Source organism: Mauremys reevesii, linkage group 8 (assembly GCF_016161935.1).
Source record: "Mauremys reevesii isolate NIE-2019 linkage group 8, ASM1616193v1, whole genome shotgun sequence".
Taxonomy (NCBI): domain Eukaryota; kingdom Metazoa; phylum Chordata; order Testudines; family Geoemydidae; genus Mauremys; species Mauremys reevesii.
In genome coordinates this window covers 72405876-72550054 of record NC_052630.1, presented here as the reverse complement: position 1 = coordinate 72550054, position 144179 = coordinate 72405876, and the positions used below count along the sequence as shown (strand labels likewise).

At 41.6% G+C, this 144179-nt stretch overlaps 1 protein-coding gene across 4 annotated transcripts; it reads right to left on the bottom strand.

The window, feature by feature from the left end:
- Positions 1-26219: 26219 nt before the first annotated feature.
- Positions 26220-141962, bottom strand: PLPPR5 (phospholipid phosphatase related 5). Of its 4 annotated transcripts, XM_039483245.1 has the most exons (8): positions 141944-141962; positions 105972-106046; positions 80542-80730; positions 55047-55179; positions 51269-51519; positions 38762-38938; positions 35958-36077; positions 26220-26871 (listed from the first exon to the last, which is right to left on the bottom strand). In XM_039483245.1, the coding sequence occupies exons 2-8, from the start codon at positions 106038-106040 to the stop codon at positions 26839-26841; spliced, it is 972 nt and encodes a 323-aa protein (XP_039339179.1). In that variant the 5' UTR covers positions 106041-106046; positions 141944-141962; the 3' UTR covers positions 26220-26838. The 4 variants fall into 4 exon arrangements, with proteins under 4 accessions (XP_039339179.1, XP_039339180.1, XP_039339181.1 ...); XM_039483246.1 differs by lacking the exons at positions 105972-106046; positions 141944-141962 and adding an exon at positions 96075-97017; XM_039483247.1 differs by lacking the exons at positions 105972-106046; positions 141944-141962 and adding an exon at positions 81745-81775.
- Positions 141963-144179: the final 2217 nt, after the last annotated feature.

Sequence of the window (144179 nt, the reverse complement as noted above, 5' to 3'; positions counted from 1 at the left end):
ACACAATGCACCATTAGAAATGCTGCAGATAATAGATTATCCTATTAAGAGAACTGAACTACAAGTACACTTTGGAATACTGCCCCGAATTATTTATAGTGTTGGGACATTGCATTAAAATATTGCCAGAACACACCTATTGCCAATACAATAAAAATACACTACTGGTATTAGCATTAAACTTCTATACAGCAGGTACGTCTGATGGAAGCAGGAGTTGCATGCTATGGAAAAAATGCTATACGTTTTTATCAAAGTTAGTTTGTTACATGAAAATGATCTGGCAGCTACATAGATTAAGGACTAATTCCTGATTTTAATGAGAGCTGGGATTCTTAATTGCATCCAAAAAGGATGTTCTGTACCTTCCAGAATCAGGGCCTTTATAGATCACTTTAATTATGCTGGTGTCGTTTAAAATAAGACTAAGTGTAAAACTCAGATGTACGGAACAGTGAGGCATAATTTATGGTAAGTACGTTAAATAAGTAGACATTAATAAGACATCAGTAGGATTTACAAGTGAATGGTTGTGGCATATAAAATAATGTAGTCTTAAAAATTAATGTAGGCCCTGATCCTGAACACAAAGGGAATATTCAAGTACATGCCTCAGTCTTTGCAGGAGTGAAGCCTTATTCTGGGATGATGATGGTATAATATGTCAAAATAGCATTAAGAAAAGTTATCCATGAGGAGAATGCTTATAGGCACACAGATACAATTGGTACAATTTGTACAACTACAGTTAACTGATAGAATTTCCATTTAAAATCCAGTTTTTCATTGGTTTAAAACAGTCATGCAAACTTGCTCTGGGCTCAATTATAGTATCCAAGAACTCAGAGCAAGGACATCATTTAACCAGATTGGTTTTAAATGTAATTGTTTTGAAATTATAGTAAAACAGATATTAGTGACTGAATGCTACTATCTGACAGCTCTTCAGTATGTACATGAAACATTATAAAGTTGGTCTAAGTCCACTTCCTGAAGGACTGGTAGTGCTTTTTGGACTGTTCCAAAAGAGGCGCCAAGGTTTGACTGGGATTGGAAATTGTCCTTTCACCTCTAGCAATAAAAGACGGTTACTCACTGTAGTAACTGTTGTTCTTCGAGATGTGTTGCTCCTATCCATTCCAGTTAGGTGTGCGTGCCGTGCGTGCATGGCTCTCTGGAACATTTTTACCCTAGCAACTCCGGCGGGCCGGCTGGGCGCCCCCTGGAGTGGCGCCGCTATGGCGCCGAATATATACCCCAGCCGGCCTGTCCGCTCCTCAGTTCCTTCTTGCCGACTACTCCGACAGTGGGGAAGGAGGGCGGGTCTGGAATGGATAGGAGCAACACATCTCGAAGAACAACAGTTACTACGGTGCATAACCATCTTTTCTTCTTCGAGTGATTGCTCCTATGCATTCCACTTCGGTGATTCCCAAGCCTTACCTAGGCGGTGGGCTCGGAGTGAGACGTGGCAGAGTGTAAGACTGCTGAGCCGAAGGCTGCATTGTCTCTGGATTGCTGCACCAACGCGTAGTGGGAAGCGAAGGTGTGGACTGAAGACCAGGTGGCCGCTCTACAGATGTCCTGGATGGGGACATGGGCCAGGAAGGCGGCCGACGAGGCGTGCGCGCTCGTCGAGTGAGCGGTGAGGCGGCATGGTGGCACGCGAGCAAGCTCGTAGCATGTCCGGATACATCCCGTCACTCAGGAGGAAATCCGCTGTGAGGAGACCGGCTCGCCTTTCATGCGGTTGGCAACTGCTACAAACAGCTGGGTCGAACGCTGGAAGGGTTTCGTCCACTCGATGTAAAAAGCGAGGGCCCTGCGGACGTCCAGGGTGTGAAGCTGTTGTTCCCGAGGGGAGGCGTGCGGCTTCGGGAAGAAGACCGGGAGGAAGATCTCCTGGTTGAGGTGGAAGGCCGACACCACCTTAGGGAGGAAGGCCGGGTGTGGTCGAAGCTGCACCTTGTTTCCGTGGAAGACAGTGTATGGTGGACCAACCGTTAGAGCACGGAGCTCAGAGACTCGTCTCGCCGATGTAATTGCGACGAGGAAGGCTGTCTTCCAGGAGAGGTAGAGCAGAAAGCATGTGGCCAGAGGCTCGAAGGGCGGTCCCATAAGCTTGGCCAGAACGAGGTTTAAATCCCAGGTCGGGGCAGGACGCCTCACCGGTGGGTACAAGTGGTCCAGGCCTTTAAGGAAGCGGGAAACCATCTGGTTGGAGAAGATGGACCGACCTTCCATAGATGGACGAAAGGTGGACACTGCTGCCAGGTGTACCTTCAAGGAGGAGACCGCAAGACCTTGCTCCTTAAGGTACCAGAGGTAGTCCAGGATGGTAGGGACAGGGACTATGAAGGGATTGAGGCCTCGTTGATCACACCAGAGCGCGAACCGCTTCCATTTCGCAAGGTAGGTGGAGCGAGTGGAAGGCTTTCTGCTCTCTAGCAGGACTTGCTGCACTGCCGCCTAACAGTCCCTCTCTACGTGGGTCAACCACGCAGGTACCAAGCTGTAAGATGGAGGGACTGCAGGTTCAGATGGCGGAGTCTGCCAAAGTCCTGCGTGATGAGGTCCGGCCATAATGGAAGGGGGATGGGATCCCGAACGGAGAGCTCGAGCAGCAGGGTGTACCAGTGCTGCCTCGGCCAGGCCGGAGCTACGAGTATGACGTGGGCTCTGTCCCTGCGAAGCTTCAGTAGCACTTGGTGTACGAGCGGGAATGGAGGGAAGGCGTAGAGGAGGTGATCCGTCCAGGAGCAAAGGAATGCGTCCGACAGGGAGCCTGGCGAGCGACCCTGGTATGAGCAAAACAGGTGGCACTTCCTGTTCTCCTTGGAGGCAAATAGGTCTATCTGGGGAAACCCCCACCTCCGGAAGATTGTGTGGATGACATTTGGGCGGAGGGACCACTCGTGGGAGAGGAACGACCTGCTGAGATGGTCGGCCAGCGTGTTCTGCACTCCCGGAAGAAAGAACGCTTCCAGGTGAATTGAGTGGGATAGTACGAAGTACCCAGTCGTCCGATGTTATTTGGGACCACGCTGGGAGGAAGCAGGAAAGGTGGTTGCAAAACAACGGGGTTGGATCCTGGAAAGAGTCTGATGGGCCGTCCTCGGGCGTCCCATCAAAACTGTTGCTTGGGCCCTTGCGGGGCCTTGGACGACGCCTGGGCCTGGTTGCGCCTGCTGCCGGATGGCCTACGGCGGTTTAGACCGTTCCGCCGACTATTATACGGCCTTGACCTGGCCTGGGTAAAAGGCCGGTAGGGCTGTTGCTGCCGGAAAGAGCACCTCTGGGTAGCTGGTATGTGCATACCCAGAGTGCGAATAGCTATACGACCGTCCTTGAGGGTCTGGATCCTGGAGTCCGTTTTCTCCGAGAACAGACCGTGAGTCTCAAAGGGGAGGTCCTGTAGGGTATACTGCACTTCCGGCGGCAAGGTGGAGGACTGCAGCCAGGAGATGCGCCGCATAGTCACTCCGGAGGCCAAAGTCCTGGCCCCTGAGTCCGCCGAGTCCAGAGCAGCCTGGATGGAGGACCTGGAGGCTTTTCTGCCCTCTTCGACCAGAGCCGAGAACTCTTGTCGGGAAGCCGTCGGGATCAGCTCTGAAAACTTAGTGAGGGACACGAAAATGTCAAAGGTGTAACGAGCTAGGAGGGCCAACTGGTTTGCAATCCGAAGCTGGAGACCCCCCCACCGAATACACCTTCCGGCCCAACAGGTCCATGTGCCTGGCGTCCTTGGACTTTGGCGCCGGGGCTGGCTGTCCGTGCCTCTCACGGTCGTTAACAGACTGCACGACGAGTGAGTCTGGAGCGGGGTGGGTGTACAAATACTCGTACCCCGTGGGGGGGACTGAGTATTTTCGTTCGACGCCCCTTGCAGTAGGAGGGACGGATGCCGGCGACTGCCAGATGGTAGTGGCATTTTTCTGAATGGTCTTAATAAACGGAAGGGCCACCCGCACCGGGGCCTCAGCTCCGATGACGTTGGTCACCGGGTCTTCGTCTTCCGGGACCTCCGCCACCGGAAGGTCAATAGCTTTCGCCACCCTGCGAAGAAGGTCCTGGTGGGCCCGCAGGTCAATCGGGGGAGGGTCCGCCGTAGCGGCACCCGCCACCGCCTCATCCGGTGAGGAAGACGAGGAAAGAGTCTGGACCACCACATCTGCAGGTGGTTGCTCCGGGGCTTGAGAAGCTGTATCATGCCCCGGATGCTCTGCGGGACCTGACGGCGACAGGGCCTCCCCTGGTGGTGTTGGGGGAGGCCTGCTCACTGTGGCTTCTGGCACCCTGTGTTCAGCACCCGCTGGGCGCGGGGGGAAAGGGAGCCCTTGGGGCTCATGGTAGGCCCAGGGGACCCAAAAACCCCACTGCTGTGGTCCAAGGTCCTGGTTCTGGGTGCCCGCCCAGAGATCTCTCCCACTTCCCGCCTGGGAGGCGACTGATGGCTGACGCAAAGGCCACGGGGGGGCAGAGGCGCTGATGGAGTGCGCCGTGGAAGGAGGCAACTTGTCCCCGGACGGTGCCGAGGATCGGTGCCGGCCGTCACGGTGCCAGGATGGAGATCGGGACCGTCGATTGCCTCGGTACCAGGAGCCTGATCGCGACCTCAATCGGCGGTGACGGGAGCGGCTTCGGGAGTCGCGGTGCCGAGATCGGTACCGGGAGCCAGACCTCCGACGGTACCGTCGGTCCGGTGACCGGGACCGTGAGCGTCGCCGGGAGTGCGACCGGTACCGCGATAGTGAGCGGTACCGGGACTACGACCGGTGCCGAGACGGGGAGCGGTACCGAGATGGTGATCTGTGCCGGGATCGGCGTGACGGCGACCGTTTCCTGGATCGGGACCGGGTCCGAGACTTGGAGCGCCGTCCATCCCGTCTGTCGGGGGTCGGGGGCCGCATCATTGCCGGCTTGCCCACCGACTGAATAGCCCGCACCGGCGGTGCCGGGGGCCGGAGGCTTGGTGCCTCTGCGAGCTCGATAAGCTCTCTCGGCGTCGCGAATGTCTGAGGCGTGGACGGGAGATGCAGCTCGACTGCGGTCAGCACCGGGGAGCAGGGAGGTACCGGACTCGACGGCTCTTGAGGTGCCGGAGTCAACGGAACCGTGCACGGCTTGTGCACTACCACAGCCGGTGCCGGAGGTGCCGGTGATGGCTGGGTAAGCTGTCCCGAAGTCGGAGGCTTAGGAGCCAAGTGCGCCGTCTTCCGCTTCCTCGGTGGAGAGAGGGAACGGTGCCGGGACTTGGGTGCCGTCTGCGAAGCTTTAGCCGCGTCGGTGTCGGGGCGGCTCGGTGCCGCTGGTGCGCTGCGCACCGAGGACGGAGCGGGAGGCTGAAGTGCCGACTCCGTAAGGAGCTGCTTGAGGTGAGAGTCTCGCTCCTTTCTCGTGCGCGGCTTAAACGCCGTGCAGATCGGGCACTTATCTGTCTTGTGAGATTCCCCGAGGCAGCGCAGGCAGGAGTCGTGTGGGTCGCCAATGGGCATGTGCCGCTGGCAAGCCGCGCAGGGCTTAAACCCCGGTGCCTTGGGCATGAGCCCGCACCGGTTGTGGAAGAAGAGGGGCTAACCCCTCTAATTCCCTTACTATACTATATCTAACTAAACTTATTCAACTAATCTAACAACTAAACTAAGTTAACCAACTATATACACTGAAGAAATGGAGAAACGCTAGGGCTGTGGAGGTAAGAGAGCACTCCACTGTTCCAACTGGCCGTCACGGGCGGTAAGAAGTAACTGAGGAGCGGACGGGCCGGCTGGGGTATATATTCGGTGCCATAGCGGCGCCACTCCAGGGGGCGCCCAGCCGGCCCGCCGGAGTTGCTAGGGTAAAAATGTTCCAGAGAGCCGTGCACGCACGGCGCGCACACCTAACTGGAATGCATAGGAGCAATCACTCGAAGAAGAATTGTTCTTTTTCACTGCTGAAACAAATGGGTGAAAGCTTGAATACCTGGTCTGTGCATATATAAAGAACTTAAAACTGCAGGGCTGTCAGTTTTTCACATCCGCCACTGACCAGCCATCAGATGGCAGTAACTTTCACTCCTGCTGACCTACCTGCTCTATTCCCATTTCTAATCCCCTGTGCTATCCAGATCACTGAAAAAGTTTTTTTTTTGTCAAGCAAATTGTTCATATGGCTCTAAGACTATAGTAATAATAATACTTTGCATTTCTATAATAACCTCCATCTCATGATCTCAAAGTACATCTCAGGTATTAACAAAATAAAAATCACAGCATCTCTGTATGAGATAAGTATTAAGTTCATTTTATAGACAGGGAAACAGACAGAGAAATTAAGTGACTTGCTCAATGTCTCACATGAAGTCTGCAGCAGAGAGGGGAATGCGAACTCAGGTCTCTTGCCTTTAGCTTTCTATAGTGGAATGTTACACGGGCTACTGCTTCTCCTATAAGAGAGAAATATCTCTGTTTATTGATAGAAGAAAGTTTTTGGTTTGGGAGCTCCTGACCCCAAAGTAAAAAATTTAAGGGGGCATCCTAGAATCCTAGACAGCTATTATATATAAGGGGACATGAGACTTTTAAGCTAATATAGACTGGGCTTTTCAAAAGAGCCTAAGGGAGTTAGCTGCCCCACTCCGATTGACATGCAATGAGATTTGGGCACTTAACTCCCTTAGTCTCTTTTAAAATCCAAACCATGGTATATAATTTTGTTTATTATATTGTCATTTGTTTGCCTAGGGAAAATATTGCCTGCAGAACTGATTTCCACAGCCTAGTATGAGACTGCAAATAGTACTGCCCCCAAGACAGTAAGGCTGGAGACCCCACCCCACCAATACAGTTGGTGCATGGTAGTGCATCCAAGATTCTGGGTAAGGACTGGGATTATGTCAGCTCCTGACAGAGGGTGCAGTGGGGTCAGAAGACTTCTTGTGCCCTTCTTTTCCACTCTTACACACCCATCTTCAAATGTGGCATCATTTAGCTCTTTATTTGCCTCACACTTAGGAATGTTTCCAAGATAGTCTGTTCTGCATGTGTTCTGCTCTCATTGGGAGTTTTGCTTTCTGTACATTCTGGAGCTGCACAGTGTGTTAACCAAGAGTTTGATTTGAATCCCAGCTATAGACTGGTAGAGTAACACATATAGTATCTCAAAATCCTCCTGGTATGTCTGAGCCACACACACAGTAATTGACTACGGTAGGTCAACACTTTGTGATTACATTTCTCAGGTTAGAGGTAAATAATGGAGACTAAAGGAAATTTCTCTTTTAGGGCGAACACCTGTACAATGAACATTACAGCAACAGTTTATAATTCGGCCAGTCCCTAAATCACAAATCCAAAATTTCAGTTCTTAAACCTCTGTCTTCATATCTAATGTGGATGTAGGGGCCTATCTTTAGGCATCTACTTTTGAAACTGTTGGCCTAAATTTGCAGACAGAAAGTAAGGGTGCTACTTGTAAAGATTTTAGGTTGCATCTCTCTGGCTACATCTACACTATTAGCTAGGGGTGTGATTCCTAGCTCGAACAGACATACGCACCTAGCATGCTGATAATAGTAATAGAGTTCTGGTAGAACGGGCAGCGGTGAGTGGTGGCACAGGCTAGCTACCCTAAGTACAAACCTGTCCAAACCCCTGAGTGTGTATGCAGCACAGCTAGTCCATGCCATTGCTTGCTACTGCCCATGCTACCACAGCCACACTACTGTTTTTAGCAAGCTAGTGCGAGGATGTCTACTCATACCCCCATCTCCAAGTGTAGACATAACCTCTCCCACTTTCATCCCAAAGCACCTTGTAGACATGTGGAGCAGGACTATGTTGCCATTCCTTCCTGTCCATGGCTTGTTTCTCCATTATGTGGAGCCTGGTCACGTACTTGTGTACTACATCCCTCCATGTCGTCACTGGTTGGCCTCTAAGTAGGAGTCACCTTAGCAGTATTTGCACTATTTTCTTTGGCATCCTATCATCTGTTTGGCTTCTGCAGTGGCCCCACCATCGTAAGCTTTTCGATCATAGCCAGTCCCACCCTGTGATTTCACAACCTCCTCTCCTAACTTCATTTGTCTTACCCCTGCTCTCTTTCAAATGGATGCATATACTAAGTGGGCAAAACGAGGATGCATATATTAAGTAACAACTTGCCCTCATGTACAAACCCAAGATTACAGTCAGAAGTGGCCCTAGCCATTTTGCCAGCCAGGGAAGAAAGTAATTTGATTGCCCTGCCCCTACCCCGTGACCAAGCTTTAAAAAAAATAAAAAAGCCCAGCAGCTCAATGTTTTGTGGTGTGGCCCCCCAGAAATTGGCATCCATAGTAACTGCCCTGCTCACCAATCTCTAGAACAGGCTCTAATCAAAGACAGTTTTATACAGTCAATATAAAAATATCAAAATTATACAAATTTAGAAGTATAAGAACTTAAAATAAGCACCCAGAGGATCTATTACCATTACAAAATAATAAAGCACCACTCCATAACAAAATAGCTTTTAAAGTACATTTCTACTATGAAGAGTGACTCCTTAGAACTGTGGGTTCTATACTTTTTATTTCCCAATGATTTCCAGATCAAATGTGCTGTTTACATGTACAAAGATACTTTTGTAACTGCCAGCCCATCGAAATCAACTTGGGTTCTGAGAATCAAAGTGAGTTCTTGGCTTCTTGGACATCATCATGAGTAAGACCATTCAGATAAAATTATCAGGTCATTAGCTGATCAGGTCAGGTACCTGTGCAATCCCCATTCACTTCAGTAGATTTGCACAGGTGTAACTCGTTGGACCCTGGTAAGCAATTATGCTGTTGATATACAAAAAAGAATAAAATTCAGGTTCACTGGTCCTTATTTGTGTTGGCTCTACCTACTGTACAGGAGAAAAGAATAGTAAAAACTGAGCAGTTGCTGAATACACACAGGGAGTTGTTCTGTGAAGTAAGAAAGTGCCATTTTTACTTAGTCACTTTTCATCTCTCCTTTTATATGGATTCTTCCTTCCTGTCTTCATTCCATTTGCACTGGCGGTGTTCTGTGCCAAGGGAATGCTTTGAAAAAACTTCACAACATTTGTCCACATGTTTCCAAAGACGGTGTGCATCACTTGCATAACAATGAGGGCACCCAAGATGAATGCTTCTGCTGGCGGAGATTGGACTGAACAACTACTGTGTAGACTAAAGAGGAAGCCCTTTAAGGGTATGTCTGCAATGCAAAAACACCACCCCCAAAACCTGTGAGAGTGAGTCTGAGTCTGGGTCAACTGAGTTGGGCTTGTGGGGCTCACGCTATGAGGCTTAAAATAGCAGTGTAGATGTTCCTGCTCTGGCTGGAGCTTGGGCTCTGAAACCTGGCCAGGGACTGGGTCTCAGAGCCCAAGTGGGAACATCTATGCTGCTATTTTTAGCCCCCTGTAGTGTGAGCACAAATCACTTGAACTGGGATCTGAGACTTCCTGCCACATTTTGTGTTTTTGCAGAGTCCTTAAGAGGCATCTCTAGTATCTGTGTAATGCCACTTTTTCAGTTAGCTGGTCTGTAGTTTCTTACTCTGACATGTAGACATTAACACTGAGATTTTTTTTGACTATCCTTCAATTAATCCTATTTTTCTCCTATTTAAATTGAAATCTGGATCTGGAAAATCTTAAATGTTACTGAGGATTTTCATAGACTCCTGATAGGTACAGTTAAGCTGACTGCAGGATTTGCAAGTATCATGTTATGTTATTACTGATATTTGTAAGAATTGGCTTGATAAAATTTACTTGGAATTTCATTATTGTGGTTCGTGAAGCTGTAGTTTATAGGCTAGTCCATCTGTCAGTCTGAACTCCATTATAAACTAGTTCTCCTAATTAATTTCTGAGGCATATTTACTGCCATAGAGAAGTGGGCTGATGTTTTCAGACTTTTCTTCTCTGGCACTTTTCTAAGTGCCAGTTTGTTTTGTAGATTCTGCTTTTTATAATAATAATATAATCATTGTGAACAGATGAGCCAGTCTAGCCACTGTATGTTTATAAATATAATTAATTTCATCCCCAAGGATCCCAGAGCACTTCACCAACTATCTGCCAAATTCTATGCAGAGCCCAAGCACTAATGTCCATTCCAAGTGGGCTGCATAGAACTTGAGGGGAGTTCTCAGGCCACCAATCTTGTCCCTGACAACCAAATATGGTAGCTGCAGCACTGGGGAGCTGACAGCAGGAGATGGAGGGTCTCAGAGGAGAGGCATCCTCCTTAGCTGAGTGGCAGCAGGCAAGAAATTGACTGGACCAAGTTGCCTGAAGACCTTAGTGATCTCTCAGAAAAGGAACCCTCCACTTCCTTTCTGCCTGACCACCAGTCTGTATTATATGGACAGGGGCGGCTCTAGCCATTTTGCCGCCCCAAGCAGGGCGGCACGCCGCAGGAGGCGCTCTGCCGGTCACCAGTCCCGCGGCTCCGGTGGACCTCCCGCAGACGTGCCTGCGGAGGGTCCGCTGGTCGCGCAGCTCCGATGGACCTCCCGGAGGAGATCCACCGGAGCCGCCTGCTGCCCTCCCGGCGACCGGCTGAGTGCCCCCCTGCGGCATGCTGCCCCAAGCACGCGCTTGGCGTGCTGGGGCCTGGAGCCGCCCCGTATATGGAACGGACACATGTAAAAGTAAGGAGTTAGTGTACTGCCTACCCCTGTGTACCTGGCCCCAATTCATACATCAGTTCATTCAGCACTCAAGTGTCGCTGTCTCTGGGGCAGAACATGTTGGTTATTTCACAGTGCACAGCAATACTATTCCTCAGAGAGGCCAGGAAGAACAATAAGATTCCTTTAAGCATTTTAGAGACAAGGGGCTATTGCTTTTGATTTTTGCAGCAGAATTGTGAATATTTTCCTAGAGCATTCCTAAGAACAACTTTTGCTTTAAAGACTAACATTTGTTTAGGTTCTGACAGCTCAACAGGCCCCACCCCAGTTCCTTCTTTGCAAGCTTGTTTTTTGATTGGATAGATCCAATGGCTTTCAACCTACATCCATATTAAACAACAGGTCTGTTAGACTTGGGCCCAGAGCTCATTGATTAGAGGTGCCACTATTCAAGGAGAGGCTGTAGGAATTCATGAGAATGGGACTGTAGCAGTGAGGGGAATCAAGTGGGCAAGCAGATGGCCAGACAGGATATGTTTAGCAATTGGAAAATATACTGATCAGCCTATGGGAGGAACTGTACCAGAGCAACACGTTGCATAGGGGAAGAGTGGCATGCCAGCTGGAGTGGAGAGGCTGGGAGCTACAGAGATGGTCAAGGAGAACTAATTTGGTGACATTATGTTGTTTCAACACAGTGAGCAATCCGGCTGCTGCCTGCTTTCCATTGAACCACTGTAGTGATGTGACTGAAGGAGGTAAGATATTGAGGGTGGGCACTGGAGACATACACTAAAGATCTGTTGGTGTTGTGTATTTGGTTGTCACGGTTTTTGTTGCTATGGCAACTGAGTTAGATTATTATGGGTTAGCTCAGCCGGTTTCAACCGGCTGTGTGTCTCTCTCTGTATCTAAAAAAAAAAAAATTTTTTTGGTTGGCTGCCTGCTCTCTCCTCATCAAGTTGCTTTTCTTACCAGGTTGGCAGGTCTGCTCTGCTCATCAGTGTCTTCAAGCAGTAGACAGTTGGCCATTGCCTTCCATCCCAGGTCTAGCCAGCGTATTTTGGAGGCACACTGTCTGCTTCCATTCCCCTGGCCTTTGAGCAACAGCAGAAGTGGGTAATGCTTCTCTGGCCCAGCAGCTTTAACCTCGTTTTAGCCCTTTCCTTACTGTGGTGCTGATACACATCACAGTGCCCCACATGCTACTAGGAAAGCTCCCAAAGAAGAAACCACCACAGCTATTACTGTGTTTTGTTAGGGGTGGGGGTGGGGAATAAAACAAAGACTAGGTTGAGACACTCTCATCCCTCCAACTAACCTTTTCCTTTGTAGCAAGTTTCTTTAGTAACTTCCATGGGCTGTATGGATTCAGCAGCAAGAAAAGGGCTGCTTCTCCGGGGTCAAAAGCAAGTCACTTACTATGTTTTCCCCTTTACACACCAGACGCCCTTGTTTTTTGAATAGACCAACTCATTGTGAGCACTCAGAGTCTTCTCGTATTTAAGAGTCCCAGAAGACTGAGTAACATGCATGCCCAATAACGCCACAGAACTTCTCTTGGAGGTTAGTGTTAGCAAGCTGCAGTTACTGTCCTTCTACAGCCCCTTTACCTTGCACCTGAAAATACCTCCCCCCTGTTTCTCTAAAAGTAACTTGTCAATCATGATACTTTCTAGTATGAACCCTAAATACTATTAATAAAACTGGGATCTAATTAACCCATTTGTTTTATCCAGAAGATCCTCAACTACTATAATTAGTTAATTACTATACTATTAGTTCTCCTTTGATGGAATTTAAAATATTGAAGTCAGTAACATGTTGCTGTTGCTATTGTAAATCAAGCTGCCTGGTTGTAATCTGTATCTACTGTAGTGTGTTTGTTTACTAGGGGTTTCCTTCATTTGTTATTCTCCTCCCTGCACTCCCTACCCCCAAATTCTTTCTTTTAAATATAACCAGGACTTCCTGATTTTGGTCCATATCAAATGAAAATTCCATTTGACTGTGCTTTGCATTCATTAAGGGTTCAGTCCAGGAAAGAGCCAATGAGAAAACAAATCCATGTTATGTAAATATATTCTGACAATTCGTTCTTTTGTTCAGTTTTCGTAAATTGGAAATTTCTCAATAGAGAAAAGCTGAGTCACAGAAAAATGAGAGAAATCCATTTGCCCTTCTGGAAACTAACACGGTGTCTTTAATAAAAAGATTCAAAAAGTTACAAAGAAGAATTTGAATTTGGTTGGAATAAATATGAATCCTTAGTTGGTGCAGTTTCTGTTGAATAGCTTTAATAAGCAACTGTTCTTAAAAGAAATTAATATCCATGGTTTAGTATTTATCTAACCTTTTTCTTGGTTTTCTTTTTTCATATTTCTTCCCCAACTCAAACTAAGTTCCCTCCAAAGCCATAAACAATCTTGTTGATTAGCTTTTAAAAAATGCTTATGCATCCAATCTTATTGCTTTCATATTTATAGACTGTGTGCTGCAACTCAAGCAATGCTAGCATCAGCTCCTGAATTGTGGCCAAATATATTGCACAGGGGTGGGATACCAAATTTGGCTTAGCTAGATAAAGGTACATTATTATGGTATCCAAAGGTCTCAAGTAGGATGAGAGCTCCAATGTGTTAGACATTGTACAAACATGGCTATAGACAGTCCCTGCCCCAACGAGCTTACAATTTAAAAGATACAAACGGAAGAAGAGTTGCAGACAGCGATATAGCATGCAAGCAAATAAATATGGTTATGAATTGGAGCCGTTTTGTTACTTACTTTTTTCATTAGGATGGAAGGAGAGTGAGAGAATGGCATAGCAGGAGAGGAATAAGGAATGAGAACAGGCAAGGGAAAGAAGCAGAAGAAAGACTGTCACATCTTGTCACCTCTCTAGCCATGATCAGCAGGCTGGATTTTACCTGTGTTAAGGAAGAATTTGAAGGAAAATAAAGGCTATATGGATTTTGCTGTGTAAAAGAAAGTGCAAAACTGTTGGAAAGTTGAGGTATTTTCAGTATTACCTAAATTTCCCTATAGGGAACACCTAGAAATGTGCTGAGAAAGTTAGGTAGCTGTTTATGATATATTCTAAGATAAATGCCAAGCTGTTAAGGAAAAGGGGAGAAGACAATACATGTAAATAATGCTAACTGGAGTAGAATGTAAAGTGTAAACTGAGTGGAATGAAGCACTGGAGAGGAATGGCACCGAAAGGAAATGGAAAAATTTTTAAAGCTAGATTAATGTACGCTCCAAGGCTCTTTGTGCCATCTGGCAATAAGAGCAATAAAAGGCCAATATGGAAGAATGAGTAAGTTCAAAAAGTAATCAAGAATAAGGACTAGACATATGAAAGAAAAAAGCATCCGTTGCAGAGAGTGAATGGAAATTGCATCCATCTACTACTCCAAGATTCAGAAATGACAGGCACAAGAGCATACTCTCACTGTACTGTAAATGGATTATACCAGGATGTCTTGAAGTTTCTAGAAAGCATAATTTCTGTGTTTGCATGATAATTCTACTGTCCACTTACTAAGTGAAAGAACATTCCTATGCGGTAGCAATAACCACTGATTGCACGGACATATTGTATCAGCTCTAACCTCTCATCGCAATAAGGTCTATCAGAAGAGACAACACTATCATAGCAACATGCATATAAAAATCATCTCTGAGGCCTAGGACCATAATCAATGGTCTGCAACACCCTGGAAGGGCATATTTAAAATGTCTGCCATCGTTTTATTTAACTAAAAGGGAAAGATGTGGGATAGTTGTCACATCATCCAGCACTGGATCATAGGCTGTCTCATGGCAGTGTATACCTCAGCTGTCTCACGACTTCCCAAATGGCCTATAACTAATGCATTTGTGAAGCAGTACTAACAGCCACTGCGAATGCAGGCATGTGCTTGTATCAATCAGATTCTGGTTAGAGCTGGGGTATTGCTAAGGAATCATATGTTTAGATGGCGGTCCATGTTTGAGGCTTAGCTAAAATCCCCAGGTTCGGTCAATGTGGAGGTGGCACACTGTAGCAAAAAGTGGATTTCTCAAAAACAGAGCGCACAAGCTGTTGTAAGTTTAATTCTACTCTATATTTCTGACAGTCTAGTAAATCTTTAGTTACACTCGCAAGCGGGAATCCTGCTTATGCAATGGCTGTTTGATACGGTCGTCTTCTTTCTTGGCACTTCTCTATTTTGGGTCAGTGACTTTTATAGCCATTGTATGCATGGCTGTCATGCAAAGAGGGCTCTCTAAGGTCTGCTGATATCTGGTCGATATACCGAGTCTTTGGCCTCCCCCTTGGTTGTTCCACCCATGATCATTGCAAAACCACCCTACAACTATAACACTTGGTTGTTTGATATGGTATGAGCTGCAAATATCACATGTAGATGAAGAGGTCTGTAACATAGGCCAGACCTGAATCATTAAAGAAACCGCCCACGTAAACCTGGAATGACTCCATTGAAGTGAATGGAGTTACAGCAGCGTAAAACCTGGGTGAAATCAAAATCAAGCCATAAACTCCACTCTGAACTGTTGTCTTGACCAGTTTCCTTTTTTGCCATACTCCATAAAGGTAAAAGCCCCCAGCCTAACACAACTTTGACTTCGTCTTCTTTGTCACTGCCTTTTGCACAAACCCAGTCCATATTTGTGCCTGTAACACAAATGTTAGATCCAAAAATCTAGGATCTGCTTAGGGCACTTTGATGATAATTTAACCTTATCAGTTGTATAGAAAATTCTTCCCTATTGCTGGTGTAGACGATATTCTCTAAAACTTCATTTATATTAGGCTTTCTGCCTTGATTATCCAATTGGAATTTATTATAAAAATGTGCTTAACTTCTTATTGCTTCTTTTGTTCTACCCCCTCAAAAAAATGAAAAGAAATTTCTTCATAATTTTCTGCTTCCATATTTGTTTAGAGCATGAATATTTTGAAAATGCATTTTGTTGTTGGCAAAGATCTGAGCCCCAAGTACATTTGCTGGTTATTACATAACGTGAAACAGCAATATGTAATATCTGATGAGAAAGTCATGCAGCTGTCAGAAACAAAGGGTGCAGGTGGGGAACCATGAACCCAAAGCACACTTCAAAGGTGTTGATATATTAATAGGGAAGTGAAGAAGATGAACGTTCTGTTAGTGTTTCTTTTTTTATTGGTATGTATATTCCTCTAAAATGTGGTGTATACTGAAACTACAGTATTGGTAGGGTGAACAATTAGGTGAAATTCACCGCAGTTCCTATGGCCAGCATAGAGCCTTATGGACCACTGAAACCTTGTCTTGCGTAACCCCATAAGAACAACCGTACTGGGTCCATCTAGCCCAGTATCCCGTCTTCCACCACTGGTCGGTGCTAGATGCTTGAAAGGGAATGCAAACAACAGGGCAATTTATCAAGTTATCCATCCCATGTCGTCCAGTCCCAGTGTCTGGCAATCACTGGTTAAGAGACAACCAGAGCATGAGGTTGCATCCCTGACCATCTTGTCCAATAGCCATTGATGGACCTATCCTCTATGAATGTATGTAATTCTTTTTTGAACCCCGTTATGCTTTTGGCCTTTATAACATCCCCAGGCAATGAGTGCCACAGGTTGACTGTGCATTGTGTGAAGAAGTATTTCCTTATGTTTGTTTTAAACCTGCTGCCTATTCATTTCATTGGGTGACCGACCTGTGGTTCTTGAGTTCCGTGAAGGGGTAAATAACAACACTTCCCATGCCTTGTTTCCTGGACTGGCTTGTCCAGAGAGGTTTTTGAGTCTCGAAGCTCATGGGGATGGGCCTTTTAGCTTAAGTTGTTGAGGATCATGATTTTTTATCCTGAGGTCCATGGAAACAATCTGGCCAGCTACATTATTACAAGTACATAGCAGTTCACATCCCCACATAGAGCACCCCTTGTAATGAAGTCCATGGTTGGAATTGAACTTTGGCTCTAAAAGCATGAGCATCTGCTGCTTGGAGACAGTAGCAGATTCTTCAGCTTCTATCCATGGCCTGGTCACTAGAAGGGACAAAGAACCACACTGGGTTAGAGTGGGTACACTTTACGTTAAAGTTTAAGTGTAGCTTTTGGGACTTTTTCAGGTCCTGTGCACGGGGCTCAATTTCACCCATTGACCATAACAAGTAAGTGAGTTCAGCTTGAGTTCCCCTGGTGAGCATACTGCTTTCCTTTCTAGTGGGTCACTTAGAGAGAGCATACTAATAGGATTTCAGCTGTGCTTGACTATAGCAGCACATATGGAGTCTGCATCCAGCCAAGGCCCAAACGTGAGACACAATGAGTGACATAGACCTAAAATGAAGGAAATACAAAAAAAATCCTCATTGAGGAGACTTAAAATGATGTGGGATTCCACCTGCTAGTATAAATAACTCTAACCTCATCTTCTTTATTTAAATACTGTACAGTGTAAGAAAGAGGTCCCCAAATTTTGTGGGAATGTAGGTAACAGAGTAAATGAGTGACATCCCTCAAAATGAGCTTTACTTAAGATGATGTTTTTCATCTCTTCATATGAAGAGCCCATGGTCTTCATGAACAGACTGTAGTAATAATTAATAATAATAAATAGTAAAATTATTCAGAGTTTAGCTTTCAGCACTGCTTCAGAAGTTATAAAATTAAAATGTTGGGTATTTACCTGTTGTTTCAGTGTGCATAGCTGACAGCAATCTTACTAATGCCAGATTCCTGGATAGGAAAATTACCTCCGGTTTTGGAGTACATAAATAAATAATGCTAGTAGTCTACAGTGTCCATTCCCAATGGCATGTATATCTGACAAGCTGACAAGGAATTATAGATCAAACTCATTGTTTGTCTTTTTTTCCCCAAGTAAAATGTGAAATTCCTGAAATGTATTTATTGAATGTAAAACAACCTGTCATCCCCAGGTTTGCTGTGGGAGGGTTGTCAGAAAGACAGTTACATAACCTTCTAATACAAAGTACTTGTACTGATTGCCAATACAAGACCTACAATCCTTGCCCTTTTCCCTAAAATGGTGCAAAATGGGAAAGCTCTTACATAATTCTCTCCACTGGCAGAGTACGTGTAGTCTAGGGTCTTAAAATTCTCTCTGTCCTGCATGATGACAGGTTTCAGAGTAGCAGCCGTGTTAGTCTGTATCCGCAAAAAGAACAGGAGTACTTGTGGCACCTTAGAGACTAACAGATTTATTTGAGCATAAGCTTTCGTGGGCTACAGTCCACTTCATCGGATGCATAGAATGAAACATATAGTGAGGCGATATATATACATACAGAGAACATGAAAAAGTGGGAGTTCTCTGTATGTATATATATCGCCTCACTGTATGTTCCATTCTATGCATCCGATGAAGTGGGCTGTGGCCCACGAAAGTTTATGCTCAAATAAATCTGTTAGTCTCTAAGGTGCCACAAGTACTCCTGTTCTCTCCTGCATGAGATCCCTGTGTGAATAAAACTGTATATCTATTTAAAAAGAAATCCAAAAGGACAAACTCTCACTGTAAGAGGAGAAGAATAGCATATCTCCAAGCCTCTATACTTCTGTTTTTACTAATTGCCCAGAAAACAATTGGCTAGTCGCCAACACGATCTGTAAAGATCCATCACATCCTACTTACAGCAGTACAGTGTATTGACAAATTGCAAAGTCTTGTTTTAGACATAGTGTTTCCCAGCAGGATTATATTCAAGCCTTCTGTCTCAAACAAGAGCAAAAGGCATTTGTGGTTTTGTTTTGCTAAAATGAGCATGTTGCTCTCATCGCACCAGGCTTATTTTTAGAATGTTTGAGCCTGAAATCTTTAAGTTGTCATCTGGCACTGTGCAGACAGACAGTGCTAAGAAAGCAATAGTCACTGCTTCTTTAAGCAACAGTAGTGGCATAATCTGGAAGCAGACAATTTAGCAGCCGAACAGCTGGCTAATAGAAGCAATTCTCTTCTTCTGATGCAATTTCAAGACTAAAGAAATGTTTTCTGCCAAACTACTGGCTTTCTATGGTGTATTAGATAAAGTGTCTCTGAAGTTAGTGCATTTACTTCTCGCAGTTCCTATGGCTTTGTGAACATTGTGAATTTCTCCTCATCTCTCACTCTCGTTTTGATAATATCTCTTCATGGCTTCAGTTTTTCTTTTATAATAAAACCACAGAACTGCCTGCTTTTATTTTCAGGATATCTGTTTACCTGAGTCATTTCTAAGGTGCCTGGCATCTGGGTATCTCAGTGAAATGCAGTTATGTTAAAAGTACCCACCAATACACTATATCAGGGGTAGGCAACCTATTGCACTGGTGCCAAAGGCGGCACTCAAGCTGATTTTCAGTGGCACTCGCATTGCCCAAGTCCTGGCCACCAGTCCGGGGGGCTCTGCATTTTAATTTAATTTTAAATGAAGCGTCTTAAACATTTTAAAAGCCTTGTTTACTTTACATACAACAATTCTTTAGTTATATATTATAGACATAGAAAGAGACCTTCTAAAAATGTTAAAATGTATTACTGGCACATGAAACCTTAAATTAGAGTGAATAAATGAAGACTCGGCACACCACTGCTGAAAGGTTACCGACCCCTGCTCTAGGTATTCCTCTTCCTTCTCCCTCTCTCTCCATAATTATTATTTGGGGGAGGCTTTATCAAAGAACAAGGTTATATATTTAGAGCTGAACACTGTCAGGTTAGTGCTCAATCTGAATCTCCTCTTACAAAGAGTTCCAGCATCAGGATGATGCCACTGAGAGGTCTCTGAGCCCGGACTCAAAAGTTTTAACTTGATCTCCTCTGCTGCCTCATCTATCTCAGTGGATCATAGATGGTGAAGGCAGTTAGAGGTAACCAGCTCCCTGCCATTTGAGAGCAGTCGTGTAGATTAAGACCAGTTCTTTGAATTCAGTCCAGTTGGAATCACTGGAGTTTGCAGAACTTGGGTGTGATTATTTTGTTGACTTAGTTGCTCAGGAGGCAGTCCGCTGCCCTGGTGTAGCCAGTAAGCAGTAACTATGTGCAACAAGTATTTTGCAGTTGTCCAGCTCAATTCAGGAGGTGATAAAAGCATGGATCAATTAATAGTTTCTCATTTGGGAGTACCTATGGGCAACCTTAAATCGTATCTGCACAAACCATGGAAGATGCGGATACTTGCTGCACAAATGGAAAATTAAAGACTCTCCATTGTGCGACTGTGGTCACCCAGAACAGACCATGGAACTAGGGCTGTCAATTAATCACAGTTAACTCATGCGATTAACTAAAAAAAAATTAATCGCAATTTAAAAAATGAATCATGATTAATCGCACTATTAAACAATTGAATACCATTTGAAATTTATTAAATATTTTTGATGTTTTTCTACATTTTCAAATATATTAATTTCTATTACAACACAGAATACAAAGTGTACAGTGCTCACTTTATATTATTTTTATAACAAATATTTGCACTGTAAAAATGATAAAAGAAATAGTATTTCAATTCACCTCATACAAGTACCAAGGTGCAACCTCTTTACCGTGAAAGTGTTTCTTACAAATGTAATTTTTTTTGTTTCATAACTGCACTCAAAAACAAAACAATGTAAAACTTTAGAGGCTATAAGTCCACTCAGTCCTACTTCAGCCAATCGCTAAGACAAACATGTTTGTTTACATTTATGGGAGATACTGCTGCCTGCTTCTTATTTACAATGTCACCTGAAAGTGAGAACGGGCGTTCCAATGGCATTTTTGTAGCTGGCGCTGCAAGATGTTACATGCCAGATATGCTAAACATTTGTATGCCCCTTCATGCTTCGGCCACCATTCCAGAGGACATGCTTCCATGCTGATGATGCTCGTTAAAAAAATATGGCATTAGATTTGTGACTGAACTCTTTGGGGGAGAAATGTATTTCTCCTGTTCTGTTTTACCCTCATTCTGCCATATATTTCATGTTATAGCAGTATCTGATGATGACCCAGCAAATGTTCATTTTAAGAACATTTTTACTGCAGATTTGACAAAATGCAAAAAGGTACCAATGTGAGATTTCTAAAAATAGCTACACCACTCGACCCAAGGTTTAAGAATCTGAAGTGCCTTCCAAAATCTCAGTGGGATGAGGTGTGAAGCATGCTTTCAGAAGTCTTAAAAGAGCAACACTCCGATGCGGAAACTACAGAACATGAACCACCAAAAAAGAAAATCAACCTTTTACTGGTGGCATCTGACTCAGATGATGAAAATGAACATGCATCGGTCCGTTCTGCTTTTGATTGTTATTGAGAAGAACCTGTCATCAGCAAGGACGCATGTTCTATGGAATGGTGGTTGAAGATGAAGGGACATATGAATCTTTAGCATATCTGGCACATAAATATCTTGTGATGCCAGCTATAACAGTGCCATGCAAACATCTGTTCTCACTGTCAGGTGACATTGTAAACAAGACTTGGGCAGCATTATCTCCTGCAAATTGTAACCAAACTTGTTTGTCTGAGTGATTGGCTGAAGTAGGACTGAGTGGACTTGTAGGCTCTAAAGTTGTACATTGTTTTATTTTTGAATGCAGGTTTTTTGTACAAAATTCTATGTGTGTAAGTTCAACTTTCATGATAAAAAGAATGTACTATAGAACTTTTATGAGGTGAATTGAAATTCTATTTCTTTTGTTTTTTACAGTGCAAATATTTGTAATAAAAATAAATATAAAGTGAGCACTGTACACTTTGTATTGTGTTGTAATTGAAAGCAATATAGTTGAAAATGTAGAAAAATCCAAAAATATTTAAATAAATGGCATTATACTATTGTTTAACAGTGCGATTAATCGCGATTAATTTTTTTAATCCCTTGACAGCCCTACATGGAACATATAACAACTCAATGCCCATTTCACAAATAAAAAGGAGGCATCACAGAAATACAGTCTTCTACTCCAGATGCAATTATCTGGCTTAATCATTCAAATGTAAAATTGTAGTTGTTGCACTACACTTACATCAGCCATAAGAAAATAATTTGAGAGTAGAGGGCTTAACTTCTGGCCAGCCAAAGACAGAAAGAAGCATTCTTTGCTACTGATGTACTGTGTGTCTACAAGTAATGGGATATGATGCCAGATGCTTTTACTATCCATGGGCCAACTCCTTCAATCAATGGAGGTGATAGATTATTGGCAATGCCCTTAAAATATTTTTTTCTCTTCCCAAAAGCATCACTTCTGCTTTTTCTGGAGCATGTTTCAGGTGGCTGCTGTTCTGCATCTACTTAGCTATTTCAGGCGGTGGAACATTTTAGTGATAGTGAAGGTTTCACTGGATGAGTAAGACTTACACTTGAGCTTCATCCACATACTGATGGCAATGGTGTCTCAAGCTGTTCACTGTTTGTCCCAGCAGGTTGCTGATAGACTATTGAAGTGGAGGATTGGCAGTAATAACCTCAGGAGACTTCACATGTTTGGGGCCTGGGTAAGGATGTTCAGGTGTCATCATGAACCTCTGGTGACCTTTCTGACAGAAAGAGTGGCTCTATGTGGTGTCATCAGCACCACATGGTCACCAGTGTCAAAGGCTGCTGAGTGATCTAACAGTATGGCCCTGGAGGTTGTCTCTCTGCCATGTCTTGTTCTGAAAACTGAATGGCAGAGATCCAGGGCACTGGAATATGATGGTTGTTACTGGAGTTAGCTATCACATCACATCTCAGTGACCTGGCTGAGAAAAAAGAAGTTGGAAACTGAGCACTAGTTGACAACTTTGTTAGCACCTAGTGTGGTCTTCTTCAAATCTTTCTGAACTATTGCTTTCTTTAAGGTGTCTGGGAGCTCTCTTTCTTCGAAAGCATTGATGATTTCAGCTACCGTTGGGACCAGGTAGTCAGGACTAGTCGACATCAGCTAAGAGACTGGTTTCAAAAGTGGTATGCTGGACATACTGGAGTGCTTCTAGGGCTTCCATGCAGGTGCTTGGCCCAAGCTCTGATAAGGTAATAGTGTGTAGGGAGCTATGCATTGAATCCTGTGTACTGGAACCTGGATGTTGCTATATATGAGAGATTAATGATGAGGTGATCATGAGAAGTTTGGTGCTAAAGGCAAAAGAAAAGGAGTCACTGGCCTGAAAAAAAATCATGATAAATTATTTTATTTCCTAAAAAATACAGTACACAGTAGTGTGTCTCTTTTTGTTGTTTTTCCACTGAAGAGAGCCAGGGAATGAAGCAGACTGCAGCTGTAATGGTGGCCAACTTGGGCTCCTCCCACCAGGCTCGGGTGCTGGTGTAAGTGTTTATCATGTGCCTAAATAAATCCATCATCTGCATCTGTAAGAAGTAAGTCTGATTTTCCATTTCCTCCATCTTCACTGTTGCCTCCCACGTCATATAGGTCAGCACTCTCTCATTTCTCTTTATTATGCTAATGGAGGTGGGCATTATCTGTCCATAAAATGTATTGCCCCGACTTTCTGCTGACAGGCCACAGAAATACCAAAATTAAATACTTGCTAGACTGCAAAAAGCTTCCTGCTAGCAGAATGTGACAATAGACTGACAAGCACATTGCTGCACTTGCAAGGATCCCGGAAAGCTGTAGAATTAGGAAGAAGCAACAAATAGCAAAGCAAATTGCAGCTGAAAAATCGTAACATTATTCCCTTTTAATATATATTGTTAAAAGTGAACATTTTACAAGATGAATAGACGAGAGTCCAGATGCTGTCTGCATACGTCTTATGCATTTCATGATTACAAACAAACTGCAGGATACATATCAAGCCATCTAAAATGGTATGGATATGAGCCCAGCTGGTGTCCCCATATGCCTTATGAATTTCACCATGTAGTGACACAGCAGAGCATATATAAACTTAGAAGAATTTGATTTTTTTAATATAAATTTGATGGATGTTTATTTTTAAGAATTGTTCACATTTTAATTTATGTAAGTTTTCACATTTGGGGAAAATTATGGGGGGAGGGACACCAGACAATAATTATTTAATGACAGATGTTGAGATTCAAAAAGTTAAGGTTTATAACTGCTAAAGCACAAAATTGCCAACATAACATATCAAAACATACAAATAATGATCCTTAAATCAAACGCTAAGTTCTCAAGTAGTGTCTTTCTTCCTTTGCATAGCTGTAAATTTTGATCATGAATCGAGATATTTTTCCATTGGTTTGTATGTGTTTGGTGAAATCAATGTTTGCTGACATTTTCTGATAAGAATCTAATCTAAGTATAGCATCAGAGCTGGTTTCTGCATTTTAGGCATTTCTTCTTTAAAACATACAAGTAGGGTTGCTGCACTGGAGTGTTCTGCATCATAATCAAACCAGGCCCATCAAGAGTTCATGAAAACAGCTGCATTTAAAAATAATTGACATTTCATAGTCATCCAATATATTTTACTGGGAACAACACTGGCCTAGCTAATATATTTTCCAGGAGGGGCATGACAGCTACTCAATCTGGAACCCTCAGCCCTGCATGGTACCGTGTACTTCTAAAATTCTAAAAAAAAACCCTCAGGGTAAAGAAACAGATAAATGGTGGACAAGTTTACCGACTGATACCTAAAGTGCAATAAGACCAGCCCCTCTGCTGTACACAATAGATGAAAACTAGTTAAATACTGTGGAGGTACATCATGGAATTCTAGTGCATCCTATAATATTGAAGACAGTCAGTCAACATCAACTTTTAAATTACTCTGCTCATTTTATTTACTTGTAGACTATCAACTGACTACTGTCCCAGATTACCTGTCTAAAAAATACTGTACCTACAAATGAAAAAAAATACAGTACACAGGAGTGTGTTGCTTTTTGTTTATCCACTGTTAGTTCACAACAAAAACATCTGATCAATTTAACCCAAATACTTGACTGGCATAGATCCCTGAGAGGGGGATAGAGATCCAGTTACAAGTTGAATATACACAATATGCTTAAAAAAAAAAGCTCAACATAAAAGAGCCCCTTGGTAATATTATATAAAAGCTGCAGGATCAATACCATGAAAAAAAAAAGTGATTTAACTTAAGCTGCACATAGAACAATTTTTAGTGGGTTGGCTCCTAAACAGCTAGAGGAAGGAAGGTAAGTGTATTTAGCAGGGTGGTACACACATTTGAAAAATACTACTTTTTTAAACAATTGATATTTTAATGTACATTGTTGTCAATAATGTAAGTAGCATTGTGGTGCTTAGGGGCTCTATTCTTGCTTTTTTCACTTCCACGCATCTTTATTCTGGATTTTCAGTTTAGCTGGGTAAGTGTATGATCTGTTCTCTGTTCTACTCAAATAATATTCACACACTGTGATCCTGCTCTGTCCTCCAGGCAGTGTTTACGTTATTATAGTAGAGATTAAATGGACATTCCCTTTATTGACCAAGTGAAGGGAAAATATAGGTTTAAACATATAATGTACACTTGACATCACAAGGGGGTTTTTTTGTTTGTTTTTTTTAGGTTAGGCAGCCTCCACCAATGATAGGTACATAGGCACTAAAAGTGTGGAAAATGTAAGGCTTGACATGCTCTGCTTGTCTCAACAGATCTAGCAACACTGCTATTCTTGATGTGTGAATAACTGTAGCATTATATCTGCAGTTGCCAAAGCTAAGTCTTCAGAGATAGGTCAAGCATACACTCTTATCAAACAGCTGCAAACCCTTTTGGGGTCTCCACCTCTATAAAATACTCTATATGGGCCAACTTCAGCATGAATGGAGAGCTGGATTGCCTTTCCAATGGGTAGGTTTGATATGCTCGTGAACACTACTAAGTGGAAAAAGAAGATATGAATGCATGAAGTTAAAGACAAGTCAGGTTCTCGATTACACACTACAGCGATTATTGGAAAATTAGAAATATGTCCCCTGTTATGCTCCCAAGGTCAATCAGACCCCCTTGTGCTTGATTATATAAGTTCTGGTCATGTTACCTAAAGGGACCAGATGTTTACAGGTATTTAGGTGCTGCACTCAGCACTGTAACACCTAACTGATTTAGGACCCTAAATCTCATTTTCAAATGGGATTTAGGCACATAGGGGCCAAAAGATCATTGACAACCCTGAACTCAGCAGTACCTAAATATCTTGAGCACTTTGGGCCAAATGTACCTCTGACATTTACGCAGCCACATTTCCCACAAATTCCCTGAAACAAAACCACAGGGTACAGAAATATGTAAATTGCTTGTTAAGCTAGTTTCCCCTTCTCCTTCTCCACCATTCACCTTGACACATCCACTTCCAGCATGCCAGCTGGGTGCCCTGAGATGCATAACACATACTCAGAGGGAGAATAGAGACTCCATGGAGTTTCAGTGATCTGCAATGTACTTCTCATGTTAGTTACAGAAAGAATTAAGATATCCTGGGACTAAGAATGGAGCCCGTAACTCAGAGTGAGAAATCATTACTCAAAAAGGATATATACCAATGGCCAGAATTTCTATATTCTGTCATGTCCTTTATCCTAACTACAATGTACATCATCCAAGACATTCGGGAACTACAGATCAACCACTGGACTACACTTAAGTCAGGAAAATATCCAAATAAACTTTTAATTATGATACAATACTTATTACAGTAAAAATTGGCATTTTTTCTCTTCAAAAGCAGAAGCACCAGTCTTACATGTAACATATGGTATGAATGATATCTTAAGTGAAATACAGCATAATATAATGAGCAAACAGCATTTTAGTACAGAACATAATTTTTTAAAAAATGTCATACACTGAAATCTGCTCAAATGGAAACAATGTCATGCTGAATTAAAAACTCAGATTTTAAAAATCCAAATCAATCAGAAAATGTACTGCTGAATAGATATATGAATAATTAAAATGATAAATAGCCAAAAAAAGGCTAGAGAGGGCATTGTCATACAAACATGACTAGTGTTCAGGTTCCTTCCCACTCCCCACCCCATAAATAAATACATAAATAATGGTGCAATGCTTTTGTTGGAAAGTAAATTGAACTTTTAATATTTAAGAAGCAGTTTTCAAATATTGATGTAGTTTTAATGTCATAAAAATCAAGTTATAAATCAGACAATTTTTACTCTCTTATTTTCAATACGCTTCAGTTATTATGAGTGGACTGTGAAAAGAGATGATGTCCAGTGTAGTGAATACACGGCAGCTTCATCATCATGTGACTTCTGCAAAGGCCGTGATATGGTTCTGTAAATTTAAAAAAAAACAAAAACAAACAACAACAACCAAACAAAAGCACACAGTTAGCTATGTATAATCATCATAACAAAGATTAGTCCTATTTTTGGCTTTTGACACATTCGTAGGCTTGGAGAGTTTTGTAGTACAATGTAAATAAAAATGTTCCTAATTGCAATGCTGTCCATCCCTTCCCATAGCAAATCTTTTTTTAAATATTGCAAAAATGGTATGCATAAGTACAGTGAACAAAGTAATTCAGTGGTATAGTTCTACAACATTTTAGCTTTTAATGCATTTTTCATTTAATAACAATTTGAATAATTAAATTAGTTGTCGTTTTACTGCTGTCTTATTTATAATTAAAAGCTAAATTTCTGGGAATGCAAACTGCTGCCTGACAGCTGATAGTATTCTGTTTTAGTGTTAATACAATTTTAATGTTGCATTTCTTTTTAAGTTTAATTGCTCCCTTTGAACCAGATGGCATGGAATGAAGTAGTGAAATGCCAGAATTCGCTAGTTCATAGAACATATTAAAAATTACTTCTTCAGAACCATTGCAGCAGCATTTGCAATGTTCTTCTGTTGCTTCCTTCAACAAGTGTATTCTTTAAAAATATGTGTGTATATATGTAACAGGTTTTACTTCACTTTTTACTTAAAACACTACACAGTAAAAAAAAAACCTGTAGTGTCCAGAATAATTATGCTTTCCATTGTCATGCTCCAGTCTGAGACTGCTTATACAAACATTTATGCAGGTGAGTAACTTGACTCACATGAGTCTCATTCACACACCTGCTGAAGTGTTTGCATTTGGTCCCTAGTGGTGGGATTCTGCAAGGCACTGAAAGCCTACTCTGTGGGACCAACTGTTCTCAACTCCTATTGTCTTCAACATACAATCTCTTTTCTAAGGAATTGTTTAAGCCACCGTTGTGAAACAGGTTTTAAACAGACAAAATGAGAAACAGTCCTATTGCTATAGGGCCCCATGCATCTCCTCCCATGTGAAAATGCATGGAGGAAAATTTAAACCGGAAGTGCTGCAGATTTTGGTGTATTGCTGTAGGATCACATCTTTTCTCTTGCCACCTTCTCATATCCCCCAGCAGTAGGACCACAAGTAATGTGGAGACAGTGCAAAGCAAGAAAAACGGGTAAAGGATAGGAAAGACTCTGTACACGCCTTACCCTACTGTCACTTAGTCTGACTCTCCTCAGTGCCCCTTCCAGCATCATCTCCCTTTGCCAGTAACATTCCTAACTGTGCTCTCAGTTGCTCTCAGGCTGTGGGCTGGTTTTGTGACTCACATGACAGGGTTCTGAGCCCACATAAGGGTCATTCATATTGCACCCTCATTACTTTTTAGAAGAAATGTAATCTGTGCAGGAGAGGAAAGGTGCTGCTTAAAGTGCAGATTCCTTAGCTCTTCCTCTAGACCAGTCTCCTATGGGGATAGGGGCATTTTATGGAAGGGACTGTAGTAGTTACCCATTGGAAGTGGAGAGATGGAACATCCTACCATTACACCCTATGTCCCTCTATCTCTAACCCCAGTCATTCTGGTGATTTTGTTCCTGGCCTCACAGCACAGCAAAGGGACATATCTATGTTTTATTTGGTGGGGGGAGGGGAAATAACCCATGTTTTCTATTATGATTTAAAAAAAAATACTGGAATAAAAAAGAAAAGCTTTTGTATTGGTGGGGCTTTGGATTTCTGTAAAGTCTCTATTTTAATTTTACTCAAAAACATAATAAAAATGCTTTAAGCAAATGACAACTGATTAAACGTCTGCTAGCAAATTACTTTCTCTAATGATCATTTTGATTACTACAGAACTTGATGTGAAGAAGTTTTCAGAGTTTAACAGTGTTAGTACTTGGCAGAGATTTTTGGACTGTTGTCACAAAAGAGAAATAAAATTACATTTCTTAAATGGAAAACAACATATTAAGATGAAGCTCAGGGATCTATTTACTTACTGGGCCAAATTCTGCTCTCACTTATGCTTGTGCCACCCCACTGAACCCAAAGCAGTTGCAGGGGATTACGAAATTTGGCCCACTGTATTTATATTGACACCTATTTATACCTGAAAAATTATACTGTCAACTTAATCTGATTGCTGTCTAAAAATTGTTTTCTATTGTTATAACAAATGCCCAATTGAAAGAGATTAGCGAAAAATATTTACTCTGTTTTTTCTTTAGGTGACATTTTCAGAAAACAGGATTTAAGTAATTTTGAACATTTTACCCTTTGCATACTTGATGATACTTTATATTAATATTCAGTTTCTACTGTTGTTTATGTGGATTTTTCACATAGCAACAGAGAAAAGGAAATATTTTAAACATACGCTGGCAGGGGCACTCTGGTGCCTCTGGTGTAGAAGGTGTAGAACCTGAAACTGCTTAGCTCATTGTTTTGAAATTGGCTAGATTTTCACTCTAGAGACACAGTGCTCTTCCACAAAAGTATCCAATGGAGGGGTTAGTGGAACCCAGAATGGTGGTCAACATTGAGTTTCATGGACATCTTTTTCCTTGGGAGCATGGAGGAAGCAGGAGTTATGGCCTTCCAAAACCATAGATCCTTTGGATCCCCAGGAAAGGGAACACACTGTCCTGCAGATAACTGATCCACCTGTGCTACTCTTCTGGTAGCACGGCTACTGTGCATAATCCCCCTTTCTGAGAGAGAGAGAGAGAGAGAGAATGCACAGCGTCCAATGCTGTTTCAAGTGGCATTACTTTAGGAGTGGATACCTACTGCTTAAGGAGAAGAGAATGCAAATGACAGTAGCTTCATCCTCCTACCTCTAAAAACCAGCTGGTCACCAAACCCCTAGATCATACACACACGGGTGCATCTGTGTGGTCTTAGGGCACAGGCTATCCTACTGCAGAAGAATTCCTGCACAAGATCCTCAGCAAGATCTGCTAACTTAGGATCGCCTCCAGTTATGGAGAGGTTGATCTTGTGAACATCCTTAAAACTTGCAAAATCCATTTAAAGTAATGGGGCAAGATGCCATTTTAAATGGATCAAAAAGTAATGACTTACTTGTGCCAGGACTGACTGGTATTGATGCGTGCAAGTGTGGTACTCTTCGTGCTTTCATATATAGTCTTCTCATACATAGATTCTGAGGAAGGATGGTATTTAGAGAAAAATAGACTCTTTCTAGAACAGTGGTCCCCAACGCGGTGCCCACGGCTGCCATGGCGCCCGGTGGGGCATCTATGTGTGCCTGGGTACTGTCCGGTGGACGAACATCCACCGAAATGCCACTGAGAAGCAACGTCATCCAGAGGTGTCAATGCTGAAATGCCGCTGCTTGTCGGCGGCGACGCCTATTGACATTGCCGCTTCTCGGTGGCATTTTGGCAGATGCACTCTAGAATAAGTGACTCTTCAGTGGCTTTACCATGTCCTTTTACTTCAGTTTAGCTTTATTATGACAGAGAATTCAGTGTATGAAATTTGCAACAATGCCAGGAAAGGCACACACAGATGCAACAGACAAGCAAAAATACATGCATGAGAGCTCAAATCCTCAAACTCCATGGGAAATAGTTATACCACTCAGTGCTCAAAAGAATTAAGATACAGTTGGGTTCTGTTAACACAAAACAGTGTACCAATGTGTAAAATTGCTGAAGTTTATTTTAAATTGACCGTGTGAAGTTTGTGGAAGCAAGAAGAGAAGATTTTAAACATTTCATGCTTTGTAATTATTCCTTCAAACCAACGAAATTAGGAAAGTGAAATGCTAAAAGTTAAACCTTGAGTGCAGGTTTCTGGGGAAAAAAATCTCACGTTTTGTAGCATGTTTTTATGTATTTCATTTTGATTTATAACCTGCTACAGACTGATCAAGTGCATGTTGTACATGAAAAATTCCACATCCTCTTACTTATGTTTTGTATTTTCCTTTATACAGATTTCACATTTTAGAGTAGGACATACTCTTTTCTATTCCATAAAAAGTCTTTACTATAGTTGTGAATACTTAAAAATAGCCATTTATGCAACAACATTTCTCTTTTCAAAGACACTTTAAAAAAAAGTTCCTACACTGCCTAGAATGGTGGAGTTTAAATTAAAATTCAGAACAATTCAGAACAATTCTGTAGTCACAGAAAGTTAGCTCTCCCATATTTAAGTCCCAACTAGGGTGACCAGATGTCCCGATTTTATAGGGACAGTACCGATTTTGGGGTCTTTTTCTTATATAGGCTCCTATTACCCCCCCACCCCCGTCCCGATTTTTCACATTTGCTGTCTGGTCACCCTAGTCCCAACACAAAAGAATATCTCCTGGTTCTACAGGAAAGAGGCATTTTTAGAGAACACAGCAAGTAATCCTGCAGTGAAATGCTACTTCTTGCAAAGTTCTAAACCTGCACAGAAGGCTAACATAGATTATATCTGCCTTTGCTTTAAAGCCACACTCCAACACACTAGTGCGCTTCCGCGCACATACGTTTATTGCCTTATGTGAAGATGTTCAAAACGGTTCATTTGTGTTATCCAGGAGAAGAACCTAACAAGGTGTGCTTTGAAGGAGTTTTGTTCTAAAGGGTCTTCTTGATTGTTATCAATATCTGGATTCCGTAATACCTACAATATGTATTTTTACAGAAATCACATTAAACATATTTTCACATTTCTTTTGTTCAACTGCTATTTCATTGTACTGCTTACTGAAACTCAGATGTGTGATCACGTCATTTGCATTTGAAATAAAACTATTTCACATATACTACAGTTGCCTGGAAGTAGATGTTTAACGGTGGGCAAGGTCTGATGGGAACATATATTCAGATGCTTGATTTCAGTAAAATTTGGAGCTAAACTGCTTTCTATCCTTTTTTGAATGTGCTCTCTCCTGTGTTTATTGTACATATTGTTGACATACTGAGTGATCAAGATATGGCCATATGGTCACAAAAGGTCAGCAAAATTTCTCATAGGAAATTTAAACCCAGGCATTCTGGTTAGATGGCATGCTAGTGGGAACAGATCTGTCCACATGTTCAAATATGCATTGCATGTATGGCTATCTCAATACTTACACCCCCCAATTAAATAATAATAAAACCACTTCATCTTAGCATTCTAAGGATAAACGTACTCAGCCCTAAGGTTAAAACAGCATTTTTGCATTGCTGAGCCAGCACTGGCAATGATCCTTCGAGGTGAGACACTGCACCCACAGCTTCTGAGCATCACAAAGATGGGATATCTTTTTTTCAGCACTGCTTAATCACCTCCAAGCATCCCAATTAAACAGACTTGCTAGCTAATTAATAACCATTCCTTGCCATTAGGTGGCATTAGGCTCAATTCAGCTTGCTAAGAAAAATTCCACGTAAGCGCATAATGTCTCCAATAGGTGCACACACAAGGAAGCTTGCTCATTATTAAGTCATACAAGAGAGCAATATAAGCTCCCCTGTGCAGCTGGCCATCTCTGCCAGCTGGCATGGAGCTGTGGGGAGTGGCAGAGATATGGCTCTCCTTTCTCCCATTCCCCTTTTGGTGCCCATGGTGATGCCAACAGGGAGCATTCACTATGGTCACGAGAGTGCATGGGTTGGAACTGTATTGGTCCTAGCACAAGTGGTTGCAGTGGAGAAGGATCTGTGTGCTCACCTCCATTGGCCACCCAGGAATGTGCTGGGTGCCACCTAGCCTTATGTGAAGAATATTGCATCACAGATATAGGTATTGACCCTGGTAGCAGAACATAAGGGAGTTTCCGGGCATAGGAAGTGACAGTATATTTTCTTCATTTATGGGAAGAAATTAATATATAATTTTAGGATGGATGAGCAAACACTCCTTCCGCTGGGACAACAAATGAAGTCAGTTTTAAGCAAGAAAATGGCTCCATTTTAGTTTTTTTTCTTTATTAAAGAGAAACAGAATCATTAAAATGTTTCTGCCTAGCACTGCCTTGGTCCATGGCAACATGATCCTGTCAGAGTTCTAGTCATGCACAGTAGTGATTTGCTGTCATTAAGTTATCCTGAGTACTACTACAGCAGCATGTAAACTGATAATAAGGAAAAGAGATACTCCAATATTCCAATACACACAAAGTCAGGATTTAGATTTAGGATAGTCTAATTTGGTATATGCTTATCAACAGGTGAGGGAAGGAAAAAGCATCGTGCATGCCAGCTTTCAAGCTTGCCTTTGTCTCCGGAGAAGACCATATTATAAGAGGTTAGCTAGAAAACAAAAAACGAGCCGATAATAAAAGCATCTACCAAGAGATTGGGGTTTGAACTAATCTAGCCATAAATTAGATTAATTTTACACATCTCTCTACTATTTATTATTAATTATGAATTACTATTTGACTGTTTCTCTGCATCCTATCCAGAACTGTAGGTTTCTCCAAAAATTTAAATCACACCACTGAAAATTTAAAAAATTTCAATACAAGACTTTATTTTCCAATTATAAATCTTCCAATTAACTTATTTTCTGAAAAAAGAAAGATGCTTTTCCCATTGCCTAAATCATCCTTCAGTCTTCAGCCTCTCTACCTCGGGACCCCTAACATGCCTAAAAGTCTGAAAGACAAGGTGGGCATTGCAGCAAATCCTGGGCTTGGGCAGAGCCAGGAGGGAAATGAATTACAGTGCTGAGGACTCTCAGGAAAACACCTGCTGCTATCCCCCAACCTGAGAATGCACCACTGATCTCAGCTGACGGAATATGAGTTGAAGAGGGAGAGTTGGAGAGTTACAGGGTCCCAAACCACTCACAAATGGTGGACACATTCTCTCAGCCAGGATGAAGGTATTACGCTCGCAAACTCATCCAGTGGTTTCACCCAATCCACCATCATCACATCTATCTTGCCTGAATTAAGCCTCAGACAGATATTATTGGATGAGATGGAAGAGGGACAACAAGGAAGAAAACACTAGCTTCCATGAAATCTTCACCCCAGAGCAGGCAGGAGAGAAAGGTTTCAGTGGCCTGACTGGATTTCTGATGAATAGGTCAGCTCTGTGCAGAGTCAAAATGTGTGACCTATGATGGCTCCTTCCCTGCCTCACTGGCTTTTAGCCTAGGAGAGCACAGCACAAAAATAAGGGATGTTTTCTTCTACTAACACAGTCTGTTCTAGGCCAACTAACATCTTGTTTTGTTTTGACACCTTATAGAGAATTTACTGAATGGATTATTTTGAAGGTATATATTCATCAACTAAATGCTTGTCAAAACAAATGAGCCTGTGACCTCCTTATAACAAAAACTCAACACAACTGACTTAGACACATGTGGTTATAAAGGCATATTAGATAATTCTGAAAAGATATCTGCTTTCTCTTCCAAGGAAATGAAACAGAAACTAGGGTCTCATGCAGCAATTTTTTTTGTTTTTTTTTGTTTTTTTGGGGGGGGTGTGTGTCCCGTTCTCAAATGATGGACATGTGATGTGACTTGATTAAAAATGCACTTTTTATGCTTAATACAAAGAAGTACATTAATACTAATTTGTACTAAAGTGAACTCCAATGAAATCTTTGTTTTAGTGTCCTGCAGGATATGAAGTTGTTTACTGTCTTCACATGAGAAGAGAAAAGATTTTAACAAGTAATGACAGAAAAGCTCATTATAAAAATTAGATTTACTTTAAAATTTGCATTAGTAGTTCAAACTTTCCTTTAGGTAAAAATGTCTGAAGTATTGTCGTTCCTTAGTTATGTTATCTGTTTCAATGCCTGCTCGCTAACAAAATTGTTCTGGTGTAGCCATACCTAACATTTATATAGCAGAACAGCATCTTTGCAAAAGCAAATTTTTTAGTACAGCAAGATAACATGCATTTTAAATACAGAATTTAGTACAGTTATTCATGCCAAGTATTCTGATTTACCCAAGGATCCTGTCACTAATATGTGCTAATCTAAAATTTTATTTGTTTTGGCAAGAGACCACAGCTTTTCTCCGTTACTGTGCCACTGGTGTATGAACCATTTTATCCTCCATTATCATCACTCTCATTCAGGAGTTAGACCTAATCTTGCAGTCCTTACTGAAGCAAAGATATTATTGAACCTGCTCTGTAAAGTTAACATACCCAAAACTTTCACTTACTTGAATGGGAGTTCTGTACATGGGGTGAAAGTTGCCAGAGTATACAAGACCAGCGCCACACCCCCTGCACCTTTTCAGCCCTACACAGGGATCCATTGGTTGAACAGCTGCACAGGGCAGCTGTGCACTCCTACATGTCACAGAAAAGGTCACTGCACTGCACTGACCCCACTTAAACTTGTGCTTTTATGTATATAAGTAGCCCCAGTACCCTATGCAGCTGGCTTGGAGCAGCTGCATAGCAACCCTACATGTAACCTGGGGATTGGGTCACAGATTTCATGACTCCAACCGCTCCATGTTCCACCCACTCTCAGCCTGAATACTCAGTGTCAGTGTCAATTAAAAAATTCAATTTAACATTGTTAAGGAAGTCACTGAAATCTTCACCCTCAAATCTCCTCACCTCAAAGTCCCTCACTGTCAGCATCCTAACACCAGCACTCAGCCCTAAATCTGTGGGATGTTAATTCAACACGCAGTTGACCTGAACTGGTGGGATGGAACACGAGAAGTGGATTGGCTTCCAACGTAACCAAACCATAAAGGGAATAAATGGTAGCTGCAAGTAGCATGTGCTCCCCCCTTTGCCCATTTACTCTGGGGTGTTTCACAGTCACATTGTACGTGACCCGATGTGCCTGTGGCATCACTAGGCATGGCTGCGAGAAGGGCACATTACCGTAATCCAGTCTAGGGGTTGGCCGACTTTGCATCATTCCTGAAACACAATTGCTAGAAGGGTCTCAAAGGGGAAGCCTCATGTGTCTCATAATATGTTTTTTTCTCTGCTTCCAAAACATAAGCACTCCTTAAATATAGCATTTCCTGCCTACCACTCTATTGAGGCAGTTTGGGATACAGGATACATGCATCAATGTTCAGTCAATCCAGAAAAGTTAGCAAAATCACCATCACATTTCGGTATTTAAAATGAAACCATCTGGACGGACGTTACCTTTTCTAAAGGACTTTCTACTCGAGGGATGCTGATCATTGGCATCTGGGCCAGATTATCCATATGAGAATTTTCATGTTCTGGTTGTCTTCCTCTAAAATTATTTACCACACATACAACCTAAAAAGGTCAGAAGGTAGTTAGAATAATGAACAAGCATTTTACTTATTTGAGCCTGATCCTGAACTCCTTACTCAGGCAAAACTCCTACTGACTTTAGTAAGAGATTACTGTAGGAGAACAGAAATATCAATGAAATAAAATAAAGATACCCAGTTTGTCCTACTGTATCTAACCCTCTAAATACTAATTATTTTTAAACTATCCTGAGTTCAATGAACATTTTACCAATGTAGAAAAGTCAGGAGTGGACCCACTATCACCAGAAGCAATGGCATAGTAATTCTAGCAAAGATAACATTATAAATGTGACTAAATTAACTAGATTGACTGAAAGAATCATGTGAGTGTATTAGTCAAATTTATGTTGACAAAAAGCCTTTAGTATTTCAAGATGATATAATTTAAACAATATATGGTTACATGCAATATCATAGTACAAACGATCTTCCTAAAAGAAAATCTGTTGCTGATCTGGAATAATAAATGGCCAATTATAGTAATTTTAATCTCAAACTAAGTATATTTTCAAATTAAGTTTTATCAAATAAATGCACAAAAAGTACAGCAATAACACTGAACTCCTATAAAGATTAGCAAATACTGAAGTCCATGATAGTGCTTCTAACACAGTATAATTTAAATGCTTATCATTTGGTACTATCCTGACACCAACATGAGCATTCACAAACACTTCCTCTAGAAATGGTTATAAAAATCAGTTGTTTTATTTTATTTATTGCTTGTATAGCATGTTCTCAACTTGTTCACTCACTTGGCTTTTCAGAATGGATTGCAGGACTTGTGTAGAGTGGAAATGATTTTAGTGACAATTAACTACTTTGAAAGACATTTTTCAAAATGTTAAACAATTGCTCCTGCAGTTAGTAGAGTATAAATTAAATGTCTTGATAAAAAATTATTTATGTTCTCTTTCCAACAGCTAATTAATACATAATGCACTGCACTTTTTTCATGTTTATTGTAGAATGTAATTTATTTCTTTAAATAAATACTTAATCAAATGGAAGGATTTCTACAATTGTCTGAATATAAGAATGATATTCACACAAGTTTGTACAGCTTGTTTTCCCTTCCCCAGAAACAGCTAATGAATAATCAAACATTTAAACACCACAATTTTTTATTGTTTCTACTAAGACAACATTGCAGCGCTGGGGGTTTTACCACTGAATCTTCTCCAAAATCTAATTAAATCTAATGTCCCTACCAGTTTTATAAGGACTCATGCTGTCTGGCATTAGCACTGAAATATGTGAAACAAGTACATGTTCCCTTGTGGTGCTAGCAGGATAGAGAGCTGGCTTAAACAGCAGGTGAGGAATTCTCTTAGAGTATTTCCCATGTGATCGCTCAAAGCCACCTATTCCTGACTCTCTGGGGTATGAGGTGTATGTGGCCAAGTGTCCTACACTCCCTCCCTTGATCTTGAGCTAACAGGACCACCCCTGAAAAGGTTGGTGGGGAGGGGGAGCATAATTTAGAGATGCTAATGTATCTCCAGGATCAGGAAGGCTGAAGGTGGGGTGATGGCTTTACACTCCTTGGGTTCTGAGCCCAGTGTAGCTTGGTCATACCCAAGGATTACATCCAAAGTGTTTCTTAGGTGAAAAAATATATAAACTTTTGGGAGGGTGAATTTAGTATTAGTGAAAGGTGTCAGAGAGACAGACCTATAAGGAATTTGAGTGTAGATCAGCATCTGTGCCCATTCACAAACTTCAATTCTCTACTGAGATCGTCAATAAAAGTGTTAAAGAGTGGTGGTGGTTTTGCGATATGGACGTTTGTCCACATGAACTTAGACCGGAGATCTGGGTACCGTAATAAAGTTGCATCCAATTCCAAAAATCTCGCCAAAAGAGAAAGGGCACCTTTTTATATGGAATACACAAACCAGATTCCAATTGCAGCATCACTAATGGCTACACTTGTAATGACAGAAAATGATACATTAAATCACTCTTTGTCGGCTTCTATAGAATTTAAAGTTAAATTAAGTCTTTTATTCTGGAAAACCACATAATTTTCAATTAAATATAAATGAATACAAAGTAAATTTACCAGGTTGTTGTTTTGTTTCTTTTTGCCATGAAGAGCAATGATTGATAATACTAATAAGGCACTTTAATACTGTATAGTGAAAATCAAGATTGGATGTCATTCTAAAAGAAATGCCCTAGCTCAACAAGTTATGGGCTTAATGTATGAACTTGATGTATGGCATGAAATTCTATGCCCTCTGTTCTAAAATCTATGCATCTATGAAAACTGGCATTTTATTAGAAAACTGAGGCCCGCCTCGAAGTCTGGCATTTTAGTTTCCTGTAAAAGAATCTAAGGCATCAATACTCCCATTAACAGCATACATTTACACATGGAATTCTTTAATGTGATGTAGACATTTGCCCATGTGAACTGGGTGTCGGAATATAGGTGCATCCAATCCCACAAGAAAAAGGGCATCTTTTTATATGCAGTATACAAACCAGACACCTGAACTGCAACATCACTAAGATAAGAAATCCAGGACCCAATGAAGTAGAGGAGAGTTTTGCCATTGACTTCAATGGGGCTAAGATTTTACCTTTTGTCTCTCTTTCACCCACATCCAAACACGCACACACACACATACACACACATACATACATATATGCACTTACCAAAAACACTGCTATTGATATTCCAATTATAAATCCTGCTATCACATCTGACCAGTGATTTCGATACTCGGCTACTCTGTTGATACCAGTAAGAAATGCCAAACACATTAAGCCTAAGCACAGAACAGGTTTTGCAAGCCTTGTTCCTCTGGCTTTTATTGTGTTGGTAATATACATCTGAAAATTAGAAAAAATGAAGCATAAGACTATAACCTCTAAGGGAAATTTTTGTAATTTGGTTGGAAAAGACAACTATGCATACTTTGATTTTTGTATAGAAAAAAAAAGTAGGGCTCATTAAGCAGTACATACCAGTTTCATTCTCTTTTTACCCAGAGATTAGATGGGTGCATTCTTTACATAGGATTCAGCATTACAGACATTAGAAATAAGAGTGGCACATGATATGGCTATTAAAAATCTTACATAGCTGTCAAATGTACATTTTCCTTATTTGTTTCCCTATGTATTTTGCTTTACATTCTCTCTCCCTCTTTTTTTTTTTTTTTTTTTTTGGTATTTTGCTAAGTGGAAACACACTAATCTCCAGTTATTTTAAAAACAAAACAAAAAACCGCTGGTCTTGCAGTGTTTTAGCAAAATCTTCAGATTTCATATTGTGAAATAGGGCAGCAGCATTTTAACAATATGCAAGGTCCCCTCCCATACCATGCAGCATATTAGTTATACAATATGTAGCAAAACCTCAGGAATTATGATTCAAGGCCCAGTACAAGTGCAAAATCCTACCCACAAGACACCTGCTGTTCAGAGTTTGGCCTGGCACAGCAAAGAAATCCCCTTCCAACTACTGGCATGAACTAGCTCTAAACTCTGTGCATAGCAGTAGTGAGGAGGAAGAGAGGGTCTCCTGAGAGTCTGGCCTGGGTGTTGAAAAGACTGGGAATGAGGCTCTGGCTGCAGGGCTGTTAAAGTTAAAGCTGAGCAGGTGAGAGCTCAGGGATTTCACAGGTCGCTCACATCTCCAGAGCTCCAATGCTATATGAGGAGGACCTGGGTGTCCTACCTCCAGAACCAGCCCTAGCTTTACTCTAGTGAAGCTTCAAAAGCATGCAGAAGAGAACCATTCTCTTGTGCATCTTAGGAGTCAGCATAGCGAAGTCATGTGATTTTATTGCAAGTCTTGTGATACTTGGTGTTCGTGGGGTCATGGGATTATGCTAGAATCTCAATCTCCATTAAAAATAATGGCAAGTATTTAGCTCTCATGATTGTGGAAACAATCTTGAAAACATGACTCTTTAAAGGCTCAAAAACCAGAAGGCAAGTAAAAAAAAAGAACCCAAGATGTATCATTTTTAAATCTCATGATTTTATGCCAATCTCATCCTTTTTCTTGGGCAGCTGACTCATGGTTTTTGAATGCTTGGTGTTGCCAATACTGGAGAAAATGCTTGTCCTGCAAAGCTTCTGACCTTTCTAGGCAATTGCCTGTCCCTCACACACCAGCATGTGAGTAACTTTAAAAAGGGAGACTTGTCTATTTGTCTGTTGCATAATCTGACGATACACTTACCAATAACATCGAGAATTATACCACCACCACGACCAGGACTAAATTTCTGTAATCCTGGCTGGATAGCATACCTGCACTCCTCAGACGCACATTGAAGGCAATTAGTGACAATAAATACCATTGGGTGAATAGACCTAGAAAGTGAAGCTTTTGTATTCAACAGCAACTTCGCATGCCAAATTTTCCTAAACTATTTCCACTTCTGAGCACCTAGTTATCTCTATATAATATTATCAGTGTAAACCCCTAGTACAGTCACCATTGCAGTGGTGTGAGCAGTGATTTCTGAGGGTGCAACATGTCTACACTAATGGTTTGTGATGATGCAGCTACATCTGAGTAGCTACACTGCTTACCATCCTGATACATACAAGGTTTCAGGCTCCAATAGACCCACAGAAGTAAATTCCAGAGCTGTAAGCTCTCCACTGAGAAGGCCCTGTTTCCAGTCCTCCCCCAAGCTATTTAATGTAGGTTCTATGACTGGTCGAAAATTTTTCATCCATGCTATTCATTGGAAAATTGGGTTTTTGACAAAACAATTTTTTTCAATAAATGTGTTTGCTTTCTGCAGAAAATTTTGACTTTTTGTCTAAAATCAGAAAAACTCCAAACCACAAAACTTTTTCATTTTTGACAAAAAGGTTTTTCTCCTGTGTAGAATTCAAAATAAAATAAACAACCATTTCTACAGACCTAAGCCATATAGAGCTTCACAGATGAAAGCCAAAACCTTGAATTACACAAGGAAATAGGTAGGCAGAACTGGAGAACTGATGCTTTATATTTCCTATGAATGACGAATGGCTAGCCTCATTCTGTACTACCCGATGCTTCCAATTGATTTTAAGGTGTAGCCTATCACACAGCATTGCAATAATCCAGTCAGAAGATAAGACAAGTATTTTATGGGTCTATCCTTATGAGAGCAACGGTGAGCCATGACTTCTAAGCATAGGAGATAATAGTCAGACTGTGCCAAAGGCACAACCCCACTCCCATTATCTTGAATCCCAGCCTTAAACCAAGAGCTACAATGTGCTCACTAAAGACAAAAATCAGTCACAAAGGACATGTGTGTTTGCCACTATAGATCCATAGACAGAACATAATAAATGCCAAGTACTTTGCTTAAAACATGAGAGAGAGAAACATAATATAGAGGAAAAAATCAACAGCCAAATTAGGAAACTTAAAATCATGGCAGGACACACACAACATACTTTACATGCTGCTTAAACTTGCTCATCATTGACCTCCAGCATAAAATGGATGGTGTACAGCAAGAAATCATTATATATACAATTATTGCAGGCATAGAATAGACCATGGGAATAAGCATTTTAGGGTGTATTTCCAACCCCCATTCCTCCTCTCTTTCTCATTTAGAAAACATGTTTTTCCCTTCACTGAATCTCCTTTTATCTTCACTTCACTTTGTGCTCCAGTACTGAAGTCAAATATTGATGAGACAATAATGATTTAAACTTCCAGCAGTCTTTTGTCAGCTATTTTTTCAGGTACTGAACATCCAAACCCACTTCAAGTACAATGTGGTCTGGGTTACCCAGTGACCCTCTATGTCAGTTCCCCAGACTTATTGGGTGTTTTAGTACTGTGCAATCACTGTGATCCACACCATGTAACACAGGTCTCCATTCATCCTGAGATCAGGGAAAATATAGCAATATCTTAAGTGCACAGCAGGATCACAAGAATTCAAACAGTTTAGATAGATTTGACAAGAGAGGTGGAAGCAGGTTACTCTGCACCATGGGGTATTAAGTCAAAATGACTACTTCTAAGCAAATATCAACGGAATAAATGACTTTTCCAAAGGCAAGTGACGGTGATGCATATCAATTGTCTATGATCTATTCTCATCACTCCAGAAGATAATCTTAACTCTAACTCAGGTGTCAAAACCATTACAATTTAAGGGGCCAATTCTGTTGCAAGCCAAGGCCCCTTAAATCCCTTCTAGATTCAACACTTTGTAGGAGGTGTTCAGCAGCACTTTGTATTCCTGAGCTCCTCAGTCAGGCAAAATACCCACTTGAACAAAATGGGAGCGTTGCCTGAGTCAGAAAGCGCTGCAGGATCAGGACCTATATGTATCCTTGTCCTCCTTGGATAACTAACGATAAGTTCCAACTACTGGGTCCACTGATAACTACAATCAAAATGGTAATGCCCCTGGCATTCTTCACAATGGTAACTTGAGAGTTTTGTCAGAAGAGTCACCATTTTTACCATGTCTTTTAACCACAGGCACAACTGCTTTTACAGCTAATGAATCAGGGGAAATAGGAACCTGTCCATTGGGCATTTCAAATTTGCAATGTTCTCTGTAGACATTACAAACTAGAAATCACAGCCATCCGTTTCTAACATTGATTTCCTGCAGTTTTGCAGGAATATATTCTGATATTTAACTCAAAGATTAGCCTTGCAGTATATACATACACACACACACAATATAATTAAATATGCTTTCTATTCCTTGTCCAGTATCAGAGGGTAGCCGTGTTAGTCTTTATCCTTGTCCTGAAGCAAAGTGGCATTAAACAGAGTAAACAAATAATTTAAACAAAACAATACACATGCTGAGCTATTTTGCTAAGGTTTATACAAATGTTAATTTTAATAAATATTAAATTCAACTCAAAGGAAAAACAGCTCAGTGAATTAAACCTGTGATCTCATTAGTGAGGCTGAATGATGTTGGATGAATAAAGTTACTTACTGAAAAAGTATTTCAATTTATTTCAAGGACAAAAATGTGGGGAAATTAAAAATAACAAAACCAAACTTTGTAAAGTAATCAGCTTAGCAAAAGGGCTAATAAACAAATTAGATTATTTATGTAATATCAAGGATAAGTGTCCTGAGATGATCCACGAGAGAACTATCACAGACTGCACTCCTCTCTCTTGCTGCATCAGTTCCTTGTTAAATCCTGATCAGGAGTACTCTTGCTATTGCTAATCTTGTTTTTTCCCAAATATGGATCTAGCTGTGTAGGGGTAAGAAGTTGCTTTGCACACGGACGCATGGGGGTAGTAAGAAAGTGACTTGTCATGGTGATTTTGTAGACAAACATTTACTAGACATTCAGTAAAACACTCATTTTGCTTTCAGTCTTCAAGGTATTGGAATTCAGGTTGCCAAAGCTACTTCATAAACTGAAAGAAATATCTAGAGCCAAGTGTTTCTAAAAATAAATATTTGCTAGTTCATTTTCTAGATGCTAGTTCATCGAAACAAAATGCTGGCATCATAAGCTATATAGGAAATTTTACTTTTGATACCTATATTTTCAGAACCTGCCAATAGTGTATTATATTGGTAACCTCTCTCCAGAAAAAAAACACCCCACTTACTTTCTATGAACCAGATTTTTAAAGGTATGTAGGCACCTAAAGATATGGACCTTAGGTACCTAGGCACTTCTGAAAATCCCACTAGGCTCCTTGTTTTTAATCAAGATTCTACCAAAAAAGCTATTTTGCCTTGCATGCTTATATTTTCCAATGGTTATGTCAAAACTTATCAAGTGTTTTGTGACAACCTAAATATAGCATATTCGTTACTTTTCCTTTGGTCTCATGGGAATGTAATGGTTTTGAGACACTCTGGCAAGTTATAGAAGGAAGACCTGCCTCTTATAAATCCATAATGCCTTTCTGTAGTCAAATTGTGATTAATGTGCATCTTTCTTTTAGAAAGAACTTTGTATATTTTTTCCCAAAACATAATATATTAACACATTTGTTATTTTCAAAAATTAAGAATTGGTTGTAACCATCAATACAGCAATTCATTGCTTCTGCCACTAGAGGTCAGAATGATCATCATCATCTTCACTGTTATGCCCAATACAAAAAAAACCTGTTAAATGCAAACTGCTGTTAGGGCTGTGTCTTTAAAGATCTAACCAGGAGAAGAATGACCATATATATTGTACATGTTAAGATTTTAACAGGAAAGCTTCCAGCCAAGAGTGTGACAACTCTGCCCAATATGAAACAAAATACAGGTTTTATATATTCTGTACACGCACATTATGAGGTAAATGAAACAATCTAGAAACAGACAAATGAAGATTAAAAAATAAACCATGTGTCAAATACAGGACAGATGACCTGCAGGGTTATAGTGAGAGCTCTCTCTATACTTTTTCCTCCAATGACTCTATATCCTATTCTCCTTTACCCTCCACACACACACTGGATCAAGACATCCCATGGTTAGGAGTCTCCTCACAGTTAAGATGGTCCTAGACTGTAAATCAAGCCCTGTGAGGGTGCACAGCCTAAAGGGGAGAAGTACACATACTCTTACATTCCTGAGTGACCTCCCCAGATCCTACAGCCAGGTTTGCCAGGGGAAGGATGCGCTGTCTGCCTGCTTATTCCTCTCACGCTCCCTCCAATGCTGAAGCAGATGGTGCCAAGTAATGGTGTGCAGGGCAGGGTAGTCATTGGTATGGACCAGTGGGAAATTACTGCCCACATGAAGCAAGGGTGAAAAGGAAGGGAATCAATGTGCTGTCCTTACTCTGGGCAGAGTTCAAAAGCACAGTCTAGCCCATAACTGTTTAATATACTGTGTAGAAACAGGCAACTCCTGGACTGTACAGATAAAAGTGGTCATATCTGCACCATCTGTGGGACGTCCAACCACCATACAGGTTGAATTTGCAAGAAGCAGGATACTCAGATAAAACAATAAAAAGGAATGCAAAGATTTGTAGGTAAGTAAATGGACTAATGACCACCACACTGCAGGTTCAGGGAACCCTATTCCTGTTCTGACATTCTTTTGGAAGCTGTCTCCAACTTCTTGGTCTACACAATAATCATTGGGCCAAATTCAATCCTGGAGTAACTCCATGGCTGTGTCCTTAAGGCAAATAGAAAAAGATGTCTGTTTTCCAGTCTTCTGAGCTTTGCTGCAAACAAAAGAGTTGCAAGACCTACAGAAAATTCCTCAGTTCCTCTGTGACCATACTCAAAAACCTACACTTCTTCCATAGCATTGCAAATATAAGGCATTACTAGAAATCTTATTTGTCCACTTTAGGGATGCTCAGAGTGCAAGTATAGAGAGAGTTCTGGGAACTTTTCTGAGGAAGGCATTAAGTATAATATTGTAAAATTTCTTAGAATTTGTGCTAATCAATTATTGAGAACCACCAGATTTAGGGTTCAGGATTTTTCTGACACACATAGCACTCCTAAATTATTAATTCTCAGTTTAGTCTCCAATGTTTTAATTACTGAGTCATGAGAGTTATAAAATGTGCTTTTCAGACTTCTCTAAGAAGACAAGCAATACTGAAATACATTAGTTAAATAAACAAACAAACATTAACATGGACTCTAACATCACAGTTCCAAAGAACCACCTCAGCTTCCTCCAGTCCTCCCTTCAGGCCAAAACTTGTGCAAGGTGTGCCTTCCAATATGCCTTAAATACCCACAAAGTCAGCCTCTTGTGTCAAAGAGAAGAGCAATTTCCAGAGTTGTAGAGCTTTCGGAGAAAATGCTCTGCTATGAGCCTTGAGGTGTGTAAATCTGAGGGCTGGTGTACCTAATCTGATCTCAACAGGTAGGGAATAACACAAGGAGAGAGGTGGCCTCTTATGGAGCCAGGACCACAGCCTTTGTAGATCTAAACTAACATCTTGAAGTCCACACAAAACAAACTGAAAGCTAATTCAGACAATGGAGCACAGGTGTCACCTATTCATTGTGAGACACACCAGTAATAAATTGGCAGCCACACTGGGCATTAGAGGAAGACACCAAGTGGTCTTCAGGTGTAGTCCCAACCCCGGATAGAGTACCACTGAAGTCATTCAGCCTGAAGGTGATAGAGGCATCTAATATCTGAGGCAAGATCAGTATCAGAGAGGAAAGATTTTAATCGTCATGCCCATTATTGGAAATAAATCGCATGTGTGGATACTGCTGCCACTTGACTTCTAAGAGCAGCCAAAGATTCAAAAGGACCCTTGTGTTGTACACTTTACTAACAAAAGATGGACAGCCCCATCTCTCTCTCTCAGCGCTGTGAATACCAATACCACCATCACATCTAGATGTTTCCCATAGCCTATCACCATTGCTCCATCTTGTCTGAACTGAGCTTCAGACAGCTATTATCCAGACCCCATTAAGCAGACACAGGGAAAGCTGAAAGACTGCACCATCTGGATCTGATAAGAGAGACACTGAGGTCAGTGTCACCATCATATTGATGGTAATGGAACCCAAACTTCCTCGCTGTCTCCTCCCACAGCCTTAAACGTGCATTAAACAGGAAGGATGATGAAAATCTCCCAGGACAGAACATCAAGTGCCCAACATTAGAATTTCAGAGAAAAGAATGGAGCCACTTTACACGAAATTTGATCCCTGCTTAGATCACAGCCATGTCAACACTTCACAATCAATGGTAATCAAATGTAATCAAAGGATCAAAAAGTTTTGTCCAGCATCAAGAAGTCAAATAAAATGTCCTGAGATGATTCCTTACCATATCCAGTCTAGATCCAGTTAGAAAGGGATCTAGGAGATCTTAACACTCTAGATATTGCTAGAGTCACTGCACCGTAATCTCAAACTGCATTTGCCTAATGGCCTTCACCAATGCAATAAAAAAAAACCAGAACAAAACCAAAGATGGTCTGAATATTTTTCAGATGTCTAAATCCAAAACATTTTAAATCTCACAAATGGAACTAAAATCTCTCCCAAGTTGCAACTTGCAAAGATCAGCCCCTCCATTTTCAAAGCAGAGTGATAGTTGTTAGCCACAAGACTCATTAAAGTCTAGGAGAGATCCCAAGATACTGTTTTGAAATTTTACCCAAAAGACTCATGACTTCTTATTCATGTGTTCAGTTATGCATATATTTATGTTTTTTCATAACTGATGTACTTTAATATGCCCCCAACTTAATGAGACCAGACAAAGTTTCAGCATATTCTACTAGGTTTTGCTATTTGTTTGCATGCCAAAATTGTGGTGATGATACTATTTTCTTCTGTTTAACAGACTGGCAATGGTCACCTGACACATCCCACAGTGTTAGCAGGGTTGATCATGTTGGGAAAGGGTTATGATGATTTACAGTAGAACCTCAGGGTTACGAACACCTCGGGAATGGAGGTTGTTCATAACTCTGAAGTGTTCGTAACACTGAACAAAATGTTATGGTTGTTCTTTCAAATGTTTACAACTGAACATTGACTTTCTACAGCTTTGAAACTTCACTACGCAGAAGAAAAATGCTACTTTCTCTCTTTTTTTTGTAGTTTATGTTTAACACAGTACAGTGCTGTATTAGCTTTTTTTTGGAGGTCTCTGCTGCTGCCTGATTGTGTACTTCCGGTTTCAAAAGAGGTATGTGGTTGATCGGTCAGTTTGTAACTCTGGTGTTCATAACTCTGAGGTTCTACTGAGGCAGGTGACTCATACCATAACTGGATATTAGGGATGGGGAGTGACTCTTTAGAAAAAGAGGATCTAGTCTATGGGCTGAGCAATCTTTAAAGAGGAGGCCCAGGAGTAGCCAACCTGGATAGAAGGCTTGGATTGGATTTTGTGTTGTTTCATTTTGAGTTTTGTTTTGGGGTTTTGTTGGGGTGGGGGAACCCTAGGAAAAGGGTAAGTTTTGAATCACTGCAATCATCCATGTTTGGAGAAGGGCGGGGAAGCCATCAGACCACATTGCTATAGTCCAACATTTCAGTTGCTAAGGCCTTCTGGAGAAGTCCCTAGTAAAAGAAAGGTTCAAATGTTAGAAATAAAATTGTTTGAGAAGGCTGTGCTTTTAGCAGGAGGGAAATTCAGAGTTGCCATAGCAACCACCCACATGCAAAACCAAAACAAAAACCAAAACACACACACTGCAAACGAGTTAGCCAAAAAAAGAAGCTATTGTTAACAAGCCAATCTGCTCAGATACTAGGTGACAGGGGCCATAGATGTTTGTTGATAGACCAAGATAGAAAATAGTGCAAGTAGAGTTCCTGAGTTTAGGTTTAAACACACTCATTGGTAAAAATCACACTGATCCTGCTTTGTTTACTCCACCTGCTCTTAGGGTGAAATCACTGAAATAGCTCCTTGCCTATTTATATCCTAAAGTGTGTTTAGTGCATAGCTGGCTGGAATGCAAAGGCAGCAACAACTGGGATTCTGCAACAATTCCCAAACAATACTTCTGGAAACAAACAGAAAGCAGAGGGAAGAGTTCAGCTCAGTACTCCAGTAATGCCAACGCTCATGTCAGTCTGGTTGAGTAATGTACATAGCTGATTCTGTGCATCCTCTGACTACCCCTACTAGCAAGGCTCTCATGGAGCCCCAGACACAAATTAAAACTCTTCCACAGTGAATAACTCTATGGGAGATCAGCTGACAAGAAATGGGTATATATAAATATCAGGAACAGCCATCCCAAATCCCAGGACATTGCACTTCTTACCCTTACATGTACTGAACTGGGCTTTCTAGCTTTAACAATGCACACCACAAAACTTTTATAAAATAAATGATGAAAGCAGGAAATATGCATTAAAAAAAAGTAAAAGGATAAGTTTCTCCCTATGTTGTGTCATGATTTAGGGTGTGAATTGTATCATGATCATTCAGTGGATACATATGATCCACCACAAGATAATTCAGAATTCAATTCGTGTCACTGTTTTATAGCACTGTAGTATAATTAACTATACTGATATATACTATGCAAAGACATATGTAGTCATGAGACCCATGGGCGCCATTTATTTCTGAAGCTAGAGAGAGACCTGGAAAACATTAAATAAACCCCATTTATTTAGTTCTCTGACCTTGTCACCTGCACACTTGCACACCAACTGCACCAGAAATACTTCAAGCACTCCAATCTTATTAATCCATTTTCCCTCTCAGCCACCAGTTTTTCCTTCTTAATAAACCCTACATAAAAATGTTTTCTTCTTTCTCAAATCAGATAAGAGTAGGAATTGAAAACGACACAGGTCTGAGGACCAGGACTTGCATTATTCAGGTCTGGACCAGTGGGAGTTTGCCAACTGTCAGGGCTACAACAAAATGATCTATATAATTAGAAAGGTGGAAACATTAGTGATATGTGAAATAAAGCTTTTATACTTTGCTCTGATGATTCACTAGATATTGGACCTTAAAATTATGATGATTTTTTTTAAGAAACAGTCTAGAATTGTTTAGCTTTTAAAAAAATGTATTAGTACTTTTTTTTTTCTTTTGCTCTGCAGTGGCTGTAGCAGCTGGTTTTCTTTAGTTACTGTGACTCATGGTTACAATGGGTACAGTTTTACAGACGGATAAGACAAATAGGAGCAATTAAAATGTAAAATTACAAGTATTTTGTAAAATAGCTTGAAGCAGATATAGAAGTAAGTTTAAATGTATGAAATAATGCCTCAAGTATGTCCCCAAAGCAAGAGAGATTGCTCAACATGAGTGTTGCTCTTTCCTATAGTTGAGATGGATGTCTTACTGTTTCCTTCCCTACTTATTTGCAGATAACACTCTCCTTGTGATGTTGATCAATGCTTCTAGAGTACTCAAGGAACTTTTTGTAAATGCTACATTTAATGCTGGAAACACTTAATTTGTTGGCCTTAACAATTTCTAGACGCACAAGAAGGTACTCTAGGAACAAGAAAGTACTCAGTGCACTCAAAGTGCACTCAGGGGTCAGTGGACATAAAGTGATGCCTGCCAGTAGGAATTTGATTGACAAATATCAGTTGTCAGCTCACTAAAGGTTTTCTAAATATAAATAAGCTTAAAAAATAAACATATCCAAAGCGAAGATTACCCCATTTGAAGGCAATAGTTTATCTAATGATGAAATTATCTATTCAGGCCTGTGAGGACCACAGAGCTATACATTTGCCTTGGTGCTCAGATGTCAGGTTATGAGCTTAGATTAGACCAAGAAGCTCTGAAGTGAGGCCCTGTAGGTGAAGAAAAATGCGGATTTGGCTATGAATTGAAAATGTGCTCTGTGAGCTATATTCTATTATTTTTAAACTGTAACATTTGAATCAGCCTCATTGCTACTTCCTCCTTCACTACCTCCCACCACTTCTTCTACAGCAGCTCTGGTGTGATACAGGTCTACCCAGAGCAGCTCCTATCCCTGCCCTGCAACTGATGCTCAGCAGTTCCCCTGCTGGCCATCAACTATGTCACACGACAGGAAGGAAAGAACAGTTCTGGCTGTTTCATTCCCTGCTTCCCTGGCCAAGAGAGCGGGGTAAGGGCTCACCTGGCTTCTCCTGAACCCCAGCAGGGGATTTACAGATCCTTCCCTTCGCACCACCATCTGAGTGGCATAAAAAGAGAAGAACAGGACAGGAAATCTGCTCCAAAGTATTGACTACGGCTGCTTTGTCTTTCTAAAAGATGTCTGGTCCTCAGGATGGACACCACTAGATTAGATGCACACACAAAAATCCATAGTAACTCCACTGAATTTAATGGAGTTACTCACAATTTACACTAATGTGAGTGCAGAATTTCACCCAGTGGGGCTCTCTCTTTGACCACTGTTCTATTCCATTACTTAAGGATGAACAGAACTGCCTTTTTAAAACAAACAAACAAACATGTAATATTTTCCTTTTCATAAAACCAATTCCTCCTCAATTTTTTCCTTATAATCTCCCTACTTCTAGAGCCTGTGAGAGTTGTCTCCATGTAACTGACACCAGAATTTGGCCTAATGATTCAAATTTTCAAAGGAGCTTCATTACTTTTACACAATATTTCACATCTAAGTTTTAGTGGATGGAAAATCTCAGATATGTGACCTATTATTGATAATTATCTTAAATTCAAAAAATAATAAAATATCTCAGATTGCTAATATATAGTCTATGCTCAAAGTACAATGAAATTACATGGTATGATGTACTTACAGTCAGATACGTAGCTGCATATATACTAAGAGCTGCTTCTTTGGATGGAAATGTTTTTCTGGCTCTCATAATAAGATCTGGGTTTCCAGTACAGGCATGTGCACCACTGATGAACTGTGTGAACTGTTGACATCCAAGTGCTGTATAGTTGGGTTTACAAAGTGCAAGAAAATGTGGTGCAAGATTCCCTGTTACTACTTGTCCAGCATTTACAAAGATATCTGTAGCAAACAGTCCAAATGCATAGATTCCTAAAGAGGAAAACAAAGTTAATTTCCTACTCCAGTACATTATATTGTAGGTCTATTATTTATTATTATATTAATAATACAAACATAAGAATGGCCATATTGGGTCAGACCAATGGTCCATCTAGACCAGTATCCTGTCAGATGTTTCAAAGGGAATGAACAGAATGGGGCAATTATTGAGTGATCCATCCCATCATCCAATCCCAGCATCTGGAAGTCATAGGCGTAGGGACACCCAGAGCATGGGATTGCATCCCTGACCTGACCATCTAAGTTAATAGCCATGTGTTATGTGAAGGGGAAAATAACACTTCCTTATTCACTTTCTCCACACCATTCATGATTGTATAGACCTCTATCATATCTTCCCCCCCCCACCCCCCAGTCACTTCTTTTCCAAGCTGAACATTTCCAGTCTTTTTAATCTCTCTTCACATGGAAGCTGTTCCATACCTTTAATAGGTCCTGCCATTCAAGACACCTCAAAGCACCTCACACATATTAAGGGTCAGATGGTGGCATTAAGCTCCAGGCTTGTGCTGGAGATGGTCCATACCTGCACAGCCTCACAGGGGCATTGGAAGGCGCCCGAAACTCCCAGTGCCTTGGAGAAGTTCAGCCTCTCCCCACCCTCTAGAAAGGTGCAGTATGTTCTTTCCTTCTGCAGGCTGCCTGCTTCACTAGCTCTTACGGTTGAGAAGAGGATCCTAGCTCTACCGCTTTCTAACCTTTTGGGGTAACTAGCGGTACTTGCACTTGGAGCACAGGGACTGCAACTTGTCTGGCCCATGGGCGGCAGTGCAAGGGACAGTGGGCAGGCTCTTTCAGCTTCCCATCCAACACACCAGCTCAAGAACCAGGAAAGTCTGGCCTGGATCAATAACTTTAAGACATACTAGGAACCACACATATTTTCGACAAGCATCTCTTTTTTCCCTCAACTGTATAAACTAGCTGAAGTGATGAATTATTTAATATAGCTGTACACAAGCCGTCTTCAACTGTCTACCACTGGGTACCTTTCTGTGCATGGCATTTTTATCAAAACATCAGCATAGCATGGTAAAGATGTATATATGAGAAATTATTTATGCCAAAGGATTGATCATGAAACACATCAGTGAAGTATTAGCCTTTTATATGCATTGTTTTATTAGTGTGGAAATACATTGATTTGATTATTCAAAGGATAATTGCTACTATTTGATGTACACATCATGTTTCTTACCATTCCTGCTGGGAACAGTAGCTAGCACTAGAGGGAAGGACAATCTAGTGATTAGAACACTAGCCTAAGACTTGGCAGAATCTGGCCCAGCCGCAGATTTCCTAGACAAGTCATCTAAGCCTTTCTGTGTCTCAGTTCCCCATGTACAAATGGGGATAATATTACTTCCTTATCTGGCAGAGTGTTGTGACAATAAATGTATTAATGACTGTGAGGCACCTGGATACTATGGAGGAGAGGGCTGCAGAAGTACCTGTGCTGCTAATGACCACTTTTTTTTTTTAAGACGTCTCAGAAAAACTTAGAAGAACCAGAATTATTTTTGAGGTGGCTTCGCACCTCTTAACTTCAGAGACAGTAAGTCCAGATGGTTACTGTTCCATGCCAATGATCATTCATTTTGGATTGCTATAAATCATTAAAAGGGGATTGTGCCTGTGTGGCTCTGCATGGAAGGACTCCCTCAGTCCCCCAGGGGCACACTGCCCCCAAATGGGTGGGAAGGTGACGAAGATGCATGGCTTTGGCCTTACCCCCTCACTGGCCCTAAAGAACAGTAAAATTTACTCCTTCCTACTCTCCCTGATTGCTCTTTGTTTCTGTGCACTCGAGGGTTCATTGAATGAGAAGGAGTACAGGCACAGATTATACATGTCCCTACATTAAGAAACCAAGTGGAGTGTGGGTAGCTCCTTTACAGCATCTCTTCCCATCCCCATAGACAGGGGCAGCTCTAGACATTTTGCTGCCCCAAGCACGGCAGGCAGGCTGCCTTCGGCGGCTTGCCTGCGGAGGGTCCGCTGGTCCGGCGGCTTCGGCTGGACCAGTGGACCCTCCACAGGCAAGTCGCCGAAGGCAGCCTGCCTGCTGCCCTCGCGGCGCCAGCAGAGCACCCCCATGGCTTGCCGCACCAAGCACGCGCTTGGCGTGCTGGAGGCCTGGAGCCGCCCCTGCCCATAGATCCATACAAAGCCCTGACATAGTCTGGTCCTTAATGATTTCTACAAGCCCAATATTATTGCTAGTATAAATCTGCTAGCCAGCTGGAATGACAGTCTCTGACATAAGATAAAGATGCCACGGAACCTTTCAGGCTGTAAAGAATGGCACAGCTGTGCCCTCCCTTTACACAGTAGGGCAATAAGGGAGGGATTGTGCATCCCTGAGGCATCACCCCCTGCTCAGGGCTGTGTCTAACAGACCCAACTGAGCCCTGCTACAGCATCTCCATATTTATTCAAAGGATCCAAAAAGTGACATTTTTTGGATATTTTAAGTGGTATTTTTTCCCAATGAAAGATTACACTGCACTAAACAGCGGCACTGAGTTCCTGGCCCTACTGAAGTCAATGGGAGTTTTGTTATTGACTTCAGTGGAGCCAGAGCTTCACCCTAGGTGTATAAAACTGTAATTCAGGCTTTGATTCAGCAAAGTACCTAAGCATGTGCTTAGCTTTAGGCACATGATTAAGTCCGACTGACTTCAAGTTGGGCATATATACATGCTTTGTTGGCAGCCAAGCTTAAGGCCCTAGGAGCTGAGATACCTCTGTACTCCCTGTCTGCAGTGGGCCTGGTCAGCCAATCTACCCTGCTGCAAGTCTGCTGACCGTGTCTCTACCCCTCACTTGGCCTGCACCCAGTGCTTAAATTCGTAATGAAAGAGGCCTGGGGTTCAAGCAATTAGGTTCCAGGGCTCAAGCAACTTTTTTACATTCATAATTGATGCAGCAAGCCCAGAGATGCTGGGGGTATGAATTGCCAAGCCTAGAGGTGCCAGGGCTCAGCCCTAGCAGGGCCAGCTCCAGGCACCAGTGCAGCAAGCAGGTGCCTGGGGTGGTCTACAGAAAGGGGTGGCACGTCCGGGTCTTCTGCGGCAATTCGGCAGCGGGTCCCTCTTGCCGCCGAAGAATAAAGCGGTACGGTGGAGCTGCCGCTGAAGTGCTGCTGAACGCGATCACAGCTTTTTTTTTTCCCCACCCGCCACTTGGGGTGGCAAAAACCCTGGAGCCAGCCCTGAGCCCTGGCAAGCCCTGGCACAAATTAAGCACTGCCGGCACCCGATTCTTGCTATCTGTGCTGCTGCTAATAACTACTGCTCACCTAAAACTCCCACTGGCTGCCTAAAAGAGCAGTGCTAGGTCTACAGAGGAGTGCATACACGGGGAAGAGACCCATTACATGTCTTGTTAGGATTATATGTAAAGCATTTGTTACATAAAGCTTTTCCTCATTTGAAATCTTATGATATTGACTATTTGCATTCATTAAACTATAAAAGCATTAACTTTGCCCATACCAAGGAATCGGATGGTTCTGCGCACCAGTGGATTTATATAACAACAGTCTCCAGTTAATATGGTTTTTTCTTGGTTTTCAAAATCCCTTGTAGCTAGCTGTAGACAAAACACTGCAGTTTCTCCAATGATTATCTAAGGAGGGAAACAAAAGGGGAAGACATGGTACATCAGAGTTCAGCAAGCATAAATACTAATGATGTAGAGATGATTGTTTGGTTTTGGGGAGGGTTAAGATAGGACAAGAAAAACAAACAGAAACCCACATAAGTGAGTCAAGTCCTGCACAGTTAATCTACTTGTGAAGGAAATATGCCATATAGCTTGTTTTAATGTATTTGCATAAAAAAAGAGGATAACCTTTCATAACAGAGACGACACTTACACCCACGACCCAGTTTTCAGGAAAAAAAAATCTTAAGAGCCACGGACTACATAATATCTGAAACATGTGTAAAAGCATCAGGAGTGAAGGGCTGATGCTGTGAGGTGCTGAACACTCAAATCCTATTGACTTCAATGGGCACTCAGCACCTCGCAAGACTAGGCCCTAAATCATTTGATCACAGAGGAAATACTCACTCTAAAGCTTCTGTTCAGATCAGGGATTGTTTAGCAGCAGTAGGTATTTAAGGGACAATGATTGCCTATTTTGCTAAGCGAGTTTGTCAAGTTCAATATTAGCTTTGTTCATCACACTTCAACAAAATGCCATTGCTGATATCTGAACACTTACTGGGCCCTGTTTCACACTTTGCAATCTTTACACCAAAGTGAATTTATATTTGAAATGCTTTTAGACCACACACTTTTCAGCTCTGTCAGTAAGAACTGAAACATTCAGAAAAACTAAACAAATGCCAAGCTGAAATTTAAAATAACCTTCATAAAGTGTACATTGTTTTACCGTATGGCTATACACTGCTCTTGATTTGCATGTGTATCCACACCTGAAGTTTTTTATATAGAGTACTGAAGTTTTACACCATGTACAGTATTGTGGGAGTAAGGGTGATCTAGTGAATGAAGTATAGGGTTGAGATACTGTATACCAGTCTGCCAGGGTTCAGTTCACTATGTGATCTTAGGCAAACCATTTTACCTGTTTGCCCTCAGTTAACCCATCTACATAAAGGGGATATCAACACTTATACCCATTTACACAGCACTTTGAGAACTTTGGATGAAAAGCAGTATACCGAGTGCCTTGCTATTAAATTCTGGAAAGACAGCAACCCTTATTCAAATAAACAATGCTGTATTATGGCCCAAATTTTTAAAAATCTTCACATAGGAAATAATTAATCTTTTTTAAAACCATAAAATGGTTTTGAACAACTTTATGAACTATATTATTCACAAAAGCATCAAACCAGGATATAAAGAAAACTGCAGGCAAATGCAATGACCGGTGCAGCCAACAGACTAAATGCCACATCTGACTCAGTTATTATTTAGATTCCCTCAGAAAACTTTTGGCTAGATTGTGACATGGACCACTCATCCACACAGGGGAGGAAATGGCCTGTTTATAATACTGTAGTCCAAATAAACAACAACTCAGGAAGGCTACATAATTGGAATGGAAGGCAAAATTTGGTCAAATACACTGAACTTTGATTTTCTCTGATTTTAGAATCAGAAGCCAGTCTAACTGCATACTTTAGAATAAACACAGTAAATCCAGTACACAAGCTACCAAACTTCCTTCCTCTCCATTTTGATCTGACTCAAATGTTCTGCATCTGGGAAGTACAATTCCTCTTTCTATACTCCTTTTATCAAGTTATGATTCAGAAACAGTTAAGTACCTGTGTAAAGTTTAACTCAACCTTGAAATCTGAGTTCATCCAAACAATGGCAATGATAACAAGAGTTCAGCTTAACAACTCCTACAGCTTTCATGAAAAAAGCTTTAAATATGTGGATGCGACGGCTGAAACCTCTTAAGATCTGTTATGTGCTTCACAGGTTTCTTCCCACCCCGCTGGAGAACAGAAAATCTAGGCTTTAGTATTAGACAGTTTGAAAATATTGGGCCAGATTCTTCCCTTCCGTTGTACCTGTGCCAATCCAAAGAACCTCAGTGGAATTACTTCAAATTTCCACATTGCAACTAAGAGCAGTATCTGGCCCTTGTATGAATTACTTACATGTGCATGTCATGAGACAGAATGCAGAACCTTCTGCTAGTGCTTGCAATGTCGAAGTTGCTTAGTATCTCTGAATCTGCTGATCCATGGGAGGCATAAATATGGGTTCCCCTTCTTGGTTTACAGGAAAGCTGGGGCTTCTCAATGGGAGAACCAGGCTTTCCAAGTATCCCATGTTTCTATGTGGGACAGGCGCCCTTGCCCATCACTTGGCAGCTTGTCTCTATTGGTTGTATCTGAACCCTGACAGGCAGCAGTGATGGTTCTCCTGTTGCACCTCCTATCTCTGTTGGTAGGCCAAGCAAAGACAAGTGCTACCCATGGCATATTCACCTCACCTGGATCACCTGGATCGGTCGGTCTTCAGCTGTCGTTAAGACTGCGCTGATCACAACACGTCCACCATTCTTCTCACATTTTTGCCTTTCTTCTCCACATTCGTCCAAAATGTTTTACATCTTCCCATCTTCTTGGAGGCCGACCAGGTGGTCTTTTCTGTTCTCACGGGTACCACTCAGTAATGATTGCGGCCCACCTATTGTCCGTGAACTGTGCTATGTGGCCCGCCCATCGTATCTTATTATATCTGCTTTCCACAACAGTATCTTTCACACCGCTGCGTTCTGTAATAATTTCATTTGGGATACAATCCAGAAGGGAAATTCCCAACATAGCTCGTTCCATTGCCCTTTCAGCTACTGACAGCCGCTGTTCTTCTCTCTTCGTCAGTGCCCACGTTTCACTGCCATACAGCATGGCTGGCAGCACTGCTGATTTAAAGATATTTATACATGTGGTCTTGTTGATTTTTCCTTTGAGGATGTCCTTGATGGAATTAAATGCACACAATCCTGCCCGAATCCTTTGCAAGCGTTCTCCGTTCATGTCTTGGCACATATTAACTTCTTGGCCCAAATATATGTACTGTTCCACTTCTTCAATTTCTTCTCCTGTTACCGTTATTTGGGCTTTTTGTAAGACGTCTGATCGCATGTATTTTGTTTTGCAACGGTTCATTTTCAGACCAACCTGACTGCTTTTCTTGTCGAGTCTTCATAGCATATTATGAGATAGTATTCTGATTCTGAGATGAAATAAGTTATTCTGGTACTTGATGTGCAGTTTCAGGGGTAAGAAAGTTTAAGAACTCTGCTGTACGCAGAGCTGTTGATGTGCCAGGCCCTGCTCTGTGCCCTCAGATATAATGCACAATGAGTGGAATAAGTCATTGTGCACAACAGGCAACAAAATTATTTTCCCTGATATTGTTCAAAGCCCAAAATGAAAAATTCTGTTAAATAAATTAGTAAATAATTATCCTGCTGTCCATGGGCCATGGTAGCATTGATATAAGGACTTATAGCACTTATGGGGATACAAACATACTGAGAGTGATGAAAAAGTGACAGAGAAGATAGTAGCGGTATCCATTAGGTTGTTTTGTCTGAGATACGCTTGCTAGCTTAGACCACTAAAGGGAAGAGCACATTCAAGAATTCAGAGGTCAAGAATGGATTCTATAATTATTATAGTTATTATTAGTCTCCACACCAGACGAAAGATGGCCAGAAGCGATTCTGCTATCTGTAAAACTGGGATAGTGATAATTTCCTACCTCAGAGGAATGTTGTAATTAAAGGATTGTGAGGTACTCAGATACTATCATAATGAGAGCCATATAAAGCATTAAGATAGATTGCCGAGGATATGTACGTTACATGTTATGTTGCAAACTTCATTATGAATACTAAGATTTCCACAAAGAGAGAGAGAGAGAGAGAGGCAGAGATATACATACTCGGGAAAAGAAGAATCATCCAGAAAAAGGGCATCAGATGTAACCCATAGGCAAAGTTGTCTCCCCTACACTTAATCTCCATGGCAAATATCTTTCCTATGGTATGACCCATACTACATCCAGTTCTTTAAATTGAGAGGAGGGAAGTCGAACAATATTACTTTCATTTGATATAACTTAATACCTTGTTTGTTTTCATGGCTGTTATGCACGGGTCCCACAGATTCAATAGTGTTCTACAACGCAAGTCCTTTTTCTGTTCACTTTTCAGAATGATTGTAGCATTTAGCACATATTTCCTAGATTGGCTCCCACTGCTGAAATTATTTCAGTTTTTTCTGCATTAGTCATCTTCTGACACTATCTCCTAAACAATCCAAATCTTCTCAAGTCAGGTTACATTGGCGCTCATCTGCCTTTCAGTTTTAGCATCATGTGTACATTTAGATATCTATTTTCTGTATCGCCTTACCATTCATATAGTATATTCCGAACAACAGAGGTCCTAAATTCGGAATCCTTTTCTAACTTGAAATATCACAATACACCTGGCTCACTCCAATTATTAGATCTAGATTAGCTGTGACCTCGCTGGTTCTTCAATATATTGGATAAAGAAATAACCTTCTGCTAACTCCATAAACACGCAACCTTCTTTACCTTCCTCTACTGCAGGGGTCGGCAACCTCTGGCATGCGGCTCGCCAGGGTAAGCACCCTGGCTGGCCGGGCCAGTTTGTTTACCCTGCCGCGTCAGCAGGTTCAGCCGACCGCAGCTCCCACTGGCCGTGGTTCGCCATCCCAGGCCAATGGGGGTGGTGGGAAGCTGTGGCCAGCACATCCCTCAGCCCGCACTGCTTCCTGCAGCCCCCATTGGCCTGGGACGGAAACCACAGCCAGTGGGCGCCACGGTCGGCTGAACCTGCCGATGTGGCAGGTAAAGAAACTGGCCGGGCCCGCCAGAGTGCTTACCCTGACGAGCCGCGTGCCAGAGGTTGCCGATCCCTGCTCTACTGTTTACAACAGACAATATCCTTGTAGATGATTTAATCTAGCACATGGCTCCTAACATCCTAATAGACAGATTTTTTGTGGACCACCTCCCCTCTCATTCACAGTTATTTGGTTCATCCACTCTCTCATTCACGATTGCATAACACCCCTGGTTATATTTAGCAGGATTAAAAGAAGATTGAACATTTATGCAGATAAGAATATCTAATTATAATATTAGGAGATTAGAATGAAATTGTTCTAGGAACAGATTCTCCTGTTACTGCCTACTTTAGGATTTACTGACCCTCCCAATAAAGCATCAGATAATACCCACTGTATGTGACAGGACACTAGACTACACAGACCACTGTTCTGATCCACTATGTCAATTCTTATGTTTATCTTCCAATTACAGCAATTGCTCACATGCAAAAATAATTCTGTGAAAATATTTATGTGACACGTTCTTTAATGTGCTAAGTGTTTTGTCCTTCTTGAAAATATTGATGATACTGTCTACTTCTGCTCCTCATTTCATTCCTCTCTCCAACCGGTTCTGTTTTGTCTCAGCTGGAAACAAAGGGCCTGATTCAAAACCCACTGAAGTCACAAGGAGCCTTTCCATTGACTTCAACAGGACCACACCTAATGACAGACAGCACCACATAGTCCACTAAGAGCTCCTGACCACCTGAAAGATGTCCCCTTAACACCATGGTCCAGAGACCAGCGCACAAGAACCTCATGCCTGAGTTCACAAGTCCTGCTTTTCTTCCAGATTTGTGAGAGGAAAAAGCCCAGGCTATAAAATCTTACTGAAGCTGGATGAGAGGAATGTCTCTCTCTAGTATGCTTTTTGTGGGAGAAATAACTTCAGCAAAATGTGGGTCTTATCTTGTAGGCCCTCACATTGGTTTCAATAAGAGTTTTTCACAGAAAGGGCTGCAGGACTAAGGGGTTTGTCTAGTTGTTGCTGCTGATCTGCCTTCAAATTTGTTTTCTTAAAATAACACAAGATAGTGTTGCATTTCTGGCCAGCATTCACCTCCAAGTGACATCAATAGTCACTTCTGAATGACATCAACATCCTATAGAGCATGCAAAATCTAGCAGCACAAACTGTGATGCTCAGTGATTTTGTAGACTAACTCTACAATCTCCTTTAAACTAAAATTGGCTTATGAGGTGACAGCCCTGGCAGGAAAAGCAGTGGCAGTATTACCAACAGTAGCAATTTCAAGTTCATTATGCAGAGCTTTCCCTCGAGGCCATTCCTCATTCTCATTGCTTCCTGCTTGTTTAAACCTACTGAGAAAGGCATCGCTAGTTTCCTCCGAAACACATTTTCTATTGTAAATATGACCAAAAGTTTTGAGGAAAAAAAATCCTTCTGAAGGAAATGTATCAGTTGGTAATTATACAGAGAATAATCCACCTGGCATTCAGCATGTAAAAATACAATCACATTGAGTAACCACTCAGCATGTGTTGTGAGAGGACGCAAAAAAGAGTTCCACAATTTATCAGTAAATGAGCAGCAAGGAAAACTTGGAAAATAGCCTTCATTTTCAATGTGGCTCCTTATCCATAATTAGGAAGAGAGTCAGTTCAATGCATTTCAAGTTACCACTGAAAAGTTATTAGTAGTATATAAAATTAGATTTATAAATATTAGCAGCTTTCGCACAATTTTTATAATGTAGAATAATGTAGGTTGCACGTCAGTCAGTAAATTAGCTAACTATTTCTAACGGTATTAAATACTCTTTATCTCACTTTATGATATATGGTATAGTAAGTCATTATGTAAAAACATTGAAAGTTGTTCACTTTATTCAAATTTTACTCCTGCTTATAGGTGAAAAGTGCATATTAATCAGACATTTTATAACCAGAGGTCTTCAAGGGAATGCTATGAGAAAGCACTTTATAAAATATAAAGTGACCAGCTTTGTCACTCAGTCCTCAGCCTTTGAATTACAATAATTTGTTATACTGTTGTATTTCACCAGCATGAAACAGAATCTTTTGAAGTACATTGTGGCTAAAAGCTTTCTTATTCTGATCTTTTGTACTTATCTGTGAGTGCCTTCCCATTCCCTTTGGAATGTTTATATGGCCCCAGAGATGAGTTCGCTGCATAGCAGATTATGCTTCCAACACGGGAAATGCATCATCTGAGGCCAGAGTTCAGACACATAAAAGGCTGTTTTAAGATATGGTTATGAAGATTTAGATTTAGGCTATTTCTAATGCAGTTATGAGAATCTCTTTTACATGACCATTGCATAAGGGAAGAGTGTAAGTCTTGACCTGAAATGTACACATCATGGGCTAGATGTTGAGATGCTAATGCCTGATCATGCAGAGGTGGAGAGGTGAGCAATAAGCTCCTTGTGCAAGGAGCGGCCTTGGAGAGATTCTGCCTGTCTGAGGAATAATCTCTCTGCTACACCTTTTCCAGCAGTGTAGCTCTGCACTACTTCCCCTATTCAAGGCTCTGAGTTAAAAGGCAGTCTAGCCCTCTGTATTGTTGTCAAAAAAGACAGCATCCAGTGGTCTGTTATGCATGGAAACTCCTTTGATGAACAGAAAATGGATAAAACACTATGGAATCACTATGGGGATGCTCCTAGAATTGCTATATGGGGGACCCAACAGGCTGCTCTCTTAAAATTGTCACTGGTACAACTGCATGTTGCTGGGACAAGGAGCATATTCTGGAATGTCACATTACAAGAGGTAGAGTAGATAATCAACTCCCTATACAAATAGAACTGGTGAGGAAAGGGAGCAGTGGCATGATGATCAGTGGTCATTACCACTTACTCAGTGCAAATGGGACTCAGAGAAAGGCATGAATGCTGCAAGTCATTGCTACGCCAAGTTAACGTTGGGGGACATTGGGAAACATGGTGATTGAATGCAAAATTGGTGGGACACAAAAAATTGTTTGTGCCTAATAAAGTGCATTGGTGACATTGTTTTAGACATGCTTTACTATGCAAACCTATCAGCCATGTAATATTAACAAACTGCAGGCTAAAACACTGTTCCACAATTGGAAAACTGAAGGGCTAATCTTCTCCTCCAGGTTCACAGATGTCTTATAAAGTTGCCCATGTTCAATCAAGTGTGAACACACCTCATCCTAAATGTAAAATATCAGTAACTACATTAGATTAGTAGCTTTGGCTTTTAAAAAAGGATCTGATATTTGTAAAGTGATGTCAGTCTGTTTAGGCCTCACAATTTATCTTTCTTATGAGAAGGTAAATGCCATGCAGTATTGCTGGAGCATGCCTTTGGGTTTGATCCTCAGCCCACTGAAGTCAATTGCAAAACTCCCAGTAAGGGGACTGATGCAGGATCTCCCCCATTACCTGTTGGGCCAGATCCTTGCATCCAAGACAGCCCCTTTGAGCTGATTTGGCTGTGCAGAGATGCCATAAGCTTTTGTATCATATGTGGCAGTAGTTTGTCTCCTTATGTCTTTTGCACATGATGTAAAGGACATATTCATCATTAAGCATAATTCCTACATTTAGGATATCCCCCGCACCAATAGCTATTTCCAACAGCTATGTTCCTTTATATTTCCTTAAACCTTACTTGATCTACACAGCTGTAATACGTTATTTATGATTAAATTTAAATAGTAAAATTCAACATATACTATCGTCCACAGTGCCTGAGCTGCCTTAACAGGTACTGGGCATATAAACAGTATGTCTTTGAAAGTCCTGGTCACAAATTAACTGGGGAGTTTGTATCTTGCATGCTGCTGCTCTGTTCTGTATGCTCTGAAGGTTTGGTGGGAGATAGAAAGTCTGAATCTCCTGCCTCTCATCCTGTCCTCAATTCACACCAGCTTCTCCCCAGTCCAACTGAAATTGAACAGAAATCGTGGGATGACAACTTTCTCTCTCCTCCTCAAAAGTACCTCCCCTCCCCATGAGTCCTGTCTTGTGTGATGCTTTGATAATAGTGGTACTTCCTGCTTCAACAGTGCCATTGACATGCAGCATGCCAGAAACTAATTTCAGTAACTCTGCACGATTTTGGACATTGCCTATCTTCCGCTTATTCTAATAATCCAGTTTTCTCAAGAAGAGGAAAAACAAAGCACTTCTGGGATTCCTGAATACCACTGCCCCGCCATACTTTAAAATACATTATAGAAATTGAGACACGATCCTCCCCCTTTAATTTTCCCTCCCCTTCTACCTCCTATCCCCAAACATCTCCCCAGTGTCTAGACATGTTGCTCCTATTCTGACCACTTTTCTTGTGGGCATGTGTGTCTCCGACTAGTGTGCTTAAGAGGGTGGGGCTGGTGTTACTAGTGATTTACCTGGGGATTGGTAAATATCTGGTGTGACCTTTCCTGGATGGAACTGCTGCCTGAATTTACATATATTTTGCAGATTTGGGGCTAGATCATATAGTGCTTACTCAAGCCATTGAGACTGAAGGATCAGACACTGTACCCTGTATCATTAACAACACATTATGCTCTAATATTGGAATTAAACAAATGATGCTGCTCACCTGACTGATGTTTGTCACTAGTGTTGCTTTGGCTTTTCATGCCAGACAAATGCATCTGCAAAGCCTATATTTATACTTCCTCTTGGCTCCTGTTTGTCACTGTACATTATTATTTGAGCCATGATTGCAAAGAAGCTTAAATAAAACTAATAAAAAAATCAGTCACCATTTTGCAAAATGTCGTCTTTATCTTCTGAACGACGTAACTGCTTCCTTTGAAGCCACACATCTAGCACCGCTCTAATTATAAGGGTCTCTGTATAAAACTCTCTCCCTACACATGTATCTTAAGGCTATTGTCTAATTACCAACCCAATATATCTATCTTTTTCCTGTTAAAGTCAATGATAAACCTCCCAATGAGTTCAATGGGAAGAGGATTGGCCCCCTAAATCCTTTTGCAATTAGGGATGAGATAAACAGTTCAAATAAAATGTGGGGTTGAAACATGAACTCTAGAAATGAATGCTGTCCCAAGAACTAGCTGAATTAATGCCAGCAAAGCATACTGATAAAGGACTAAGTATCAATTTATGGGGAAGGAGTCTAATAATTCACATAAATCAAACAGAAGAGATCTGACAAAAATGTGAGGTTTGCCCATGATCATTTGTAATTATCTTAAAGTATTTCCTTACGGTCCTTAAAATTCTAAGCAATTACTGCAGAAGGACAAAATATAACTAGAGATGAATTAAAGACACACTAACATCCCTAATGGAGAAATACTTGATGGTATGGAATTATCAGTCTAATCTCAAGTGTACTGTATTTTATCTTCTGTACTTTGAGCATATGCTCAAAGATACTATATCTTGAGCACAAAAGCAGCAGTAAAATTATGAATAACCCAACACTGAAATACAGATTACATTATTATTTCTAAAGTATGCAGAAGACAGAAGAAAGAACCCTGAAGAGGGAATGGGATTGCAATCTTTATTGGATGTTTGATACATATAGAAGGAGCCCAGCTGAAATCCTGGCCTCACAGAAATCTAGAGCAGATCTACCATTGACTTAAAGTGGGCCAGGATTTTAGAAGAGATGCTATAAGTATGTACCAATCAGCAGGGAGAGGACTAGAAAACAACAAACTGGCAGCCCCTTATCTAGGCAGCCCAAAAATAACAGGTTCAGTGGTAGTGATTAATAAGAATAGATACAACAGTGTAAGACCATCCTCCTGCAGTCCTTTTTTTCCCTCCACACTTGAAGAGCTATAATTTCACTGTGTCCAATTATTTCTCCTTGAGAATGTTATAATAAATGAGTAAACTGAAGTGATGTTTATTAGAGATAAAATTTTAATGAAGGCACAGAAATGGGAGCAAAGAGTTATTTATAGCATGAGCATTAGAGGTTTTAATGGTTACTTTAATTATGTAATGGTAGTTAACTAATCCATACAATACGTCTTTTTATAGTACAGTACATACCAGTAGCATAAATACCTTTGGTATTTACTTTAATTTAAAAGTACATGAGAAAATAGCATGGCTCAACATTTTTTTTCCACAGGCCAAAGAAACCTAAAGGGTGTATCTACATTAGGCTTTTTTGCCAAAAAAATATTCACACTATTACTACCACTGCTTCAGCTGTATTGGGTGGTAGGAATGGTGAGAAAGTTGGATTAGACAGGGCTCCAGATGGCTACTGGCATTGTAAGCAACATGTTATCCAATCCAGTTTAGAGGTTTACTTAATACAATACTTAAAATGTTAGAGGTCGCAAGTACCTTCATTAGGGTGACCCACTGGTGGAACAAAACCAGTAATAGCAACAGTGGAAAATTTTAGCAAACATTTCTAGCATAGAAAAGGCCTCGCAAAAAGAAAATCATGCACTTTACTGCCAAGACAGTGGAGTGTAAAACAGCTTTTTCTAGATATGTGGACTTACAGTAAAAATACTGTAAAGGCTACATACTAAGGTGAGCTGAGTAAGTCTTGTTACTTTTCTTCAGTGTTTGTGTATTTTTCTGACTACTTCATAAAACAATGCAAGTGGTATTTACCTTTCAAAGAGTTTAAAAAAACATACATTCTCTATTTAGCTGTAAAATAATGGTAACTAGATGTGGCTGGGTATATCAAATGTCTTGAGAAAAACTCAAGAGTTGAATAGAGAGAAGTATTTTAATGAACACCTGACTATATCTATATTAGAATGCTAGGGCTAGAAAAGTTGTGAAATGGATGGGCTTCAATGCAGACTTTATTGTGGCTTGAATTATTCCTCTCTGTGAAGATAACAAACAGATATTTAGTTAAAATGTATAATTTCTATGTGTGTACACACAGCATTTGGCCCAATCTCTCAAACTTTGGACAGCCAGAGCTCTCATTGGAAGGAGGAGTTCCAGGTGTTCTGGGAATGCAGAGTTGTGCTGCTGGGTGTTTATACATGTTCAGTGATATTATGATTTTTTCAGGTGTTTAAGTATTCAGCAGTAGTGTTACCATCTGCCTGCCACTTTGAATGGCATTAACTACAGAAGATTTACTTCTTTCTTGCTATTCCAGCCTTGTCATTCTTTTCCATCTGGGTGACTATATGGCTCTTTCATTGTCCTTGGCTTTCACTATTTCCAGAGGACAGATTCCATCAGGCTCTATACCTGTTTCTGAGGCTTTTTGCTATATTTCCTGATGTGCATTCTGAATCTTCTCCTCCTCCTAAGTCATCTTGTGCATCACATTCTAATATTACAAACTCATGTCCTACTTGCAAGAGATGAGACAACTTCCCTCGCCCCCTCGAAGAATTACAAACACATTTAGCTAGAATTATAAACACATTTAGCAAATTGTGACCTAACTATGCTGCTGCACAGGGAATTGAGGAAGAATGGGTGTGGAAGGGAAAGCCACCACAGGCCCACTTCTTTCCCTTCCGTATATGTGAGTGAGATGTAGCAGGGCAGGAAAGTGGACAGAGCCTCAACTCCCTGCTTCCTTCCCACACAATGCTCTAATAAACACAGCTGAGCCAATGCATCAGAGGAAGTAATCTGTGCCAGATGGTGCAGAGTTCTTCCCCCATCCCAGGGAACCAGCAATCAAATTGTGACTCTCAATCTGGTTCCTGGTTAGCTCCTAGAAGAGCAAAGCTACTAGCTGCCCCTTATATGGAGCTCAAGAAAAAGCCATAATTGCCCTTTTTTCCTAGGTTAGGGCTCAAACTCTGATGGACAAACAAAACCACATTTAACCTTTTAGGGCTGTTTGTGAAAAATTATTCCAATTACAAAACTGTCCAGATTCCTCCCTACTCCATCTCTTCTGACTTCAGTGAAGCTACTGCAAAGATAAATGAGCCAAATGTTCCCATGATATAGCCATATAAGGGTGCTGTTTTCTGTCAGCAAAATGACATACATATTTATATTCAAAAATGTTGTTTTGAAAATTAGTTACAATCTATACTCATTTCTCCTACTTCCTAAGACCTATCCTATGAATTTTGCAATCCATCAATTATTGGACCAACTTCTGTTGGTGAGAAACAAGTTTTTGAGTTTACACAGAGCTCTTTTTCAGGTCTTTGAGTTCTGTATAAACTCGAAAGCTTGTCTCTCTCACCAACAGAAGTTGGTCCAATAAAAGATACTGCCTCACTGACCTTGTCTCACTAATATCCTGGGACCAACACAGCTACAACACTGCATACAATCTATCAGTAGCACAGGGCTGGCTCTAGGCACCAGCTCTCCAAGCACGTGCTTGGGGCAGCACTTTCCAAGGGGTGGAACTCCAGCTTTTTTTTTTTTTTTTGCTTGGGGTACAAAAAGCCAGGAGCCGGCCCTGAACAGAGGTGAGCTACAGTGGTGGGGGATGCGGGGAGGGCCGCAGGAAGTAACTCTGGGGGGGAGCAGAGGAACCGCTCCCCGCCGCAGCTCACCTCCGCTCCACTGCCACTTGCTCCCCCAAGTGCGCCGCCACTCTGCTTCTCCCCCCTCCATCCCAGAATTGCCGCGCAAATCTGCGGTTTTGTGGCAAGCCTGGGAGGGAGGCGGGAGAAGCGGAACGGCGGCAGTTCAGTCAGGGAAGTAGGCGGAGCGGAGGTGAGCTGCGGCGGTGGAGGGGTGCAGGGAGGGCCGCAGGAAGTAACCCTGGGGGGGGCAGAGGAACTGCTCCCCCCACCAGCTCACATCCACCTCCTCCCCAGAGATTTGGGGAAGGGGTTGCAATGGGGTGGGGAAGGGGCGGAGTTGGGGTGGGGCTGGGGGGGGTGCAGGAAATTTTTTTTGCTTGGGGCAGCAAAAAACTTGGAGCCAGCCCTGCAATAGCATTTCATACCATTCTATTTAATTGTAATGGTTTCACTTTCACATAAATACATTGTTATTTTTCTCTCAGCTCCCAGAAGATGATTTGAGTTGGTTTCACCAGAGATAACACTCTTATTTAGAACGAGCAAGACTTCAATATCATCTAAACGATGGCACTGAAGATCAAAAATATTTTATGGTTTTAATTTTTAATTATGTATACAAACAAAGAAACAGCTTTCTAATTGCACATAATTAAGTAATAAGGACAGAGTAATAAGCAAATACAAGTGTGTTTTCCTCAACTGGGACCTTAGTTGCTATAGCTGTATAACAGAAATCCTTTTTACAATCCAAGACAACTATATGTGGAAAGTTCCACTTACTGATTCCAACATCATTCTTGAATAAAAAGAGACAGGCTACTAGTTGATTAAAGAAAATGTTCACAAAATTATTCGGAGTTTGAGTGACAATGAAATCATGAGTCAGATTCCTTTAGTGACTGCATGCCACCCACATGCCTAAAACAACCAAAACGGTGTTTGAGAATGTTATGTAGAGAAGAAAAAATAATCAGCAAACCACATTAATGGGCTGATATTAATTCTTGAAAGGCTGTGTGTTATAATTTCTATCAAAGTTCCCAATTGCCTTGTGAGGGAAGGTTTGCATTCATTCTCCCTAACCCCATAAACAAACAAAAAGAAATATCCTTAGAAACTAATAAAGATCAACTACTGTAATTTATAATGGAGGAAGATGCCCAAAATAGAAGCAATTTAAAATTATACTATACATTGCTTATGACTACAAGTGAAAAAAAAATTGCAGCTATTTCTTAGTATAAATTGAATCTCCAGTCAGTGGAAAGTTTGCCTGAGGAAGGATCACAGGATTAGGCTCAATATGATCATAGTATTGCAGGGTTATGTTCCATATGACCATGAAATCATATGAAACAGCATGCACATGTGGGATCAGGACCTTTATTTTTAAATGTCCTCTATCACTTATCAGACAAGTAGACTAAATTAAATTAAAATAATCAAATCTCAGATATTTTATATAGTGATTTTCAATTGTAGATCTGAAAATACTTATCAAAGGAAAATAAGTAGTATCCCCATGTTACAGATGTGGAAATTGAGCCACAGAAAGATGAAGTGACCTTCTTAAAGTTACACAGCAGGTTAGTGATAGCTAAGAATAGAACTCTGTTCTGCTAACTCCCAGTCTGATGCCTTACCCACTAGACCATGTCACATCTACATAACTGAATATTAAAGGCTGGGTTACAAAAAATGTTCACAGATATTATTCATTTTTAAAATTGGACGTCACACAGAACTGTTAGGTTTTGGAGAAGTGGCCTATCGGCCTCAGCTAGACTTTTATATGTATCCCCAAAATATATTATTCATTATTTGTATTAGTATTGTTTATGATGGAAGCATATGTGAAAACTGATGGTGTCCACTGAGAGTGCACCCTGTGAGATCAGTGTGTAAATTCCAAAATTTCAAACATATAGTTTTCAATGCAGAACAAAAATAGCAAAAGCTACTTATAATTCTATTTTGGCTGTCATTTATTACACATCATATGGCTATATAAATCTTCAATCCTGTATTATGTACAATGAATAACAGTTACTTAGCATGGTAAGTAGTTTTCACTTTCCATTTTAGATTAAAAACAATGTGCCATGTGATTTGGGAATTTATACACAGGATTAGTTGAACTCACAACATTCTCCCTTAACCATAAGTGCATCATTTAAGGACAAACAGGCTGTTGAAAGCGGAGACTCCTGACCCATCCCATGGAATGAAACACATGGCCCAGAGTTGGCTAGCGTTCCTAAGCACTGCATGCAGTGAGCACAATGGGTATTATGAATTCCATTTTTGATATACATAAGTATCTTTTGTGGTATTATGTTGGTTTGGATTCTCAGAAAATGGCAACAGGAGGAGAAAACAAACACCACTGAATGACTCCCAATGAAGAAAGATTAAGGTCCTGATTTGTATCCTGGATTTACAGGTTACAACTTCACTGGCCTCTTTGTTTTACCCGGGTGCAAGTGAAAGCAGAATGAGATTCTAAAACAGTGTATTTGCCCTGACATCTGTGCCAACAATCCAAAAGGTATAACCCTGTCTGGTCAATAAATAAGTATTGAATTACTTTAGATCTGGTGGGATGAACCTTAAGATATCTTGAGAGTGGTAAACTAAAAAATAATTTTTAAAAAAGTTTGCAATGCAACTATTCTTTCACACAGAAATTGATGCAGTATAGATTTCCTCTTTGTTTTACCATTGAGTGCCAAAAAGAAAAATGGAGACTTTCTAAAACTCCTTTTTCTCTCAGGTAAAAACTGATAGCATGTTATATATAGAATTTGTGGAAATTAGTTTCTTGTGAAACATGAGGATGAAGGAAAAAAACTCACACAAAAGAAATTAAAGCTGAGATGGCTGGTTTAAATAGAATCTTGAAAGCACTTTGGGGAAAACCTCTGTGTGAAAATGGAAACAAGTTTTGCCCTTTTAGAAGGCTATAAAGATGGAAGCACTGTAGAGACATAAGGGCTTGGAGCTGAACAACTAGTCTGGATGAGACAATTGTTAATAGAAAAGACAATTTCAGCAAATGAAATGTAGTAGTCATTCACTGATTTGTTTAAATATTAAATTCGGCATATGGAAATTAAATTCATATCCCATGGTTGCATTTTGGATTTAAACAGGGTATAAAGATGCAGGGGCCCTTTGGGAATGATTTGATTAGCTGGTGAGGAAAGAGAGCTTTATTGGCTAGCTTTTCATGTCAAGTGTTAATAGCTGTCAAAAGTACCATCAAAGGAGTCACTTGTAAATCAGCTTTAGCTAATCAAAGATGCTTCAGAACTACTAGGTCGGTCACATATCAGGAAGGAAGATTTTGCTCATTATACACATGTAAAAAACATTTCCATTTGATGTGAAAGTGGAGATGCAGGGCTTATTTAGGAGCTGGGTATCCAACTATAAAATGAGGTTGTATGACTATTTATTTGTGGAATATCACTCAGAAGTGTTCAGATATTACAGTGATGGGTGCCAAGTATAAAATCCACACCGACAGAACATTCGGACTGATCCAAGCTTTCTTGGATGATACCTTTAAATGACTGACTGTCTGGAGGACTCTCAGTAATTAAACATCTTGCCACACAAAAGATGATCTTTCCAGGACATCAGAAATTGGTGACTTATTGCCCTGCTAGAAGGAGCTGTGGGTGTGTACGCCTTCCTGCCCCAGTTATCCAATTTCCTTGATTTCTTGTCAAGAGAGATGAAATGAAAGGAGTCTCTCTAGTCTCCTTGGAACTGTATAGGAATCATTAAGTGTATGTCTACTCAGCAACTAGACACCTGTGCCAGCTGACTCTGGCTTGCGGGGCTCAAGCTGAGGGATGTTTCATTGCTGTGTAGACTTCCGGGCTTGGGCTGGCACCCAAGCTCTAGGACCCATGAGGTGGGAGGGTCCCAGACTTTAAGCTCCAGCAAAAGCTCGGAAGTCTACACAGCAATGAATTAGCCCTACAGCCCAGGGCCACCCAGAGGATTCAGGGGGTCTGGGGTCTTCGGCGGTAATTCGGTGGCAGGCGGTCCTTCCACTCTGGGACCCACCACCAAAGTACCCCGAAGACCCGCGGCGGGGCCCCCCGCCGCCAAAGACCCGGCACTTCGGCGGTAATTCGGCGGCAGGGGGTCCTTCCGCCCCAGGACCCGCCGCCGAAGTGGCAGGTCTTTGGTGGCGGGGGGCCCCGCCACGGGTCTTCGGGGCACTTCGGCGGCGGGTCCCGGAGTGGAAGGACCCCCCGCCACCGAATTACCACCGAAGTCCCGGAGCGGAAGAAGCTCCGGGGGCCTGGGCCCCGCGTGAGTTTTCCGGGGTCCCCGGAGCGAGTGAGGGACCCCGCTCCAGGGGCCCCAAAAACCTCTCATGGGGGCCCTTTCGGGGCCTGGGGCAAATTGCCCCACTTGCCTCCCCCCCGCCCCGGGCGGCCCTGCTGCAGCCCAACTAGCGGGTACGGACTAGCTGTGGGTATCTAGTTGCTATGTAGACACACCCTTAGACATCTGCTTTGGAATCACCATAAAGCAGAAGAATATTTCACCAGTGTTAATAAAAAGATCTATGGAGGAGGACATAGCTATAATTATATAGGTCACATGGGCCAAGTCTAATCCTGGAAAGGGTCAAAGGAAGCAGCTCCAACTGATGCATATAGCACTTACTAACAGAATGACTCAAAGAAGGCAATAACATGGTGAATGGTGAATATGAGTCCTAACAGAAGGCCCCTATGTCTGCACCAAGAGAAGACATCAAATGTGACTTCTGTATTTTTCAAGGAATGAAAAAAGATTGACCTGTCTCAGTTCTGACCAACTTATTGAATATTAAGGTGGATTTCAGGATAAGTTTTAGGAACGTTAAGGGCTTTAGTGCCACACTCAAAGGCATTAAAGTATCTTAAAAGATCTGACACCAAGCACTCCTTTTCTTTTGCTTTCATTTTTCCCCTGGTGCCAAAGCACCCAGAGAAACAAAAACAAATCCACTTGGTACCATGGATGAGCATGGAATGAATGACCATCCCAATGTGGATGGAGGACTCAGTGTGAAGGTGCTCTACTTTCTGATTGGGTTGAGGAGTGAGTAATTAATGGAGAAAAAATTTCCTGTCCATGGCACACTGAATTAACTAGGGACATCTCCAGGAAACATTTTGTGGCAGAACTTGAATCCTTTAAGAAGCATGAAGAAGAAAAAAAAAGAAAACAAAAATTCTGACACCCCCCACCCTTAAATGTAACACAATCCAGCAACTCTTCTTTTTAAAATGCACTACATTAAATTACACAGGACTAAACCTATAATAAAGTGACTAGTGAACTAAAAACTATACTTTAACAAGAACATTTTGAACACTCTTAAGTGGGTGACCCAAGAGCAGTCCCCAGAGCAATAGCACAAGGAATCAATCATAGGTGTAAGAAGGAGAGAATGTATGAGACCTGCAGCAGTTTTGAAAGAGGCATCAACAGGATGAAAACAATTTTGACAGGATGCATATGACTCCCAGGCCTGGTCTACACTAAGGGGGGGGGGTCGAACTATGGTACGCAAGTTCAGCTACGCGAATAGTGTAGCTGAACTCGAACTACCTTAGTTCGAAGTACTCACCCGTCCAGACGCCGCGGGATCGAAGTCCGCGGCTCCCCCATCGACTCCGCCACTGCTATTCGCGGTGGTGGAGTTCCGGAGTCGACGGGAGCGCGTTCGGAGTTCGATATATCGCGTCTAGATTAGACGCGATATATCGAACTCCGAGAAATCGAACGCTAGCCGCCGACCCGGACGGTAAGTATAGACGTACCCCCATATACACCCCCCACACACACACACACAGTAGTTGTGCCTCTGCACAGAAAATAGGAACTGAGGTGCACATATGGCTTTTTATAGTAGCAGTCTTGGCAATGTACAGCACATATGCACAGACTCACAATTTTCAACCAGTCTTAACTAAATGTAGTAGTCCCAAGTCTGATCAACTCAGACATTGGCAACCTGTAGAGGCAAATGTGTTGATGAAAGAGCAGAGAGCTATGAAAGCTGTGGTGATACTTAGGAGAGCCCTTCTTTCTCATTGTTCTCAATGTGGTCTGAGTTCAGGTCTTGGTAAACCGTAAGTGTGTATTAACTTACCCGCACTGGCAAGCGTACATATGTAATTTGACACAGAAAGACAAGTGAAAAGTGAAGTTTTATAGTTTTTTTCCAAATCATAAGAATGGCCATATCGGGTCAGACCAATGGTCTGTATCAGTTGGATATTCGGTCTTCTGACTGTGGCCAGTGCTAGATGCTTCAGACAGAATGAACAGAACAGGCAATCATCAACAGATCCAACCCCCATCATCCACTCCAAGCTTCTGGCAGTCAGAGGCTAGAGACATCAAGAGCATGGAGTTGCATCCCTTACCATCTTGGCTAACAGCCATTGATGGACCTATCCTCCATGAACTGATCTAGTTCTTTTTTGAACCCTGTTATAGTTTTTTACTTCACAACATCCCCTGGCAAGGAGTTCCACAGGTTGACTGTGCATTTTGTGTACTTGGTTTTCTTTGTTTTAAATCTGCTGCCTATTCTTGTATTATTTGAAGGAGTAAATAACACTTTCTTACTCACTTTCTCCACACCATTCATGATTTTATAGACCTCTATCATATCCCCCCTTTGTCATCTCTTTTCCAATCTGAACAGTCCCAGTCTTTAATCTCTCTTCATAAGGAAGCTGTTCTAGACCCTCAATCACTTTTGTTGCCCTTCTCTGTACCAATTCTAATATATCTTTTTTATATTGGGTGACCAGAGCTGTATGCAGTACTCAAAATGTGGAATATCATGGATTTATATAGGGCATTATGATATTTTCTGTCTTATTACCTTATAGGTTCCGAACACTCTGTTAGCTTTTTTGATTGCTGCTGTATATTAAGCAGATATTTTCAGAGAACTATCCACAATGACTCCAAGATCTCTTTGTTGAGTGGTAACAGCTAATTTTGTACGTATACTTGGAATTATTATTTTTCAATATGCATTACATATGATGCAGAAGTCCTTGCTCCAAAAGTGCAGTGAGAAGGGAGTTTCTGCATCTAGGTTAGCCCAAACAGTATCTGACTTTGACATTAGTTACTTCTTTCAGTTGCACCAATGAAAAAGTTCATGCAAGCTACTGAAAAAAACAATACATTTTCTCTAAATGAAACTCATTTTTTCAATGATATTAAGAGAATTATGCTAAAATACAAATTACTAACTAATTGATTTACAGGGAAAATATGAATATGATAGGAATCTGCCTAAACAAACATAACTGTGAATGTTTTATGAATATGTACTGTAATCATTTGCTTATTACTTGGATATAAAAACAAACAAACATTAGCATGAGGTAACTCTTCGTGTTTACACAATGTATTAATGAAAATGTGTCATCTCCTCCTAGTTTATATAAAGCAGTCAATATACATTATAGTTCCTATCATCCATTGTTTTACACTGATTATTTGCTTAAATAATGTTGTCAAGATCAATTATATGCACTAGTATGTGTAGCCACTAAAATCATTCTTTTGTTCAGTTAATCATTTTGACCTTTGCAAAATACTACTAAGGTCTACCAGAAAGAAATGGAGCAGAACAGATCATTTTGTAGCTTTTGAAAACACATGAGCAACAAGCTGAGAATTCTACAAATCATTTCCAATGGAAGCTAAAGGATTAGACTGACGTATATTTCTCAAACTACATCTGTCATAACAAGTCTAAAAAAGCAACCAGCCTTCTGAGCAAAATCTGGCACTTTGGGAAAAGGTTTAAATAGCACTGAACACAAAACTTATCATTTCTATGTTTCTTTTTTTCATATTTTTAAATAGAATCAATCAAGACCACATTTCTTTCCACATTTACATTTCACTTCAAGTTACAAAGAAGGTTTTAATAATTTCTCAGATACAAGTGTCATTCTGGACATTTTTTTCTTCAACCAACAAAAATAAGGAAAGTCTCGGCTAAAGCTGCTACTTCATCCACAACTCACATAAAAGGTCAGGAGGAAAAGCCAAGCCTATAGATTCTACTGACAATCTATTGGATCTTCAGATCCATTGATCTTCACATCACATCACATCACATCACCGGAGCCATTTAAATTCTTCTGCTGAGATCTCATAATTTCAACCTCTTCCACATTTTGCACTGCACTGTATTCTTAGTGTGTTCTAAAAAGATATGACTTAATATCTCCCAGTACAAACAGTATGCCTGTTTGCAGCTAGGTCTTCTTGTATAGGTCATGATTTTATATCTAAAGGGATAACTAAAAGTGGGAAATGTTTACAAATAATATTGCAATCTACATTGAATAGCATGGAGCCTGATCTCAATATGACATCTCACACACTTTGCTTTCTTATAGCATGTTCTGATTCTTATAGTATGTTCTGATAAGATGAAATTCATATCTCCTGGCAAGAAGACCACATAAAACAGTTATAATATGGGAGTCTCATTGGTGATGAAATTTTCCCTAACCTGCAAGCAGCTGTTAGACTTTACCCCAGGCCTTCCACAGCTGCTGCTCCATTCAATAGGAAGCAATAGCAGCTGCAGCCCCTCCCTCTACATAGGGCTGTCTAGTCACTGGATGTGTATGAGCACGGATGATGAATTGCTTATTATTGAATTGAATAGGTCTTTCCTGGAACTTCTCATTAGCAGCAACATGTTCTGTATAATATTAAAATATTATGTAAAACACAGTATATACTATGATAGTTTGTGTTGCAACTCATCCAATTCAAAACAAACATACACGTTACATGCTCCTCCATGAACTGGCTCTTCCCACTTATGCAGAGTCTGCAGGAATTAGGGAAGAGAAAAGTCACTGGGAAGCCTGCTCATTCCCCCACTTAGCACAGTTGCCCCCAAGTTTGATACACAGAGGCCTTCACTCACACCTATTAAGAGAAGCTCCACCAGCAAAAAACACTATGGCCTAAGGCCCCTCCCTCAAAAAACAGCGGTCCTGCCCACCAAATCTGAGTCACAGCACTTCCTCCCCAACACTCCTTAAAGTGCACTTACCCCATTTCAGTCAGAAATGTTCTGCCACAAAAAGAAAGAACAATCTTTGCCCCAGAAATACCTTAAGCTTCCCTCTATTGGTTCCCCACAGTGTTCTCCAGCTCATCTGGTACCAAAGTGGGTCAGAGAGCTTTTCCTGATGTCCTCCCACTCAGTCCAGGCTATTTTTCTTGATCAGCTTAAGTAGAAATAATGTGAATTTAAGGATGAAAAATGTGCTTTTCAGAGCTGTTTGGAAAATGGGAGAGAGAATGTTGCAAGAATTTGTGATCCCCCCCCCCTCCATTTTCATCAAAATATTGTTTTTGTCAAAAGTTTCCAACCAGCTCCAGTATTTAGCATGAATAAGAGTATCGTTTGGATTTTGTTTCCCATTTATAACTTTTCAGGTAGGGGGATTTTTTTTCCCTACATACTTCCAAACATGATAATGTTTATTAAACAGTTTTTCCATAGCAAACATTTTTAAAAGGTTAATATCTTTATTTGTGGAAATATATCTTCCTGTTCATCCTACATTTTCAGCTATGCATGCAGAGATTTAGCCATGTGACATGTTTTTTAGATCTTCCCTACATTTCATTTTTAAAGACAGACTAGTTCTCTTGCACACCAGTACGTGGAAGAACTACAAAGGCAGGCAGAGTGCTTAGTACAGTAGCAAAGAAAGACCCAAATTCATCCCTAGGAAAACTCAATCAGTGGAGTTCCACCATGGTTGACTCTGGTCAACAGCTTATAAATAGTTTTGGATTTGGAAAGAACCAACAGCCTTACTTCTTCCACAGAAAAGAAACAAGCCAAATCAACAAAGTAAAATAAAAGAGCCTCATCCATAATATGCATGATGGGGCTGAAAGTGTGCACTAAAATACATCCCATGAAAATCCACTGAGTTCAACAGGATTACCCAGGGTGAATCATAGTAGAATTTAGCCCATGGCCTGCCTGATATTTTTTCTTTACTAATTTAATTTAGTGTTTGTTACAGATGCCAGCTTGACATCCCCAAAGGCTGAAGTCTCCTGTTTATCCAAGGAAGAGGTACAGCATAGGCAACTGCAGTGCAAGCTTCCATGCCCTGACCTGCCAATGTGTCTCAAACACTTTTCTAGAGGGGCCTTTGCTAGGGGGAGAGAGCAGTGGTGTAGTGGTAAAGAAAGAAATGGCTAAACGAACCTACATTAAACTCCATATTCCCCAAACAAGAAGTGGGTAAACTCAATTTATCTGTGTTTAACCTCCACAACACTACCAATTCAATCAGTAGCTCATTGTGGTGAGACTGTCATTGACAAAAGGTGCCAACTGATACCAATTGAGATATGGTACTATTAGAAAATGGATTTTACCTAGTACACCAAATGGCAGTCAGACATCAATTATTTTTGGTCACTACCATCTTGGGCTATAGCAAATCCTACTACAACCGCAGGAGTCAAACTGCTGCAAAAGTTAGAGTTTAAAACAAAACATAACAAAACAGACATTTGGATATTGAAAACAGCAAAAGAATAGTCCAGACATACAAAACGTTTTTCTTACAACCTAAAAAATGACAGAATTGGTTGTTTTAGTAATGCTTGTTAAAATGAATCCTGGACTAAAAACCTACACAACACATGTTACCATAGGGTGCAATTTCAATCCCTAGAAAACAAGGACCAAATCCATCATAATTATACCCATCCAACCCCAATGACTTCAATATGAGGGCAGAATTTGGCGCTAAGGCTTTGTGTTGGAGGATCTAACACAATCAGAAACATCGTGGTAATACTGTGGCATGATGAAATTAGTTTTTAGAGATTACTGACAGAACCTGCTTGATGAGAAAGCAATTTATTCTCAAATGTGTTTTAAAGATAACTTGCTGAAGGGGAATACATTTGTAAAATAAACAATTTCAATCTCCAGAGCTCTTTTTCTTGTCTGTCAAGCTCCTTCTGGTCTTTAGTGTTGTGGAAACAACAGCAGCTCCTGCCTGTGTGCCCCATCATCCCAAATGGTTAAATACTCCCCTGGCTGATCCTCTGACTCTTTCCTCCACAATATGATCAGGGATTATTAAATGATGCCAATGTCCCTGTCATCTGACATTACAACTTGTACATTCATCAAGTTAAAGGCAGATGTTTTATTATGTTTCCATTTGCATGTTTCTAAGGGAAGAAAACCACTGAAATTAATCTTACATAAATCTTATTTACAGAAGCCCACACCAAAATAACAAGTGCACAGGTTTATTTTCCACCTGCCCAGTGCACTAAAGGGAGCACTGTCTAGTCCAGTTTGTATATCAACTTACTTTCAGAAAATAAATGCACAGAAATATAGCTTTTAATGACTAGTAGCTGAAATATTGGCTTGTGGACATTAGCAGCATAGGCTCTGGGAATATAGCTCGCTGATTTGATCGGTGACTAACCCACATGCTTTGAAAGAAATAAATAAGCCCATACACTTTTTCCCCCTTAAGAAATCAATTTGTGGTTTCAAACTGAAGGGGGCAGGTTAAGACATCCATGATAAAAATGAACTTCGGAGGACTCCCCTGAAGACATTAGGAAATGGCCCCGGGCGTTGGGGGGCTTTGTTGCCCCTGGTTTCCATTGCCATTGCTGGGGTAACCCGCAGCCCAAACACACTGATACCTGGGAAAGCAGCAGGCTCCTTCCTAGAAGGGACTGAAGGGGAAAGACCCCCCCGCACCCGCTCCCCAAGAAATCGGCTCTCTCCTGCTCCCAGCCACGGCAAATGGTGGCTGCAGATCCATGCTAACCAAGGAAACACCCCGTTATCCTGATCCTCAGCACAGCCCTCGCCCTGCACCAAAGCCCGCAGCTGCCCCTCAGCAGCGTCCCCGGGCTCGGGGGCGCCTTGCCAACAAGTTCTGTCCCTCGCGGGCGCTGGCTGGGCAGCGCAGCCCCGGGGCCGGAGCGCCGCCTGACTGAGAAGGGGAGGCGGGGAGGGGAGCAGCGGCTCTTGCTTACCACCAGCACCGGGACCCCTGCGGCCAGCGCGTAGAGGAGCGCCGGGGGCACGGCGCTGCGGTCCTCCGGGCCCGGGTAGGGCTTGCGGTAGGAGCCCTCGTAGCAGAAGAAGCCCTGCACGTTGACCGTGAAGGTGTCCGTGTACTCGAAGTAATAAGCCAGCATCACGGTCCCTGCCATGATCACCATCTGGAAGTAAAGCATGCTGGTGAGCGCACAGGGCACCGGCAGGCGCTCCGGCTCCGGCGGCCGCGGCAGCCCCCCTCCCCGGCGGCGCGCTCCGCCCGCTCCCCGGCGGCATCCACCGGGGGAGGAGGCGGCTAGTCCCAGCCAGCAGCGGCGGCGGCGCCCGGGCGCAGGCTGGAGCACATGGGCAGCGCAGGAGGCTGGTTAGTTCCGGGCAGCGGCTCGGCCCATGGGCTAGCGCCGGGCAGCTGCAGCTGCAGCAGGGCACAAGCCCCTGCCCATGGGCTGCTCCCGGCAGGCGGCTCCGCCCGAGCACAGGCTCGTGCACTGGGGGGGCAGGCGGCAGCTAGCCCCGGGCAGCAGCGCCAGCTCCGGCCGGGCACGTGCAGGGGGAGGCGGGTCCCCTCCCGGGAGCAGCCCCTGGAGCGGGGAGCCCGGCTGAGAAGCGGAGCCGAGGGTTCCCCTCCAGTGGCCGCAGCCTTCGAGCCAAGCCCGCCCCCGGGCAGGTGCCTGACGCCTCTGCCCAGCGCCAGCCTCCCGCGGGAGGGGGCGGGAATCCCAGTGTCACTCCGAGCCCGCGCGAGCCCGGCTCCGGGCAGGCAACGCAGTCGCCGCTCCTAGGCTGCCAAATCCCTTCCTCCCTTAGGATTTTGTTTCTTTGTCCAAACAGCTGGAGCAATAATTGCCCGTGCGGAGCAGCCTTGTGCACAGCCCCTGCCGCCGCCTCCTCCACTCTAGCTGCTTGCTAGACTTGGCGTTGCGGAGCTCTCCTCCAAGCCAGCGATGCCAGCCCGTGGGAGACACACACACGCTGGCAGACTCCTCGTGCTCATCATCTGCTTTAACCTCGCTTTCCAAAATGCTGCACGGGGATTCCAGGGAGTTTAGCAAAGGGCGGCCCCCCCAAACTTTGCCCTATTGCAGTTTGTTTGCAAGACAAGCACACTGATGCTGTCTCTTTAGGGCCAACGCTGTAGGTGCAGCTCCCTAGAGGACCCCCGAGACAGTCCCACCGACCTGAAGCACTCCAGTGGGCAATGAGAGGGAGGGAGGGAGAGCAGCAGAATGGATCGAAAGCTCCCCAGAGCCTATTTCACCACCAGACTTATCGAATTTTAATTTAGTTAACAAGGTTGGACTATAAGAGGCTGATGCCAAAACCACTGAAGTCAGCAGCCGTCTTTCCGTTGTCTTTAGTGAGCCTCTGATCAGACCCTAAGCACACACTTTCTATGCTCTGCTTCTTATGTGAAACAACTTCATTCCTAGGACAAATATTTAGTGAGATGGGGCATTAAGAATGTTTAAATTTCTAATAAATTCTCAGAAACTGCAATATACTTTTCAATAGTACTATAACAATGCTATCCTACAGCAGTACAATGGTTAAATGCTTACTGTGTTCTTTAAATGCTTTATATGTATATTTACTTCATATAAGCTGCTCCAGCACATGAATAGGATCTTACCTGAAAGAGGACAATGTATATTTAACTTGATAAAATAAAACAAATAAATACTCCATCCTATGAGGAAATCACACTTACAAATATAAATGGGAAAAGGAGTCTTCTAATTTAAAAATGCAAGCCTTTTAAAGATTAAACAAAAATGGTAAATTCTTTTACAGATGTACCAATATAGTCTTCAAAAAGTTATGCTCTCAGATCAGAACTCCAAAAAAGTAAATACAGATAAGTAACTTTAAGGTTGTGTCCTAAAAGGACAAAAGCCAGAGACTGTGGTCAGAAAGCTCAAACGGTCTTTTACAAGGCCACACTGTTAAACTTAAATTCATTTTAAAACTTTACTTGGCTTTGTTACTGCAATCAGTCTGATCTCAGTTGTGAACCAGATTTGCTTTCTCTGTTCATGCAATATACGAGTGTTTTCCTACTAGCTGTACTTAAGTCTTGAAAAATTGGTTTACTTCCAGGGTTCAGGAGCATTAACTTGGTATTATCCTGGTCTTGCAAGATGATGCTAGTCTACATGCACTCATTTCTAACCACTGCATGAAAGAATATGTTCTTTATAGCTGTGGAGCAAACCAAGTCTATTTTTTCTTCAATTTTGAACTTATTCTCCAAAAGAGGCCTTAAAGGAATTCATTTGTATTTATCAGATTTCATTAGTTTGTTAGATAAACTGTTAATATGCAGTGAGACATCTAGTGGTGAACTCTGCTCTGCCCAAATACTTCTATTTTCCTTAGTGCAGCTGCCAGCAACCACTGAAAGTGACCTACCTATCTGTGTCAAAATAGCTCAATGTGCATTGTTAGTTAGCTTTATATATACATAACTATTGTTATAGAGCCTGATCCAATGCCCTTTGAACTCAGTGGAAAGACTCCCACTGACTGATAGGCATTGGTTCAGGCCCATAGCTTCCAATGTATTTCACTGGGAGTGACTTAGGAAAAGTGGCAACATTTGATGTTTAATGTATGAGCATATGGTGTAGTGCCATATAGCAAGGATTTGGGGCTTTTACTAATGTAAAATGTTCCTTGTTGGGGGTACTAATGTTAAAGTAACAGTGAATATTTATTTCAGGGAATGTGTATTGGAGGAGGACAAAATCACCAAGAGAATGTTATCTTTTTCATTTCTAGTTAATGCAACATCTGTGAGCATCCTACATTCTGGAATACCTGCTGTGTGACAAATTCTCCTCCTGGATGTGCAAACAGAACTGGCATTGCACACACTCATTAAAGGGCAGGAAATGGTCTTTTTCTTGTGCTGATAAAATGAGCCTGTTTGAAGCTGGTACAGAGGAGTCATCAGTAGCAAAAGAGTGATGCATGTTTGGGGAAAAACAAGCAGGCTACAGCTGCTGTGTCTTCATTGTTGATATGAGTGATAAATGTATTATCTGCTGGTTTTAAGTTCAGCATAGAGCCTTTAAAGAAATTAAACGCTTACAATTAAGAGACTTTACTCTTGTTTTTCTTTTGCTCTATAATGCTGTCAAATCTTAGCTGGGCACTCTAAAGTATGTGGCTTCCAGACACATTTAAATATATTGTACAGCAAACTGGAATACAGGATTTAATAGGCTGAATCAATATAAATTTTTCATTTGAGTTCAGTTGTCTCAATCTAGTCCCCAATACATCACCCAAAAAAAAAAAAAACCATTACACAATTAGCACCCTGTTGGTTATCTCAGCAGAAAAGCCAAGGTCCGAATGAAAATGGAGAATGAACTACCCACTCCAACCAAGCAAACCTAAATTTTAATGGAAATCTTATCAAGTGGATAAGTAACTTACTAAAAGGTTTACAGAGCTAGAGTCTGATCCTATATCCCTAAAGTCAAATTGGAGTTTACCATCGTCATTATGATAGCTCTTCCACAGGGGTAGGGGGGTTGTGATTCTAAAAAGTGGAGAAATTATGTAGAAAAATCTAGACATTGTTTTTCATTGAGAATAATTGTGCATGATCTGAGCAAACTTTATTAATTAGTTGAATCAATACCAGTGGAAAATTGTACATGTTTAAATGGAATATTCACAGCCACAATTGCTTGTGGTTCTTAGTATCAGAATCCTGATGAAGGATCTGACCCAATATAGAATAATATTTTGCAAAAAGCGTAACAAGGCTTGTGCAACTGCTGCCCTTGCTATAGCTATTCTGAGGATCCATAGAGGATTTAGTTCTGTAGGACTATCAATCCTGCATCTTTGACAAGCCAAAATCAATTTTAAATGGATGCGTATTTTAAATTACAAGAGGATAAGCAAGCCTGCAGAACCAAGGGGTAATTCCCCCTGCCCCTTTTTATTCATAATTTTAAAATAGCCACCCTTTAAAATATTTTTATGCAAAAAAAACCATAAAATAACTTTTAAGCTGAGGTTTTGACAGCAAAGTTTCAGACTTGAATGAATATTTATGGCTGTTATAAAATTCTGAAAACATGATTTATAATATAAATGGTGACAAACAACCTTAACTATGGCAGGACAAACAATCAAAAACCCCAAAGCAAGACTACAGAATTATAGACATTCATGCCTGTTGGGTGTGTTCACCTGTTAAATCAGAAGTATCTTAAAAATGAAAGAAATAAATTTCTGATTCAAATCACTCAGATTACTTATTTTAAAGTCAAAATGCTTGCTTCTTGCCAATCAACAAGCTGGAAAAGAATGCGACTCCAGCAGCAGCAGCAGCTACCACTGAGTTCTGAAGGAGTACTGGAGTCCACTATCAATATTATACAGGGACATTCTTGTGGCTTAATAAGTACTCAACTCCCATTGAAATTGTACTGGAGTTGAGGACCGATGTTTGGCATCCTAGGAGCACAGGGTATCACAAAATTGGCCCCCCACAGTTCCAATTTTTCAAAAGAAATCAACATGCCACTTAAAAAAAAGTAACTTGTAAAATGTATTTGCATACCGTGAAATGGTTGCTTGAACAGTCCAAAATATTTGGTATATTGTGATACAAGGAGCAAAGTCCAAATATGTTGACTGTGTTTGACTAACAAAATCCAGTGTTGTACTTAACACACACAAATATATAGTAACTAATTTTTTTAAATGTAATTGAAGAAAGTATTCTAGAATCTTAGCACAATAAGATCTTCCATTAATCTGTCTCTTCCTCTCATTAGGCCCTCTAGAAGTTGTTATACAACAGATGCAGGACCACCTTAGTCAACATAGAAGAAGTTGTAGTGTTGTCAATGAGATTACCTGCATGAGCAAGGATTACTCACATGAGAAAAAGTGGCACGTTAAGGCCCAGTGATTTAATCTAATATCTGAAATTTAACCCAAAGTTCTAGAAGAGTGTTTGCTATGGTTTACCTCTAAAACTATGAATGTTTCAGTGTAGTAGGAAACTGTTTGATACGGCAATAAAGTTTACAAAAATGCTTGGAGATTCCTTTTGGAATACAGGATCAGGCTCTGCGAGAATCCAATAATGCCAGATGTTTGGGTTTTCGTATTCATAAACACGCTCCCCATTTGTGTATACATACTGTACAAACACAAACATCTTGTACAGAATTAGCTTTATTCTGTGAATACAGTGTTGGCTGATCAAGTAAAACAACAGCTACACATTATATTATGGATGTAATATTTATTGGCTAAGCAGTTAAAGATGCAAATATTTATTAATTCAAACAAATACAAGACCGAGTACACAATCCCCAGTGATTAATGCAATCTACTCAGTATAGTCTCTACTTACAGCATTCCTTTAATTTATACTAATATTATGCAATGGCAGTTTGGCAGAGAAAGGCCAAGGACCAACAGTTTCTCAGGTGCTGCAAATAGCATAAAAAAGTGAATTGGTCAAATTGCCCATCTAATCACAGATAAAAAGTGGGTGGCAAAACCTATGTCAAATAGTATCTTATTCAGGAATAGTCTCATTAATTTCAATGAAATATTTCCAATTAAGAGCTTTATGGATTCTTGTTCGTTTCCATAAATAGAGCTGAAGCTTCACTCTCTTGTAATATTTTGAAATAGTGATCTTCAGACTGAGGACACTATTCCACTCGAAGACTTAAATCCATTTACCTTCACATCATTTCTGACAATATTTCCCAACTGCAAAACATATTATTGCTACAAAAAGGTGGTAAAAAAACAAAGCCAATAGCTTATTGAAATGAAATCTGGTGAGTCAGAAAGAATGAACAAGCTACTGTGACTACATCCAACTCAGTAGCCTTCACAGGATGTTGGGTAGAGTCCTTACTCACATATTTACTGCTACGTTGTTTAATCTATAGTCCAAATCCTTTCCCTCAGCTACACTGATGTACATTTGAACTCACTGCATTGACATCAGTGCCACAAACATTCAGGGCAGGGTGTAGGAACCTGCTCAGGATGGGGAGGGTAGTGTGGATGGATATCAAAATATCTTGCTGTAGGAGACCTTCTGTCTCCCACTCCATTCCTGTTAAAAACAAAGAAATATCAGGGCCCAATTCTATCCATGGTTATTACACAAGGTGACTTTCACCAGTGTACAGAGGACTTATATAAAGTCTACACACCACTTAAGTGTATAGTTGCATAGGCCTTGTGAGACTCATGCAGAGGGGCTAATTTTGCTCACAATTCCCCTCAACTGCAATTAGAGCTATGTATGTGTGTTTGAAAGAATAATTTCCCCCCATTTTCTAAATATATTCTCCTATTTAGCACTTTTTTACCAGAGTGACAGAATCTGCCAACCCTATTGCTGTTCCAGTCCCATATTTCCATGCTACGCTAAGCCAGTCCTTCTATAGGGAGTATTTTTTGTTAGTATGGTGCAGGAAAAAAGGCAAAGCACACACAAAATCTGCGGAGGTTCCTTTGCTCTGGCAGGAGAGGAAAAAATAACTAGTAAGAGCCCCTAATTTATCAGATGGGATTGAGTCAGGAATTCCTGCAAATAGCAGGATGAATGTTTATTTTTAGACAAATCTTCATGGGGCTTGGCTCACAAAGTGATTCTGATGCGGATTACATTAGAAGTTAAAGAGGAATGGCACTGACAGTCCTCTGAAAATGAAGGCTGTGTTCTGTATGAATTGTGATATCTGATTATTCTAGCTGTAGTGGAATATGAAGGAAATACTGATTGCGGGTTCTGTTTTCTTTTAAACATGTTGTGAGTGAATTTGATGTAAATGAAGGTGAGGAAGTAATAGTTTTGACAACAGCCAGGCATAATGCAGGTATATATTGTGCATGCTTCCTCCACACAGTTCTGTTAATGCACCCATACAAAACCTGCAGCCCCCTTGTAATTCCAATCTTGTCTCTCTACTCTACACAGTGTGCATTTCTTGGAATATGACCTCCTCATTGTTTTTCACTTGTAACAAAAAGCTAGTCAAATGGCACTACTTTGTTCACTGTTGCAGGGTTATTCAGCTGGGATTTACACTCTTCAGAAGTCAAATATACAGTTTTCTCTCCCATGTTTGATAACTGAGACATCTTTAAGAGTTAACCAACAGGGTATTTTGAATTGTTCAGTGGGGGAAGTTGGCAGATCTGATCCAGGTCTAATTTAAGGCTTGATCCAGTAAACACTTATGCAAATGAATAACTATATACTCACATGAGTAGTTCCTTTGACCTACAGCCTAAGCCAACTCCCACTTCTGTCCAAGGCTTAAATTCCCAGAGAATATTTCCCGGAGGCCACCACGCCCTCCCACCCCATTCTCTATGGGCGGCAGGGCTCAGGGCTTCAGCCCCACGGAGGGATGCACAGGGGAACAGGACTTCAGTCACAGGGCCCTGCTGACTCCCTGAAACTGGCTTATGGCTCCCCAGAGGGCCACAGACCCCCTCGTTGAGAACCACAAAAGCAGAGGTGGCCAACCTGAGCCTGAGAAAGAGCCAGAATTTAGCAGTGTACATTGTCAAAAAGCCACAGTAATACGTCAGCAGCCCCCCAGCAGCTCCCACCCACCAGCAGCCCCGCCAATCAGCACCTCCCCCTCCCTCCCTGCACCTCCCAATCAGCTGTTTTGTGGCATGTAGGAGGCTCTGGGGGATTGGGTGGGGAGTGAGGGCACAGCAGGATCAGGGGACAGGGCGGGAAGGGGTGGATTGGGGGCAGGGACTCTGGCAGAGCCAGGGATTGAGCAGTGAGCATCCCCCGGCACATTGGAAAGCTGGCGCCTGTAGCTCCAGCCCTGCAGTCGGTTCTTATACAAGGAACTGCATATCAACTTCTGAAGAGCTGCATGTGGCTCCAGAGCCACAGGTTGGCCACCCCCTGCACAAGGTTTGAAAATATTTACCAGAGTTCTGCTCCAGACAGCTCTGGCTGAATTTAAAACGTGCTTATGTCCATGAAAAAACTACTGCTGTTTTCACTGGGAACTGGATTGGGCTCTTAGTTACAAAACACCTGTACTTGAGGAATCATATCCTTAATGAGGAAGATATAAGGAAGAACATTTTCTAGGGAGTGGAACATATGACAGAGGATCAGCAGTTTGTGGTTCTGTTCCCAGCTCAATGTGTGGTCTTAGACAAGACACTAAATTTCCCACCAATCATCTGTGAAATGGGAATAACAGAATTTATGAATCACTTAGTGATGAGACTAATAATAATTAGTATTATTTGAATTGCAGTAGCTCATAGACATCCCATTATGCTAGACACAGCACATGTGAAATAACAAGACACACTCTTCCCAAAAAAGCTTACAGGGTTTTACAATCTAAGCATATGAGGAGAGATGGTAGCTAGAAGTAAAACAAATGGGAAGGAGGACAGGGTAACAGAGAAGTGATTGGAGTTTGATATAATGAGTAGCAGTCACAGCACATCAAGTACTTAACCATGAGGCACATGGCAAAAGTGATCATCTGAGGATAGCTAAAAGTGGAAGTGAAAAGTACTATTGTGTACAAGTTCTCAGCAGGATGGAGCAATACATTTGGAAAAAGAAGAAAGGGCACTATATATGGGGGCTGTACCTCTTCCAAAAATGTACAGGCTGTACTTGCATACCCACTGTTAAACTCTTACTATAAGAAAAAGAACAGGATTTTTAGTCAATGTATAAAGTCAGTGTTTTATGTCTAGTACTTTAAACTATTTCCCAGAAATCAGAATACTCATGTAACTGGAATATTTGAGTGTCATAATGGTAATGTTATCTGAACTATAAGAACTATAAATTAGAAAATTAATTAGAAAATTATTGCCACTGCTATAAAGTTATTGTCATCACTGGTAGATAGCATTTCATTACTATCACATAAAATGTAACTGAGTTTAAGATTGTAAATTACTCTGCATTTGGCAAACTTTAGCTCACTTTTTGGGACTACGGGTTAGATAAAAATTGCATGTGCAACCTCAGTAATTAAGAACAAGTTTCCAAGTCCCATCAGCCTAAAATATATAGTCATTGAGTCTTTCCTTAGGGAAAGAAATAATGGCCAGGGAACATTAGTATTAGCATGGAATGTTGGGACAGCACACTGCTGAATTAATAGCTAATATAAGCAGAGTTCTGCCTTATTAATAGTGCAGAATGAACTGAAAAATTACTCTGACCTGCACTATATACATTACATGATATATATCTAAATGCCTAGGTTTTACACATTCCAAAATTAGTTCAGACATTTGCACAATACATAAAGGTCTTATGTTCAAATTCATGAAACTCCCTTTATATATTATTTAATTCATTTCACCAATTTGGATCTGATAATGTTGCTATTTATCCAACTTCTCTTCTCCTAAAGAGTTATATTTGCAGATCATTCACAATAAATGATGACATAGGAGCTGACTCCGTGGGTGCTCTGGGGCTGGAGCACCCAGAGGGAAAAATTGGCAGCCAAGCTCCCCTCACCCCTCACTCCACCTCCTTCTCCTCCTCCCCTGAGCACGCCTAGTCCCCACTCCTTCACCTACCTCCCAGCGCGTCCTGCACGGTCACTGCCAAACAGCTGTTTGGCAGTGTTAGCGTGCTCCAGGAGGGAGAGGGAGAAGCGGTAACATGACGCGCTCAGAGGAGGCGGCAGGGAAGAGGCATGACTGGGGCGGGGATTTGGGGAAGGAGTTGGAATAGAGGCGAGGAGGGAGCGGGCGGAGACTTTGGGGAAGGGATTGGAAATGGGGGTGGGGCCTCATGGAAGGGGTGGAGAAAAGGGTTGGGACTGTGGGCATGGTGGGGGTCGAGCACCCAGGGGAAAGAAGGGAAGTCGGCACCTATGAATGAGACTAATTAATACAATCATTTAAACATCTTATATTGCTATTATAAAGATGATCATAAATGCACTGTATCTGTCATCACATCAAGGTTACAAGCTTAGCCTTTTATCCACTTGAAAATCTATGCTGATGTTAACTGAGAAAGTGCTCAGCCCATCTAGTCACCTCTGTGTGGCGATTATGTTCTTACTCAGTGGTTAGTCATTCATAGGAACTCCTTGCCAGGAGATGTTGTGAAGTCCAAAATTTATAAATAGGTTCAAAAAAGAACTAGGTAAGTTCATGCAAGATAGGTCCATCAATGGCTATTACCTAGGATGGGCAGGGATGCAACATCATACTCTGAGTGTCCTTAGCCTCTATTTGCCAGAAGCTAGGAATAGATGACAGGGGATGGATCAGTTGATGATTGCCTGTTCTGTTCATGCCCTCTGAATCATCTGGCATTGGCCACTGGCAGAAGACAGGATACTAGGCTAGATGGACCATTGGTCTGTCCAGTATGGCCGTTCTTATGTTCTTCTCTTATGTTCTTATCTGAATAGGGAATGGTTATTGTTCCTTCCTAAATGCCAATAGATCATGGAGATATTGCAATTTGATGATAAAAGGAACTATGGTTATTTTTGATGGTCACAGCTAAAACTTCTTCACACTCCAGTGTGTCCATAAGAAGCTGGTAGAGCTTGCTTGTATGGTTTTCTATTGACTTTGAAAGGAGCATCATGCAATTTTTGCCTACATAAACCCAACTTTTTTTTAACCTACTATCACAGAATCATTTATTTCAAAATGTACGCTGTGTGGAAGACTTGTACATATAAAATACAACCCTTTCAGAGGTAGAAACATTTTAAAATAATGATATTTATTGGTCTGTCATGTCATAAGAACTCTGTTCTTTTAACTACTTACACATTAAAATAAATGGGAGACCTGAATATCATACATAAAGACTGCAGGACCATGTCCTTCTTAGTGAGCCTTCATGAAATAACCTTCGGAAAATGTAATGGGCAGTTCGCTAAAAAGATATAAGTGTCTAGGGAGGCCATATATTTTCATGGTGTTAGCCTTGTTCCATAAAGTCATTGTTAGTTTACAGCATGCTGAGGCTGTCTTTATAGTAACTAGGAGAGGAACCAAATTGGATTTAAAACAAATTATTTTGCTTGTTAGACATCCTAATGTCCAGTTATTTAATTTCATTAGGAACACATTTGTTGGGAGTCAGGCATATTCAGGCCTGACAGAGCATGCTCTGTTCTAATGGTTCAACAGCTTAGCATAAGCAGAATTGTGCATATGTAAGAAAATTCAGAATAATCCTGTTTGCAAGAAAAATAGAAGATAAACTAATCAGAAGGCTACAAAAGACTGGTTTGAACGAGGAGAAAACCTGTACTGACAGGAAAAGAGAATTAATAAGGAAATTAAAGGCTAATACATATGTATAAGAAAAGATAACAAAAAGTTTTCTATAGCCAGTGTAACAAAAATTTGAGGAAGCCATGAACTGACTGGGATGATACTACAAGACTCTCCTACAATGTGCTTCTCACTTGCGAATAACTGATCACTGTTTATGGATGTTTTGCCTTACTAATCTGATCTGCTGAGTGGTGAATTTCTATCCAGCAACATTTAAAATTCCAGTTAGCAAAGAACAACAGCCAGGAGGAATGGGCACGATCTCAGATTTGTCCCAACTGACCTTGCATATAGATATACAGTGATGCCAAACTCAGTAATAAGCTTAAGAAAATCAGGTATAGTGTATTAGCTGTGGGTCTGTAATAGATGCATATATCTGTGCATAAGATCTCATTGTGTTCATGCACCCCATACTTAATAATTTTGCTCTCTTGACTTTGCAGCTAGCAGCTCCAGAGACAATAGTAATGATAATGGGGACACTGGGGAATTGCCAGACCCCTTCCCTTAAAGGTAGAGAGGCTTAGAATGAGAAATGTTTATAATTGTTTCTATACAGCAATTTAAATCCACTGTCAGTAGTTTCTTCTTAATGCCAGATGTATATAATGTCTTGAATAGATGCTTTCAGCTAAACCTGTCACTCTGTTTGTGTGTGTCCAGGAGAAATATCGACAACATGGGTGTTTTAAAGAAATACAAAGTAATCAGATTTATAAGCCACGTGTACTGTTACAAGGACAAAACTGTTCATCATTACTTTACTAGAAATATCAAGAAGTTACATCAGGAGTGCATGGCTCACAGAGAGAAGAAAGTTAGAGTTCTTTTCATATCAGTGTGGTAAGGGGCTCAGATTCTCCCTTGCCAGGAGAACTATCCAGTGAGGTAAACTACTACTCTGGTACACCTCATCATTAAGTTTCCTTACTAAGCTCCTCTCAATGCATAATGTTTGGAGAGTCATGGTGGGAGGAGGGGCCAGGGAGAGTCAAAACCTGGAAAACTGGAACTCAGGGGTGTTAAGGAGCTGTTGATCCCTGGAATTCTGCTTCCCCTGGCAGTATAACTCCTGAGGGAGTCATGCTGTCATTGGTGCCTCCTTTTGTTGTGCCCAATTCCCTTGGAAAAGGACATTGGGAGGGAGGTTCCATTGGTATTAACTACTTCAATTGTTTTCCTCTTGGAAATACACCAGTAGTTCAGGAGAAACACTGAATGGCAGTTAGCTCGCTGCTGACCATCTTTGAGAGATGACTACCACTTTCATGAGTCTCACGTGCATCAGTTATTCACAGCTTGTTCTCGACTGTTCAGCAAATCTTTAAATTTTTTAAACAATTATTGCTTACTAGGGTTAGACTAGCTTACAAAAGCAAAACTGGAGAATTGCTTTGGACAATTTCTCTAAAAATAAAGAGCATTCATTGAATGATTTTGCTTTGTTGGTCTTTTCCATTTTCAAACAAGTGGCAGCCTTCCAGTGCTCTTGTCAGAAGACAAAAAAAAAAGTGATTAGCACAATTACCATTTTTCATCAGCATCAGTTCTTTTCCTGTTATAGTTGCATTGCTCTCAGTGAATTATTAGTGCTGAAATCATCTTCTTTGATATTTATCTCCATATTAGATATGCTTGGAAGCTTAATTTTTCAGTTCATTGCCAAAAATAATTTGTTGCTACTTCTAAAATTGAAATCAAACATGGTTAGATATGGCTTTGTTTTCTAATAATGTATTATTCCTATCTAGCAATGACTAACAGAAGACTGATTGCCTTACGTAACTTTTTAAATACAACTGTACCAAAATAAATTATTGAAATTAGTAGTGAATCATTTTATTTTTTTTCCTTTTTAACAAATAAGTCTATCCAGCAATAAGTTTAAATAATCCAGTCCACAAAGCAATCTAGGTGATTACTGCAGCTTCAGCATATGGCACTGTTGTACAAAAGACTTGGATTAAAATAAAACAGGCTATGGCTATTGCTTTCATCTCAAGAAAGGAGGAATGGTTACTATGTAAGAGCAATATTCAATTCCCAAGAATGTATTGGTCTCTGAGTGCTACTTATTAAATGTTCCACATACCAGACCCAAATAAGATTTTTGAAGGCCCAGTGATAAAACTCCTTTGGTGCACAGTTTTACAATTAGATCAGTCATGTGATCCACCTGAGCTGTTCATCATTTCTTCATGTGTCACAAGATCCCGTCCTCTGCATCTTTCTTCTGCCTTCTGGGCTGTGATCCCACCAGAACTCATAAGCCAAATATGGTTGGGTCTAGTTAGTATTTGAATGCAAGATGTTTACGAAAAACTCATATGCTACAGGAAGCGCTACTGGAGATTCAATAGGTGGTATGCTTCCCCTGAGTCAGAACTGAACCAATGATCAAGCAAGGTGAGAAGGGGCACTGGAGGTGTCAATGTTCATGTGAAATAAAGGCCCTACCCAGTTAAAAATCAAGAGAGAGAATAAGTAGGATTTTCCCTAAATTCTTATATTTCCTTGTATTTTCAATTGGATAAAATAATCTTTTTTTTGTCTGATCCTGTTGTTCAGCAATGATGTAAGCTGTTTAAAGGCAACCAATGCATGGCAGTGACAGGTATTTATGACAGAGCTTCATACTAATAGGCTTTTCTGTTCACTTCCTTATTTATTTACCAGTGTCACTGATAAATTAGTACAGCCGCTGCTCACTTGCTCTGTTAGGACTCATTACGTAAAATTCCCCACTGGTCAGATTTATGAAACAATTAATAGGTACTGGTAGCAGTTATGTAGGTACTGGTAGCAGAGGAAAAGAGACTGGTAGGCTGTGACAATTTTTTGAGCAGTACATTTTAAATACCTTTCCTAGACAGAAAATAAATACTGAAAAGCCCAAAGGGTAAAGTAAAGAATAAGATTGACTTCATACTATTGAGTCAGCTGTAAATTATTCAAGTCATTTTGGGCTCATCTATGAGAAAACTTAAGATTCAATGGAAAATGATTGCATAAAGAGCTCTGCAGAATGCAGAACCAAAGCAGAGAGATATATCATGTCAGGATGTCTTGAGGAACATTAAAAAAAAAACCATTACTCTATAGCTACACAAAAAGTATCCACAAGATCAAAACGCAAAAGAGAGTAATCCCATCAGCATGATGAAATAGAGCGTAGGGCTCTATTCTGAGAAACCTGTGTCCCAAGTGCACAGAAGCAAGATTTTCATGAAATTTAGATAGGAAGTTGCAGAATGTAGATCTACCATCTGACTTACAAATAATAATACCAAAAATCAGTATTCTGACACATATATTTGCATATGTGTTTGCAAGCAGTGACTGTCACAGTTAAGGCCAAATTCTATCCTATATTATATAAATTAGAGAAAAAAAGTTTAGCAGCTTTTAAAGGTATATGAGTGTGGGGAATGAAAAAAATAGTTTTCCTATAGAATTCAGTCAGATATTTTGCACTGACATTTCTCAAAAACAGATGAAAGCTAGAAACTTCACATTTGGCTTGTTTAGCAGTACCAGTTCGGTAGTTTAATGGCATGAACATGTAAGCCCCAAGCCTGTGACAGTGAGTATTAGGGCTTTAAATCAAGTAATTTTATGCAAGTGCTTTTGACTAGTTAGAAGAATGCTTCCAGAAGGCACTTTAGACAGCTGTGCTTCAAGCACCTATTTAAGGACATCACAATTAAGGAGGGATATTTAAGGATGTCTCAGATATAGTATGTTAATTTAAGGATATGTGTTGTAAGGATGCGTACTTCATTAAATGACAACCGAGTTAAAGCAGACTCCATTGACAATGAAAGATAAGCAGGCTTCAGTTACCGGTGGCTCAATTAAAGATGCATTTGTTATCTCCCAAACCTCAAATAGGGTATGAGCTCCATAAACTCTGCAGACCTGATTCTGCAGAGCATCTAAGCCATCAAAAATACTGCAGCTACAGGGCCATTCAGGGAACTTTTGAGGTCTATTTGTAAAGCTGATGGAGTGTGTATATTCTACAAGCCCAACAGTTCTGGGTCAAAGTATTTTTTAACTTTATCAGCAAAGCCAGAAGAGCCTGTTAGGGAAAAATGAAAAAAATCCCAAAGAAACCAACAACCCAAAAGGCCACAAGAAAATTATACTGCATAACTTATCAGTATAACCTTACCACTGAGAAATCAAGCACCTTAAAGTCAGAGACTTGATCCTCCTCTGACTTGCACTGGTTTGTTAGCTGGGCACCCGTACTAACTTCCTGATTTGCACCGGTTTGACTGGAGGATAATCAGGCACAGGAAGGTCCTAAAGTTACATTTTGTCACAACTTCAGCAGAGCCTTAATGCATGTATTTACAATTTCCTTTTCATATTTTTCTTGTGAAATGTAAACTTTAATATATTATTGCCTAGATTATTAAGATATCAATATCCCTATGATATATAAAATGATTGAGTCAGCACTGCAGGAGAAACCTTAACTTCTGGAATTGCATGACTGAGTGAGTTCTTTGCACTTTGCACTTGCATTAACATTTTTTGTTCTAGAAGTATAGAGTAGAACCCAGCTTGTCTTCCAGATCAGAAGGAGTTTACAGACTAGCATTTAAAAAAAAAAAAAACCCATCTCATTGTTTACAAATAAAAAAAATTCAACAAAGTTTGGTCGAGACATGAATGGGACTCTGAAAACATGGAACTTCACTAAGCATTTTTAGTGTCCCTTTTCAGAGTACTTTAAGACTTCTTTTGATTTTTCCCCCCAGTTTGTAAATAACCAGGTATGTGAAAATACTAGCAAGACAGAGCAGAGTATTATACTAGCAGAAAGTTTGGCCTGGGAGCTGACTCTCAGAAAAAAAAGCTCTTATTCCACTTTGTAGCACCCCCAGCAACTCTCTTTTGTATGCCCTAAATTTAAACCAGTATAAACACCTGCCTTTCTCTTCCTCCTGATCCTAGCTACTTCCTATGAAAATGTCATAGGTTAGTGAAATGGTGACAAGAATGCTATCTCCCTTCCTTCCATGCAGCTCTACCTGGAGTAAACTTAAAAATAGAAACTAACTACAGTAGTGATTATTTATTTCCAGAGCTCCCTGATCTGACATGTGACCAATCCCACATCTTTTCTTCTCTGGCTTTAGGCAGTAGATCCTTATATAAGCTCAGCTGGACTTAAACAGGCTCAGCTGCATCTACTTGAAAACCAGCTGGGAGTGACTATCCAAGCTACCTGTGTACTCTGGCTGGGATTTAACCCTGCAAACCCCAGCCACTAACTGAGTCAGTAGGATTTGCTCATAGGAAATTCCTGGGGTGAAGTATGGCAGGGCATGAGGTTCTACCCAGCCCCCAAGGGGCACTAAAAGACACATAACCCATCGCATAAGTTGATGTGTATTTGTCTCCAGATGTATTCTAGCAGCTAAGAAATTACTGGTTCATCACCTTTCAGGAAGAGATTTTCTGACGGATTTACACACTGATTGGGTTTGTTGCAGAATAAACTGTTGAAATAAAACTGGATGAAGCTGCAGGCAAGTCATTTAGTTATTAGTGTGCGCTCTTGGGGACAAAACTTCCCCCTAATACACAGCCCAGGCCAATGAGCTTTGCACAGGGGTTAGGACTCCAGAGTTTGGGGGAACAAGGGGCTATTTAATGGCCACAACAGAAGCCTTAGTGCTGCAGCAGCCCCCAGGATGGCTGTCCCCTCCCCCTTCACATAGGGGGTTTGGCTGGTTGAGCTGTATCCACTAACCCAGGGGCAGGCAAACTTTTTGGCCTGAGGGCCGCACTGGCTTTCAGAAATTGTATGGAGGGCCGGTTAGGGGAGGCTGTGCCTCCCCAAACAGTCAGGCATAGTCCGCCCCCCGCCAATTCTCGCGCCCTTATGCCCCCCCGGGATCCCTGCCTCATCCACACACCCCCCACTCCCTGTTCCCCTAACTGGAACCCCCGCCCCTGACTGCCCCCCGCCACCCCATCCAACCACTCCTCTCATTCCTGACTGCCCCCCCCGGGACTCCTGCCCCCATTCAACCCACCTGTTCCCTGCCCTTTGACCGCCCCAACGCCTATCCACACCCTTGCCCCCTGACCACCACCCTGAACTCCCCTGCCCTCTATCCAACCCCCACTTCTCCCTGCTCCCTTACTGTGCTGCCTGGAGCACCGATGGCTGGCGGCCTCCCGGCTGGAGACAGCCATGCACTGCGCAGCACAGAGCACTGGGTCAGGCCCTGGCTCTGCAGCTGCACTGCCCCAGGAGCTCGCAGCCCTGCCACCCAGAGCATTGCGCTAGTGGCGTGGTGAGCTGAGGCTGCAGGGAAGGGGGAACAGTAAGGGAGAGGCTGGGGGCGAGCCTCCCTGGCTGGGAGCTCAGAGGCCGGGCAGGAGGATCCTGTGGGCCGGATGAGGCCTGCGTGTCATAGTTTGCCCACCTCTGCACTAGCGTTTTCCTAAACCCCTCTGCAATCTAAGTAAATATCTCATTTATGCCCTATCTTGTCTTCCATGGCTGTGATTGAATAAATTTCCTCTCCTGGAAAAATGAGACAAGTGAAACAGGATTTTTAGAACGAATGTTGAAGGCAAACCTTTTCATCAGCTCACTCCGCTCTACAATAGGAGCTCAAAGGTTACATATTTCTCCTATCTGTTGCTTAAAAAAAAGTTACAGCTGTTCAACACATGCATTGGCCTTTGATGATGAATAGTAATAATAATAACATAATATTTATATGTAGAGTATAGATATTATATAATAGTGCTTTTTACCCATGCATCTCAAAGCCTTTAGCAAAAATAGGTCATCCGCATTAGCCACATTTTATATATGAGGTGACAGAGGCATGGAAAGGCTAGGTGATTTCCCCTCAAATTCCCACACAGAAATTCTGGAATAAGACCTAGGTCTCCTGACCCTTTGTCTACAGCCCTAGCTGCGGGACTATTCTGACTCTATGTAGTAGATTCTATGTTGCAAACTGTACAGATAACATCGGGACACAAACAGAGTTTTTGGATCTCCAAACACTTTGAGATTTGACAGACTGGAAGCCATGCAGCTTGATGTTGTCTCAGTGCAACATAACACAACCAAGGAAAGCCAATGGATCTGCAGTGATGTATGTCACCGCAGAGCATAAACATTACCTGAAAGGAATGCATGTAAATTGCCAAGTTACAAAACTCATTGAAATTATGTGACAGAAATAATACAAGACAATGAAATCATTTACCATACAAACAGAAGTAACTTGAAAAATGTGCTGATAAAAGAGAAAAGTAATGTAGATGGGAGAAGAAAAGAGGAGATTAGAAACTTGTACAGGGAAGGTTGTTTAAGTTACAACCTTCACATCAGAAAGACTTCTTTGTTTTGCGTATTGCTACCGTCTCCCTCCAACAGATGATGTTACCCTCTATCTATCTATGGGCCTATCACTACAGTATCAGAGTACCTTGCAATCATCAATGCATTTATCCTCACAACACCACTGTGTGGTAGGGAGGTACGTTTTGCAGATGGGAAACTGAGGCACAGAGAAACTAGGTGACTTGTCCAAGGTCATATGGGAAGTCTGTGATGGAACAGGGAACTGAACCCAGCTGGTCAAATCCCAAGCAAGCACTCTAGCCACTGGACCTCTCTTGGCTGTAACAATATATTTATGGATATAACTATAACTATATATATATGAAATGAAATATGTATGTTAATCAGGGCAGAATTTTGCCTATATCTTTTATGCCACTGTTTACTGTTTTACTCAGTTGCAGCTCTCACTGACATTATAGCATCAGAGCAGTTGAAGATTTTTTCCTATTGAAATGCTTGGCTGATGGTGATGCTTGTATCAGCAAACTTTGAGGGACACCCAAACTAGAAGCCATCTCCAGCTAATAACACAGAGATGAAATTGCAGGATGCATGAGCAGAGACAACATGTGCTATTCAAAGTATGCCAGATCATTGCTCTCTACAGGCATGGAACTACACCAGGAATGAGCAGCCCTGATTGCTGTTGATGGAGGCATAGAGAGAAATCTGGAATTTCAATAGGACAACCTGATTTTTATATAGGGAAACAGAAGAGGAAAAAGTAAAACCACATTTTTTTGCCCTGTCCTTGTTAAGGAGAGTTAGTTATGGTATGGGCTTAGAAAGACCTCATTAAAAAATACGGGAGCAAATTATCTGCTAGTATAAATGGGTTTAGCTCAAGTTACCTCAAAATAGCTTTACCCATTTATATTTGCAGGTAATTTGGCCCATAAAGACTTTGGGCGCTTCTAAATAGCAACATTTTCTTGATTTCCATGTTATAAATAATATAACTTGGGTTATTCCACAGAGGTGAGACCAAGCCATGTTACAATACAGATGGAACATTACTTTGTAGTAATCTGGTGTGTCAGCATTGCCTGTTTTGCTGTGAAGACAGTCTCTGAGCATCAGAGTAAAACATATGAAGTGCCTTAAATGTTGACATGACTATTATAAATATATCATGCATCCTCAAAATAGTCTGAAAATAGGGGCAGCCCAGCCAACTTTGGAACTTGTCAAATTACTCATTATGAATTTATTCTGTGATGGCTCTAATTCCCATCTTTGCCACTGACCCACTGTATGACTTTTAACAAGTCACTTAACCTCTCATCACCTCGGTTTCCCCCTCTTTAAAACGGGGAGGATGATATTTACCATCCTTTGTAAAGTGCTCTGAGATCAATGGATGAAAAGAACTATAGAAGTACAGTACTGAGAATTATTAATTAGCAAGCCAATGAGGGAAAGCTTCCACCAGTGATTTCTGAATTGTCCCAACCCCCCCCCGAGTTTTGTGAGCTAGTTACATACCAATTTAGTGACTGTTTGGAAATCTGAATTTAAACTGAAACATTAATACAGACTTTAAAAGCATATAAAGTGTATGATAAAATATGTGTATCTGAAAAAGTATAATAGATTTGAAAAGTATGAACATAGACTAGCTTCCTTGCTTCCTTATACAGCTGTTTTTTTATAATGTCAGTGCATTCATTTCGGTGATGCTGGCCAACCTAATAATTTCTAATGCTGATTTGTAAGCAAAGTCTAAATGAGTTCTCCCTGACAGCTAGTGATGAGCTGAGGGCTAAGGCTTCAGAGCCAGATTATATTTACATTCACACCTAATCTACCTAGGTATGCAGCAAACAGAGCTGTGTTGTCCAAGTGATAGATTCTGGCTGGGGTTGGATTACAAGCCACTTGAATGTGGGGGGAAGGGGGGATGAAATGTTCATAGAATCATAGAATCTCAGGGTTGGAAGGGACCTCAGGAGGTATCTAGTCCAACCCCCTGCTCAAAGCAGGACCAAACCCAACTAAATCATCCCAGCCAGGGCTTTGTCAAGCCTGACCTTAAAAACCTCTAAGGAAGGAGATGCCACCACCTCCCTAGGTAACCCATTCCAGTGCTTCACCACCCTACTAGTGAAAAAGTTTTTCCTAATATCCAACCTAAACCTCCCCCTCTGCAACTTGAGACCATTACTCCTTGTTCTGTCATCTTCTACCTCTGAGAACAGTCTAGATCCATCCTCTTTGGAACCCCCTTTCAGGTAGTTGAAAGCAGCTATCAAATCCCCCCTCACTCTTCTCTTCTGCAGACTAAACAATCCCAGTTCCCTCAGCCTCTCCTCATAAGTCATGTGCTCCAGCCCCCTAATCATTTTTGTTGCCCTCCGCTGGACTCTCTCCAATTTATCCACATCCTTCTTGTAGTGTGGGGCCCAAAACTGGACACAGTACTCCAAATGAGGCCTCACCAGTGCTGAGTAGAGGGGAATGATCACATCCCTCGATCTGCTGGAAATGCCCCTACTTATACAACCCAAAATGCCATTAGCCTTCTTGGCAACAAGGGCACACTGTTGACTCATATTCAGCTTTTCGTCCACCGTAACCCCTAGGTCCTTTTCTGCAGAACTGCTGCCCAGCCATTCGGTCCCTAGTCTGTAGCAGTGCATGGGATTCTTCCGTCCTAAGTGCAGGACTCTGCACTTGTCCTTGTTGAACCTCATCATATTTCTTTTGGCCCAATCCTCTAATTTGTCTAATGTTGTTCTTATTTTATGATTAAAGGGCAGTAGAACTGTGCTTAGCCTGTGATGATTTGAAGGCATCAAGAGAGAGGGTGGGGACCTGTCCCTCTCCACTGTTTAAAGACAGAGCTGATTAGGCTCCAATAGATAGTCTTTTGTTCTAACCACTGCAGTTGAAATCACTTAATCATTTAATAGGCAGCAGGTTTAAAACAAATCAAAGGAAGTTCTTCTTCACGCAGCGCACAGTCAACTTGTGGAACTCCTTACCTGAGGAGGTTGTGAAGGCTAGGACTATAACAATGTTTAAAAGGGGACTGGATAAATTCATGGTGGCTAAGTCCATAAATGGCTATTAGCCAGGATGGATAAGAATGGTGTCCCTAGCCTCTGTTCGTCAGAGGATGGAGATGGATGGCAGGAGAGATCACTTGATCATTGCCTGTTAGGTTCACTCCTCAGGGGCACCTGGCATTGGCCACTGTCGGTAGACAGATACTGGGCTAGATGGACCTTTGGTCTGACCTTCTTATGTTCTTACTGACAATCAGGTCTAAGTGCTTAGTCCTGTTGTGGGGACAGTGTTCCTGTGGGTACAGTGTTTTTGTGTAAGAGACAGCCCAGACTGCACTAGCAGCGAGGTTCCCGCACTGAGGGCTCAGCTGAAATCACTGAGAGCTGGTGGAACCTCAAGAGACCAACGCGGTCACAGTGGTAGGTGACAGCAGAAGGTGACTGTGCAGGGCCATTGGCAACAGAGCGGTGGAGTGAACAGTGGCACAATGAACAGCCGTGGCCAGAGCAAACTGTGCCTTTTTGTCCCCCACCTGGAAGGTGAACTCACATGAAAGCACCTCTGAACTCTGAGTCTCCACTGAGCAAGGACAACACCGGTGAGTGGAGTGCGGTGGAGGGAAAAGTGAGGGGCATGTTAAATAAACATTTGTTTGTTGGACTATATTTTAGTCACTTTGCTCCAGAATGCTAGATTTGTGACTGGGAATGGAAACTTATATAAATATGTTTCCCAGTAGGCCAAGGTTTTTAAAATGCAGTATTTGCCAAGGTTGTTATCTCACATTGTTGCTATCTTGGGAGGTCATTATGTTGGGGAGTTTCTGTACTAAACATTTTTATTATAATTAATTTTTACATAAGAATGGTCATACTGGGTCAGACCAATGGTCCATCTAGCCCAGTACCTGTCTTACAACAGTGGTCAAGGCCAGGTGCTTCAGAGGGAATGAATAGAACAGGGAATCATCAAGTGATCCATCCCCTGTTACCCATTCCCAGCTTCTGGCAAACAGGCTAGGGACACTCAGAGCATGGTGTTGCATCCCTCTCATCCTGGCTAATAGCCACAGATGGACCTGTTCTCCAGGAATTTATCTAGTTCTTTTTAAAATCCTGTTATAGTTTTGGTCTTCACAGCATCCCCTGGCAAAGAGTTCCCTGGGTTGACTTTATATTGTGTGAAGAAATACTTTCTTTTGTTTTTTTTTAAATCTGCTGCCTATTAATTTCATTGGGTGACTGCTAGTTCTTGTGTTATGTGAAGAATTAAATAAAATTTCCTTATTCACTTTCTTTCGCACCAGTCAAGATTTTGTAGACCTCTATCATATCCCCATTAGTCATCTCTTTTCTAAGCTGAAAATTCCCAGTCACTTTAATCTCTCCTCCTGTTTCATACCCCTCATCATTTTAGTTGCCCATCTCTGTACCTTTTCCAATTCCAATATATATATTTTTAGGATGAGTGACCAGATGTACACACACTATTCAAGGTGTGCACGTACCATGGATTTATATAGAGGCAATATGATATTTTCTGTCTTATTATCTATCCCTTTCTTAATGATTCCCAACATTGTTTGCTTTTGTGACTGTTGCTGCACATGGAGTGGATGTTTTCAGAGAACTATCCACAATGACTCCAAGATCTCTTCCTTGAGTGTTAACAGCTAATTCAGATGCCATCATTTTGTATGTATAGTTGAGATTGCTTTCCAATGTGCATTACTTTGCATTTATCAACACTGAATTTAATTTGCCTTTTTATTGCCCAGTCACCCAGTTGTGTGAGATCCCTTTGTAGCTCTTCGCAGTCTGCCTGGGACTTAATTATCTTGAATAGTTTTGTATCATCTGCAAATTTTGCCACCTCACTGTTTACCCATTTTTCCAGATGAATATGTTGAATAGGACTGGTCCCCGTACTGACCCCTCAAGGATACCACTTTTATCTCTTTCCATTCTGAAAACTGATAATTTATTCCTACCCTTTGTTTCCCATCTTTTAACCAGTTACTGATCCATGAGAGGATCTTCCTCTTACCCTATGATGGCTTACTTTTCAAAAGTCAATTTAAATTAAATACATTTTTAAAATTATATATTTTTTTAGAAATCTAGATCTGTTATGTGTTTTGGTGTAACTTGCATTTTCCTCATGTTAAATTTGCATTATCCTAACAAAACATTTACTTTGTTCACTTTCTTCACATCAGTCAAGATTTTATAGACCTTTAGCATATCCCCCCTTAGTCATCTCTTTTCTAAGCTGAATATTCCCAGTCATTTTAATTTCTTCTCCTATTTCATGCTCCTAATCATTTTAGTTGCCCATCTCTGTACTTTGTGCATTTCCAGTATGTCTTTTTTGGGATGGGGTAACCAGATCTGCACACAGTATTCAAGGTGTACATGTGCCATGGATTTATATAGAGGCAATATGATATTTTCTGTCTTATTATCTATCCCTTTCTTTAAAATGCAAAGGTTTCAGAGTAGCAGCCATGTTAGTCTGTACTGCAAAGAACATAAGCTTTCGTGGGCTACATCCGATGAAGTGGACTGTAGCCCACAGCTTATGCTCAAATAAATTTGTTAGTCTCTAAGGTGCCACAAGTGCTCCTGTTCTTTTTAAAAAAGCAAACAGAATGTTGGGAATCACTGACTGCAGCTGCACACTGAGTGGGTGTTTTCAGAGAACTATCCACAATGACTGCAAGATCTTTCTTGAGTGTTAACAGCTAATTCAGACTCCTTCATTTTGTATGTATAGTTGAGATTGTTTTCCAATGTACATTACTTTGCATTTATCAACATTAAATTTCATCTGCCATTTTTGTTGCCCAGTCACCCAGTTTCATGAGATCCCTTTGTAATTCTTCGCAGTCTGCCTGGGACTTACCTATCTTGAATAATTTTGTATCATCTGCAAATTTTGCCACCTCACTGTTTACCCATTTTTCCAGATCATTTATGAATATGTTGAACAGCACTGGTCCCAGTACCGACCCCTCAGGGATACCACTTTTTATCTCTCTCCATTCTGAAAACTGATAATTTATTCCTACCCTTTGTTTCCCATCTTTTAACCAGTTACTGATCCATGAGAGGACTTTCCTCTTACCCCATGATGGTTTACTTTTCAAAAGTCAATTTAAATTAAATACTTTTTTTTAAATGTATGGTTTTTAGAAATCTAGACCTGTTATGTGTTTTGGTGTAACTTGCATTATTCTTATGTTAAATTTGCATAATCCTAACAAAACATTTACTTTATTCATATCTTTTTTATATATCTCATTGGTCCTGACACCCCCCCTAATTTCAATTCCTGGGGAAACCACTGGCTTCCACCACCAGTGTCTGCGCTGGTCTAATTGAGAGGTACTTTAGTCTCCAGGATGTGATCCACTTAAAATGGAAAGTGCCAGTATGCAGGACACTGTTGTTTCCCTTTCATACTAAAAATGAAACAAAAAATTTGCAGCTATGAGACCTAAATCTTATTCATAAAAGGGAAAAGTGATTGTCAGCTAATAGATAACATTAAATAATGTGTACCAAAATGTCAGAGTACTTTGATAAATATAAATATGTTCCTCTGGTGAGAGGTCTTTCTTTGAAAAATATCCCTTGTAACTTTTCAAATTTATCTCAAGGGTTTTCTTACCTCAACTAATATGAAGCATGGTAAAACTGTGTAGCTTCTCCGAGTCTGATGCCTGCTGTTTGAAATCATGTTCCCCTGTGAAGGAAGTAAAGGACACTGTGTACATTAATAAAGAATTATAGAATCATACAATCATAGAAATGTAGAGCTGGACAGGACCTTGAGAAGTCATCAAGTCCAGCCCTCTGTGCTGTGGCAGAACCAAGTAAACCTAGACCATCCCCAACAGCTGTTTGTCCAGCTTGTTTTTAAAAGCTTCCAAAGGTGGGAATTCCATGACCTCCCTTGGAAGCCTATTCCAGAGCTTAGCTATCCTTAGAGTTAGAAAGATTTTCCTAATATCTAACCAAAATCTCCCTGGGTTCAGATTAATCCCATTACTTCTTGTCCTACCTTCAGTGGACATGCAGAACAACTGATCATGGTCCTCTTTATAAGAGCTCTTAACATAATGGAAGACTGTTATCAGTTCCCCTGCCCACATCAGTCTTCTTTTTTCAAGACTACACAAGACCGGTTTTTTAACCTTTCCTCATTGGTCAGGTTTTCTAAACCTTTTATCATTTTTGTTGCTCTCCGCTGGACTCCTTCCAATTTGTCCACATCTTTTCTAAATTGTGGTGCCCAGAATTGGACACAGTCCTCTAGCTGGGGCCTCTCCAGTGCCAAGTACAGAGGGATAATTACCTCATGTGTCTTATATACAATACGGTTTATACACGATAGAATCATATTAGACTGTTTTTGCAGCTGCATCACATTGATGACTCATATTTCGTTTGTGGTCTACTATAACTTCCAGATCCTTTTCAGTAGTATGACCACCTACAGTTATTCCCCATTTTGTAGTAGTGCATTTGATTTTTCCTTCCTATCTGAAGTACTTTGCATTTGTTTTTATTGAATTTCATCTTGCTCAACTCAGACCAAATCTCCCATTTGTCAAGGTCATTTTAAATTTTAAACCTGTCCTCCAATGAGCTTGCAACACTTCCCAGTTTGGCGTCACCTGCAAATTTTATCAGCATACACTCTACTCCATTATCCAATTCATTAATGAAAATATTGAATAGTACTGGACCCAGGATGCTCCCTGTGGAGCCCCAGTAGATACACCCTCTCAATATGACAGCAAACCATTGATTACTCTTTGAGGACATTCTTTCAATCAGTTGTGCACCTATCTTATAGTAATTTCATCTAGATCACATTTCTCTGGTTTGATTAGGAGAATGGCATGTGGAACTGCGTCAAAAACTTCAGTAAAATCAAAGTATATCACACATCTGTTTCCCCCTCCCATCCACTAGGTCAATAGCCTTATCAAAGAAGGAAATTAAGTTGGTTTAGCATGATTTGTTCTTGAGAAATCCATGCTGACTATTTCTTATAACCCTATTAGCTTCCAGGTGCTTACAAATTGATTGTTTAATCATTTGCTTTTTTAATTTATTTAATTAATTTAATCAATCATCTTTCCAGCACTGAAGTTACACTGACTAGTATATAATTCCCTCTCCTCCTTGTCCCTCTTTTTAAGATAGGTACTATATTTGCCCTTCTCCAGTCTTATGGGACCTTTCCTGTCCTCAAGGTCATTCCTAACCTCTCCGAGATTGCTTCAGCTAGTTTCTTAAGTACACCTCATCAGGACCTGTCAACTTGAATATCTCTAACTTATCTAAATAGTTTTTAACCTGTCCTTTCCTTATTTTGGCTTGCCTTCCTTGTCACTTCCTTCATCGTTTTCTCGCTCCAAGTGTATTTAAAGAACCTCTTATTGCCTTTTATGTTCCTTGAAAGTTGTATCTCATTTTATGCCTAAGCCTTTCTGATTTTGTCCTTACATACTTGTGATATTCTTTTGTACTCCTCCTTTATCAATCTGACCATATTTCCACTTTTTGTACGATCCCTTTTTGATTTTCAGGTAATTAAAGAGCTCCTGATTGAGCCTTATTGGCCTCTTACTATTCTTCCTATCTTTCCTTTGCATTGGAATAGGTTGCAGTTGTGTCTTTAATATTGTTTCCTTGAGGAACTGCAGGCTTTCCTGAATTTCTTTTTCCTTTAGATTTTCTTCCTATGGGACCTTACCTCGCAGTTCTCTGAGTTCGTTAAATGTTTTTTTTTAAATCCATTATCCTTATTCTGCAGCTCTCATGCCTTCCTTTCCTGAGAGTCACGAAATCTATCATTTCATGATCACTGTCGCCTAAATTGCCTTTCACCTTTGGATTCACTAATAATTCCTCCTAGTTGGTCAGAATCAAGAAAAAATAGGTACCCCCCTGGTTACTTCTCCACTTTCTGGAACAAAAAGTTGTTCCTGATACATTCCATGAGCTTACTAGAAATTTTGACATTGTCAGGAACTGTTTGCTCACAGCAGATGGAATAAGAACTGGTTTACACACAAACTTGCACCAGAATAAGTGTGAATTACAACTGATTTAGGTTTTTTTCAGTGCCAGTCTGTTTGAAGACACTAATTCTGGAATAAAAGTGATTCAAGTTTATTTAGGTAAGGTTGGCCTTGTTACTGGCCTGTGCTAAGTTGAATGTGTGACGGGTTGCCATCTGGTGTGCTGGGGTCTCACTCAGCCCTCTGGCCCTGCCAGCCTGGGTTTTCTCTTGCACTGGATTGCTGTGCCAGGCTCTCAAACCCCTTTCCAGCACACATCGAAGCAAGACCACACCCAGCTGCAGACACACACTGCACTCAGATCTGTGTGAGAGGATTCAGCCAGTACTCATGTGGAGAGGTAAACCCCAGATGATATTATCTTGGGTTGTATAGAAAGATCTGCACAGAACAAGCTCATACAAATTCACCCTCTCCCTCAATGTGAAGAGAGAAACGCAAAGCTTCTTGCCTCCCTCCCACCCCCCACCCCGAGCCGTGAACAGCGGAGGCTAACAGAGGGAGTTTGCCTGGGGAGAGGGCTTCTCTGAGTAGTTACTGCAACAGCTGAGGAAGCTCTTAGAAGGAAAGTAATATGGAAGGTGAGCAATCAGCTGTTGTTAACTGCACAGGTTGTGCCATGTTTGTCTTTCTTCCACAGGACAGAAGCAACTTTGTCTGTACAAAGTGCAAACTGGTTTCCATATTGGAAGAGAAGGTTCGAGGTCTAGAGAAACAAGTATCAACACTGCGTTGCATAAGAGAAAATGAAGATTTCCTGGACAGATGTTGGGATATGCTTCTATGGGCACAACGTTCTTAAGAATCAGAGCAGGCTGTGCAGCAGGGACAGAGGGACGTTGAAGAAATTTGGCAGCATGTGACCTCCAGAAGAAGAAAGAGGAGCGGCCATGTACCAGCAATGCAGATACAGGTGAGCAACTGTTTTCATGTTCTCTCCACAGGTACTAATGTGGAGACTGAACTAGATGATACATCTGAGGGAAGGGAGCAGAAGGAGACTCCACCGATTGGAAGGCATGAGATGCACTGTCCTAGGGATGGGGGTTCCACGACCACCGCTCCCAAGAGATAGAGGCGGGTGGTGGTGGTGGTTGGGGACTTCCTCCTCAGGGGAACTGAGTCATCTATCTGCCGCCCCGACCAGGAAAACCGTGAAGTCTGCTGCTTGCCAGGAGCTAGGATTCATGATGTGACAGAGAGCCTGCCAAGACTCATCAAGCCCTCAGATCGCTACCCTTTCTTGCTTCTCCACATGCGCACCAATGATACTGCCAAGAATGCCTTTAGCAGATCACTGCAGACTACATGGCTCTGGGAAGAAGGATAAAGGAGTTTGAGGCGCAAGTGGTGTTCTTGTCCATCTTCCCTGTGCAAGGGAAAAGCCAGGGTAGAGACTGTCGAATCGTGGAAGTCAACGAATGGCTATGCAGGTGGTGTCAGAGAGAAGGCTTTGGATTCTTTGACCATAGGATGGTGTTCCAAGAAGGAGGAGTGCTAGGCAGAGATGGGCTCTATCTAACGAAGAGAGGGAAGAGCATCTTCGCAAGCAGGCTGGCTAACCTAGTGAGGAGGGCTTTAAACTAGGTTCACCGGGGGAAAGAGACCAAAGCCCTGAGGTGAGTGGGGAAATGGGATGCCGGGACGAAGCATGAGAGCACAAACAGGAGAGCGCAAGAGGGGAGGACTCCTGACTCATACTGAGAAAGTGGGACGATCAGCGAGTTATCTTAAATGCCTATACACAAATGCAAGAAGCCTGGAAAACAAGTAGGGAGAACTGGAAGTCTGGCACAGTCAAGGAACGATGATGTGATTGGAATAACAGAGACTTGGTGGGATAACTCACATGATTGGAGTACTGTCATGGATGGATATAAACTGTTCAGGAAGGACAGGTGGGGCAGAAAAGGTGGGGGAGTTGCGTTGTATGTAAGAGAGAAGTATGACTGCTCAGAGCTCCGGTATGAAACTGCAGAAAAACCTGAGAGTCTCTGGATTAAGTTTTGAAGTGTGAGCAACAAGGGTGATGTCGTGGTGGGAGTCTGCTATAGACCACCAGACCAGGGGGATGAGGTGGCCGAGGCTTTCTTCTGGCAACTAACAGAAGTTACTAGATCGCAGGCCCTGGTTCTCATGGGAGACTTTAATCACCCTGATATATGCTGAGAGAGCAATATAGCGGTGCACAGACAATCCAGGAAGTTTTTGGAAAGTGTAGGGAACAATTTCCTGGTGCAAGTGCTGGAGGAACCAACTAGGGGCAGAGCTCTTCTTGACCTGCTGCTCACAAAATGGGAAGAATTAGTAGGGAAGCAAAAGTGGATGGGAACCTGGGAGACAGTGATCATGAGATGGTCGAGTTCAGGATTCTGACACAAGGAAGAAAGGAGAGCAGCAGAATACGGACCCTGGTCTTCAGAAAAGCAGATTTTGACTCCCTCAGGGAACTGATGGGCAGGATCCCCTGGGAGAATAACTTGAGGGGTAAAGGAGTCCAGGAGAGCTGGCTGTATTTTAGAGACTCCTTATTGAGGTTGCAGGAACAAACTATCCCGATGTGTAGAAAGAATAGTAAATATGGCAGGCGACCAGCTTGGCTTAACAGTGAAATCCTTGCTGATCTTAAACACAAAAAAGAAGCTTACAAGAAGTGGAAGATTGGACAAATGACCAGGGAAGAGTATAAAAATATTGCGCAGGCATGCAGAAGTGAAATCAGGAAGGCCAAATCACACTTGGAGTTGCAGCTAGCAAGAGATGTTAAGAGTAACAAGAAGGGTTTCTTCAGGTATGTTAGCAACAAGAAGAAAGTCAAGGAAAGTGTGGGCCCCTTACTGAATGAGGGAGGCAACCTAGTGACAGAGGATGTGGAAAAAGCTAATGTACTAAATGCTTTTTTCGCCTCTGTCTTCACAAACAAGGTCAGCTCCCAGACTACTGCACTGGGCAGCACAGCATGGGGAGGAGGTGACCAGCACTCTGTGGAGAAAGAAGTGATTTGGGACTGTTTAGAAAAGCTGGATGAGCACAAATCCATGGGGCCAGATGCACTGCATCCAAGGGTGCTAAAGGAGTTGGTGGATGGGATTGCAGAGCCATTGGCCGTTATCTTTGAAAACTCATGGTGATCGGGGGAGGTCCCGGATGACTGGAAAAAAGCTAATGTAGTAGTGCCCATCTTTTAAAAAGGGAAGAAGGAGGATCCGAGGAACTACAGACCAGTCAGCCTCCCCTCAGTCCCTGGAAAAATCATGGAACGGGCCCTCAAGGAATCAATTCTGAAGCACTTAGAGGAGAGGAAAGTGATCAGGCAAGGTCAGCATGGATTCACCAAGGGCAAGTCATGCCTGATTAACCTAATTGCCTTCTATGGGGAGATAACTGGCTCCGTGGATGAGGGGAAAGCAGTGGACATGTTATTCCTTGACTTTAGCAAAGCTTTTGATACCGTCTCCCACAGTATTCTTCCCAGGAAGCTAAAGAAGTATGGGCTGGATGAATGGACTATAAGGTGGATAGAAAGCTGGCTATATCGTTGGGCTCAACAGGTAGTGATCAATGGCTCCATGTCTAGCTGGCAGCCAGTATCAAGCAGAGTGCCTCAAGGGTCGGTCCTGGGGCCGGTTTTGTTCAATATCTTCATTAATGATCTGGAGAATGGCATAGACTGCACCCTCAGCAAGTTTGCAGATGACACTAAACTGGGAGGAGGGGTAGATATGCTGGAGGGTAGGGATAGCATACAGAGGGACCTAGACAAATGAGATGACTGGGCCAAAAAAAACCTGATGAGGTTCAACAAGGATAAGTGCAGAGTCCTTCATTTAGGATGGAAGAATCCCATGCACTGCTACAGACTAGGGACCGTATGGCTAGGCAGCAGTTCTGCATAAAATGACCTAGGGGTTACAGTGGATGAGAAGCTGGATATGAGTCAACAGTGTGCCCTTGTTGCCAAGAAGGCTAATGCTATTTTGGGCTGTATAAGAAGGAGCATTGCCAGCGGATCGAGGACATGTTCATTCCCCTCTATTTGACATTGGTGAGGCCTCATCTGGAGTACCGTGTCCAGTTTTGGGCCCCACACTTCATGAAGGATGTGCAAAAATTGGAAAGAGTCCAGTGGAGGGCAGCAAAAATGATTAGGGGGCTGGAGCACATGGCTTATGAGGAGAGGCTGGGGGAACTGGGATTGTTTAGTCTGCAGAAGAGAAGAATGAGGGGGGATTTGATAGCTGCTTTCAACTACCTGAAAGGGGGTTCCAAAGAGGATGGATCTAGACTGTTCTCAGTGGTACCAGATGACAGAACAAGGAGTAATGGTCTCAAGTTGCAGTGGGGGAGGTTTAGGTTGGATATTAGGAAAAAACTTTTTCACTAGGAGGGTGGTGAAGCACTGGAATGGGTTACCTAGGGAGGTGGTGGAATCTCCTTCCTTAGAGGTTTTTAAGGTCAGGCTTGACAAAGCCCTGGCTGGGATGATTTAGTTGGGAAATGGTCCTGCTTTGAGCAGGGGGTTGTACTAGATGACCTCCTAAGGTCCCTTCCAACCCTGATATTCTATGATTCTGTGATATGGATTGCACAAGCTGGGTTATGTTATAAACAAGAAATAAGTTTATTAACTACAAGAGATGGATTTTAAGTGATTATAAGGGATAGCAAACAGAACAAAGCAGATTACTAAGCAAATAAAACAAAACATGCAAACTAAGCTTGATTCACTAAAGAAACAGGTAACAAAATGTAATGTCTCACCCTAAATGTTGAATTAGGCGGGATGCAGAGATTCTGTAGCTAGAGTTCAAGTTATTTCTCTTTACAGACTAGACTCCTCTGTCTCAGTCTGGACTCAGCCCTGGCCTTTCCCACCGCTCGGTTCCTTTGTCTCTTTGGGTACTTTCAGCAGTCTTTCTTCTTGGGCAGGAAGGCAAATGGAGAAGAGTCCTGTTTACCTTACTCCCCAGCCTTAAATAAGATTTACATTCACAATATCATTTTTTACTTCCTTTTGTCCCCTTCCGTGTTTCTCCCTGTGCCCCTTGCTCTTCCTCTTCTCTCCCTCATTGTCTCATTCCACATCGCTGCCTTGCTGTGTTCCTTTCTCTCCTCCCTGGCTTTCTCTGCTGTTTCTCCCCCTTGCTTCTTTGTCTTGCTTCCCCCCATTACCCTAGAAATCAGTAGTCTTTTGTTCTTCCCATATCCTCTCTGTTCTTTACTCTGCTGCCCCATGTAGCTCTTCCACCACACCTCTTCTCTCCTGTCTCATTCTTACATGCTTCCCAAATATTTCTTTGTATCCTCTCCCTTATTTAGAGCATTAATAAGGAAGACAATGCCAGCTGGTTCTTCTCCTTTATGATCTGCCTCCCAGTTCCCTCCATCCTGTGCTTTACTTCTGCATACTTCTTGCTGAGTTAGGGACTGGAGGATGCAGAAGGCAGTGCACTGAAGAGATGAGTCACCCAGCTACTGCCAAGGAACATTAGAAAAACAAATTCCAGTGTGTGGGTGAAGCCTTCATGGTTTGGTTTCCAGAGACCCTCAGTACCTAATGGACCCCCGTGTGAGTGGGGTTAGGGAGAATCTGGTGATGTACATATGAGCGGTTGCCCTCGTCAGTGCCATATTGCTCGGAGTGGTCTGGCTGGCAGTGGGTAGCTTTCATATTGAGACCCTGTCATTCTGATCATTTTTAGGACAGCATTTAATTATAACAAATGCAGCAAGGGCTGTTTGCATTCAGCTCATGTTTACACAAAGCAATGAAGAAGAAAATGCTTCATAAAACAAGGGGCATGGCACGTGTTACCTAAAATCTGCCTCTGATTGTTAAAGACTGAGCATATTTACCAACAAGCAGAAAATGACAGCTCCTTTATATATCAGTTTACTTTTATTCATCCAAGGTCAAATCCTGAAGTTTATAATTCGTCACTCCTTACTCAGCCAAACTCCCATTGACCCACTCCTCCCAAACTACATTGTTATATAATGTAAGCTATTAACTCAGCCTATAGAAACATGCATACATGGCTGCAGCATGTTAGGCCTAGGGGTCAGCTCATTAAAAAGAGGGCCCAGCATGGCTATTATTTATTATTTACTGAGTCTGGAGAGTATGCTTAAGAGAAGAAAACAGAAGAAAGTACAATCCCAGTACCAAGGAGCTTATAGGGCCAGATCCTGGCTGTTGAGGTTCACTGAGGATGGAGATGGGAACACAGAGAGAGCCTTTTCTCCAGCATGCTACAGAGGACACAACCTCAAGATTGTTGCTTGTGCTCCCTAGATACAAAGGATGATTGTCTAGCAACGGTGATAGCTCTCAGTGCCCCAAACAGGGTGTGAAGGAGTCGTTTGAGTGGTGTCCAAGTGTGACTACCTCTAGGAGCGCACAGGATTGTGAGTCACCTTATTATCACCTGCCCCCAGCCTCAGGGGGTCTTGCCTGGACTGGCAGGGTGCTAGCTCCTTAACACAACCAGCCTGACAGCCACTCAGCCCTGCCTTTGACTTGCAGGTTGACAACATATGTACCGCAGCACCTTCAAAGTGTCTCCTTGTGATATCCAGCCCCTGATTACCAGATATCTACAGAAATACCAGGTCCTCTGTCCTCAGTTTACGAGTCTTACTTCCAGTATTACTCACAGCACTTGAGATTGGTTATAAAATAAAAAGAAATTTAAAAAAGAATAGAGATTCAAGAAAAAAATCCATATGAAATGTAGAAACAAATGGTTACATATAAAACCAGATCATAATCCACTTTCTAGAGACTAAACTTAAACAAGTTATCCTCCTAGCTAAAGAAGCTGATCTCACCCAAAGTTCTCTCCAGCATTTTCAGTCAAGACTGGTTGAAATCCTTTTTTCATGAAGCAAATTCGCTGTACATTTACTTCCTAGTTGAGGGATGCTTGGGTGTCTCTTTGCACATTTAAATATACCAGAGTAGATCTTTGATGTTCACTTCAAGATAGGGTTTCCCTCTCCCCTGCTGTTTACCTCTTCTTGCTAGTTTCCTTCTCAAATCTCTGCCAGCTCTTCATTAGCATTTGACTTTAAATGCAAATAGACTCCTATTGTAGGACATGCAACACACAATGATTCCACCTGGAGAAATGTGTCTCCCACCCTCTGTCTGGAGGAGCTTGTCTTACATGACATTATTTTGCTGAACTAGAATGTAAATACCAGGCCGAGGGATCCCTGTAACCCTAATGCACCCTTTATGCTCTCTTGTACTTGGCATCAAGAGTTCCTTAGGAGTCACACCCAGGTTTCCCCCTCCCTCATAGCACTGCATGGTACATGGAGATTGGTATAGAGGGGAACCCGAGTTGCACCTGTTTTTAAAGGTGAAATAAATGCCACTTCTGAGGCGGTTCTCAGCAGCCTCTACAGAGCAACCTCCATGGAACTTGGAGGCAGAAGCAGAGGTGGCATGAGGGAAGAGGCACCAGGAACCAGTCTGTGCGCCCATGCTTTGAATGCTAGCTGCCTTTGCAGCATCTGTGTAAACAGTTTCCTTCATAGAGAGCCCATTTAGTTTTAGAAACAGAGTTCTCTCATGTTATTACCCAGCACACAGAACATGATAACGGAGGCATTCTTCCTTTCTCTGCACTATCCACGCTGAATACCTCCGGCCACCAACCTCACACTGCTACCCACCCACACTCTGCCCAAACCTGCAGCACCACTGCAGCTGACAAGCCAGAGCTGAAGCCTAAACATCAGTTTTCCTAAGGAACCTTTATTTTAAGAACAGGGTATGATTCCTATATTCAGTTCACAGTGAAGTGCAAGATATGGGATATAGTTTCTTACCATCTGAAGCTGCATGATAAAGATGAGAATGAACATGAAAAATCAAATTAGTTCTATTCTGCTATGGGTAAGTGGTTCCCATAAGTTGTGTTGAAATTTGTCATGAACCTATGAACATGTAAAATATGAATAGCCACTACAGTAACAGAAAAAAAAATGCCTATCATCCAAGGTACTCCTATGGCTCCCATTGCTGAGGTATTTGAGCATCTTGCATTTTTAAAGAGATGAAGGCCCATGTTTTTAGACATACTTAGGCATCTAACTTCCATTGATTTCATGCCTACTCCATGCATCTGTCATTTACGTGCTCATCTACTTACCCTCCCAGCATTTTCTTAAGAAAACAAAACAAAAACAAAAATGGAAGCACTGGCAAGGCAGGCTGCTTTGACTTGGTTCTCCATTATGATCTAGGTTCTCCTTGTATTGTCCATTACCCCACTGCAAAGTGGGTGTAAAATCATAACAAATCATCAAAAATAAGGCTTGTCTTCTGCCATCGTTTTCCCTAAATCTGAGATTCAGTAGAGAGATACAATTAGCATATTCCGTTCAACACATTCCCTATAACAAGTCTCTTAATTTCTGGGTGAGTTTCACTCAGGCCAGAGGCAAATTAGGTGTGAATAATTCACAGGATGTAAAGATTAACGTTCTGAACTAATCAAATGTACTTAAATATAAACAAAATTCATTAGGGTTATGTGTAGCTTTTATATGCCCTAGAGTGATGAGAATGTACTTCTTTGCCTTAAGGCAGACATAAAACGTAACTGGTGAATAGTAAATGTACCATGAAAATAGGAGAACAAAGTCACTGTGCTATGAACTTATAACAGGAAAATACCTTTAAGTGCCAAACCTGGCAAGTCTTATCAGAGGCACCGAGGGATAGGGAAGTACATGGGCTTTTAATGAAGAAAAAAAGAAAAGAGATGAGGATATGTTTCCCCAACATACAAAACCCACATATTCATAAAGGGGGAAATCCACACCACAATCTTAATGCATGAGTGATCAGGCTGTATGGGCCTGACCCAAAGACTCCATTGATGTCAGGTACAGTGCAGAGTGGCTGCGGAGCTGAAACATCCTCTAGCAACCCAGAGCGAGTGAGCCCACACCAATTTCACAGGGTGTGTTGGGACAACCGGATCTGAGGAAACCTGACTCCTTCCTGGTCTGCCCTGGCCTCCCCCATTTTGGCCTTCTGCACCAGCCTGGCTGGCATAAAGACTTTTTCTGCAAAGTGCAGGGGTTATACAACCATCCCTGTGTGGCAGCTGTCTTTTTGCATAGTCCCTTTGCATCATTTAAATGATGCTGAGAGCCTTGAGCTGGCCCTCTGTACCACAGGTAAATTTCACCCCGAAAGGTCTTTGATGTCTTACTTCACACTAGTGCTTCAGGCAGAAGTAAGAGATTCCCTCTATACAGGGAGACAGAGATCTAAATTAAACAAAATTACACTGAGTGAAAAGCTACGGATGAATAGGAATGCACAAGGACACCTCCAGAGACAGAGAGCTGAATTCTAAGCAGCTGTGAAGCCACGTCATATCTGACAGACCAGATTATACAAAGACAAATCCACTCCCACTTTCAACCCCCCTGAGAATTCAGTTCACAGAGCTTTAGGCTTTAGGTTTGCTTTAGTATTGGGCCAGACAAAATGTACTAAAGCTTTTTCCTATTTTTCTGCAATCTGCATAATCAGAGGGATCTCTTAGCACAGGGGTTGGCAACCTATGGTACGCGTCCCAAAGACGGCATGCGAGCCGATTTTTAATGGCACGCTGCTGCCTGCCGGAATCCCATCAGCATGCTTGCTGCTCCCAACGGAGGCAGAAAAGAAGTGAGGGCAGGACCTTGGGGAAGGAAGGTGTGGAATAGGGACATATCCCCTCCAGCCTCCTGCCCTGACCCCACCCCCACACCTCCCAGCCCTCTGCCCTGACCCCCACCCACACACACCCAGCCCTCTGCCCTGAGCCCCGCAGCCCTGCAGCCCTGCACACACCCCAGACCCATGCCCTAAGCCCTGTGCCTCGCACACACACCCAGGCCCCTGCCCTGAGCTCTGTACCCCCCCCCCCACACACACAGCCCTCTGCTTGACTCCTTCACCCCCCATGACCCCAGCCCTGACTCTGGCACCCCAAACATACCCAGCCCTCCCACCCCTGCAACCCCACATCCTGACTCTTGCACCCCCCACATCCTCACCCTCACCCTAAGCAGCAAATGGGAGCTCCTGCACCCCCCCACACACATTCCCACCTGCACCCCTTGCACCAAATGGGAGCTGCCCAGGTAAGTGCCCCACACCCAAACCTCCTGCCCCAACCCTGAGCCCCCTCTCTCATTCTAGCTCCTGGCCAGACCCTTCACCCCCAGCCCTGTGCTCAGTGCACTCCCACCCTCAGCTCAGTGCAGAGAGAGAAAGAGACTGGGCCAGAACCAGGGAGAAGGTAGGTACCTACTGTATGTGGGCAGGGCTGGGACCCCAGACCGGCAGCTGGAATCCCGGCTGGCAGAAGCTGGCGGATGGAACCCCTGAGCGGCAGTGGTCTGAGCGGCTCATCCCACTGCTGGTCTGGGGTCCCAGCTGCTGGCCCCGCACAGCCTGCTGCTGGTCTGGGGTTCTGGCTGCTGGACCTTTGCCAGCCAGGTTCCCGGCTGCAGGCCCCGCTCAGCCCGCTGCTGGTCTAGGTGAACAGAACCCCAGACCAGAAACGGGCTGAGTGGGCCAGCGGCATAAGATCAACATTTTAATTTAATTTTAAATGAAGCTTCTTAAACATTTTGAAAACCTTGTTTATTTTACAATACAACAATAGTTTAGTTATATAATATATAGACTTATAGCGAGAGACCTTCTAAAAAACATTAAAATGTATTACTGGCACGTGAAACTTTAAATTAAAGTGAATAAATGACGACTCGGCACACCACTTCTGAAAGGTTGCTGACTCCTGTCCTAGCATGATATAAATAAACTCGTGTTCAACCTCCATTGTCAATAACTTTTCCCTAAAACAGGGAGATTATTCTATGTACCTTTAACGTAGGGCCAGATTCTCAGCAGGGGTAAACCTGTGTAACATCACTGATCTGCACTACCTGAGGCCTATTCTGTAATGTCCAACTCAAACAAAATGATGTTAAGATGATTATAGAAAAAATACAGTTTCACAAGTTAAAATTATTTGCTGCTATTGTGGATTTTTTTTATTTGTTATTGTTTTGCATATCACTATGAGGGTTGCCAACTTTCTAACTGCAGAAAACCAAACACTCTTGCCCCGCCCCCTGCCCAAGGCCCTGCCCCTTCTTCAAGGCCCCGCCCCAACTCACTCCATCCCCCCTCCCTCCATTGCTCGCTCTCCCCCACCTTGCTCACTCGCTCATTTTCACTGGGCTGGGGGAGGGGGTGGGGTGGGGTTGGGTTGGGGTGTGGGAGAGGGTGAGGACTCTGGCTGAGAGGATTGTGATGGGTTGGATCACAGAAACCTCCCAGGGAGCTGCCAACTGATGTGCTAAGACTACCACTGCTCCTGTTTTCCCTGCCAGCTCAGGACTCCAGCACCCTGTCTTGCTCAGTCAGACACTCCTGTCTGCTCCAACAAAGATCCAGGGTCTGAATTTCTTGTCCCAAAGCTGCAGGTTTACCTGAAAGCAGCTCACAGAAGTGTGCTTGTCTTTAACATTCAGATGCCCAACTCCCAATGGGGTCTAAACCCAAATAAATCTGTTTTACCCTGTATAAAGCTTATATAGGGTAAACTCATACATTGTTCACCCTTTATAACACCAATAGAAAGATATGCACAATTGTTTGCTCCCCCAGGTATTAATACATACTCTGAGTTAATTAATAAGTAAAAAGTGATTTTATTAAATACAGAAAGTAGGATTTAAGTGGTTCCAAGTAGTAACAGACAGAACAAAGTAAATCACCAAGCAAAATAAAATAAAATGCGCAAATCTATGTCTAATCAAACTGAATACAGATAATCTCACCCTCAGAGATGCTTCAGTAAGTTTTTTCCTCAGACTGGACACCTTCCAGGCCTGGGCACAATTCTTTCATCTGGTACAGCTCTTGTTTCAGATCAGGTGGTAGCTAGGGGATTCTTCATGATGGCTCCTCTCCTCCCTTTGTTCTGTTCCACCCCTTTATATATATTTTGCATAAGGCGGGAATCCTTTTGTCCTTCTCTGAGTTCCCACCCCCTCCTTCTCAATGGAAAGACACCAGGTTAAAGATGGATTCCAGTTCAGGTGACATAATCACATGTCACTGCAAGACTTCTTTGCCCACTTGCCAGCACATAGGTATACAGGAAGACTTACAGGTAAAACACACCCATCTGCAGACAATTGTCCTGTTTAATGGGCGTCATCAAGATTCCAAACCACCTTTAATGGCCCACACTTTGCATAATTACAATAGGCCCTCAGATTTATGTTTCATATTTCTAGTTTCAGATACAAGAGTGATACATTTATACAGATAGGATGATCACACTCAGTAGATTATAAGATTTGTAATGATACCTTACAAGAGATCTTTTGTATGAAGCATATTCCAGTTACATTATATTCACTCATTAGCATATTTTATAAAACCATATAGACTGCAACTGTCACAGGTGTGGGCTCTGGAGTGGGGCTGGAGATGAGGTGTTTGAGGTGCAGGATGAGGCTCTGGGCTGAGGCAGGGGGTTGGGGTGTGAGAAGAGGTATAGGAGGGGGCATGGAGTGTGGGCTCTGGGAGGGAGTTTGGGTGTGGGAAGGGGTTCCGGGCTGGGGCAGGGGGTTGGGGTGTGGGAGGGGGCATAGGATGGGGGCTCTGGGAGGGAGTTTGGGTGCAGGAAGGGGTTCCAAGCTGGGGCAGGGTGCGGGCTCTAGGCAGCTCTGGTTGGTGCAGTTTGCGGGGTCTCTGGGAGGCGCTGCCCTGGCATTTCCTGGGCCTCAGAGACTGCTATATCTGCCATGATTCCTGGACACATGGCTTGGCCAGTGCATCAAGGACAACATTTTTTCCTGTTCTCTGGAATGGAGGGAGGGGAAGGGGGGGTGAGAATTCCCCACAAGTGACCCACACACCCCATTGCGGCCCCAGTGTAAGACAAATCACAGCAGCTCCAGGGAGAGAGCTGCTGCAGGGCTCCTCCTCATCCCCCCGCCATTTGCTGTGACCACCAGCCCCTCTCCTTCACCCCCCACCAGCCCGGCCGCTGGCTGGAGCCTCCTTGCCCAGCTGTTGCCCAGCTCTACTCAGACCTGTTCACAGGGAGAACTGCCCAACTTTAGCCCCATGCTTCCGCACAACCCATTCATCCCCAGGAGAAGACAGACAAGCCCACAGCCTGTTATCTGCTAGCCACATGGTCCCAAGATGAGCCCAGCGCAGCAGCCCCCTGGGGAACAGGCTACGGAGCAGGCAGCAGTGGCTCGCCCTGGCTGGTTCCCTCCCCTGCTGCCGGCTGCATGCAGCTCGGGAAGAGCCAGGCCGGCTCTTCTTTCTGCTCCTGCTGGGCCAGGCAGGGAGGGGGCTGAAGGGACTTCCTGAAGGCCACAATGCCTGCTCCGCAGGGCACCCCTGGCAACCACAGAGGCTGCTGCCTGGGGTTAACCCTGCCGGCCCCAGTCTTCAGCCAAATGCCTTTTCCAGCCCCTCCACTGGGATCCATCCCCTGCCCGCTGGTGCTCGCACTGCCTGCAAGCTCCACAAAGAGAGCTGCTGCAGGCCCCCTCCTCATCCCCCCAACCACGAACCAAACTTTTAACAGCCTGGTTAGTAGTGCAGACCGGAGCTGCCAGGGTCCCTTTTTGACCAGATGTTCCAGTCGAAAACCAGACACCTGGCAACCATAATCACTAAGTACAATGGAACAAGCATACCAGGAAAAATACATGTTCGGTAATTGTAAAATCTAATGGACAGCAACTTCTTCCAGTATCTTATGTTGTTCATATAATGCCATCTCTATTTATCACATATCCTTCTCTATCTTTTAGAGGCTTGTCTTCACCTCAGTATTAGCTTGAGGCACAACTCCAATGTAGCCCTTAACCTGACTCCTGTCCACACACAAAACTCTCTAGCTCCAGTTGAGTGCTGCTTTAAACTCAAGCTAGCTGGCCTGTCAGGACATGTCTACCAGCCTGGATAGATAGACTAGCACGAGCTCTGCTGAAAATAGCACTGCTGGACGTTGCAGCAAGGGTGGTGGCTCCGGTTAGCTTCCTGAGTCCAAATCCATCCAACCCCCTATGTCCAAGCTTGATTGGCTATTCCGAGCTGCTGCCCATGCCACAATATCCACACTGCTATTTTTAGCATGATACCTCAAGCAGAATTAGTGTGAATCTGTCTATCTGGGCTAAGAGGTACACTCCCAGCTGCAGGGGAAACATAACCGCAGGGGGATATGGGTTAAAGCTGTGCTAAACAGTATTGCTAACAGTCAAGCTACTTATGTAGTAGGGACTCAGCTGCTAATCCAAACACTCACCGTGTAGCTCAAGTGTTGTTTTACAGTGTGAGCACTCTCACGAGAGGAGTTAACTCAAGTGTAGATAATTCAAACTAACACTGCAGTGAAGAGAACTTTAGCATGTGATTATTCCCATTGACTTCAATGGGACTGCTCACATGCTTGCAGTTACGCAGGAGCTTAAGTGCTTTCCTGGGCTGGGGTCAGAGTTTACTGCTTGCAGTTCTTTATTGATTCCCCCCCCACACACACACACACACACCACCATGTCTTTTATTTTTCAAGGTTTATTTTAATTTTCATGATTTTGCAACTGTTTTTTTTTACAAAGCCAATTCCTCAACGTACAGTGTTCAGCTGTGCCAGAATAAGGCAAGTAAAGGATGTTCTTCCAAAGGAAGGGTAGCTAGCTGGGGAGCAGTTCTGAAATCTTTCCAATCAGAGTTCTGAGTGAGGAAAAGCACCAGTTACCTGCTCCATCGTAACTATTCCAGAACCCGTGATGCAATAGCATTTAAAATCAACGACAACAGTGTTTGATTACTCCTGGAAATACCATCTGAAAAGAAAATGCTGCAAAATATCAGTTTTTCTTTGATTTTGTGTTATTTTATCCATTTGTCAGTTTAATAAATTGCTCGTCAGTATAAATCTCGTCTTCTGTTTCTTTTGATAAAAGGCAATTTGTATGCACTATACATTTTTTATAAGTCAAAATCTCGTCACATTTTGACATACAGTAAAATAAGAATATAAACATGCTAAAGGACACTTCATTCTGATGTCACAGTAGTTTGCAGGGCTTTTATCCAAGTAACCAATATTTTGATAGATTCTAAAACAATCTAAATATATCATGTATTTAATTATTAAGCAAAACTCCCTATTATTTTCAAAGGGGAATTCTGTTTACAAATCAGCAGCAGAATTTGTACAATATAATTTTAACTAACTTCTGATTAGAAGTAATCTCTTATTCACATCAAGCAGTACCTTAATCCATGAAGCACTGTCTACTCAGGCTGGGAGGCATGAGTAAGAATGCCAGAATCTGACTGTTAATCTTTGGAAAACATATTCTTCCTTTACAATGGTGACTTTGGAAGCTATTTCATTGTAATATTTTAGCATGTATGTAGCTGAAAGTGTTCTCCCTACCTGGTTTATCGGAGGTGATTCAACTATGCTAGTCTTTTGTGTATTTGCACACCAGCACAAGCACTACAGAAACTCAATGACTGTACTACCAAACACAATTCAGAACTTTCCAAAACTATACCATGTCATGAAAGACTTCAAACTCTAATGGATATACCAACAGCCAGCCAAAGCAGGATTCTTCACTTAAACTTTTCTGTTGAAGTTATCACTAGCTATTTGCCTCCCTTCCCATCCAGTAAATGTTACATAGTGCACACATGGTTGGTAGCCTCCAAATTCGTTTCAGCAAAATGCAGGCGGGTCTGCAATGTCTCCTGGGTTTGCTGTCTGACACAATCCTTGCAATGTTTACAATGTAAACTAGCTTTAAGGCAACATTGCCTGACAGTGAAATCTTTTAGATGGTGGCATTATTTTGTCAGTGAAACGGCGGAAACTCCATGTGAATGACATGGGGACTGATCTCTAATAATGAATGTATACTAGGCTCAGGGAAGGTTTACTATATGCACGTTTGCTCAGTTGAATAGCAGGGCTGGTAGAAAACTAGCAGGAAGGTAATGGCAGGAGTAATTAAGTACCTGAGCTATTAGCTGGAAAGATGCTACCTAAAAGTTCCAGCAAATTATAAGACTTGTTTTGCTAAGGCTGGGAGCCAAAAAATCAAAAGGGCACTATACAGTTAAAAATTCACTCTCCAGAGAGAGGCAGGAGGCAGTTGTCAGGGGCTGTTCAGAAGAACAAGCAGATACAAAGCAAACCCTACCTGGCCTATTACTACATGATGGCATGGCTTAGGGTAAGATAGACATACATATAGACTGTTTATTGTTTTTAAAAACCTTTTCTTTTACGGATTGCCTTTGTCCTACTATTAATATTAAACAATACTTTGGTTTGAGAAAGCAGCCTGGTCACCTTTGTTATCCACTAGTCGTCAGCTCCTGAAAGAGAGATTTTCCAGTGTCATACCTGGCCCAGGCTTAAAAATACAGGATCCTAAATTACAATATTTGTCCTGATCTTTTATATAATGTAAGACTGATCAAAGCCAAGATGGTATTGTGAGTTAGAATAAAGATTTAGTCAGCTAAAGGAGTAAGGGACCCTGTCTAAGAGTAAGAGAATTACAGAATTCCACTTGAATGAGGTGAAGGTAGAGGACCATGCACCTGAGGGGATGCACTCAGAGACAACAAGAGTGCAAAGGTTCACTAGCCTGGTAACCATGACACTCCATTACTTGATGTATCTAAAATTAGACAGGACAAAAAATAAATTGGAAGGAACAATCTTGCACATGCTAGTGGATGGAGCAGATTATTTTAAAAGGTCTTTTCCATCTCTAATTTCTATGGTTACAGTTAGGCTGAATACACAGAGTCACATGGCAAACACTGATTTTGTTCTGATTTCCACAGGCAACTGATGTGCTGCTGAAGGGGATAGTAAATTGGTCCATTCCAATCTTTCTCAGCTGCTCCTCATAGGCAGTGATAGCACAGATGCTAGGAAAGGGATGCACTTATACAATCATGATGCCTAACAGGAGCTAACAAACAAGATTTTTTAACTGATTTTTATTTAAGTTGACACTCTCCTTGTGGAAAAAAGGCTGAAAATGAAGATTTCTCTTTTTCTTTCCATCCTCCTTCCTCTCAAGAAAAACTCTTTAAGAAACTAGCTCATCTTCTCTGTGTGTGTGTCTCTCTGATTCTCTCTCACACACACACAAAACCCATAATTTGTTTTTTCAAACTGCAACTGACCCTTCACATATAAAGAGAAGAAAGTATTTACCCTCTTAGCTGACTAGATATTTATTCTGAATCACAATGCCATCTTGGCTTTGATCAGCCTTACATTATATAAAAGATCAGGACAAATCTTGTAGTATAGGCTACTGTATTTCTAAGCCTTTCTTTCTGGAGGAGTCACTTACGCTGTGAATATTGAAGAATGCATTTGACTGCAGCAGAACTCTAGACATCAAGAATGAATCTCCCTTTAGACTTCCCACTATTCTGAGCTGGGCTTTTTTCCCTCTTTTTCCTAAAAAGTTTCCATCACATCTTAAATTTTGCTGGTATAGCTATTAAATCACTCTTTTCTCTGATGTTGATGCCAGCACTGATCTGTGGAGGGAGAGATGCTAAGCTAAAGCAAAGAGACAGCTAATACCATCCATCAGATGGCAGTATCACATCCACAGCCTACAGAGCCCTTTCAAATAGCTAAGGAAATGGAGATGAAGTCTGTTCCCTAACACAGATCTTCCATACCATAACTGCATGTGTTGCAAAGCTGATAGCAGATGAAACTTTAAAGTATCAAAGTTCAGAAGTTCACATATATTTTTTCACATTAGATGAGGAAAAGGAGAAGATTATAGGTTAGAATTTTTCACTGGTGAAATAGTTGGATTCTTTGCGCTGGAGCAACTGTGTGACATATCCCCAAATCACTATTTGTGCTATAAAATGTTGCAAAGCAAAAATGGGAAAGATTGTCTTTTCACTATGCCTGGAAGAACTCAGTAATACTAAGTTCAGGATTTGCCAGAACAACAGAATTGAATGTCCACCAGTAAGAATGTTCTGCATCCAATCCTCTGCAAACTCCTGGTATATACAGTGATGGTTAGCAGAAGTGACCCAGCTCATATAGGTGTCAGGATTGTACAGAGGGAGAGAAGTGATCTCTTAGGATAGCCAGAGCCCAAAACCGTATAAGGCTTTATAAAAGAAACTCCATACCTTGAACTGTGTCCAGAAGCAAACTAGGAAGCCAGTGGAGTCTACATAGTATGTTAACAGATGGGATGCACTACCCATGACTTACTTGCACCATCAAGTAGGGTGAACAACTTTGTTCCGCACCACCTGGAGCTTCTGGACAACCTTCAAGTGTAACTTTATGTGAAGTGCATTGCAGTATTGTGATCACAAAGGAAGTCACAAAGGCATGAATAAGGTCCATATTAGGGATGAAAGTTGCAACCTCTTTGCCAAATGCAGACGGAAGAAAGCAATAGAGATCAAGAGTGTAACCTGAGAAACCATTAACTGTAAATCTCATAGACAAACCCTGGATACTCCTCCCCTTCAATACTCAGGGTAGTTGGTCTTTTTGCATTTTCTCTAGATACTTGTATCTTTCCACCAGACTCACCTCTTGTCAGGACTGAGCCTTAACCAACTAAATTTTATCATAGCCCTAGTCTCAGCCATGCAGTGAGAAAGCCAAGGGCCTGCATCATCTGGATCAAAAGAAATTGGAAAGTAGAGCTGCATGTTATCAGCACATTGGTGATGCTGCAGCCAAAACCATTGCACTATCTCCCTCCCCAATGAAATGCCACACACCCTTAACAAAAGGGGTCACAGAACAAAAACTTGTCTCCCTATCCTGTGCTAGAATTCTGACGATTGTGTATTTTTAATTATATGAAGTGGTGTTTTCCTTCCTTGGATTTAAATAAAATGAGTTTTTAAAAGACTGTAAAACAGACAGAGTGAATCAGTATTGAAAGACAATCTTATTACCATGAAAGAACATAACTCCACTATCAACTAACAACTACAGCCCTTTCTTTCTTATATCTTTCATTATCTAGAGATTAGTATTGGGAGGATCTGAAAGCCTGTCAAAAAACAAATCAACATCTCTCACAAGAGTTCAATGTTATAAAATAAAAAGTGCCATCACCAAGAAGAGGATTCACTGGATTATGTTTGTAGCACGCAGGATTAGGCCCTGCCCAATAAGATGCATCATTGAGACTAGCAAGGACATTTTTATGTTAAGAAAATGAGGGCAAATGCTCTCAGTTTGCAAGCAGGCACATTAATATGGGATTAACCTGTAAAAGAATTTCATAGGAGAACTTCATTTGTGAAATCAAGGCAAATCTTAATCCTATAGTTTGTACTTAAAATCTATTCCATGGAGCTGGGGAATGAAACCTAGTATTGCAGCAAAATCATATCAGATGCAAAAGTGACAAAGACCTTCTATGATGATAACAGGCAGCACTTGCCACTTAGGAGGTATTTTTAAAAAGAACATCAAAAAAGTCAGTAAGGTAACAGACTAAGGGCTTGTCTACATGGGAAAATGGATTGGAATAGCTGTTGCAGAATAAGAGTGTCCACATGGGGAGCTATTCCACAATAGCTCTTCAGGTCAGTTTCTCCATGTAGACAAAACCTAGGTTTTAACAAGAAGCTCAACACACCTAAACAAATAATTCATTCTGGGCATTTAGCTTGTTTTTCTGATTGTAGAAGAATTGAGACCAGATCAGAATATCCTCAAATGTATTCATTATTCATATTTTTCTTTCTAGTGATTAATAGTGAATATTCAAATTTTGAGCTGTGTTGCTTAGTTGTGACTGGAGAGAAAAATCATGCTTTATTGTTTCTGTTACATGATTTGTTGAGACTTGAGCACTTGAGAATGAATTTAAAAATTGGTTTCTGCATATACTTCCATATGAGATTTGAAATATGCTACATGTGGCTATTTTGCTGGAAAAACTCAATTGTTCTAACATTCACAAAAACAGGAATGAAAGTAATAATTCAAATGAATATCCATACCAACAGTGTAGTATTGTTAGCCCAGCTCTATAGTTGTACAATCACGGTCAATAATACATGCATCAGTATACACTTGAGTTTATTAAGAATTATGGTTAATATAAAGTTTTGAAGGAGTTCTCAAGTTGTCTTGGACTGTTGGTCTGCAGACACTTCATGGTGATTTATGAGGAGTTGCATGATAACATGATAGTGGTTCCTCTGCCTAGCTTTCAGCTGCTACATGTCTGTAATCTGTGGCTAAAATAAATTAAGTACTTTCCCAATATGACCATGTAAGTAATTGTTGTAGTTGCCACAGAGATGTGACACAATTACAGATAGGAGCAGAGATGATCTATACATTTGTGAATCAGAGAAAAGGTGATCTTCAATGAAAGTGGGAGTGGTCTGTGTGCAATTTCGAATGGGAGATGGTGTTCACAAGGCAATCTTCCTATCAATATGTGTTCTATACTATGAAAAAGTTTCAGAATCCCCTATATCCCCTTATGATATGGTAATATGCTGTACTTTCTGCAGGCCAGATTAAATTAAATTCATATCATCATACTCAATTGAATTCATATCATCCATTGTAATTATATAATCTAGTCCAGGGGTAGGCAACCTATGGCATGTGTGCCGAAGGCGGCACGCGAGCTGATTTTTCAATGGCACTCACACTGTACAGGGCCTGTCCACCGGTCCGGGGAGATCTGCATTTTAATTTCATTTTAAATGAAGCTTCTTAAACATTTTAAAAGCCTTATTTACTTTACATACAACAATAGTTTAGTTATATATTATAGACTTATAGAAAGAGACTTTCTAAAAACATTAAAATGGCACGCAAAACCTTAAATTAGAGTGAATAAATGAAGACTCGACATAGCACTTCTGAAAGGTTGCCGACCCCTGATCTAGTCATATTAAAAAGAGTTAGATGTTGAGAATCCCTAGCTTCTATGTAATAATATGTAGTAAATAAACACAATTAAACACCAAAGGTAGTATAAGACCCTTGAAATTAGATAGCAGAATTGCTCCAAGTTCCCTTTGTTCTGTTGGTGTATAGGGTTTCTCTCCTTCCCTGAGAAAATTCCCTGTAAATATTTCCAAAACAATTAAAAAAAAGAGAAATAAGATCTTTCCTCATGCAGCAAGTCTAAGGCTGAGCCAGGAAGAGAAAGTACCTCGGCAGACTCTCAGTCCTGTGACTTAACCATAAGAACCTTTTTTGATTACCAAAGAGTATAGATTTTTGTGTAATATCCTGGGCACCTGTGCTAACCCTCCATAGACTCCACAAGTGCAAATGAAAGCAGAATATGAATTCCTTGTTGTGTTTTCATTTTCTAATGATTTTCTAGGGATAAATTCAGCATTCCTTACTCAGGCAATGCTCCCTGCAATACCTCACTAAGGACTGAGTATGTAGTGCCAGACTTAAATATATGGAGATATACCTATCTCAGAGAGCTGGAAGGGACCCTGAAAGGTCATTGAGTCAAGTCCCCTGCCTTCACTAGCAGGACCAAATACTGAATTTGTTCTAGGCCCCTAAGTGGCCCCCTCAAGGATTGAGCTCACAATGCTAGGTTTAGTGGGCCAATGCTCAAACCACTGAGCTACCCCTTTCCTCAATAACTCTACCTACACATAGTTAAACAGCCACCTTACAAAGTGAGATATAAATAAGCAAGAAATATTACCACAGCATGCATACGTGAGCATCATCTGAAGCATTATTGTATGGTGGATCCACTTACTAAAGATTAATTTTCTAAACATGTCATCTCAGCCTGTGATTCAGATGTAGAACACTTCCATCTGGCAACAGATGGCTAAGATCTATGTTATTTGCTGGACCTTCTTTTGCTAAAAGAGAATTATTCTTCTCCATGATGTAGATGTCAGATAAGGAACTCCATTCTATTGCTGCTAAACTAGCAAGCTATACTAGCACCCATCCCACAAGATCAATCATACACTGTACGTTTGCCTTGCAAATAGCATAGCATATTCTGCAGCCTTCCATATTTTGCTAGTTAAATAACATGTATGCTACCTATCTAACATCTGTGCTGTTTAACTAACATTCTAGTTAGTGCCCTTACAGTATTTTGCATATAATTATAGGCAGTAACTAGCTCCATAACAGTTGTGTGCTACCAGATCTCACTTCTCTGACAAGAATTAGGATGGAGTTTAGGGACTGATCATAGTTCCTCAGCTAGGATGGACTGTACGGACTACTGCTTACTCACTGAGTAGCAGGGGCATAGGTAAAGGTTTGCAGGAGCACACCTTCAGATTGTAAGCCTTTCAGGGCAATGACCTATTACAGTACTTCGTAAGTGTTTCTAAATAATAACTCCACTCATGCATGAGCAGCAGGATTACTGGTAAGTGGCTGGTCTAATACGTCACCCCAGCCAGGCATACCACTTTCCTAGCTTCCCTTCCTCCACAGGTTCTGGGAATAATATCCTGCCCATTGCATATCACTCTCCAGGTTCTCAGGAGGACACCTGCACTTCTAATTTAGACTATGGACACTCTTCATCCCAGTTTTCTTCCAGTTCTGAGGGGGAACATCCCTTCAATTTGCTCCTAGGAAGAAACCCCAGCTCTATTCCCACTTCCACTCCACTCTCCAAAATAACTTTAAAAGGCACTCTAATGCTAGGGCTATAGCATTGGCTGGGAGTTGCATCATCACAGATCCTTCATAGAAAAGCAGGAAGTTGGGCCTGGGGTGAGCCAGCTTTGCCCCTTTCACAGGCCGTTATTTGAACTCTGTATGTAAATGTATTAAAAGAGAACTAGATACATTCATGGAGGTTAAGACCATTAATGGCTATTAGCCAAGATGGGTAAGGAATGGTGGCCCTAGCCTCTGTTTGTCAGAGGGTGGAGATGGATGGCAGGAGAGAGATCACTTGATCATTACATGTTAGGTTCACTCCCTCTGGGACCCTTAGCATTGGTCACTGTCGGTAGACAGGATACTAGGCTGGATGGACCTTTGGTCTGACCCAGTATGGCCGTTCTTATGTTCTTAGTTGTTCCATGTGAGAATTACCCTTCAGAGAGTTACTTTAGAAGCTGTACTAGGCTTTTTCAGTATTCTGGAATCTTTCATTTTTGTTTTACACTCAAAACCAGTGAATTATAGATAGAAAATCAGTGCTGGGCAAATGGTTAAAAAAATATTAAAAACTCATAAGCATTTCAAAAACCTTCATGTGGAATTTAGCTTCAGCAATGTTCACACACATTTTTACCGATTTTTATGAGAATATGAGAAAGCAAAAATTTGTTAATATGGAATAGTCACAAAAAGTAAAATTTCAGGATCATGCCCATCTGGGACTCACAGCTGAATTCATACCCAGCTCATTACCCTCAGCTGAGTCAGCTAATGAACCTGGTCTCCTCATTGGCTGATTACTCCACAGGCACGTTCTTAAACCCAGCAGCAGTAGTGGGTTCTTTGCTTAATAATGTTCCATGCCTACAGCTGTGTTTCTGTCCCACGTCCTGTTTCCTGCTCCTAGATCTTGATTTCTGCCACTGCTCTGGCTAATACTTTGGTTCTGACACTTGGCTCCTTCTTCCTGAGGTTTAGTTCTAGCTCCCTGCCTGGACTTGGTATTTGGCTTCTGCCCCTTGGCTCCTGGTTCCTGACTCTGGCTTGCTCCCTGCACATGACAACTTGGCTCCTGATTTGGGCTCTGGACATTAGGCTAGGTTCTAGTCCATTAAGCAAGACTGCTTGAGGCCCAGTCCTTAACAATACTCAAGATTGATTGAAACATGAATAGTGTTCAGTATGGGTGTAAATCCTTTATAAAGAAGAGGTAAACTGGACAAAGAACAAACTGGATGTCATGTGTGTTGAGTGACCAGTCACACAGCTGGAAAATCAGTCATGAATATGGTATACTCACAGATTCATGGATCATGGACAAAACACAGGCTAAAATCTGTTCACATAAAATCCTTGGTGAACAATTTTTCACAATGAATGAATTAGTAGAAACTGCAATCTGTTTTCAGATAACTGACAAAAAGAAAAAGGGCTAAATTCACTAGCGCTAAGAAAAATAATAGAATATCAGTTCTAGTCTGGTGCTCTGAGTCATCAGAATGAAAGCTTAAGCTTTCACTGTTCCATTTAATTTAGTAAACAGGAAAAATAATGCAGAAGTCAGTGCTTGTTTTGGTCACATTGTCTGAAGTGACTGTTGCCATGGTACACAGAAACATGTTAAAGGTAGAAATCTAGTCCAGCTCCTTTCAAGTAAGGTATAGTCTTGAGTATTTTGTCAAACGAGTTTGAATCATTGCAGACTTGAAAAGAAACCACGATACTGCTAATGCATCACTGTTATTTAAGGAGTACCTTGCAGTTCAGTCCTGCAGCTTCAAACTACCCTCAGGCCTGCAGGTGACTTTGAGTTCAGTGGGGTGAATTCCATTGAATAATAGTGAACTCCTGTAGAAGAGAGATTCCCTACCTGCAGAGATTGTAGGGTTCTGGGACTGTAAGTGTAACTGAAACCACTGCATGCTGACCAGCTTGTCTCAGTGTTTCCTTCTGCACCACCCATTGTCTCTTGTTCTATACTTAGAGTGTAAGCTCTTTGGAGCAGATAACCTATTTTTGTTCTGTCTGAACAGTGTGTAGCATAATGGGATTATGGTCCAAGACCAGAGCTTTTGGGTGCCACTGCAATACCATAAATGATTCTAAAATGTGTGCTGGGCCCTACATAAATATAAAAGATGACATATGGCATCTCACTAACACTGTTGTAAATCCAGAGTAGCTTCTGTGACAGTCATGGGCACAGAAACTGTTCCCTACTAGCATCACTTGGGGCACAAACAACGCTAAAAGGGGCATGGAGAGGAAAAGACAGGCAACTTCCCCACCTATGCACTGGCTAGCTAAGCTGCCTGATAAAGAATGGGGTGCACACAGTCAGCTCCTAATTGATAGCTGTGCTTCTCAGGAGCAGCAGGAGGCATTGTGTGCCTTTTCAACACTTCCAGCATAGGGGCCATCCCCATAGGCAGAGTCAAGTCCTTGCATTTTGATTCATATCTAATCTAATTTATAAGCTGTAGATCGAGACTTGGACTGTGAAAGAGAGTAAAGGGGAATAAGAACTCCCACTACATCCCTGTACAAGCTAACTGACTATTCCCTTACCTGACCCTGGAGTATATGGGTAGGTGTTTAGTGTGGAATGAGTTTTGGCTTCCCCCCATTCACTGGCAAACACAGCTGAATGTTCCCTTAGAAGAAGAAAAAAGCAAGAGAGAAAGTGTTCCCCAAAGGAGTGTCTGAGCTATGGTGCCTCCTGTGCCTAGTTCTGGAGCGATGGAGTTGTGCCTAAATTCAGTGTGTCCTCACGTGATTTCTAAGAACATCTAAGTAATTCATAAGTGTTTAAAAGAAAAGAGTTCAAACACAGCTTGGAAAAGTGAGACACTTTACACTACCATTTAGACAGGAATGCGTTCATTCTCAATGAATTCTTCCATAACAGGTATCCTGGCAAAGGCCTATTTTTTTATTCTGTACATCTAACTTTTGTCAAAAGTATGTGGCTCTGACACCATTTTTTTGATGTGAATTATTGCATATTTTGAAATCATTGTACTACTTACCACCTGATATGTTGTTTTCTTATAAAAACTAGGCCTTCTCTACATATTGTAGATGTAAAATTGCATACTTTCTTACTCTCAGAGACAGGCATTTTCACCCACCACTACTGTCAACATTTAAGATCAAAAGCAAATAAGTACTGCTATTGGAACATCTTAAGTTATTAAAAACCACCTCTTAGTTATTCTCTTTGAAGAAGTGTGGTTACCCTTTCCTTCCCCCAAATTACAGACTGTGGGCATTTGGGTCAAATGAACCTTTCATCTGACCGAACTCTGTTGGAAAGACATCTTGCAAATGCTGCTAATATTTTGTTATGGCATTTGTGGGTTTATCTGTGAAAAAGAATGCTGTACCCTGAGGCTCAGCTGCACTTGACAACAAGGATTATTTAACAGTGGTGTTCATTAATATTACAATAATACCCAAAATGTGCTAGGCACTCTTCAGGGCAATGTCTATGTCTTCCTGTTTGTCCACAGAAGCTGCAATCTAACATAAATAAAAAGGAATGAAAATGCAAAGGACTAGAATCTGAATGTCATGTTGGCCATGTTAACCAAGGCATACCTTTAGCAGTGTGCATTCCAAATGTGTTTTAGCTTAGCTATCAACAAACATTGAAATGATGCTAGTGGTGCTTGAAAATGTGCAATGACCTACATCCATAAAAATAAATCATAGAAAACTTCAGCACTTGCACTAAGGAAAGGGTGGATGGCGGAGGGGGGGGGGAGTAAGGCTTTTGAGAAAGAACTTGCTCAACTCTGCTCATAATGTTGCTAGTCTCATGACAGTTTTGCTAGTCTAGAAATGGTCACAGCATTTGTACGTTCATCAGAAATGCAACAAAATACAAAAAAGACACTTCAAACACTCTGATCCTCCTCTCATGCTCATGTAAATCAGGTGTAACTCCAATGAAGTCTGTAATATCATACTGGCATAAAAATTAGTGCAAAGGAAGAGAAGAATCTGGCCCTTTGAATACTAATGTGACGATAATTAGCTGCGATCTCTCTTAGGACCCAGTTCTCCCCTAATATTGATGCACGATCCTCAGCTGCTGTAGCATCAATGAAATTACAGCAGCTCTACCAATGCATATCAATGTAAGATCAGATCTAGTATCTATGTACATTTATCCAGGAGCTGATTTAGACCCTGGGTAACTATTGGTGCACACTGTTAAGTAAAGGCTAGTTAGTGTTCTATGGCATATACTAGGTTTGTTTTGTCCTTAATTAAATTATTTCAGATTATATGTATATTTCAAAAAATGTTCTGCTGGAGGAACCCCAGACCCCATTTCTATTAATAATCCTTAGTCCTCTGTGCACCTAGATAGGAGTCAAAATCTCCAATTAATCCAGCTCTTGCTTCCTCCCCCTCACCAATTAAGGGTAACAATGCTTACCCCTGAGGGCCCAATTCTGTTACCCATGTTCACAATGAACCAGACTCTGGCCTTCAATAAAGCCACTTTGCCTGGCTCTGGCTTAATTGGCTACATGGGGATTCCCCTGTTGTAGTGGAGTCCTTGGGTGGTATTAACATCTTCCCTATGAGGAAGGGTGGGGTCAGGTGTGTGCCCAGTGGGAATAGGATGTGGCTGGAGTTCTAATTACCCCAGGAGCCTGTTACGACAAGGTGTAATTTGCAGCACTCTAAGGGTGCTCAAGGTTGGGGGAATGAGTGTAGTGTTGTCCTTTGTCGTGTGTGTGTGTGTGTGTGTGTGTGTGTGTGTGTGTGTGTGTGTGTGTGTGTGTGTGTGTGTGTGTATGGAAGACTTAAGATAATTGAAGGGTAGGGAGATTATGGGCTCAATTCTTCAAAGTGTGTCTGTCAGGCTGTTGAATGCCTTCTTTCTATTCTTGATGATGGCAACAGGAGTAAAAAGTATTTAGTCCATTGCAGGATTGGGCCTTACATGATTTATGATGTTCACATAATAAATCAATGTCAGAGCTGACATTAACACCCAGGCATTAGTAGATGAAGTGCCTCTCAATCCACCAGACAGATCCTGGTGCTTCAAACCACTTCAATCATTTGAAAAGGTTAACTAGTCTCCTCAGGGCTTTCCTCTCTGACCACACTAGTGGTGACCACTTCCCCTGCCCTTAAAGGAAGTTAACATGGGTTGGTTATGCTTTCCCCAACCAAGATGTACAGCTGGGGTCTGCTACTGAAAGGGGGACACAGGAGTTTCATTGGACTCTCCACAGAACTATTTACCTTAAGCTACACTTGCAATTCTTATTCACTTCTGTGGTAGGCATGTGCATGGATGGAAAGTAGCATATAGTTTATATGGAGCAAGCAGAAATGCATAGTTGATTCTGAGGAAAAGTCAGTTTAATGTTTTATATAATGGAAAACTTGTTCACCCAACCTTCATCATTATTATACACTGCAGATTTATACCCAGCTATATTTTTTGCATAATTTGGTATACTAATATAATGTTCTATGTGGTGAATTATGAGCAAATATTACTACTTTCAAGGCATTTAAAAACACAGATCAAAGCCATGATCTGCCTTGAATTTAGCCACTGATTTATGTTTCTACCTAGTGTCTCAGAGAATTTCACAGACTGGAAGCAAAATTCAGTACAAAACACTATAAATGAATACTCCTCTTTCAGATAATCAACTTTGATTTCTAGATGTTTTTTATACATTTTTATTAAAACAGTAGCTATTATAAAGGACCAGATACTACTGTAAATACATTACAGAGAGATTGATGGAAAGAAGTTGATTTTTCCCCCCTGTAATTATTAAAAAGGACTATATTGTGAATAGATTTTTTTTCCCTAAGATGTGTGGCAATAGACTCAGATTGGAATCTGACCATTGAAATTTGAGGATTGCTGCCAGGTATGATACCTGAAGTACTTTAGGAGATATCTTGCTAGTTCTTGGCGAGGATTTTATTTTTGTGCACTGGACCAGTGAGATTGCTGGCCAAGGTAAACAAGAAAATTTAATAGTAGTAATAAGGGTCCACTCCTGCTCTTATTGAAGATAACTGGAGTTTTACCATTAAGACCTGTTCCATCTCCTCTTGAGGTTAATAGTGTTTGTCAAATATGGAGACAATCATTCAATTTGAGTGCTATTTCCTGCACAGTTTTGTGGCATTTTCTTGAGTAAAATATTATTTTGGCACACTTAGTCCTAAATAATTTGGTAAATCCTTGGAAAGTGCATGCAAAAGTGTTCAGCATAAGTCCTTGGGATGTGATTTATACACTTTAATTACAGATGTCCTTAGGGTTGCTTTTGACAATGCCTTGGAGTTTCTGCTCATGAAAGCACCAGTTGAGTAAGTTAAGGGTGTCATGGATACCGCACATCTTTTTTAAAAACAGTGAATTTAAAAGTCAGGTTGCACAGTGACAGAGACAGGAATTGCAGCAATTTCCCCGCCCTCATTGCTTCAGATTCTGATCCCAAGTATATGATCATCTGCTGTCAATGGATAGAGGGCAGACATCCGTTCTCATCCTCCTGGATCTCTCTGCATCACTGAATGCTGTTGACCATGAGATACCACTGTCCCACCTGAGAAAAGGAGAAGACATCCAGGGGACATGCATTAAAATGGTCTACATCCCCAGTAGAGGGACACATGCAAGGAGTAGTGATGGGAAACTACATTTCCCAATTAGATCCCTCACTTGTGGAGTCCCACAAGGATTAATTCTCTCTCATGTCTTATTTAAGATCTACATGTAGCTAGGATATTGATTCAAGCACCACCAATATACATATGGCACCACAGGTTTACTTAATCACATATGACCAGACCACTATCACCAAGATGGTCCAATGCTTGGTTGAAATCAGTACATGGATGAAGCACAGCTGGTTGAAGGTGAACCTAAGCAAGACAGAGGGGATGCTGGTGGATAGAAGAAAGCACTTTGAAGAATTTGCAGCCACGGAGCAGTAAACTTTGGTTGATACATCCACAATGGGTCAATTGAGTCTGTACTTTAGGAGTAGCAAGAAACCCAGAGGTAAGTTCTCACACAGCATCATCCACAAGTAACACTTTCTAGCATCTCCTGTTTGTCAGGAAACTGTCACATCCTGAAGGACAGTGACCTGGTTTTCAATTATACACTCTTTGCCACCTCCTGTTTGGATGATAGAAATGCAATAGTTTGGGGTACTGAGCCATCAGCCCTCAGAAAACTCCAGAGAACACAACTTTGCATCTCCTTAGCAACATGGGCTACCACGAGCACATCAAATCTGTTCTTTGAAGTAGTTTCCCATAGAAGAGTGTCAAGTTCAAACTCTTGATTCTTATCCTCAAGATGCTCAATGATCTCTGTCCAGTATACCTAAAAGATCACTTAAAAACTTCCGGGTGAAGCATGGTTGACAATCCTACTCCTCAAGCACATGGAACTTTCTGCCATAAGGGTAAAAAGCTTGCTTGTGTGGAAGACACAGCTTTCTCTGAGGCCTGTCTCAGTCTGTGGAAAACTCTCACAAGAACTAAGGACCATAACAAATTTTATCACCTTCCACACCAAGGCACCCTTCCTCAACCTTGTTTTTCCCCAATATAAACACATACCGGTATGTAGATACTTTAAAAGTCCTACTAAAATAAACTATGCTGCACACACAATTCTTCCTTGGAAGAAAGAATAAGAATGAACCATGTGCACACGTTGGTTACATTGCCTAACACACTATTGAAAGGTACTGAGATAGTACAGAGAAGGTGATATCACTCATATAAAACAGAACAGAATTATACTCATAAATCAGGATTAACTCTACTGGACTTCATTAAAGAAGTTTCTTCATTTACAGTGGTGTGACTAGGATGAGAATCTGCCCCATCATCCTTTTGAAAGGCCCTCAGGAAAATGTCTTAAAAAATGGGGTAATTGTGTCATTTTCCCTGGGTAATTAAAAAAAGTTAAGGACACCTGAATGTAATCTGCTGTCGGTCTCAATCCATAAATTACCCAATGACTCTGAATAAAAGAGAGACAAGGTGGGTAAGGTAATCTTTTATTGGACCAACATCTGAGAAATTTTTGAGCTCCACAAAGCTCTTTTTCAGGTCTGGGAAAGGAAAGAGCTTGAAGTCTTGTCTCTTTCAGCAATAGAAGCTGGTCCAACATATTACTTTACCTTCTCCTATCTTGGGACCAACACGGCTATAACACTTCAAACAACTGTGAATTGATGCAAGTAAAAACTAATACATAGGTTGAATCGGTAATTCAGAATCCAATGAAAGTGAAAGGAATTTGATGTATAAATATAATCTGAAGGAAAGCTGTAAAAGTCAAAATACATAGGGTGAAATGGTAGAGTAGGTTAATGCTCTTGCGGTTAGCTCTGGATGCAAATCATGGTATTGCCTACAAGTGGGAAATGAATTTTGTGGTCTCATTAAACTACTCCCTTGCAAACATTGGTCCATATCCCAAAACCACTGCATGGATCAGCAAGATTGGTAGTCTGTGCTGGGAGCGACCCAGAACTGAGGATGCTGAAGAAGTGCATTGGCAGAGCTGGGTTCGGAAGCTAGGACGGTACTAGCATGCATTATGCTTGATTCCAGCACTCAAGCTCAAGAGCACCAAATTAACGTAAAATACTTTTTAAAATCCATATGAGGCCAGAGCCTTTAAATCCAAATCAGTTTTAAAATCCAATTTTGCCTGAGATGAAAAAACAAACTGTACATTGACAAACTGATGGTATATCATTCCCCTCTATTCGACATTGGTGAGGCCTCATCTGGAGTACTGTGTCCAGTTTTGGGCCCCACACTACAAGAAGGATGTGGAAAAATGGAAAAGAGTCCAATAGAGGGCAACAAAAATGATTAGAAGGCTGGAACACATGGCTTATGAGGAGAAGCTGAAGGGACTGGGATTGTTTAGTCTGCAGAAAAGAATGATAGGGATTTGATAGCTGCTTTCAACTACCTGAAAGAGGGTTCCAGAGAGGATGGATCTAGACCGTTCTTGTTCTGTCATCTGGTACCACTGGGGAGTAATGGTCTCAAGTTGCAGTGGGGGAGGTTTAGGTTGGATATTAGGAAAAAACTTTTTTACTAGGAGGGTGGTGAAGCATTGGAATGGGTTACCTAGGGAGGTAGTGGAATCTCCTTCCTTAGAGGTTTTTAAGGTCAGGCTTGACAAAACCCTGGCTGGGATGATTTAGTTGGGAAATTGGTCCTGCTTTGAGTAGAGGGTTGGACTAGATGACCTCCTGAGGTCCCTTCCAACCCTGATATTCTATGATTCTTGTTATACAACTGATTAGTGCTTGAATCTGATGAATTCTGTGCAAAGATATGCAGAGAAACACAGCTTAATTAGATTTGATTGCACATACTATAGCAAATACCACTACTAGAAAATAAATCATATGGGTAGATGTTTCTTTCCCAACATTAAGCTAGAACAGGATTGAAGTTTTCTATGGGCTAGATTAGCCCCTCTTGTAGCAATATCATTCTGAGAGAGTCCTGGAGGAAAAATTGAGATATTTTACACCCATGCCTTATTTCAATGGACAGTATTCATTTTCAGTCCCAAAATTACTTAGTTCCACACAATTTGATGTCACTTAACTCCTAATGTTGTAAATTCTTATCAGAGAAAGAATCATGGATGAGAGATTCTAGTAAGAGTTACAGAGTGGTAGCCGTGTTAGTCTGTATCAGCAAAAACAATGAGGAGTTCTTGTGGCACTTTAGAGACTAACAAATGCTTATGCTCAAATACATTTGTTAGTCTCTAAGGTGCCACAAGAACTCCTCGTTGTTTTAGTAAGAGTTATTTACACTAAAGTGATTAATCGCACCACATTTTAAGTTTCCTGCATGGACAGTTTCTTTATGTACCTCATTTGGGTGGTCTTTGTCCCACATTTGGGTCTTGGAAGGTAGCAAAGTTCGCTGATAGCTGAATTCAAAGATGTTGTACAGGGAGATTTATTTGGTGCTTAATCTGGTGGATACAGTTAAGGAATCCTCTCACATGCCTTAGCAATATAATTCTAAGTATGCAAAAGCCAACATAGATATTTGCTATTAGCAAATACTAACTATCTTAGGTTTTTTACTGATATCCATCACCATAGTATCTTCAGCCAAGATCCTCTAAGATATTTAGGTACCTAATTCTTATTGATTTCAATGGGAGTTAAGTGCCTAAATACCTTTGAGGAGCTGGATCTTATTGAGTTCCCTGTAATCAATTCCACTAGCCAAGTCCCTAGTGGACTACTTGTCCATTTTCAAGGTAAAATATCTTCTTGCTTTTTGGGGGGGAGGGGGAGGGAGTGGCATAAGAAGGGGAAAGGTGTTAGGGGAAGTGAAATATGCCTACATTTTCTTTTACTATAAAAATGTGAACTTTATATTTATTGTTTCCCATGACAAAGCTCTGTCCTTGTCTCCATGGGTCCTGCACTTCTTGAGGGATTTCGCTAGCCTCAGAGGCTCACTGTGACCCTCTAGAGACAAGGGTCACAGTCTACTGAGCCATTTTCATCATAAGCCAGCAAGGGAGGTGAGGAGAAGTTATCCTTCCTTGCACAGTCTCTGTTGTCTCCCAGTCTCAGTGATTAATCAGGGGGACAAAGGGGGGAAACCCAGGCTCCCTCATAGTATCAGCTACAGTAGCTGACCTTTTAGGAACAGGACACATACAATTCCATGGGCTACTGCCCCACAGCAGCCCCCGACTTCCTCAAGCTCCACTTCGCCCTTACCTCTGGGCTGCCTTCCTTGTGCCTGCTCTGATATATACAGCTTAGTCTCTTCAACACCACAACTCCTGACTAACCGGGAGGCTTTTAACTAGTTTCAGCCAGCCCCTGATTGGCTTCAGGTGTCCCAATCAACCTAGCATCCTCCCTGCCTTCTGGAAAGCTCTTAATTGGCCCCAGGTGTCTTAATTGACCTGGAGCAGCTTCCATTTACTTATCCTGGTACCAGGGATTTGTTTAACCTGAGGCTAATATATCTATCTCCCACTACTTTTCTATAGCCATCTGGCCTTGCCACATCACATTCCATAGCGTTTATTTTCTAAGTCCTGTTAACCTTACTCATGTAAGTGGTCAAACTGACTTCACTGGAGCTTCTTGCATAAGTAAGGCAGACAGGATTGGGACCAACATTTGTAGTTTTGTTTGTTTCTTAGTTTTGGGGGTTTTTTTCTCCCTACTATAGCAATTTAGGAACATAAGAATCACTATACTGGAACAGATCAGAAATCCATCTACTCTCATATCCTGTCTGAATAATCGCTGCTGCTTCAGAAAGCATTACATCCTAATAATGCATTAATTGACAGAAGGAAGGATTTCTTCCCAACCCCAGCTGGTGATCAGCTTATGCCCTGAAGCTTACACATTCTTGACATCATTCTGTATGCAAAGCATACCGAGGCTTTTTGCGCAAATGTATATAACATTCTATATGGAAGAGAGTCATATCCCTCCCTCCTGAACTTAACATTTCTACTGCAGAAAATATCTGCTGTCAACATTCACAAATCATTTGCAAGCACAGAGTTTTTTTTATATGTGAAGAGAAAAACCTGGAAGTAAAAAATAAGAAACTTGCAGGTTTACTGATTATTAAAAAAAAACGAAAAAAACAACAACAAAAAAACCCACAAATTGCATTGCAGTGGTCTTTCTCCTACTCCATTAAGCCCTTAACATCAGCACACTCTATACAATTTGAATACTGCAAGCTTTGCACTGATTCAGCCCATTAAATGAACTATTAGAAATCAGATTCCATTTTTCGAAAGGAGCAGCATCTATTTTTGCTACAGCTGTGCAGTGCTTATCTCCTTATTTACATAACATGATTCATCACTCACTTAATTCAAAAAGTGTTTTCTGAATGCCAATGCAAATAGATTTGTGCCAGATTTTAAAAAGACAGAGCCTTGTCTGTGTCCTTTACACTAAGATTTCTTAAGGCACAGCAAATGTTCATAGTAAACTGTGCTCAGTAAAGCAGTCTTTCCCCCTTAATTAGTCTTCTCAAATATTAATCTAATTTAAACTGTCCAATCTAGCTGAGTTTTTTTCTAATATGCTCATCACCTCAGTGCATTAAATAACATATTGGAGCATATTTATGTGGCCTTGGAAATTAACTTAATTTCTTCATTAAACAGGGAAAAGGATCATATGTGATATAATGGGTTGTATTCCATTAATTTGAGGAGCTTTCATTATGATATCAGATACATCTATAAGCATTATTCTGTTAATTCAAGATTAACAGAATTAGATTCACAACAACAACTCTTAAGGAAGTTTCTTTTAATTTTATATATACACACGTGTATATATGTGTGTACTCAGTGTATTAAACTATGATGAAATGGGATTTGTAATTTTTTTAAAATGAATCCTATGTATGCCTCGGTTTCCCCCATGTGCTGCAGGGTTACCGAACAGGTAAAAAGGGTTGTTTGCTCCTGCAGAGGCTCAGAGACATAGGTGTGAATGGGTCTTAGCTGTCTGGACCTTAGATCCCATATTAATGGAGCATCTGAGAAGACTATGACAAATCCAATCACCACAACTTCGAGATCTAGCAACCAATGGCAGGAAGCCAACTAGTGTTTGCCCATCTGGGGACCAAAGGTCTAGGAGATGCCAGTGGGATTGTAAGGATTGACTGCTGGAGGAGTCAGGGGACACACCTGAACTAGGAAAAAGGGAGGTCGGGGACAGGGCTTTGGGCACTGAGCTAAACAGGATGGATCAGTCTGTAACTTTCTTTTCCTTTGCTCACCAAGGACTTCCTATGCTGTGTTCCAATCAACTAATAAACGCTTCTGTTTTACAGTGCTGGCTGAGTGTCACTGCAAATGCTGACAGAGGAGGTAGATTTCTCCCTTAGATCGTACAAGTCTCCCTCAGGGGCTGTCATTTGGACTGGCTGAACAGAGCTCACAGTGTGAAGCCGGGGTGCTGA

Bases quoted from the DNA above. Each gene is read 5' to 3' on its own strand.
- PLPPR5 (XM_039483245.1), bottom strand. From the start codon at position 106,040: ATGATTTCAAACAGCAGGCATCAGACTCGGAGAAGCTACACAGTTTTA. The intron at 80,731-105,971 runs GTAAGAAAACCC...CTTTACTTCCAG, and splicing joins CATGCTTCATATTAGTTGAG to ATGGTGATCATGGCAGGGAC. The intron at 51,520-55,046 runs GTATGGGCAAAG...TTTCCTCTTTAG, and splicing joins CAGAACCATCCGATTCCTTG to GAATCTATGCATTTGGACTG.